This window comes from Etheostoma spectabile, chromosome 10, assembly GCF_008692095.1.
Source record: "Etheostoma spectabile isolate EspeVRDwgs_2016 chromosome 10, UIUC_Espe_1.0, whole genome shotgun sequence".
NCBI lineage: Eukaryota > Metazoa > Chordata > Actinopteri > Perciformes > Percidae > Etheostoma > Etheostoma spectabile.
The window spans coordinates 22,323,444-22,467,622 of record NC_045742.1 but is presented as its reverse complement, the minus strand read 5'-3'; the positions used below and the strand labels follow the sequence as shown (position 1 = coordinate 22,467,622).

The 144,179-nt window shown below is 39.2% G+C and overlaps 9 protein-coding genes and 1 long non-coding RNA gene across 14 annotated transcripts in view; 4 read left to right on the top strand and 6 right to left on the bottom strand.

Moving 5' to 3' along the window:
• The window catches only part of LOC116696644 (homeobox protein MSX-2), a 3,461-nt gene extending 1,902 nt beyond the window's left edge, over positions 1-1,559 (top strand). The window contains exon 2 of the mRNA XM_032527749.1: positions 88-1,559. Within this exon, the coding sequence (XP_032383640.1) occupies positions 88-536 (449 nt within the window). The 3' untranslated portion in view covers positions 537-1,559. The remainder of the gene's footprint in view (positions 1-87) is intronic.
• A 14,189-nt stretch (positions 1,560-15,748) lies between these two features.
• On the bottom strand, positions 15,749-17,840 carry LOC116696661 (uncharacterized). Its single transcript, XR_004333799.1, has 2 exons — positions 17,162-17,840; positions 15,749-17,043 (listed from the first exon to the last, which is right to left on the bottom strand). It is a non-coding gene; the product is annotated as an uncharacterized LOC116696661 (long non-coding RNA).
• Positions 17,841-17,895: 55 nt separating this feature from the next.
• On the bottom strand, positions 17,896-21,000 carry LOC116696641 (D(1) dopamine receptor). The gene is made up of 2 exons (XM_032527746.1): positions 20,475-21,000; positions 17,896-20,164 (listed from the first exon to the last, which is right to left on the bottom strand). Exon 2 carries the CDS (start codon positions 19,794-19,796, stop codon positions 18,678-18,680), a length of 1,119 nt encoding a protein of 372 aa, XP_032383637.1. The 5' UTR covers positions 19,797-20,164; positions 20,475-21,000; the 3' UTR covers positions 17,896-18,677.
• Positions 21,001-32,495: 11,495 nt separating this feature from the next.
• Positions 32,496-34,963, bottom strand: nek12 (NIMA-related kinase 12). Of its 2 annotated transcripts, none has more exons than XM_032527726.1 (2): positions 33,743-34,963; positions 32,496-33,208 (listed from the first exon to the last, which is right to left on the bottom strand). In XM_032527726.1, the coding sequence occupies exons 1-2, from the start codon at positions 34,854-34,856 to the stop codon at positions 33,009-33,011; spliced, it is 1,314 nt and encodes a 437-aa protein (XP_032383617.1). In that variant the 5' UTR covers positions 34,857-34,963; the 3' UTR covers positions 32,496-33,008. The 2 variants fall into 2 exon arrangements, with proteins under 2 accessions (XP_032383617.1, XP_032383618.1); XM_032527727.1 differs by having other exon boundaries at positions 33,752-34,963.
• Positions 34,964-35,723: 760 nt separating this feature from the next.
• Positions 35,724-38,247, top strand: pin4 (protein (peptidylprolyl cis/trans isomerase) NIMA-interacting, 4 (parvulin)). Its single transcript, XM_032527725.1, has 4 exons — positions 35,724-35,916; positions 36,149-36,219; positions 36,772-36,891; positions 37,765-38,247. The coding sequence occupies exons 1-4, from the start codon at positions 35,820-35,822 to the stop codon at positions 37,921-37,923; spliced, it is 447 nt and encodes a 148-aa protein (XP_032383616.1). The 5' UTR covers positions 35,724-35,819; the 3' UTR covers positions 37,924-38,247.
• Positions 38,248-38,859: 612 nt separating this feature from the next.
• faf2 (Fas associated factor family member 2) lies at positions 38,860-48,468 on the top strand. The gene is made up of 11 exons (XM_032527724.1): positions 38,860-38,922; positions 40,700-40,768; positions 40,955-41,089; positions 41,390-41,466; positions 41,552-41,690; positions 41,800-41,885; positions 42,128-42,219; positions 44,495-44,672; positions 45,497-45,668; positions 46,799-46,942; positions 47,737-48,468. The coding sequence occupies exons 1-11, from the start codon at positions 38,860-38,862 to the stop codon at positions 47,917-47,919; spliced, it is 1,338 nt and encodes a 445-aa protein (XP_032383615.1). The 3' UTR covers positions 47,920-48,468.
• An 11,860-nt stretch (positions 48,469-60,328) lies between these two features.
• On the bottom strand, positions 60,329-78,904 carry rnf44 (ring finger protein 44). Of its 3 annotated transcripts, none has more exons than XM_032528064.1 (11): positions 78,592-78,904; positions 75,064-75,256; positions 72,920-73,142; positions 72,524-72,691; positions 71,927-72,100; positions 71,596-71,757; positions 69,451-69,566; positions 68,119-68,206; positions 64,605-64,726; positions 64,403-64,502; positions 60,329-64,276 (listed from the first exon to the last, which is right to left on the bottom strand). In XM_032528064.1, exons 2-11 carry the CDS (start codon positions 75,168-75,170, stop codon positions 64,214-64,216), a joined length of 1,323 nt encoding a protein of 440 aa, XP_032383955.1. In that variant the 5' UTR covers positions 75,171-75,256; positions 78,592-78,904; the 3' UTR covers positions 60,329-64,213. The 3 variants fall into 3 exon arrangements, with proteins under 3 accessions (XP_032383955.1, XP_032383954.1, XP_032383956.1); XM_032528063.1 differs by lacking the exon at positions 78,592-78,904 and adding an exon at positions 76,800-77,233; XM_032528065.1 differs by lacking the exon at positions 78,592-78,904 and adding an exon at positions 76,800-77,232 and having other exon boundaries at positions 72,572-72,691.
• Positions 78,905-82,571: 3,667 nt separating this feature from the next.
• Positions 82,572-99,910, top strand: cdhr2 (cadherin related family member 2). Of its 2 annotated transcripts, none has more exons than XM_032527942.1 (31): positions 82,572-82,844; positions 84,811-84,867; positions 84,954-85,013; positions 85,098-85,237; positions 85,343-85,393; positions 85,482-85,571; positions 85,736-85,825; positions 85,919-86,041; positions 87,238-87,384; positions 87,672-87,747; positions 87,837-87,946; positions 88,867-89,073; positions 89,185-89,334; positions 90,369-90,527; positions 90,618-90,679; positions 90,787-91,030; positions 92,241-92,480; positions 92,584-92,653; positions 92,741-93,325; positions 93,469-93,540; positions 93,661-93,710; positions 93,815-93,966; positions 94,841-94,937; positions 95,041-95,129; positions 95,285-95,356; positions 95,669-95,804; positions 96,688-96,809; positions 96,991-97,104; positions 98,216-98,299; positions 98,978-99,035; positions 99,118-99,910. In XM_032527942.1, the coding sequence occupies exons 1-31, from the start codon at positions 82,835-82,837 to the stop codon at positions 99,271-99,273; spliced, it is 3,873 nt and encodes a 1,290-aa protein (XP_032383833.1). In that variant the 5' UTR covers positions 82,572-82,834; the 3' UTR covers positions 99,274-99,910. The 2 variants fall into 2 exon arrangements, with proteins under 2 accessions (XP_032383833.1, XP_032383835.1); XM_032527944.1 differs by having other exon boundaries at positions 99,121-99,366.
• A 67-nt stretch (positions 99,911-99,977) lies between these two features.
• On the bottom strand, positions 99,978-104,322 carry gprin1 (G protein regulated inducer of neurite outgrowth 1). The gene is made up of 2 exons (XM_032527945.1): positions 103,974-104,322; positions 99,978-103,467 (listed from the first exon to the last, which is right to left on the bottom strand). The coding sequence occupies exon 2, from the start codon at positions 103,435-103,437 to the stop codon at positions 101,275-101,277; it is 2,163 nt and encodes a 720-aa protein (XP_032383836.1). The 5' UTR covers positions 103,438-103,467; positions 103,974-104,322; the 3' UTR covers positions 99,978-101,274.
• Positions 104,323-106,918: 2,596 nt separating this feature from the next.
• On the bottom strand, positions 106,919-119,745 carry sncb (synuclein, beta). Its single transcript, XM_032527946.1, has 6 exons — positions 119,532-119,745; positions 118,385-118,518; positions 114,772-114,801; positions 114,389-114,474; positions 109,736-109,822; positions 106,919-107,712 (listed from the first exon to the last, which is right to left on the bottom strand). Exons 2-6 carry the CDS (start codon positions 118,503-118,505, stop codon positions 107,683-107,685), a joined length of 354 nt encoding a protein of 117 aa, XP_032383837.1. The 5' UTR covers positions 118,506-118,518; positions 119,532-119,745; the 3' UTR covers positions 106,919-107,682.
• Between the last annotated feature and the right edge of the window lie 24,434 nt (positions 119,746-144,179).

Here is a 144,179-nt window from a genome sequence, read left to right as displayed (position 1 = left end):
ATTAAATCAATGAAATAGTATACCATAGTTTCACTGTCCATCTAAGTCCGCCAAATGTCAGCCTCACATCTCCCCCATGTCCTCTAGGGCAGCTCAGTCCAGCAGTGTGCTCCTTGAGGAAGCACAAAACCAACCGCAAGCCTCGCACCCCCTTCACCAGCACGCAGCTCCTGGCCCTGGAGAGAAAGTTTCGTCAGAAGCAGTACCTGTCCATCTCCGAGCGGGCCGAGTTCTCCTCCTCCCTGTCGCTGTCCGAGACCCAGGTCAAGATCTGGTTCCAGAACCGGCGAGCTAAAGCCAAGAGGCTTCAGGAGGCCGAGGTGGAAAAAGTCAAAATAGCCGCCGGCATTGGGCCCAAAGCTGTATTCCACCCGGGCTTCCCGTCCTTAGGTTTTCCCCTTAGTGTTAACCTGCAGGCTGGATCAGCAGCCCTTTACGGACTGGGCTGCTCATACGGCCGCAGCCCCATTTTCCCCGCTGCACATCTGGCCGTGTACGCCTCACAGGTCGGCCACAGCCTGTTTCACCTCTCCTGAGAGGAAACAGCGTTGTACAGACAACGCGACCTGGATGTGTTGAAAAAGAGGACAAGAGTGAATTGTGAAGTCATGCACCTTTTATAAAAGACTTGATTAAGGGCCTGAAGTGGAGCTGAAGCTTTGTGATGTTCACTGGTCTTGAGTTACAAGGAGAATTTATAAATGTCCTTTTACAAGGATACGGCATCAAGATCCGTCTTTGCTGATTCAGCAGGTTTCACTGATAATGAATGGAATATTGATACCAGATTGTATTTATTGTAGCCTTTTTGATTCTATTCCCTGGATCAATCCAGCATTGGCAATCATATTTTTACTTGTCAGCCTTGAATTTGCAGGGATATTGTATGTAATACTGCTCTCAGAATAATAAGAAGGGACAAATGGAGAAGGACATTTTGGCCTGGTGATGTGCAGGCTTGCTTTAACCCTGGTGTTGTCTTCCCGTCAAAATTGAACATCAACATCAACAATTTTGTTGACGCTTTTTTTCAATGTTTGTCACGTTTTATGATGTCAACACTATGTAACACTATATTATTAACTTTAGTTTTACAGTTATTTTTGAAATTCATGGTCAATAAACCTCATTTATAGGAAATGATATCTTATGTTTGAGTTAGAAAAGCAGAAATTAGGAATTATTTCGTCTAAAATTAAAGGAATGTTTTTTGATGGATGATCACCGACTGGAATATCTCAACTTTTACTCAATACTATTACGAAAAACACTTCAATTTTTTTTTTTCCAAATGCTATAAAATTGAATAAGACACCCCAAAATTAATGAAAGTAGAGGTTTGTACTTGCCAAAGAGCGTTGTGTGGAATCAATCATGTTATTTTGGGTAATTAAAAAGAACATTCATATGTGAATTTGACCCGAGGACAACATGAGGGTTAAAGCCAAAGCATCCCCAATGTCACATTTATTCATGACAGCCCTTCATTTACATCATGGTGCATATCTACATATTTAAAAGTATATATTGAATTTGTTTAACATGACATTAAAACTTGTAGTTAACGCTCGGTTGTGTTCTCTTGTTGATCTCCTTATTCACCTGGTGAGCTACCTTGCTCAAAAGCAGCGGTCTAGTGAAACACAACCTTTAATGGTTGAATCCGCTGGCCCTTCTGCTTCTGACTTCCAGCTGCCTCCTCATGTGTACTCCACATCTAGCACAATGCTCTCTGGTTCTCGGGAGCTATGTTTCCTCCACAAATCCCCTCGCTGACGATGCCAGGAATCCTCGGGAGCAGACCTCTGTGGCGATCAGACATGCTTGGTGTCTGATGTATATGCAGTTTTCGAGTACAGGGTGATATTCTGAGGCTTCTCCTCCTCTCACAGCACTGCAAGCTCAACCTTATTTTATTTTTGACTTTTATTGTTATGAATAACCTTTGGAAGGGCAACTACTGTACTCCCAGCGTCAACCGTCATTTCAAATCTTCCGATTTTTTTATTTTTTTTACAGCAGACATTTTTACTTAAGCACAGGTGTTACTAAAAACAATAACTCTGACACAGTCAAGTATCCCAGGAAGCCATGACAACGTGACATTCATTAAATTATTTACACGTTTTCTTCTTCTTTTGAGACATGACAAAAGGTATTCTGTAAAAGAAGATCAATACAGCCCACTTGATTTTTAACTCATGATCATAAAAGGTTTTGTTCCACCCTGGACAAAAGCAACGGCTCAGATCATTGCTGTGTGCAGATTGGTGTTGTCATCTGCCTCTCCTACTCTTTTTAGCCTAGAAATCCAGACCCAAATCTGAAAAATTAAGGATCTGGCATTGAGTAATAAAAGTCGGCCATCTCGAGGGGCGGCACCAAGCATGCATTTGAAAATCTCACTGCATGCAATGGGATAACACTACGACCGATCACAACAATACAGGGTGATGTATCCAGAGCCCCATACGCTTAGCTACCAGCGGAGCTAACCGGTAGATTAGACTGGTGTCAAATGTTCAGCTTGCCTCTGGCCCCGCCTATATCAGATGCACCGATGTGATTGGTGCAGCTCGACTACAGGGGTATAGTTAATGAGCAGCATTACTCGATGCCAAAGTAACTCGCTGAGCAAATTCAAATTGTGCTCTCATGAGAACTCTGGATTTCCAGGGTAACTTTTTTGAGTTTAGAGCCTCTAAACTAAAAAATGGTCGTACAAAAAAAAGAAAAGAATAAAAAAAGAGATTGTTTTTTGCATTATGTAAACTGATATGTTTTTCATACTATAACAGTACATTATTTGGGCCTAATAATGGTGTATCAGTCTCAAACACTTAACACTCTGACTCACTTTGAACAAAAAAATGTAGCCAGACCTTTGTCTTACCTAAACTTACCTAAAATACCTAATTACCTAAACTTTGCAGCCTACACAAAGTTTCATTCGGATGTGGAGGTCAAAGTGCGCTGGGATCCTGTATATACAATACTGTATGGTCTGTCACATGTATGAATATGTTAGTGTCCTCTGTATGTATTGTGTGGGTGGATGTTCAACTGGGTGGCCCACGTTTTCATGTGAAATTATGTCTGCAAAAATGCATGAATCTCACATCGTCTTGATTGCAAACGTGTGTTTTCACGTTGCTCTTGAACATCGCAGAGGTTGAGATGTATTCCTTTGATGTGAGCTGTATTTTTGAACTGTATACTTTAAATGAACTCAATTTTTCTCTGTGAACGTTGTTGCACATTATACCAGGCTGTCCCTCTGCAGTCTGCGGTTAAATTGCCCTTGTCCCTGAATTCTGACTCCAAAGCTCAGTAAAATTAGAAGTGTAGACTCAGTGATAACAGCAAAATGCATGGTTCGACTGCTTACTCTCTCTCTCTCTCTCTCTCTCTCTCTCTCTCTCTCTCTCTCTCTCTCTCTCTCTCTCTCTCTCTCTCTCTCTCAACTTGTGGAAAGTTTGTTACCATTAGCACATATTTCACAGTCCATTTGCTCCCCTCCATTTTGAAATTAAACCTGGCATTAAGCTGATAGGGAGGTCTTAATGGCTTTGATTGCCCAATAACCCCGGTCTCCAGTGTTAGATGTTTACAATGTGAAACCTTAGTGGAAGAAATGATCACAGCCACTAAAGAAAAGTGATGAAGATAAAGAAAGTGAGGTTGGGTTTTATAATGAGTAACAATATTTAAAAAAAAAAAAATCTGACAAATGGTATTAGTTTTTTGAAAATATGCTTTGAGAAGTTATTAAGTATACTTACTGAGCTAACCCTCTGGAGCTACAGTATATAGGATTTAAGGATAGGTTCAAATTGTTTAAGTCTATCTTAACACAATACGTACATGCCTATATGTAAAAACCTTTTTGTTGGTCACTGTCTTCATTTCTCCTCTCCCTTCCTAACTTGATTCCCTTGTTAGAGATGGGGAACCGCAGTCCTCGGTCTGTGCAAAAATGCATTCTAACATTCAGCTGATGATGTTATGAGGCATTCAATTAGACAAATCAAGTGCGTGTGTATTCTCCCAAATGTACAGTCATTTTACTACAGAATTCTCTCTTTGTTTGCCTGGACAGTGTTTTCTTGCTCCTTTAACTTAAAGAAGAGATTGTGTACTAAAATGACCTTGGAATACTTAGGAGGAGGACTGTGTTTTTTCCCTTCCATTTCTTACATTGTAACCAAGCGATCTCAGCAGACAGACTTTTTGAATTCATAGCTTACAGAGATATTTTAAAGAGATATAATAAGTCATACGCCTTGTTTCTAACCTAAGGTTCTTGCAGTTCTGTCCTAAATCCACTAGGTGTAGCAGCTTCCCATCTGTTGCCTCTCACTGTTTTCAACATTTAAGGCCATTCAGTCCTGGCCACCACGTATTAAAAGACTTATTCTCTGCATTTAGAAGATATTTACAAACACTTAAGTTAACAACATATCATCTTAGATAGAGATTGACATGTTACAGGCTCTAAGATAATGGGAATACAAGATGGAACTCATATGCGTTGTTCCATTGTGCCGGCGGTAAATGGCACGAGGACGGGGATTACGGTTTCAGTGTTGAGGGGACAGAAGCATTTGGGTGCTTATATATGCATCATTGCAAAGCAGTGCTGCATCAGTTCTGCTCAGATTGAGAATAAGTGCAGTGAAATATTGTGTACGCCTCTTTGTTCTCTCTTTATTGTGATAAATGCAGATGTTCACAATAATATGCAGCCTTCTAATCACACTGGCATCTGATTAAACATGACCACACACAATTTATGAATCCGTTTAGGGCAAAAAGAAAGCAGTCAGAGCCGTTGTGTTATAAGAAGGGGAAGAGCCAGTTTGGGGTTTTTTTGCTGCCCCTTTCCTCCCCTGTCCCAGCCTGTTAGACAAAACTGAGATTTGGAGGAACATTTCACCATCTACCCGCACGCAGGAACAACACTGAGATAGAGGACGCGCTTCATCGCACAGCAGAAAAACACACCCATTTGAGGATCCCTTTGCACAAGGGAGGCAATAATGTGAGACATGACAAATAAAAAATAAATAAAGCGGTAGCGGGCACACCTCATAGGCCAGAGGAGTGAAGCATTGACACTGGTGTTGTTCAAAGTGCTGGAATTAGAGGACATGCTTTAATCTCGTCTTCAAAGCTGTGGTGCAGGTGTTTCCCCCCAACAACCCCTGCTCTATTCTCCACCTTTGCTATGGATTTTCAGGCTGTGCATTTCTGAACACATTTCTCAATTTCATTTTGACTCCTTATATTTCATGTTGCATATCAGGTAGACTATTAACATAGATAGATAGATAGATAGATAGATAGATAGATAGATAGATAGATAGATAGAGAGCCTTTATTGTCATTGTACAAAGCATACAATACAATTTGGAGAGCTCTTCTTTTCAGTATATAGTTAGGCACCAGTCAAGCTTTATTACTTTGCTGGGAACCATGTGGAGACAAACCTACATACGGTAAAAAGTTGACAGATTACAGGAAGAACTTTACACACACACACACACACACACACACACACACACACACACACATAGAGGCAGATCGTTCTCAGAGTAATCCCACCTCAAGCAGTTTCTGTCTTGTTTAGTTCTTTCAACTGGTCTTCAAGAAATGTTTCCCTCAGCCGGGTCGGCCAAACAACATGACCTATTTAAACATAAAGGCACACCTAAAAAGCTACAGCTTTGAGGTTATGAGACAGAAAGATTTCTCTGGGGTTATGGCTGATTGTTTTTTAAAGATCTGAAGCACCCATGGCAGCAAGGGGTAGAAGTCATCACAGAAATGAGAACAACACACTCCAGAATGGTATTCTTCATTTTTTTTTTGTATTAGTTCTAATGTTTAAGGCTTGAAGTACTTCCCCCTCTCTTACCCCTTTTCTGTCTTTTTCTCTAACTCAATCCTTGTGGATTTCTTTTAAATCCCAGTTATTGTAGGAAAACTATTCTCACCCCTTACAAAGCAGCAGCCTGGTAGTGTGTGTGCTGACTTGATTGTATGTCTGCTTCTGTGGAGCCCTGAAGGCCTGAGATGAACACTTCTGGACTCAACGTTGCTGTTGACCTCTGCGGCTAAAGAACAGCACAAAGTAATTGTTTATAGTCCTGTACTATCATCTCCAGATTTGGTTAGCATATGCATAAGATTAGACATTTTTTGAACGTTCTAAAGGTGACTCTTCCACAGAGGACATCATTAGCATCCTGCAGTGAGATCCATACGTCGCCCCCTGGGAGGTTTATACCCCCTGTCATCCTACAGTGAGATCCATATATTGCCCCATGGGAGGTTTATATCCCTTGTTCGAGCCTTTTCAGAGTGCTGCCATCTGTTGCCTTCACCATTGTCCGTGTATCTTTACAGATCTGTGCGTCCGCTCTGTCTCCTGAGATCCTACGGTATGAGTCATCAATCTCCTCAGTGGCCTCTATTGTACTGAAGGAGATCTAGCCCTCCAGCACTTTCTGGTAACTTCATAACACACTCGTCAACATGAGATATTCACTCAGATACACCCAAAGACTCGCATGGATGCATGCAGTGGGGATTACATTCCACAGATGTTCTAAACACTGAAAGTCTGAGTTATGGTAAATATGGTAAAGAGCGACTGTGTTGTCACTCTCTGCCAAGGATCCGTTTAGCAGTCCGCATGTTCCCATTTTTGTTTGAGAAAATGGAGGAAAATGTTTTGTCTCTCTGAAATTTGAAGTTGTATACTTCACCGTGTTTTATGTGTTGGATATAAGACGTAAAGATCAGCCTGCTGGCTTTAATTATTTATTTATTTAAGTTAACTGATTTTACTTTGGCAAAACATCATGATAGGACTGAGACAGATTTGTGCTCATAATCTCCATTTTCCATTCACATGTACACATTTACAGTATGTAATATGTGCAGATATGCCTTTTATATAGCTGGTCTTGTGAAGCATGTTATTCAGCAAAGCAGGCTTGACCCCCTTGTCTGGTCACATATTGAATTATTGATAAACAGAAGGTGGTCTATGCAGGGGAGCAGAATTCCAGATGGGACAATTAAAGAAGATTAACATATTCCCTTCAGAAAAAAACAGCCATCTCCACTTCCTGTCCAGCACTCTTGTCTCCCCAGTGTTGACGTAAACCCTATAGTTGAACACGTATTCCTTATACACCCCCGACTTGTTGTCGATAAGTCTAAGGACCATGAGGGTATTTGTTTATAAAATCACAGATAATCCAATCAGTTCATATTTGTAATGTGCTGCCACAGTATGAGGTTTAAATACAAGCAAAAGAACCCGAGGTGAAGCTCGTAAGGACCTTCTTCTTTTTTTTCTCAACAACATAAAATATCTTTATAAACATTAAAATATCAGATAAATAAGAACATACATACGTCTCAGCACAATCTACCATTATTATTGTAAAAGATTCCAATAAGAAATTCCAATGTTTAGACTTAGACTTAGACTTAGACTTCTCTTTATTGATCCTTTGGGATGACTCCCGCAGGAAATTGAAAGTTCCAGCAGCAGTTTTTAGTTAATAGTTTAAAAAGGAATATGAAGAAGTTAAAAATAATAATCACAGGGTGAATTGCGTTATCCTGCAAGACAGCGATGAGTAGGACAGCTATAGATCTGTCCACTGATAAGATAACTCTGCTGCTGAATAAACTTTCCTAGAAAGTTCTTCCAGCCATGTACTGGAGCTGTCACACAGAGTAATATGGCGTGAGGGTGGTGTAATGAGCACAGTGAACTGGATTCAAGCCCCCCAAGCATCCACCTCGCTGTGGTGTCCTTGACACACACACACACACACATACATTGAATCCCGGCCAGCCGCAAGGAGGCTGTTCTGTAACTGAACCTGACCTTTGGCCTCAGTGTGGAGGAGCAGCAGGGAGAAGATGTTTCCTATGGGAGTCATATTACATGTACAGCTAGCCCTAACGTGGCTTACAGCAGGTTATACGGGTTACAGCAGCATTTGGTCAGCTGTGGAACTGTGAGGACAGATGGTTGTTCTCTTCTGGTTGTTAATAACTCCGTTTTTAATTCAAATCAAATGAAGTAGCACTCAGTCAGGTGGAGGCCGCATAGAAGTTGTCCTCTCCTGTTCAGTCAAGTTGTCTCTTGAAGTTATCACTGAAGGTGAGAGGAAAGGCCTGATTTTTTTTTTTTAATCTCCCTAATGGTTGGAGTGTGACACGCAATTAATCCGTTATGTGGCAGAAGCAGAGGTGGTAAAATGTTGGGTGTTTTTTTTTGTTCTCTGGCTACAGCCAAATAAAGGATCCAGAATGCTTGTTCCCACAGTCTCCCAGCTGTGTCTCTGGTGTGTTTGTGTGTGTATGTGCCTGTGAGCACGTCTGCGTCTGCTCGCGCTTGTGCGGTCCCATCTGAACCTTCCAGAGGGTAAAAGAGGCTCCTGCTGCGCTGCCGCTCGACAAGTCCATTCCTAAAATAGACCAGGTTGTGTCTGCTGATTGCTTCCCTCATATGGAATTGAATAAACAGGGCAAATTTACAGCCACAGCACCACCCTGCTGCTGCAATAATGAATGTTTGAGGTGTTTCTATTCCTGGATCATCTGAGTGAAGCTGTGTTGTCCCGACTCTCCTCTTTGGCCATGTCTGTTCTTTGTTCACTCTTTTATTACTGGGGTAATGATTCATTCAGTGCACCACACGTCAATTCTGCCCGCATCAAGACTAATACAAAGAGTCACTTTGGCTTCAGCAACAGTCTGTTTGAAAAGGCTTTAAAATATTAAAGCACCTCACACTGATGTACATATTTCTTTGTGTAATCTGGCTCTGTACTCACATCATCTTCAAGCACTTTGAGTTTGTTCTTCAATAAGGCCCTCTTGGTCAGCACACTGAGAAGGACAAATGGTGCATTTTAAAATGTCCCGCATTGCAGACAAGGAAAGCAATCTGGACATATGATGTTTGCTAATGCTTTGGGCGGCTGTGGGTCAGTGGTACAGCGGTCGCCTGCCAATCAGAAGGTTGGTGGTTTGATTCCTGGCCCTGCAGTCCCATGTCAAAGTGTCCTTGGGCAAGACACTGAACCACAAGTTGCTCCAGATGCTGTGCATCAGAGTGTAAATGTATGTGAGTGTTTATTTGATGAGCAGGTCTCGGCCACAGTGTGTGAATGGTTCCTGTACTACGTAACAGCGCTTTGAGTAGTTGAGACTAGAAAAGCACTATAGAAGAACAGTGCATTTACTATAAAGTCCAAACTATGGCAGCATTTTGGCTTCTAAGACACAGTCAAACTGTGTTTAGAGTTTTTTTTTTTTTAAACTGCCAAAAGGTACTGTGTCACGCTATTCAATGAGGTGTTTTTGGCAGCACGATCTATGGTCACCTTTTAAAAGAATGAACATTGCATTTATGTATCAATATGACTGATGTGTATTGTTTCCAAAAGAAAATGAATCTATTTGGATTATATAAATTCCAGCCAAATGGTAAAAATTACTCTGCAATCAAATTAGACTGAGACATGAAGCCATATATTCACAGCCCTAATAATAGTTATTTAAATTCAAATTTTGAAATGATCTCTCCCCTCTATCTATCTCTCATACTTCTCTCATAAGGACACCGTGTTAGAAAAGATCATGAGCAATATAGCGGGGTTGTAGCCTCTGAACACCTTTTCATGGTGCAAACGAGGAGAGAGTGGACTGTATCTGCTTTGAAGCGGTTTTCTTATCGTGCCTCTCTCACAGTCTGCGCCCAGTTTCTTCCTAAACTCTCAAGCCGTTTTTCTTTCCCTCCCTGGTTACATTACATCCCCTCCCTCTCCTCCTTCCTGCTCTTTCTGTCTCTCTGTTGGGGATGTTTGTGCAGCTTGTCACCATATCATCACTCGAGTGGGATCATGTCTGTCCCTGAGTGGTCTTCTGTACTACCCTCCCGCTCGGTTAATCCCCTTTTCAGATGAAAAATATGCCTGGCTTTCTTATTTTCTCCCAGGCTGTAACTCCAGATGTTTACACCAGCCTGCCCTCACTTTTAATCTGTGATTAACTGTATCATTACATCTTTTATTTTGTTACCACCTGTCTAGGCCCACAACTAACGATTATTTTCATTATGTATTAATCTGCCAATTCTTGTCTTGATTAGTCCTCGTAAAATGCCTGAAAATAAAATGTCAGAAGATAGTAAAAATGTCCATCCCAGTTTCTTAAAGTCCGAGGTGATGTCATGTCTGGTTTTGTCGTATCCAAAACCAAAGGTATTCAGATTAATATGATTTAAAAACAGAGAAAAGAGGGACATCTCCATAGTTGTGAGGCCTTTTTCTGCATGAAATTTTTGCATGAAACATTGATTGAACAATCAGCCCATTAACAAAATAGTTGCCAATTATTTATTTCCGTAGATTGATAAATCGATCATTAGACGACTAATCGTTGCAATCTTTAAAAAAAATAGCCTAGTTTTTGTATACATTTAATGAAAGCTGAGAAAGGCCAATTCCCTTTGTGCAATGCATTGTGGGAGTGTAGTGTCTACCAGCAGCAGACTTAAAAAACATGCATATTTAGTATGCATATTGACATCTTTGAATTTACATCATTTTGTTACTTTTCCAGTGTGAACACACAACATTGTCTAAATAAATATGTAGTTTAGAATCAAGCCACAACTCTCTGGAGAAATGTACACGTTTGTTTCAAAGAGGCAGGGACACAGTTGGCTGTCATCATAACTTCAAACTAATAAAACATCTCAAGGGAGATCCTGTCAGTCCCTAAACAGAAAGCTAATCAAGAGTTGGTTAACCAGATTTGTTTCAAACACTGTCAGAGATGACAGTGTGGACCACATGAAATTGTATGAATCACCACCTCATGTGGGTGTTCCACTGAAAACTGAAACCATGCAAAGAAGCACCATGTGTCGAATGCTTTGTTTTTTCATTCAGTAATGTGTTTTTGTTGTTGTTTTTTTTAAGTTGTTGTAAACACAGCCATAGATAGAACCATATCATAGAACAATCCTCTCATGGTCAGCTCTGTTAACCAACACACATGGGCCAGACACTCAGCAGCCATCGCCTATCTTAAGCCCGGGTGGAAGGGACAACTATCTCAGTTTCCCTGCACAGTTGTCAGTGATCACTCTGTTCCGTCTCTGTCAGTTCCTGCTGCTGGAATTGTGCTCTTAAAGAGATAAGACACATCTGCCCCCCTCCCTCCCAGGCTAACTGATTAGCATTAGCATCGTCACAATTCACCCGAAGGACATCCTACCAGCGTGTGCATTAACATTGGCATCATTAAATAGCATGATCTCCGCTCAGAGCCGTCTCCGCCAGACAGCACCTCTCTCCAGCTAAGCTGAGGAGTTCGGCTGGAGTGGACATCGCCCATGTTGAAAATCCCATTCATCCGCCAGCCTCATTTGCACCAGGCTTATTATTTATTGTAAATTTAGAACCTGCTTTCACTGACTTGATTTAGTACTTATTTAACACGCTTCAGTTATGCTTTCTACTCTGCCACACTGACAATCTGGGATAGGCCAGAGATGAGTGTAATATGAGCAATTATGTGGCCAACACATCATATCTGTCTCTATTTCTCTGGAGGATTTGATCAGGCCAAATGTAGCAAAGACCCAGGCCAACTCATCTCCATTTTCGGCCCATGTCCAATAAAGGTCACTCCATGACACAGTATGGAAAATTTATGAGGGATTATATTCTCTAATATTGAGTTCAAATGATTTAAGCATCAACATTGATACTCTGAGTTTTATGAGGGGAACAAAAAAATAAACTATATATATATATATATATATATACACACTACCGTTCAAAAGTTTGGGGTCACCCAAACAATTTTGTGTTTTCCTGAAAAGTCACACTTATTCACCACCATACGTTGTGAAATGAATAGAAAATAGAGTCAAGACATTGACAAGGTTAGAAATAATGATTTGTATTTGAAATAAGATTTTTTTTACATTAAACTTTGCTTTCGTCAAAGAATCCTCCATTTGCAGCAATTACAGCATTGCAGACCTTTGGCATTCTAGCTGTTAATTTGTTGAGGTAACCTGGAGAAATTGCACCCCACACTTCCAGAAGCAGCTCCCACAAGTTGGATTGGTTGGATGGGCTCTTCTTGCGTTCCATACGGTCAAGCTGCTCACACAACAGCTCAATGGGGTTCAGATCTGGTGACTGCGCTGGCCACTCCATTACCGATAGAATACCAGCTGCCTGCTTCTGCTCTAAATAGTTCTTGCACAATTTGGAGGTGTGTTTAGGGTCATTGTCCTGTTGTAGGATGAAATTGGCTCCAATCAAGCGCTGTCCACTGGGTATGGCATGGCGTTGCAAAATGGAGTGATAGCCTTCCTTATTCAGAATCCCTTTTACCCTGTACAAATCTCCCACCTTACCAGCACCAAAGCAACCCCAGACCATCATATTACCTCCACCATGCTTAACAGATGGCGTCAGACATTCTTCCAGCATCTTTTCATTTGTTCTGCGTCTTCACAAACGACAAGAATAGACTGTCGAGTTTCAGATGAAAGTTCTCTTTTTCTGGCCATTTTGAGCGTTTAATTGACCCCACAAATGTGATGCTCCAGAAACTCAATCTGCTCAAAGGAAGGTCAGTTTTGTAGCTTCTGTAACGACCTAAACTGTTTTCAGATGTGTGAACGTGATTGCACAAGGGTTTTCTAATCATCAATTAGCCTTCTGAGCCATTGAGCAAACACATTGTACCATTAGAACACTGGAGTGATTAGTTGCTGGAAATGGGCCTCTATACACCTATGGAGATATTGCACCAAAAACCAGACATTTGCAGCTAGAATAGTCATTTACCACATTAGCAATGTATAGAGTGTATTTCTTCAAAGTTAAGACTAGTTTAAAGTTATCTTCATTGAAAAGTACAGTGCTTTTCCTTCAAAAATAAGGACATTTCAATGTGACCCCAAACTTTTGAACGGTAGTATATATACCACCGGTCAAAGGTTTGGGGTCACTTTTTTCCATACCACTCCATTATAGACAGAATAGTTGTTAGTTCCTATGTTCGTCTCATAAGGAAGCTTGTTGCTTCTCCTCTTATCTCTGTGTGCAACAGCATCGTTTCTAGCTCTCAACGACTCACTTCCTTCCACTTACCGATGGGTGACAAATTAAAGGAAATGCCTGATTAATTAGAAGAAGCCACATAATGGTTGCAGATGCATCTTACAGAATACTCAATGAGGATGATGAAAATGAAGCGAATCATAGGATCCAATCGCAGTCACTAGAACATGGGTTAACCCCTATTGGAACTTTTTGGAGTGACATGTGAGACAGTGCTCCATCCACCACAGTCGCGAAAACACCAATTATAATTTTGGATAGTGATAGTAGCTTTTAATCTGCCATGAATCTGTGGATTGAAAACATTCACTTGTGGAAAAAGTGCTGAAAGTCAGGGAGTCCCCGTCTGTTGTGCCCTCCTTCTCTGTCCTCTGTAATAATTATTTTTCCCTACGCTGTCTGAAGAGGCTTATATCTTTCCCTTCGTTGCCTTGCTCCTTTCCCAATGGTAGGGTCAAAGGGCCTGTCCTCTCCACTGGAGCCAGTTGGAGTGACGAATGGCAACACGGCACTGCCAGCGGCCTGGAGCACAAGCAGTAAACAGAGCGAGGGTGGAGGGAGAGAGCGGAAGGGTGTGATAAGAAAGAGAAATGAAGAGCGGGAGTAAACTGGGAAGAGGAATTGCCGCAAAGGACAAACACTAAAGGTCAAAAGATGTGCAGGGCGAACTTGTGTCTATTTTGGAAGCGCTGGATGAAATGTGTTTACAAAGTGCATTCAGCGCTTTACAAAGATGAACAGTTTCCCCAGAAACGACGAGGGAGTGTGTGTTGCAGTAGTGGCCGGATGTGTGCTGGTTGATCTCTCCCTTCTCTATCAGTTCAAAATGAATGTAGAGCATCTGTCTACCTCGAGGAGAGCAGACACGGACCAACAGAGCAACAGCATGTTTTATCATGCAAAGTGCATTCGTTTCTGGTGTCGTGCGAGGTATTAAAAATGCATAAGGATCTTGCGCAATGATAACACACATTTAATGGGGAGATATATATATTATTATTATTATATAACCGTTTAATTGCCTTTGAATTCCCCAAGAGCTCGACTGAAGATGGAGGGTGACAGAGAAATCATTAACTACATTAAGAAGCCAGGTGTGCCCCTAAGCGATCTGCATGCGAGCGCAGAGGAAACGTCATCATGGATGTGACAGCAGTCTGACTTTGGTGCTACTTGTGGGTTATGTGGTATTTACAGAGCATCCTTTGAGTCTCCTTTCAAAGTAGCCATTGCTTGCTACTTACATAAGACTCTGTCTCTCTCCTTGCCCCTTTCTTTCTCTCTCCTCCCTGGCTCAGTAAATCATTTCCCCAGGGCCAGTCATTAGCGTCATTTGAAGTTGCCACGTCTAGCATCGCTTCACCGACGTGCCAATGTAGAAAGACAGTATCGCTTTGAGAATCTGACGCGCTCTACTGTAACAAAAAGATAGATAAAGCAAACAAATTCTCGGTGTTTGCGGCTGTCATTGCAGGGTCTCTGGATAACCCACTGGAGCAGGTGATACACACATGAACACATCACACACACATCCACACACACACACACACACACACACACACACCCTGTCTTGTCGCCACCTCAGCCATCACTCTGAATGATGTCAGTCAAATTAATTGCTGTTCCCATCCTGTGGCACGCTTGAGGAGGTTTCACAGAGGCAAGGACAGTCCGGGGCCCAGAGAAAGTGGGCTTTAAAGGACAACTTTGTGTTTGTGCAAGACAGAGAGCGTTATCAAAGTAGTTATACTTTTTCAGATTTCCGATGAGCGTGACTTTAATTAGATTCAGATCATCTGTTCAATAAAAGTGGTGCATGAAATGTAATCACTTTAAAAGGTAACAAATTCATCTCTGATTATTGAAGACAGGGCACAGCAGCTTTGGTAGCAAAAAATAAAACGAAAGCTTACTTTCGAATCAACATATATTTTGATTTATTTTATCATTTAAGAATCAGGTGGCAGGTGGCAGAGGGAATGTGTGAACTGAACTGAGTCTCACAAAATAAAATCCATTGCACGTCCTTGTCGCTTCTCTGCTCTCCCTCTCACTCACCATTCAAGCATCTGAATAAATTAGGGTGTGTAAGTTTACAAGTGCCCCCTTGATGTACAAAATTACTAAACCCTGACATTTACAGTCACCTTTTCCTCATTCAAGCTGTGACTAAAATGTATTTCTAGTTGTTAGGTATTGTTCCAAGAGTTCAGTCTATCACTAGAAGTTGAAAAACAGCTTAAGTGCAATGAATGAATGAAGCAACGCCAAACGTTAGGATAATAGGTGGCAAAAAATGGTTGCTCTGCTATATTATTCCAGGCTATTCATGACTTCAGATTCCTTTCACTTTGCTATTGATGGCAAAACATCACCAGACCGAACAGACACATGAACACCACAGTTGTGCAAGAGTGCAATTTTGGATGTGAGACACAGCTGGTCCCGCTAAGTTTTACCCTTCAGACTCTGGTGTGAAATGTGCTTCAGGATGTTTGATTTGTGGAGGTCAAAGTTGTACAGCCAGGCACACAAACACACACACACCACACAGTGGACCTCACGGAAATGGACACATACACTTTTATTAAGCTGTGCATTGAGATATTTCCAAATGGCTAAAGCAGACACTTATACTAGTATGAATGTAACATAACAACAAGTATTCATTCATCAGACTTCTATAGCTACTGCAGAAAAAGATTGTTTTTAGCCAAGTACAAACACCTACAGCTTTTGTTTGTGTCATGAATGCTCACTGTAGCTAATGACTATAAGAGTTAGCACATAACAAAATACAGTTCACCAGATTAGAGGTAATGCGTCCTGTTCTTCATAGTCCACCAATGCTTCACTTTGTAGGACAATTCTTGTGTATTCTTCATTGGTAAAAAAAATAAATAAATAAACCAGCATCTCTAAAGATCACTAATTTACTCGTTATATGTTAGTTGGTTGAACAAGCTGTGGTCTTTGTCACTTTGTCACTTTCGGGATCGCTCCGTTGCCACCGGACATTCCGGCGGGTTTCACTCATTTAGGCCGGATATTCATTGCCTTGCGCTTCCTTTGTGTTGCCATTTGAAACTCCGGTTGATTTTTTTCCTCAGATTTCTGCAGGGTAAACCCAGACAGCTAGCTAGACTATCTGTCCAATCTGAGTTTTCTGTTGCGCGACTAAAACATGTTCCAGCTATAGAACAAGGTTCCACCAAAGCAAGTTCCTTCCTGAGGCGTGCCCATGACGATTGTAATTGGTTTAAAAAAAATGCTAATAGCACGCTTTCCTTTCATCCCGGAATGGTGTGTGGACTCGCCACACCCTCCTCTGCAGCGCCGTGGAGGAAGGTCTGGCAAAGCGACACAATATACTTAGGGTTACGTGTGGGACTAGTTCTTGACCGGGCGCAGTGACTTCCTGGAGTCTGGTTGTCATGGTGAGCTTGTCAGACATGCAAGGAAGTCAGGCAAAACAGATAATTTTTGTCTCTATTTCTTTCTTTCTTACCAATTGTACGAAATCCTGAAGGCAACGAAAGCCCTAAAAATAATCTTTAAAAGATGTAAGATAAGAAATATAGTCAGATAATCAGACCACAGGTTTCACACAAACCTTCAGCTCTCACTTTACAGACTGACTTTCCCATTCAGCTTTGACGTGCTCCACTTACTAGAAGTTGTGTGGACCAAGGCTGTCACTTTGTATTTCAAATTCGAACTACCATCCAAAAATGGGAAGTTAGAAAACATTTAATCTTTAATTATGTGTTTGAAATCCAAATTTGCAGTGTATAAGTGCAACAGGCAGTGTTGTATTTTCTTCAAATGGTCGTCCAATCCATCGCCTGTCCTCTTGCCCCTGGTAAACTCTAACGCAAAAAGGTAGCAAACAAGCAAACTGGAATGTGAGAAAGCATTTTGGATTTGAAAAATCATGGAAATGGGTCAGGCTGTTTCCTGATTCTGTGAAATGCAACTGAATCACAGTAACCTTAGCTTGTTGCTCAAGTGAGGCAGCAGAGGCATCGAATGAACGGAACGTGTATTCTACAACATGGTTTAGGATTAGATTGCGTTTCCGCATAAATTAAAACAAATTATGTGTTAGTTCTAATTGGTTCTAACTTGGGATTTCTGAAAGAGTGACAGCCCTAGTGCACAACACACAGTTTGCGTGTGCTATCAACAATATTAGTGAGATTTTACGTGTGCTCACTTTTGATTTTGTCTTTAAATATAGTGGCTTCAATAATCTGGCTATACTGTGGGCTGGTTTTCAATTGGTCGGATCGTCTGGCTGTTCCATGATGATATCAGTGTTCCCTGATGTCAGCATCATTATCATTACTGATGGGAAAACCTAGAATTATTTATAAATTATCCTTTAATAATTCACTTCAACAAACTAAATAAACCTAATTTATCCAAACATAATTCAGTCAATTGCAATTCTTTATTAGCTTCTACATAAGCACAATAATCAAATCATTTGTTAATGTCTCGCCTTCTCCCTAAATAAGGTCATCAGCTGTTGTTTAAGAGAAAACCAGGACACAAAGTAACATTAGACACTCATCCATAAAACACATTTTAAGCTATGAAGCAAATAATTTACGAGGTGTCTGTTGAGTAAATTTGGTTTCAAGTTATAATGAGGATTTGGATGAACCAGTATCAACAATGAGATTTAACCTGCGGCTTGACAAGTCTGTGCACCTTCACTTCCAAAAGAAATTCAGATGCCATTTTCACAAGAGTCCACTTCTCTGAACTTCCCTTTTAAATCCCAACATTCATGGATTAAGCCGGATGTAAAATCAAATCTGCTTTCATTCTTGCTTTGATATTAAGTCACATGTGGATGTACTTTACCTACGTGCTCATCTATGCAGAAACGTGATTTGGTTTGACGCTGTAATGCTGGACTCCTTGCAGAGCACAGGATGTGAACGTAATGAGTTTGATAATGATTTCCATGTGCTGTCATGTAATTTGTCATAGAGTGCATGCTGGGTGCTGCATTTACACTGAATTTGGAGGAGCATGTTTTGACAGTGTTTGTGTTTGTGTGTGTGTGTGTGTGTGTGTGATGGTATTGAAGAGAGCAGTGTCTGACAGCATTAGAGTGTGTGCTGCCCAGTCATGGGATTATCTATCCCAGGGGCGTGTCGGCACCGCTGCACTCCCAGCTCCCCGGCACAACAGCGGAGAGTCTTTATCTCAATCCCCGAGTCCCCTCTCTTCTTTCAGAAGCGTCTTCCGCTTGAAGACAGCGCAGCGACCACGATGAGCACGGCAAGCTCCTTCTGACAGTCTGCACACGGACGGGCTGCTCGCCTAACGCAAACACGGGTACATGTGGGGTCACCGTATCCTTCAGTCACACTAAGAGTCAGCACAGAGAGCAGTGTCCTCGTCGATCAGACCGGCCTCTACAGGAACGCTAGGACTCTTAGCATTAAGGATGAGTCAGTGCTATGAGAGAGTCATGAGTCATTTCTTGTTTAGACTGACTTCCTCTATGTTGTGGCCTCCTGGATACAGTCTGTGGCAGCCCAGCAGGATGGAGAAGGCCTTGCGGAAATCTGCATTGAAGGCATAGATGATGGGGTTGAGGGAGGAATTAGCCCAGCCGAACCACATAAACACGTCAAACGTGGTGGGGCTGATGCAGGTGAAATCCTCCCCTCCGCTCGACTGCTCACAGAAGGGCACCATGCAGTTGAGGATGAAGAATGGGAGCCAGCAGCACACAAACACCCCCATGATGACCGACAGCGTCTTCAGAACCTTGGTCTCCCTGTTGAACGTCATTTTGAAAGAGCTCTCGGACTCTGCGATGCTGGAGCCTCCGCAAATGCTGTCGTGTCTGTTCTGGGCACTTTCGGCCGCTCGCTCCAATGCAGAGATCCTCCTGATTTGTCTGTGGGCAATGCGGTATATCTGGGTGTAGGTGGCCACCATAATGGCCACAGGGATGTAAAAGCTTATGAGAGAGGTGGAGATGGCGTAGGTCCGGTTCAGGCTTGAGTCACAATTCTCTGGGGTGCTGTAAGATGTGGCATTGAAACCTGAAGAGCCAGAGGACCCAGGGAGAGGGGTGTGAGATTTACTTTGGGCCTTGTGCCAGTTGAGCTGCACCGGGATAAAGGAAATTAGCACAGACAGCGTCCAGGCCACACTGATCATCACATAGGCCACTCGGGGTGTCATCTTCCTCTCATAGCGAAAAGGGCTGGAGATAGCCCAGTAGCGGTCTAGGCTTATCACACAAAGGTTCAAAATAGACGCGGTGGAGCACATAATGTCAAAAGCCACCCAGGTGTCACAGAAAGAGCCGAACGGCCAGAACCCGGCGATCTCTGTCACCGCCTTCCACGGCATCACCAAGATGGCAACCAAGAGGTCTGACACGGCCAGCGAGATCACAAAAAAGTTGGTCACTTTGCAGCGCAGATGGCGAAACTTGGTGACGGCAGCACAAACAAGCGTGTTTCCCAGCAAGGTGCTGAGGATGAGCAGCGAAAGGAAACAGCCAGTTAGGACGCGGCCCGACGGAGCCTCGTCCAAAAACCCATTGTCGATTACAGTTGTGAGGTTCATGAGAGCCATCCCTGAACACGTGAGGGTTGGGGGGAGTTCATTTAGGTCATGCTGAAGAGTCTTGCTTCAGTACATCCACAGAATTTGACTCTAGGAGGCTCCTGTGCTTCAGCCTCGCAAACAATCGGCATCGTTGTATCTTCTGATAAATGACAAGGGATGAGATGTTTGAAGGGAACCCTCTCTGGGCGGAACATTTGCTCCCTGTAAATTAGATCTGACATAATTTGAGCTGAGCAGCTGAAAAGGTAGCGCTAACTTAATTCCTCAGTGTATTGACTGGCATGAGCTCTTCTGTCTGCCCAGTTTGTAGGTCCCAAACTGCTGTAATGTTAGGAATCCTCTCCTCTGCCTGCTTACTTCAGTCATCAGCATCCCTGTGGATTAAAAAAAAAAAAGAATAATACAACATTGGATATGGCGGTATTTATGTAATAGATAAAAATGCAACATTGGTTAAAGTAATTTAATTTAATTCCTTGTTTATGTAAGTTCTGGTTATACGAATCCTACATGTGTATGCCATAGCCAAATATATTGTCTATTGCCATGTTAATGATCGGCTTTCAAACGGAATAAATAGGGATTTCCCCATGCGCGCATTGTCATTATTAAGGCATGACCAATCAAGAGTCAAACGTCCCTACGTGCATACCCAAAAATATCTATCTTAATCATCATGCTCACCTCTTACTCACGGAGACGCGGTCAGCTGTAGCTTGATTTTTAATATTTCAAAATAAACGTCCCATCGCTTCAATGGCAACTTCTCAGCGTAAAGTCAATCCAAAAGGGCACCCAGTCTCCATGTCCGACAAAAACAAACCAGGGCACAGTTCCATTATTTCCTCGATGGGCTCCACATCGCTGACTGCTGATAAATAAACAGCACACAGACACACAGTACTCAAATGTCACTGAGCCATCACGGCTCTGGCTGCGTCCTCCCGCAGCTTCTTCTCGCGTCTGCGGCCAAATCCGCAAAAAAAACCGGTGCGCTCCTGCAGCTCCAGCCTCACACCGGCGCTCTGACGTTGCCCCATTCAAGAGAAAGTGAAATACGTAGGAATGAGACGTTACCGCGACCAATCCCGCTATACTGACAATAATGCACAGCACGAGACAGCAGGCAACACCTGGCGTGTCATGAGTCGCCTCTTGTGCATAGTTTGGAGGTTTTAAACTCACACGTTATCAACAGTGCTTTCTTTTAATTTGACCCAGTTACATCTGCACTGGGGTGTAGTTTAACTCATTCCAGACGCAGCTGTTAAAAGTGAATCAGGACAAGGGCCAAAGCATGCATGGCCAGTGGTTCGCTGAGGCCACCTGATGGAGAAAGAGAACAATTGCGTCATGGAGGGAAATCACGCTGCAAGGACAGTACCCCCCCAACCCCCCACCCCCGCCCCCGTGAAGGATTTTACTTCTATGCAGGATTATAATGAGATTTTATCAAAAAAAGATTTATGCCCAGACTGAAGATTAGATTGAAAAACATTGACCCATGGCAGTATTCATGTGCAGACCAATGTCACCTTCAGCCACAGTCCCCATGTCTGTCTGCTCTGACCGATAAATCGTGCACTGCTTGAAAAGAAAAAAAAAAAACCTTGGCAATGTCTGTCAACATGCCCATAGTAGTTGTAGTCAGTTCAAGCTGGTCTATTGCATGCAGAGCATCATGGGATGCAGGAACAATCGTGACATGCCAGCTGTCACCTTACAGTGATGTAAGTAGTGGTGACAGGAGGGAAAAAGAAACAGCTTTTACCCTTTTCCTTCGCAAGCAGCCACGGTATAAGACGTTTCATAGATGGATTCAAGCCACGGGACTCAAGGAGTGATCATGAAATTAGAAAGAACATACTGTATGTTACCCAAAATTCATTTTCCTTTTTCCATTTCTCTCCATTTCATACCTCACTCCATTCTGTATTCCTTAATCCAAATGATACAATAATAAACAAGTCTGACAGTAAACACCACATTTGTAATATGAACATAGGACAATTAATTAAATTATGACAAAGACGTAACATGTTTTGATCCCAAAGAAATAGAGGACACAATTTGTCGTTTAATAAGGGATTTTCAAGCAAAAAGGCACATGTTGTGCATTCAGCAGTTATGTCTTTGTCATTTATATATTGTATTATATATTTATGTATAATCTTCTGTCGTTGTCACCATGTTTTCTTTTTTACTGTACTTTTTTTATTATCTGACCATTTATAGTCAAAACAATGAATAGATATAGAGTCAATAACAATACAATTTCAGTTTTTTTTTCTTGTAAAGTGTTGTAAAGAAAAGCCGAGCAGTAAACCCGACCGCTCCAACGTTAACAGAAGATTTGGACAGATCGGGAATCTGAGAGAGCAACCAGAGAGGTCAGTGAGTACACACACAACCTTAGAAATAACTCCACATTTTTGAAAATACATTTTCTTCAGATGAGCAAATCAATACCACTTTTCATATTTGTCCATTCAATAAGGCGACAGCCAGTTAGCTAAGCTAAGCTTAAAGGCTGGAACCATGGGAACACGGCTAGCCTGTTAATATTCAATTGTTATATCATATTTGTTCAATAAGTCAGTTAACCAATTAGTGTAAGAACAATCATTTTAATTTTTTAGAGTGTCAGTGTATCACCACTTCTTGGCCATGAGCAGAGATGGCAAAAGTACTCACATCCAGTACTCAAGTATTGGTACAGATACTTGTGTTAAAATACGCTGGTAAAAGTAGAAGTACTGATTTAACTTATTTACTCAATAAAAGTAACAAAGTACAGGCTTGGAAATGTACTTAAAGTATAAAAGTAAAAGACACCGTGCAAATGACACAAGATGTTGCTCGAGTGCTGCTGAGAATCTTCAGTGTTCATGGAAAAAAGGCTCTTCAAATGCCGTTGGCTACATTGTAAATGGATGACTGCCAACAGGCCTAAAACATCACATACATGATTACTGAGACAGAGACTGGGACTCCACGTTAATAAGATATGAATTCAAGTCACAGATCCAGTTTCTCTTTTTTAATCTTCCCCTTAACATTTAAAGGAATCTACATGTATGTGTGTGTGCTCAAATATGGCTCCTGGGAAGAAAATACAGGATAAAATATGAATTACTAAACTGACATTAATGAAGAAGTTCCCCATACTTTTAGAGTTACAACGAACAATCACTAGACGGCAAGATTTTTGAAAAATAAACTATTCATTTTTGTGAGTTTTGGGCAAAGAAATGGAGAAATTGCGTCTAACGTGATATGTGTAAACTGCAAGGTTAAGAGCCTATGCTTATGCATGTAGTATCAACAGAGGGCATATAGCATGTACATTACTCTTAATCAGTCATCACTTGATTACACATTGTATTACCTTGTTATGATGTAAGAAGTGACCCATACAATGTGCCAAACATAATGAGCCACATGTGGAGACAGTGCAGCATATGACTGTAGCAACAGTTGAGTTTTGGGTCTGTGGGGACCAGGTCCCCCTCACTCAAACTTCCTTCTGCCATTCTCTCTCTTTACTACTATAACTACTACTACAACACACACACACACACACACACACTAACACAAAAAAATCTTGGAGTGTCTTTTGCCATATCTCGCAGCCTTTCGCAATGTGTATATGTTGCCAGTTGTTATAAAAAAAAACACTATATTGTGCAGCCCTAATTTGAACCCAAACCGTGATCTTTTCCTAAGTAATTATTTATTTATTTTTTAATTCACAACGGGACTCCAAGAGCGTTTTAAGTGACACCATGGGGACCTACAGCGACCGTTACCGTGTGAACAGATGATAACAGTCTTATGAACCTACTGTGAAGCGGGCCCCTTCTAACCCATATGTAGGAGTCTGATAATCACTGATAATGCCCATTTAGTGCAGCGATAAAATTCCCAATGGTGCAGCTGCTGCTCTTCTAACTCGTAACAGATGCTGTGTATACTATAAAGATTATTACTATGATTAGGATTTCTCAAACATGCCGATTGTCAGTTCCTCTGGATTATTTCTTTTCAAACAATGTAATGTAGTAACACGCTGTCTTTAGATGAAAAGATACAATAACAGATAGAGCAAACCTCAACTGCAGACGCTTTTCAGGTCTGTCAATCACGACGTGCTCACATGGAGACTTCTGCCGACACAGCTTTAAAATCTCCCACGCAGCCGGTCATGTCATGACAAACCCCCTTAGTGTTTTTTTGTCTGATGTGGAATGACAGGTAACCAGCCACCCACAAGACACACACGAGCTAAGAGGAAGACAGCTGAGAGCAAAACGGGCTGTTTTTGGAATCAAAATGTTAGAAAACCTCTGCCCTCTCTTTGCTGCTGCTGAGTGCATATTTGAGCACCCAGCCCTGCACATTTATCAGTCATGGATATCTCTACCGGTTCAACGGAGTCCATGTGTGTTTTGTTTGTGTGGCTGGCATGTAAACACGTCCTGTCATACTGCATTCCAGATGGGTAGAAAAGAGACAGTGATTCACATTAGTTCTTTCAATGCAAAAAGCGTAACATTGGTTCTTTAAACGTAGCAGTGAAGGAATTACTCAGCGAGAGCAAATTATGAAAGAAGTTGATTTATTTGAGGACAGCAGCACATCTCTGGACAGAAACAAGGTTTTTCACATTGTGAAGATTACTTTTGTGCCATCCATTTGGCTGAATACATTGTCAGAAATGTCTGAGGAAATCCACATTTGTGTATAAATAAATAAATAAATAAATAAATAAGCATAAATAATACTGATAAATACATAAATGCCATTTTTTTTTGGTCTGAATTGGAAACTGCTTACAAACTATCTATCAAATACATTAAATTAAAATGACTCTAATCAGTAACAATTGTAGCAGCTCTGCATGAAACAGTTAGCCGTAGTCTTCATATTTTCTTTGAGTAGTTCAGTTGCCGGAAGAAATTAATGTATGGTTGAAAAGGCTTTTTGCCGGCTTTCTGCACAGGTGCCATTTGGCATTTGGGGTTATTCTGGAAGAAAAACGGAGAGAGGGTTCGGGATTATATCTCATCTAGAGACCACTACAGATGCAGGGGTCACACAGTAGACAGTAAGAACTCAGGATCATACTTTAAATCCCACATTGTTTGCTAACCTGTAGATGTCGGTCCAGATACCGCAGGTTTCCCTCAAGGTTTTCGAGAACAGTTTTATTCTCTTTGAGTATCGTCACATTGTGAAGAAGGTGCTTCAGTTCTGCGGCAAAGGCACTGACACAGAAAGACTAAAATGGAAAAATGACAGGGCCCACAAAAGCCATGTATCATTGTGAAATAAGATCTATGTAAAAAGAAGAGCAACCAAGCTTGGTCTAGAACATTAAGATTGCGGTCTTGAAGGGTTCCAATACTTACCGGATGTGTGCTCGTCACCATCTTTGGCCCATGCACCACTGGCTACAAGGACAGAAAATGAATTTATTAATTTATTAAGCAATGGATAAGTGTCAGATTGTGACATTAGCGGTCATTGAAACACATGACATGGAAGTAATGGTAAGCAGCCAGGGTAATAATATTAAAGCATCATACTTACTGGTGTGATATTGACTTTTTTGTCTGTGTAGAGTTTGTTGAGAGCCTCCAGTCCTCTTATAATCTCCCCATTCAATGATGGGTTTACATTGTAAGTAGAGCAGCAATGCAACAGGACAAGAAGGGAAAACACAGACTTCATCATACTTCAGCGTTGTCTTTTTCTGTTCCTTAACAGCTTCTCTTCGTTGTGTTGTGAGTGTGAGAACTGATCGGTATCTGCGAGCGCTTTTTATGCACAGAGGCCAGAGAGGAAGTAACTTATGTCACGGTATACTCCTACCTGGAAATGCCATTGTTCTTTACGTAATGTAATGCGCAAGATGCATTTTAAAAGTTAGCGCAAATTAAGCCAATTTTTTTTATTGAAAAGAAACTTCTAAACTTATGGCAAAAGATTAGGAAACCTAGCTAGTATCCATGACTAGCTTCCATTGCAAGAAAAATCCTTTCACCTCTGTTATGAATGTGTGGCAGCAATCTTGTTCACTGGCTTTCTGTAAGAAGACGATCCTGATCAGGGCTCTAGATCAGTGGCGATTTCTTTAAGACTGCAAGGGAAGCTCATCTTCCCCTAGAATGTCAAAAAATCAATGGTCAAATATGTACTATTGTGTCAACATTTTATTGACAAAAAAATGTGTTAGAACACATTCATCTTGAAGATAAGTTTGTTCAGAATTAGCGGACTCGATTTCCTTCTCATACATTTATAGCTTCACAGTGCATTTCCCAGTTGAAGCCTAGCGTCCATGGACTTCAGTGGGGCTGCTTTGAACAGTTTTTTAAGTGCTTTGAAACTAGACGGTCATTGGATAAATGCTGCGATGATGTCTCAGGGGGTCACTGGAGTAGTGGGCTGGCCTGGACGCTGGGCTTCTGCGTGATGATTGGAGGGTCTGTCGAAAGGCTGCATCTCCTTTTGATTGACAGCGATGTTGTACTGTAAAAAGTCGCAGAAGCTACAAGCTCAGTTCCATTGCGGATGTGTTGTTGAAAGACGAACTGCTGTACCTATTTTCTTGGCAAAATTGCTAGCCACTTTTCATCATACATTTCATACAATTACACACCATATTCCCTGTTTCAATTGAACCTAATTCCCACATTTCCTCCTTCGAGTTTAATATTGTTTTCTTAGATTGTTTATTCACTCATACAGTAGGCTAGGTTAGTGTTGTAGGGGTCAACTAGCCAGCTAGCAAACTGCATACGATGGCAGGCAATGCTAATATTGTCGAGCGGTCTTTGGCAAAGCCATTTGAAAGTCTTCATTATGAGGAGAAACTTAAAATAAAACAGCAGGGCATAGCAACACCTACGATCTTTGAAAGACTGGCAGCTGCCATTGCGCTAGATAGAAGAACTTTGTTACCTTTCAAGTCCTCAGGTCCTTGCTGGTCTAGACATAAAGAAATAAAAAAGATGAGGGCCTTCAATATTCTTTAATGGGATATTAGCCACAGATGGTGCCCTTTTGAAGCTTAACATGTTTAATTGTGAGGTTATGTTTAGCAATATCCTACTGTGTTCATTTGTATGTTACAGGGAATTTCCTGTGGATATATTAAACACATAAAAAGACAGTTTCCGTTGTTGTATTACAGTATATTATAAGACATTTCTGTCATTTTGATGAGGACAGGTCAATATCCAACTTCTCAGACTAAATAATTGAACATCATCATCTTCACAGAACCTCTTGAAGTTTATTGCACGTACTCCGGAAGTGATGCATGCAGTGTATCTATAAATATTCAGTGATACTGTAGGTTGCACTCATTATTTGTCAACTGGATTCTCCCGTAAAGAAAGTTCACAGATTGATCAGTTTACTGTAATTTTTGTGTGGTAAGAGAGTGGGCGCTCTCTCTGCTGAAATAGTCAGTGATCTCATTAGTGACCATGTGAATTGTTCAAGAGGCTACTACTGAATATTCTGTCCTATCCAATGTGGCCTTATAGCAACAGGAAGCGGGAAGTGGAATGCAAATTGTACTTGCTCATCACTACAAATGTAAAAAAGTAGCTTGGTGAAGACAAATACAGCACTTTCTTAGAGTAAAAGGAAGTACTTTCTTGAAAAGTACAATAAACTGAAATAGGCCACCCTTCTGCTCCCCCCCCCCAGTCTCCAAATGCCCTCACGCAGTTTCTGTGGTTAGATTGTTTTGACGATTATGTTTCAGACTACACTGTCACTAATAACTGTGGGTGATGTTATAGTTTCAGTTTGTTGTTGCCCCATGTCCAGTGGATTACCAATGCTAATTACTCATGATGGCAGGGACAGAACAGTGTTGTTAATGTTGCTACAGTTTCACTGGGAAATGCCTTATATTATTTGTGTGAAAACATGTCGGGTGTTTGTAGACATGCCAATGTCTTTTACATATATATATATATACAGTATATATATAGTGGTGAAAATGAGATATAAAGTTATGTGTAATATTTATGCAGTGAACTGTCACAGCACACTAGTATGGATGTTTTATGTCTAGTGTAGTGATCCACTAGAAAATACTCAAGCCATGTCTAACTCTCTCTCTCTCTCTCTCTCTCTCTCTCTCTCTCTCCCTCTCTCCCCCTCTCTCCCCCTCTCTCTCTCTCTATATATTATTTACTGTATATATATATACATACAGAGAGTATATTGAAATTACTGAACATAGTAATTAATACAGTATACAGCTGCAATACACAGTACACACATGAAACAATTACAGCATGTCAAACAACTCAAAGTGCACATGGACACTCAGTATACATGGAAGACATTCAAAGTGATTAATTAAATAATTAATTAATGAGGCTGTTCAATTTACAAAACAGGACTTTCACCCAGGAGACCGGGATGTCACGTGTCACGTTTCCTTAAACTAACTGTCCCATTCTTCTTTTCCTGAACCCAGTTGTCCCGTTCTTCTTTTCCTGAACCCAGTTGTCCCGATCTTCTTTTAACTTAACCCAATTGTCCCATACTTTTTTTCCTGAACCCAATTGTCCCATACTTTTTTTCCTGAACCCAGTTGTCCTGTTCTTCTTTTCCTGAACCCGGTTGTCCCGTTCTTCTTTTCCTGAACCCGGTTGTCCCGTTCTTCTTTTCCTGAACCCAACTGTCCAGTTCTTGTCCTGCGTATCATGGAACCGTACTTTTTTATAAGCCCAACCACAACCTTTTCCTAAACCTAATTGCGTTAAAAGTGACGCGTCCCGACCTAGCGCGTTTAGATATGACGCTAAAAGAGACTTTTAGCATAAATAACAAGGCCGAAGGCACCTGACCAAGCGTCCGTATTTTACGCGATGGGAGCGAGAATGTGTCGCCAAAAGACTTCTGTAAGAGACGAAAACAGGTTGTGTTTAAGTATTTAATCGCTTTAAATTTCAAATAGACACAACATAGCTATTTTAATTGTTTACATTTATTTCCTAAATCAAAATGTGGGTCCAGACCCTCAAGACAAATCCCATGATTTATCCAGAAGAATGGCTAATTCTTTAAATGAGTTTGAATTAATATATTTATTGAGATGTGGATTGACTGAGACATAAAAAGACCAGGCTGCAAGTTAAAGTAGGGAAATGATTACAATGTCCTTGTGTAATTTTGGGAATTACACTATATCATGCAGGCAATTCAGTGTCATTAATTTCCAAACTATCAAAGTGTTGTGAAATTACCAAAATTTAGCCTGTAGTGGTCAAACAAACCTGTATAGGTGAATAACCTTACACTGGATGCCAAATCAGGTTAGATAAGTATTTTTTGTGCTACTGTGATGAATAGAGTGATAACACAAGAACTTATCAAAATAGAGGAAAAGTATATTCTAAATGCATTTCTTCTAATTATTACCTTTGTCTTTTTATTGTAGATCTTTGTGGAGCTGCAACTTCATGACTCATATCGTATCTAATGTGGGGATTCTGTTGCAATACCTAACATGGAAGTTGTTGGGGTGTTTTTGTCTTTAACACGATCAGAGGATGAAGCATCAGATGAGTGTGCAGGTGTCAATTTGAGGAGGATTGAGGGGAACATCAGTGCTCTTCCACGCATAATAGAGAAATCTTTGCATAAAGGGAAAGTATAGTGGCAGAAAAGATCTATCTATCTATTATGCACATTTAAACGCTGTTGGCTTTAATGGTGATACCGAGTTAGTAAGTCCACTCACAGACATGATAAAGCTTGGAGCTCAATCTGTCAGATTTATATGTTATGAGATAATGGGTCCCTGGGCATTTACGCTTCAAAAGCCTCCCTTGGACCTCTTCACTAATCCATCCATGGTGATGGCTGTGGAAAAAAACACAAATGCTCACACAGCGCTGGTTACTGTAACACTGACCAGTGACCTCACCATCACAAACGGATTATGGATGATGTAGGTCGTTGGACTTCCTGCTCATATGGGAAACATTTTCCCCAGTTTGCTCCTGTGTGTGGTAGAGATGCACAAAGGAAAACTTTGAAGTTACCTTTGAAGGGATGTGTGCACTATTAGCTCACGGAACGAAGTGTGTGTGTGTGTGTGTGTGTGTGTGCGTGCGCGTTTGTGCGTATGCGCGTTTGTGTGTATGTCCTGTATCTTGCTGCTAAATGCTATGTAGGTGGGTGAACCTGAGACTGCTGACTATGAGAGCGGAAAAACTTTGGTCAACTCATGAGAGATTGTGTGCTGATAAACTGTGAATCGTACATTTCCGCTGAGACTTACCCTTGAGCTTGCCACTCTCAAAACTTAACTCGTCATGATCACCAAGATAAAGATATGTACCTGAAAGTGTAGTTTTGTAAATGTGTTCATGGTAAAACATGATTCTTGTAAAATCTGCTTCACACCTTACTTGTCTGCTGTGTCACAAAGGGTATGCTAGTAAGCTTACTTGCTGACACTGACAAAGCAATATCCTGAGAGCGTCTGTGTGTGTGTGCAGTGCACGGGCATACCTCCAGAGAGTACTTTTCAGAAACGATTTAGCTTTAAAGCCTAACTTTTTTTGTTCATGATAATGTCACTACAGCTTAATTTTAAGGATAAAAACGTCAAAGGATTACTTTAATAATAAAGGGAAGGAGCTTTTGAGGGTGTATTACATAAGTGAACGAGGTGTGTGTGTGTTGTGTGTGTGTGTGTGTGTGTGTGTGTGTGTGTGTGTGTGTGTGTGTGCGTGTGTGTGTGTGTGTGTGTGTGTGTGTGTAAAGCAATGAATAAAGTGGTCAAAAACAGCACAATATCCAAATCTACAAAATATACAGAAATTGTAGCATCCAAGGCAAACCAATAAGAATTTTTCACATTCATTTTTAAAATTTGGTCAATTTTAGAAACATCTTTTGATCCTGTAGGTAGTTTGTATTTGTATGTTTCTAAATGTTTTCTTACTGTTGGTTTTTATAAGTTAACTGGTTAGGAAGGTCAGCTCTGTCCTGTGGTAGAAGAAAGGGAAATGATGGCCAAGCTATCATTTTTATAAATATATATATATATATATATATATATATATATATACTCACCGGCCACTTTATTAGGTACACCTGTCCAACTGCTCGTTAACACTTAATTTCTAAGCAGCCAATCACATGGCGGCAACTCAGTGCATTTAGGCATGTAGACATGATCAAGAGAATCTCCTGCAGTTCAAACCGAGCATCAGTATGGGGAAGAAAGGTGATTTGAGTGACTTTGAACGTGGCATGATTGTTGGTGCCAGAAGGGCTGGTCTGAGTATTTCAGAAACTGCTAATCTACTGGGATTTTCACGCACAACCATCTCTAGGGTTTACAGAGAATGGTCCGAAAAAGAAAAAACATCCAGTGAGCGGCAGTTCTGTGGGCGGAAATGCCTTGTTGATGCCAGAGGTCAGAGGAGAATGGCCAGACTGGTTCCAGCTGATAGAAGGGCAACAGGGACTCAAATAACCACCCGTTACAACCAAGGTGGGCAGAAGAGCATCTCTGAACGCACAGTACGTCGAACTTTGAGGCAGATGGGCTACAGCAGCAGAAGACCACATCGGGTGCCACTCCTTTCAGCTAAGAACAGGAAACTGAGACTACAATTTCCACAAGCTCATCGAAATTGGACAATAGAAGATTGGAAAAATGTTGCCTGGTCTGATGAGTCTCGATTTCTGCTGCGACAGTCGGATGGTAGGGTCAGAATTTGGCGTCTACAACATGAAAGCATGGATCCATCCTGCCTTGTATCAACGGTTCAGGCTGGTGGTGGTGGTGTCATGGTGTGGGGAATATTTTCTTGGCACTCTTTGGGCCCCTTGGTACCAATTGAGCATCGTTGCAACGCCACAGCCTACCTGAGTATTGTTGCTGACCATGTCCATCCCTTTATGACCATAATGTACCCAACTTCTGATGGCTACTTTCAGCAGGATAATGCGCCATGTCATAAAGCTGGAATCATCACAGACTGGTTTCTTGAACATGACAATGAGTTGGCTGTACTCAATGGCCTCCACAGTCACCAGATCTCAATCCAATAGAGCATCTTTGGGATGTGGTGGAACGGAGATTCGCATCATGGATGTGCAGCCGACAAATCTGCGGCAACTGTGTGATGCCATCATGTCATATGGACCAAACTCCCTGAGGAATGCTTCCAGCACCTTGTTGAATCTATGCCACGAAGAATTGAGGCAGTTCTGAAGGCAAAAGGGGGTCCAACCCGTTACTAGCATGGGGTACCTAATAAAGTGGCCGGTATATATATATATATGTGTGTGTAATGCCTTAACTGTTCACTGCTTCTTTTCTTCTTTTTTTACATATTTATTATTATTTCTTGCATTTTGATTAACTGACGCCTCTTATTGATCTATCTCCTTTGCTAGCGTTATACTGCAAATATCCCCACTGTGTGACTAATAAAGGATTTAGGTGTTTTAGGTGTTATCATACCATCTTTGTGGCAAGCTGCATATTCTACCACATACTTCCTTTCAAGGCATAATTACGTGGCAACTCGTGCTTTATCTCATTTTGAGGCAAGATAAAACCATTTATTTCAAATTTTGTGTGATAACATAAGAAATAGAAAGTTGATACAATATAATACATACAGTATGAAGAATTCGGATCTGTAATGCTGCAGATATGTCAGCCGTCTTGGACCTCCTGCAGGTGCTTTTAGATCTTTTTGAAAGTCATGATGATGGGACATGATATATGTAGTTAAGACCCTGGCTACTGATTTTTACTGTAAGAATAAAATATCAAAGTGATTCAGAATACCGTACACGCTTGTGTTGAATATACAATTTGTTAAAAGAAATTTATATTTATACAAAGGTCCAGTCACTTGATTCATGCAACTTTACCATCGCTCCTTATGACGCTAATCAGAAAGCTCGTTCAGGAATATTAAGGTCACTGAACACACACTGAGCAGGACTACATTCATTCTCTCTAGCCCCACCCCATTTTTTTTTAACATCATCTAGCAGTAAAACATTTTATCTCAGCACTATGATGTCTCTCAAACATCAGAGGAATAAAACACTTCAGAATCAAGGCACTTGATAGATATTTAAGTGTTTCAGCTGCTGTGGTCCCTTTATTCTCATTGTGGCCCATTGGTACGGTTTTTAGGTTCGTTTTTAGCCCTTTTCCTTCAATGCTTTCAGGGTGATTGTCAATCCTCCGGCATCGCAGAGCTGGAACTCCTCCTCCACTGCATCATCATGTGGCTGTGGAGGAGCCATTGTGTGAACTAAGGCCGCTTCTTCCTCAAAATCTTCTTCCTCAAAGTCATCTGGATACTCAACTTGTTCTAAGACATTAGGAGCCTCTGGAAACGCTGTAAGAGAGAAAGAGGGGTTGGACGCGTTTGTTTTGATAATTGCTATAGGCTACAACTTATGAAGAACCTTGATTTCTCGCTATAAAGTTATATAGTTTTGATGCTATTAGGAAATGTTCAATCCCAGACTGTAAGCACACTATTAAACAAGTCAAAAAATGACTTTCTCGGTAAGACTGAGACATCCAGAAATTTGAATTCTGTAAGATCATTTTGAGCATATCGCAGCTAGCTGTTTATCATCAGCACTGACCTGAAACCTTCGAAGAATTAGTTGTATATCGGCTACATCCTTTAAAGATGTGTTCTAAAATGTACAGTGTGTTGGCGTAAGATAGGTAAAACTAGCTCCATCTCAACAAGTTGCAACAGGAAAATTACACTCCATGTTTAAAACAGCATGCTATTTGCATAATGTGTCGTTTATAGCTTTACAAGTATGATTTTAATCAAATGACTTGAGTATTTTTACACTATGTTGTGGGTACTTTTACTTAAGTAAAGGCTCCAAATGCTTTTTTCATCACTGACATGAGTTACCAATTGACTCAGCAGAATCGCTGCTCATTGGCGACCCAGAGTGCTTACTGCACTCCTCAAGAGAGGACAGACTTTCATCTTCATCAAAGTCCTCAGGATAGTGGCAGTCCCCGTGGTTTGGTCCTCCAACACACAAAGCACCACGATGTTCCTCCTCCACATCACTGGAACACATGTTGTGTTCTTTTTCTTCCCATGGGTGGGGCTGACTTAGAACATCCGGTTGTGGTGTGGTGTCTGGGATTTTTTCTTCTGTAATGTCACCGCTTTTCACAGGAACACGGTCGGTCTCTGTGTGTTTGACTGACTTGAGGTGATGTTGCACATATGCACTGTCGAGTAGACAGGCAGCCCTCGGCCGGTGTGCTGGGTTGAGGCAGAGCATTCTCTGGATCAAAGAGGAGATGTTGTCAGAGTAGACGTCCGGCACGGGATCATACTCTCCTTTGGTGATCTTGTAGAACAGACTCAGGAGGTTTGTGGCTGCAAACGGAGGCCTGAGGGCACAGATCTCATACAGCAGACAGCCGAGAGCCCAGATATCAGACTTGGAGCTGTATGGGACATCCTGGCACAGCTCTGGACTGAGGTAGCTCGGTGTCCCAACACATGTGGAGGCCATGTCAGCTGTGTTGGTCATTACTCTGGATATCCCAAAGTCCGCTAACTTCACAATGCCCTGCTTTGTTAGCAGTACATTTGATGTTTTGATGTCCCTGTGTAGTATTTTAGCCATGTGTATGTAATTTAAAGCCATAGCGACCTGTACAAACCACCCCATCACAGTATCCTCGGTGAAAAACTCCTCTGGATTCCTCTGTTTCACTTTGTCATCTAATGTGCCTCCGTCGCAGTAGTTCATCACAATGTAAATGAATCCATCAGAGTTCACAAAGGCATCGCTGCATTTCACTACGTGAGGGTGCTCCAACCGCCTGATGATCATAGCCTCTTGGAGAATTGCGCTTTGGGTTTTTGTTGTCCTTGTGTCCTCTATTTTGATCCTCTTCACCGCGTGCAGGCTCTTGCTCTCCGCGTGCCTCATGAGGAACACGTCCGCTGCTCCCCCCCTGCCCAAACACAACACCTTCTCGTACTTCTCCATGTTTTGTCCGGAGCAGACGACAAAGGGATCTTTTCATCCATCAATAAAAACAGCGTCAAGGTAAGGAGCGCACAAGACAGCTGTCATACAGGCTACGTCACGCAGCGTTTGTGGTCAGTCTCGTTGTCATAGTAACCACTTCGCTCTGTCCGGTTCTGACGGCGCGTGCTGGCTTGGAGGAAAATAAAAGACTTTTCTGTTTGTTTATTATGATAAAAAAAAGGGTTAGTAGCAGGGTTTTTTTTGTTCACCAACCAAATGGCCGTGAATGGTCAAATTGTACCACCCACTCAATGTACCATTGTTGTTTGTTTTGTTTTGGGCTTGTGTGTGAAGCAAATCTTGCAGCCACTTGCATATTTGACCAGCATTTGGCTAGTGGTTACTGTTTTGTTCTTTTACACAAAGAACTGCGTGGATAACTTTTTCGCTTTCTCAACTGTGGCATCCTTATTCTACTTCTACATTTATACTTAAATACTCCTTTCACAAAAAAACCCCGCTACTGACGCCTAGTGGCCTGAGGTTTAATTACCACTAATCATCACAGTCCAGAGTCCAGTGAACTCATTTACAGCGATGGATGGCCATTAACATCATGTCCTGTCATGTCATGCTAAATAAATAACATGTAAGTTAATAGAGAAATACACTTTAATGACAGGGTCTAGAATATGCTATGTGTGGGCAATATTATAGACTTAGATTGAACTTGGAAATGCCCGTAAACGGAAGATTAGCGAAAAAAGTAGGGCACATTTTGTACATTAAAGTACACACCCAAGATTGTAACTGCAACATGACTGTGTATCATTTGAGACTGCACACTCTGGTACTTTCCACTAGGCGGCGGTATAGACGTTGAGTGGCTACAATCTGCCATTAACTAAGCTAAAGAAGAAGAAGCATTTGCGCCGTCGGCGCAGGTTTCTGCGCATGTTAACCACAACATAGCATGAGCGCATGCTATTTCAGCTTTTTCTTTTTCATTATCACTTAAATTTTAGTAAACGTTCATCTAAAATGCCACCAAAGGGAAAAGGTGGTAAGGGTGGTAAAGGTCAGTGGTCCGTCAGTTGCCAATTGTTAACTACGTGTTGTGAACTGTTAGCTTAAAGACACGTTAACTAACGTTAGCCTGTAGCAAACAACTGGAATACACACTTCCATGTGATGATGTGAAGTTCACTCGATTACATTAGCTAACCCTTAACCTTAACCCCATAGTCATGATTTGTCATTGGTTTAACGGTGGTTGTGATGTCATGGTGCTTATCCCCGTCACTGTGTAGGAGCAGCTTCAGGAAGTGCAGACGCTGACAAAAAACAAGAGAAAGCCCCAAAGGGAGGCACTGCTGTCAAGGTAACCTTTATTCCACATGTATCAAAAGCTGCTCTGCACAAGTCAAATGTGACATAACGGGGATTTTTATCGTCTCTCCCTCCTACCTCAAAGCCACTTTTGGGTGAGTTGGCTGGAGGGAAATGAGTGGTTGAGTTTTAACCATTTTTGTCACTACAAATCTGTAACAGTTGACATTATGTGATGAGCATGGCATTCCAACTGGCACTTGTGTGAAAGAAAGTTGAATACTAATGTTGTTTAATTCAGAGCTACAGTTTGTTTTCATAAAACATTTCAAGCATATTGTTTTATATCTAGGCTATCAATGGAAAAATCTGCTTTAGGCTGCATAAACATCAGCTTTGGGTCCCAGAAAAGAGGAAGTGCTAGTGCCGGAAAGCATTAAGGAATTTTGGAGCTTTGTGAAACATTTCATAACCTTTATACATTACCTACTACTGGGATGCTTTATCTGTGTTTGCTAAGCACAGTGTCTGATACAGTGATTTTAAGTAGTTACAGGTTTATTCCTTGAATTCTAAATGCCTTTATCATCTGTGTTTTCACCAGGTTCGACACATCCTCTGTGAAAAACATGGAAAATGCATGGAGGCAATGGAGAAACTGAAGGCTGGAGTCCGTTTCAGTGAAGTAGCGTCACAATACAGTGAAGACAAAGCGAGACAAGGAGTAAGAACATGCACCCATGATCAGTTCTTACTTTTGTGCTGCCCTTTTTTTACTCTCAACTGAATTAAGCTATAAAAAAAAGCCTGTGTTGGCTTTTATTGCTTGATTCACATGATCCCATAATATTGACTGTAAGCCCTAACTGTCTCTATTGTTTTCTGTCTGTTTATGTCAAATCCTTAAGTGTGACCTAATTTATTGTGAAGGTGAGATGATCTTCATGCATAGATATCATATCGGCGCTTATGCATAAAGATCATCTCACCCTCACTATGAATTACGTGTGCCAGACTGCCAGTAGGCTACGTTCATTTAAAATGAAACATTGCAGTTTTTGGAGCATCTATCATATTGTGATTGGTTATGTCACTAGGCTACTAGACAGGTGGCATTGTTTCTTAATTTCCAATGAAACTAATGGCGGTTATGTGCCAGTTAAATTTCTCATCTCCAATCATATCTGTATTTGTGAGAAGTGGCGCTGTCCTGTTGAAAGATACTTTCAGTGAATCAGTGAATTTGCTTGTGTAATTAGGGAAATGCCGCAGAGGGGAGACTTTACAAATTTTATTCAGGAACAATAGTTTCTCGACTGTGTTAGGGCTTTGGGCGTCATCAATGATGTAATTTGTCTAAAATGATACAAGCCTTGCGCCCTTCACAAACTCCGAAACCTCAGCACATCGCATTACATCACTGCTAATTGTCCCTGGTAACTGAAGCCATAAAAATAAGTTTTTCAGTTTCCTGCATTGCTCACATTTGTTACTATCTTCAGTACAGTGGATCCTTTTGCCTTTGTTGCTCACCTTCACTCACTCATATTATTATGTATACTATGTGTTTTCTTCATGAAGTTTCTATTTGGGACAGGGTGATCTGGGGTGGATGACACGAGGATCGATGGTTGGACCTTTCCAGGATGCAGCATTTGCCCTACCTGTCAGTTCCATGGATAAACCAAACTACACAGACCCTCCTGTCAAGACAAAGTTTGGGTACCACATCATTATGGTGGAGGGGAAAAAGTGACATGGGGAGGCTTAACGCTTGGAATTAGGACCTACAAATTCAACAGTGGGCTATATTGTGAAACTGATTATTTCCTGATCTTACCGTTTCAATGCAATGTTTGCTTTTTATTTTACAGAATATATAAGAATACGAGAAAAAAAATGATCCCTTGTGTGTCAGCTTTGTTGCAGTCAAATGTACACTCCCTTACTGAGAGTTCAACTGGAGGGACTATTGATTAACTTTTACATTCACGTAATTCACTGGATTTTCTTCTTGAGTTTGATAAAGATTGTGGGAATCAAACCACGAATAGCCAAATAAATGCATTTTTCACTAGTACAAAATGTGTAAGGTTTGTTTATGTGCAGTATGTATGAGAGAGCGACAGAGAAAGATGTAATAGAATCTTTCTCCTCATAGAAATAGTCTACACTCCTAGAAACTTTGCTTTAAAGTCTTTCAGAAAGTTTTTTCCTTTCAGTGTAATTTTCCTTAATTCCAGAAATATAACTTGAGGCTGTTTCTGTTGTTCTGTATTCTGCAGATAATCAGCTGTTAGTGCTAAATGATATGACATTTATCAACTAGGTAACAATTCTTTAATTATTTAGTTTACTTTTCATTACCAATGAAATCAATTGGCTGATTATTTTCTCATTTAAGTATTTGGTCAATAAATCTCATAAGAAAGTGAACAAAACGCCTTTCATCAAACTGCTTGTTTGCATCCCCGGTTACAGTTAGGGGTTAAAGAAGTTCCGTGCAAATCATACAATCGGTTTGATAGATTATTTTGGACCATGGTTACAATAACCCCAGAGCTCTGAGGTGATCACGCGGGCTACATCCAGAGAGCTAGGCGGCGGTAGCCCGCAGAGGTTGAGAGCGCAGCCAGCATCAGGAAAAGACAGCTGACGTTGTTACGCCTTGCTAGATGATTGGCGAGGTAAGATGGCGGCGCCAGAGGAGCCAGAGTTGTCTCAGGCGCAGACTGAAAAACTCCTTCAGTTTCAGGTAGAAAGCCTAATCCACACTAGCACGTGTCCATTTGAAACATCATGTTAATACACTATCGTTGATACAGAGTCACTGTAAATAGGTGGAATTGTGCGTGTTTAAACGCGTTTTGTACAGTCAACTTACCCTAGCCCCCTAATGCTAACGTTAACGTCAACTTGAGTCAAAGCTAACGTAAGCAAAGCTAGCTAACGTTAGCTAAGATACCTAACTAATTAGCAGACTTTTAGGGCTATGAATGGACTGAACTGGCCTAACGTTTGTTATACTTTACTCAAAGGCGTATAACAAATCCCAATTTGTTAACCAACATCACTTGTTTTTAATATAATTGTTTTGGCATTACGGTAACTTACGGCTAACGGAAGGTGTCCACTGTCGCTCCATACTGGACACTTGCTGAGTTAGCATCATAGATCTCCGAGTTAGCGTTAGCTAAGCAGTTAAGATCGAACTGATGTTTCTCCGCGACCCAACTGTTTTCAGCTATGCTGATTTAAATTGTTGGTTTTACGATGATACGAGTGATGGAACTTTCCTCCCCCTTTAATATGTAGGCTGTTTGAACTATCTTCACTTCTAGCTATAACGTCACAAATATATAAATTGGGAGCTAGCTAACATGTAACGTCATCCTGCTTGGTATAGCTAACGTTGAACTGTTTTTTCTCTGTGCACGTTGACGTTAATTTAGCTGCTCAACTCAATAGTATTGTTACTTTAATTATTCCATTCCAACTCTTTGACAACCGACACAGCTTAGTTTTGTACAATTTAGAGCTGCACAATATACGGAAAATTATGTGATAACGTTAACATTTTTGAATATCGCGATAACGACCCTTGCAATGAATAAAACGTTACCGAGTTCTGCCTTTCTGCTGTACTGCCAAAGTACAACAAATTGTAAAAACAAATTTATAATTATTTATTATTTCTAACATTTTATTGAACAAATTACACATTGAAGTAGGGCTGGGCAACATATCAATATTAATATTATAATATAATATCGTGATATTGGACTAGATATCGTCTTAGATTTTGGAAATTGTAATATTGTAAATGAGTTAATGCTAAGTGTTGTCTATTCTGGTTTTAAAGGCTTTATTACAGTAAAGTGATGTCATTTTCTGTGTTACCAGACTGTTATTGCTCTTCTGTTATTTTTACCTTTACCCACTAAGTCATTATATCTACATTACTGATGATTATTTATTAAAATCTTATTGTGAAGATATTTTGTTAAAGCACTAATTGTCAACCCTATAATATCGCCACAATGTCGACATTGAGGTTAGGACAAGAAAATCGCGATACCTGATTTCTCCATATCGCCCAGTCATACATTGAAGTGAACACAAAAGGCACCAGTCGAAATGTAAATTCTGGAGTGTGGTCTAGACCTGCTCTATCTGTAAAGTGTCTTGAGATAACTTTTGTTATGAATTGATACTATAAATAAAATTGAATTGAAATGTGCTGATAGTTACAAGTGCAGTTTTTGACAGATACTCTTATAACTAACTCAAAAAGATCTCTGATTATCTTTCGCAATGTGTTTATTTCACAAGTTAAGATTTTGTAATGACATTACAAAAAAATTGTGCAGCCCTAGTACAATTCATGCTGACTTTTTTATGAAGAACTTGACTGCCGTGTCAAGTTCTTCGTGACGGCTACTGAAGCAAACCCTGACTCTATACAAACTTGCCTTTGTGCTTTTATGAGTAACCTGAAGCCTTTAGACTGACTTTCTTTTTACGTTTGACAGGACCTAACTGGTTTGGAATCAATCGACCAATGTCGTCGAACATTAGAACAGCATAACTGGAACATAGAGGTAAGACTGACATGTTTTTTAATGTTTCAGAGGGTTTACAACTGGATTTTCATGGCTCTGTTTACATTTTTATTCCTATACAAATTCTGTGAACTGTGCTGTCTTGCTCTGAGTTATGTCATTATTTTCTTTTTGGTTTATTGAATGATTTGACTCAAGTATGTTGGGCTTAAATGTATGTTTCAGGCTGCAGTGCAAGACAGACTCAATGAGCAAGAAGGAGTGCCCAGTGTGTTTAACCCTCCACCATCCAGACCATTGCAGGTCAATACAGCAGACCATAGAGTATATAGTTACATCGTGTCAAGGCCACAACCCAGGGTAGGTCTGCAGGTTCTTTTTAAAGGATGTGTTTTAGGATGAAACAAAACCCCAAACAAAAAAAAAGATACTAGAACAATTTTCTGTAAAACTTTTGCTAATGCTTGATGCAAAGCCATACTGTAGCGCGACTGTTACTTTTATGCCAATCCTTGAAGGTCCAGTCTAAGTGGTTTTGTTTTTAATTGATTTTGTCATTTCAAATTGTACTTCAATGAAACAAAACATAGGGAAGCGCCCACCAATCATAGAATTGTCCACTGTTTAAAAATAATAGACTGTCTTGGTTCTTCTTTACAGGGATTAATAGGATGGAGTTACTACTTGATAATGCTACCTTTCAGATTTACATATTACACACTTCTGGACATATTCAGGTAATTTAAGCACGTTGACTTAAACTCTGAGCTGCTGAATAGCGCAAGGTAACTGATCGCCACAATATTCCTTTTTTTCTTTAAGGTTTGCCCTGCGGTTCATCAGGCCAGATCCTCGTGGTCGTGTGACAGACCCTGTCGGAGATGTTGTGTCCTTTATTCATATTTTTGAGGAGAAGTATGGCCGGTCACACCCTGTATTTTACCAGGGAACATACAGCCAGGTGAGTTCAGACGGATAATTACTAGCACATTTGTTTCTGCTTTAGTTGGTGGATAACGCAAAAATTACAATATGTTGCTTTGCTTTTTGTTCACCCTAAAAACTTGTAGGCACTGAATGATGCCAAACGGGAGCTCCGCTACCTATTAGTGTATCTTCACGGGGAGGATCATCAAGACACTGACCAGTTTTGCCGGTATGAGACTCATGTCCTTACTTAACTACTTCACCTGAGACATAGCGCCTCCTGTTGCTCAGTGTCATGTGGTTGCAGTTCTTCAGTTCCTTGAGTTTGTCTTCACTCAAGCTTATGAAGGAACATAAGCTCTAATGTTATTAGTATATGTATGTGTAACCTCTGTGTTTTTATATCCATGTGCACATGAAAAAGGTGTTCCCTCATTCATTGTTTTGTGTTTCTGATTGATCACTTCCTAGCTCCACGTTATGTACAGAAGAGGTCGTAACTTTCCTCAACACACGAATGCTCTTTTGGGCATGCTCAACCAGCAAACCTGAGGGCTACAGAGGTATGCAAATGTATTGCTATTAAACCCACTATATTTTGTGTAAGCTGTTAATGAATAGGTAATATATGTTAATATGTTGCTCTGATCAGGAAAAAAATATTGGTTTTGTATCACCAACATATGTAAGCACACATGCATCCCCTTCAGGGCTGGGCCATATTGACCAAAAATAATATCTCTGAATTCTTAGGCTAAATGACGATACAAAGCAAATAGCCTATATTAAATAAAAAAATGCCTATCTCTACAAAACATTCTTCAGTTGTTTTCTATAACAATAACTGACTACAATAACAGGTTTTAGTCTCCTGCTCCAAACAGTGAAACCCACACTGTACTGTGACAACTTTACTGTTGACCTCTGCTTCCATAGCCAACAGCTGTCTGGTCTGAGCACACCCACCATCTCTCTCTGGCTCTCACACACAGTAGGCTACACACTGAGCTATTCCTCAAAGGAGCTACTTTACAACACAAGTCATCCTTCTCAACCCAGTTGTTCAAGGTAACTTTAGTGTCCCCGAGTGGCGATTGTTTGTGCAGACAGACATAAGGAAAAGACACACAACAATACAGCAAAACATGAAATGCCCACAGTATCTAAACACAATAGTTAATAGATACATTTAACACAGTTCTGGCAAATTGTTTAAAATGGAAATGGAAGTCGGGATAAAGGAGTTTCTGGGTCTATTGGACCTGCATCTAGGCATGGAGTACCTGCAGCCTGGGGGAAGAAGCTTAAACTATGGCAGATCAATGCTATTGATTGGGCCTTTGCCACTCTGCTAGAGTGGATGAGGGAGAGAGTGGGGAAGTTAAAGCTGCAATCTTGCTACATGTCCTGACGGTACTCTCTAGTCGTTTTTCTTTTTTTTTTTTTATGGACATAGAACCAAAACAGAATATTAAAACAGGAATAAACAATCTCATAAAAGTGGGGTCAATGTTAGAATTTTGGGGTTTTGATAAATATACATACACTGGTGAGCTTTGGCACCAACCGCATCAGTGTTTGGTTCAAAACATAACATGCTGTCAGTTATTGTGTCAAGGTAATTCTATTCTTGCACGGTCTCAACAGGTTGGCCATCAGTGATAGTGGGTGGAAGGGGGGGGGGGGGGGGGGTACTGTTTCCTAAAATCAATAATTCTTTAGTCTTTGAGACATTTATGTTTAAAAAGAAGTGCTTACACGAATCATTCAAATCTTTTACTATTGGTCCATGGTCAATCACACTTTAATTGAGAAGAGACACAATGACAGAGTCATCTGCAAATATAAAAACCTGTCTACCATCATATTGGGAATGAAATTCAATTGTGTATAAAACAAAGAGGAGGGGGGAGAGGATACATCCTTGGGGGGAGCCAGTAGAAGACAAGATTGCTAGATAAAACACCATTATCTTTAACCCTTGGGGATCTTGAGGAGTGTTTTTCCTCCAAGATGCAATGAATGTTATGTTGTGCTTCAACGTTTATGTTTTAGGATTGAGCAGCTGATCCAGTAAACAAGCCTATCTCTGTCTTCCTGCTGTAAGGAAGTCTTGGAGAGTAAGGCAGCTTTATTTGTATAGTGTGGAGCAAACACATGCCTCTCACTCACTTTGTAGAGCTCGGGCACAATGGGGCAACTGTCTGATTGTATTTTCTGGTGCAATGTAACTTTTTTACTGGCTCCAGGGCATCGGGCAATCCTTATTGTTGGAGCCTGTCAGGGAGTTAGCCGGGCAGACGCAGTGAGGGAGTGGTTGCATGGTTACGAGAGAGATGCACAGGCACGGCTTTACAGAAGAAATTTGTCATTCAACTCAACATCAAACTATCTTGTTATATAAATAATAAATTTATTAAAAAGTCAATATATAGCCCAGCCCTAATCCCCTGTATGAAAGAGATATGAGACAAAGTCAAACTGGCGGATTTGAAAGTTGGTAAAGTGCCACTCCTTATGTTTACCTGAGGGGATTGTCCTTTTATCGTGTTTATTGTGTTTATAGTTTTGAGTTCCTCATTGAGGAACTTTTGAGATATGTGCGTGCTTTGAAAATCATCAAAAAAAGCAAGTCCGGGGAATAACTGGGAGATTGTTTCTGGAAACATACGCATGTTGAGTTTCTCAAACGTAATTCCATTCACCTTTGAGTGGCAATTAAAATCTCAGTGGAAAACTCAAAACTTTGCCATGTGTGTGTTAATTAGATTAATAAAATGTATAGTAGCACCACTGTTGAAACGGAGATTCAATGTGTAATATTTGGGTGTGCTTTAGTGTCCCAAGCGTTGCGAGAGAACACCTACCCATTCTTGGCCATGATAATGCTGAAGGACCGCAAGATGACCGTGGTGGGCAGGCTCGAGGGTCTCATTCAGCCAGAGGACCTCGTCAATCAGCTCACCTTCATCATGGATGCCAACCAAACCCATCTAATGTCAGAGCGCCTTGAACGGTAAATAAATGCGTAGATAGATTGCTTGACATAAGCCATCCCATCAACATTTCCATTAGTTTAGACTGGAAGTTCCATGTTGTGATTTTCAACAATCAAAAGGTTACGGCCTGTAGTTGGTGATTAAGCAGTTCATTTTCAGTCTCCAAGAAACAGTCCAAAACATGTAAATATACAATTTATCAATGATAATCTATTCTTATACTGTTTCACATTGATTCTTAGTTCAAAATAAGTATTGCACATATGATTAAAGTTAATCTTTACTAATCATATTACATTGTTTCTATAGGCAGAGGTCCTTGGCCTTTAGCCCAAAATTATTTTTAGATTTATTGCAGGAACAATAAATCTGTATGCAGACTAGTATCCTAGTTCTAAACACATACGCTATGAAGGAACCCAGGCAAACAAGCTTGGCCAAAGCACTATGACAACAATCAATCAAAGGCAGTGGGGTGCCAGTGGCTCAGTCTTTTGGGAGTTGGGTTGGGAACCGGAGGGGTTGCTGGTTCTAGTCCCCATATGAACTTAGGTACGCAGGTGGATGGGTACTGCCAGGGTGCTCTTGAGCAAGGCACCAACCAATCTCTCCCCACACACACCAAACCGCAGAGGGCGCCTGTTCATCTCTCCATTAGTGCATATATAGCACCTGAGCATGTTTGTGTATTTCAGGCCTGTGTGTAATAACAGAGTATAAATTGTAATTGGGGATCAATAGAGTTAAATTCAAATTAAATGAAATAAAATCTTTCTGTTTAACGCCACATTCTGCTAGTAAACCTGAATAATTTATAAGGACACGTCATACTTGATTTCAGGGAGGAGAGGAACCAGACCCAAGTGCTAAGACAGCAGCAGGACGAGGCTTACCTGGCATCCCTTCGCGCCGACCAGGAGAAGGACCGAAAAAAGAGGGAGGAGGAGGAGCAGCTGAGGCAAGAGGAGGAGAAGGTCCGACAGAGTGTTCTTGCTGAGGAGCGGAGACGACAAGTCAGTCTTACTTTCCATTCTATCATGTTGTACATGCCCATCTATACATGGAGATCTTTACTGATGAATTACTATTTTATGTTAAGAGACGGTAATCTCTATGTGTGCATGTGTGTGTGGACACACCTCATTTAATGCGTTTCCTTTATTTTCATGATTATTTACATTGTAAATTATCACTAAAGGAATCAAAACTATGAATGAACACGTGGAATTATGTACTTAACAAAAAAGTGTGAAATAACTGAAAACGTCTTATATTTTAGTTTCTTCAAAGTAGCCACCCTTTGCTTTTTTGATAGCGCTCCAAACCCTTGGTGTTCTCTCAATGAGCTTCATGAGGTAGTCACCTGAAAGGGTTTTCACTTCACAGGTGGGCCTTGTCAGGGTTAATTAGTGGAATTTCTTAATGGAGTTGGGACCATCAGTTGTGTTGTGCAGAAGTCAGGTTGATACACAGCCGACAGCCCTCCTGGACAACTGTGGAAATCTGTGCTTAGGTCTGACGAGTCCAAGTTTGAGATCTTTGGTTCCAACCGCCGTGTCTTTGTGTGACGGAGAGAAGGTGACCGGATGGATTCTACATGCCTGGGTCCCACCGTGAAGCATGGAGGAGGAGGTGTGATGGTGTGCGGGTGCTATGCTGGTGACACTGTTGGGGATATATTCCAAACTGAAGGCATACTCAACCAGCATGGCTACCACAGCATCCTGCAGCGACATGCCATCCCATCTGGTCTGCGTTTAGTTGGACCATCATTTATTTCTCAACAGGACAATGACCCCAAACACCTCCGGACTGTGTAAGGGCTATTTGACCAAGAAGGAGAGTGATGGAGTGCTGCGCCTCCACAGTCACCGGACCTGAACCCAATCGAGATGGTTTGGGTTGAGCTGGACCGCAGAGTGAAGGCAAAAGGGCCAACAAGTGCTGAGCATTCTGGGAACTCCTTCAAGACTGTTAGGAAATCATTTTAGATGACTACCTCTTGAAGATCATCAAGAAAATGCAATGAGTGTGCAAAGCAGTAATCAGAGCAAAGGGTGGCTACTTTTGAAGAAACTAGAATATAAGACATACATACAATACTTTTTTTTGACCATGTTGGCAATTTCTGTTGTGACTCCAGACACTCGAAGAAGAGAAGGAGAGGAAGTCAGAATGTCTTCCCCCAGAGCCACCTGCAGATGATCCAGAAAGTGTCAAAATAGTGTTTAAGCTGCCCAATGATACACGAGTAGAGCGACGATTCCTCTTTGGGCAGTCTCTGACGGTAAGCACCACTGTTTCAAGAACCTGTGTACACACCCGGTTGACCCTGACTGGTTTACCTTACAGTGGTTTTGAGATGTGACATTTACTAATTTGTTCAAATAAATTTAATCCACACGTTTTAAACCACGTGCTGTACAGTAGGCCTGTACGATTCAGGGCAAAATATAAATCATGATTTTTCTTTTTTCTTTTTTAGCTTAGAATTGATGTCACGATTATGTCGTGATTTTTTTTTCTTTTTTTTTCTCTCCATGAAGTTTGATGTTTATTGCACACATGAACCATAACAAAACCAATTGGCAGTACTAAACATAGATTTTTTCCCCCCCACACCTGTAGCACATTGCGCATCACCACAAGCCTGTAGACTTAGAGGCCTCGCATTGCAGCATTTGGGAGTGCTTTTTAACCAGTTTAATACAGTCTGTTTGAAACTCACAGAAGAAAGTAGTAGTGTTTGTGATGCAGTTGGATCATAAAATTAAATAAAAATCAAAGTCATAAAGAAAAGAAATTAAAGTTATTTAAAAATGAAATAACGGACAGGAGTGAATTGAGATGACTATTTCATACAGATTTATCGTGCAGGCCTAATGTACAGCCTCCTCTGCCCCCAATTAGGGATGTGTTAATCGAATACTACTGGGCCACATATGAACAAAATTTTTTTTTCAGACACTGTAATGGATCTCACATGAAGCACAAAAAATATCTCATTATTATAGGCATTTCTTCTCCATAACTACTACCACGTGTGGTTATTTAACAATTTGCTTGACTACTTTTTCCCAGGTAATATACGACTTCCTCTTCTCTTTGAAAGAAAGCCCTGAGAAGTTTCAGATAATTACAAACTTCCCTCGCCGAGTCCTGCCCTGCCTTCCGACTGAAGAGCAGCCCAACCCTCCCACGCTGAAAGAGGCGGGACTCAGCCGCTCCGAGGTCCTTTTTGTTCAGGACCTTACGGACGATTAATAGATGAAATACCTCCTGTACATGGAAACCCCTTTTACCTCCAATGCCCACCCACCCCCGTTTTTTTTTTTTTTCTTTCTTTTTCTTATTTTGTTAAATGGCCATTATGCACAAGGGATCATTGAGATAAAATCCTAACCTGGAAAAATGTACCACTCTGCATCCAGTCCAGTCCTTGTTTGGTTGTGTTAACAGGGTTCCCAATAGCCTGGAAAGTCTTGAATTTTATCAAATAAATATTTCTTGAACTCCTTTCTTGAACTCAACTTTGTATCCGTATGGAGAAAGAAATTTGTTTTCCATTGTCTGTTCTAGCTACCAGTTAATTCTTGTCCTTCCTCTCCAGTAACTGTTGCATTTAATCATCTGCTAAAATGTACTGAAACTGACAGTTTTGTGCAAAACCAGAACCATATCCCGAATTATTTCTGATGAAGGCAGGTTGTATTAATACCTATGGACGCACACGGTATGCAGCATGGAGAAGGTTGGATTTCTATGATGGTGTGAATGCCTTGGCTATTTTGATGTTAAAGACATGATGTTTGATCCATGTGTCCTAATTCAACAATGTTTTTGTTTCCTCCACTGATTGTCAAGCACAGTACTGGTATAAAATGGAGGGTTGGCATTGCCACGATTGTTAATCTATGTGGTGTGGAAAGCAAATGTACTACTTCATGGTGCAAGTTGGTGGATGTGGGCATAAAGGAGTTATGGGATCCCGGTTTTAAATGAGCCATGACTTGTACATAAGTTAGATATTTAAAAACCCCAAATTTACCTTACAGGTTGTTTTTTTTTGACTCCCCTGTGTCATAAAATGACCAAATGCAGGTTGGTAACTATGTGAAGCAGACTGCTATTGAAGTTTAAACATACAATATTTAACAGAGGCCACAGCTTTTCCATGTGGCGTTATCTAGTATAGTATGAGTCTGCCCATATTGTGCCTGTGGTTACTCATAGATGCCTGTTTTGCCTGTAACATTTAAATGGGCTCATGTAAAGATGTAATTTTCCAACTATAAATTAAAAACATTTTAAAAAAATGTTGGGTTTATTGAGAATGTACAACACTTGCTGGTGGTAAAGGAATCATGTAAGCAGCTCTTTACAGTGACATGACTTGAAAAAGTGATAAAATAGACAAAGTATAAGCATGTCAAACAAGTGATTAAAAAGTTATAAAATAAGCATGTTGAACAAATAAATTATAGTGTGGCTAAAAAAAAGTCAGGTTGAAAAAAAGTATAAAGTCATAAAATATGTTGAAAAAAGTATGAAAAGTCAGTATAGTATTAAAAAATATACTATATCCTAAAAAGGTCATAGTATAGCTTGTCAAAATTGTGATAAATATATAGTATAGTAAGTCAAAAAAAGTCATAGTATAGTATGTTGAAAACGTGATTAAACAGTATGTTAGAAAAAGTCAAAATATAATCTGTCGAAAAAATTATAAAAACGTCCTAGTATAGTATGTCAAAAAGTGATAAAAACGTCATAGTACAGTATGTGAAAAAAGTATAAATAGTATTTAGTGTTTCGAGAAAAAAAAAAGTCAAAGTATAGTATGTCAAAAGTAATAAAAATTCATAGTACAGTATGTCAAAAAAGTATAAAAAGTCAAAGTATATCAGAAAAAGTCAAGTCTGTCAAGTCTTAGTATGTCAATAAAGTGATAAAAACGTCGTAGTATAGTATGTTGGAAAGATTCATAGTATATGTCAAAAACAGTCATAGTATAGTAAGTCGAAAACGTCATAGTACAGTATGTGAAAAAAAGTATAAATAGTATTTAGTGATTTCCCAAAAAAAGGAATTGCATGTTAAAAAAGTTATAAAAAAGTCAAAGAATGGTATGTCTACAAAGTCATGAAAATTCATAGTACAGTATTTCAAAAAAGTATAAAAAGTCTTTAGTATGTCAAAAACGTCATAGTATAGTTTGTCGAAAAAAGTGATAAAAAGTCATAGCATAGAATGTTGAAAAGTCATATTTATAGTATGATAAAAAAAAGTGTATTATGTTGAAAAAAATGGGTAGTGAGGTACAGTATGTCAAGAAAGAGTATAAAAGTCATAGTATTGTATGTCAACGAATGATAAAAATTTCATAGAAGTATTAATAATAAATTTATCAGAAAAAGTAATAGTATAGTACGTATGTTGGAAAAAAATATAAAAAGTCATAGTATAGTATGCTGAAAAACAGTATTAAGTCATAATATATTATGTCGAAAAAAGTCATAGTATAGCATGTCAAAAAATTGGTAAAAAAAGTCATAATATAGTATATCGAAAAAAGTCATGGCAGAGTATGTTGAAAAACTGATAAAGTCATAGTGTTGTATGTCAAAAAGATTACTAAAAAGTCATAGTATAGTATGTTGAAAATTCATAGTATAGTATGTCGAGAGAAATTATGGAAAAGTCATATTATAGTAGGTCCCGAAAAGTGATAAAAAAGTCATTGTATAGCATGTCAAAAAAGTCATTGTATAGTATATTGAAAAAAGTACAAAAACTCATATAGTATGTCAAAAAATTGATAAAAAAATAGAGTTAATTTGTTAACTAAGGTCCGGGAGCAGGGCCACGCCTAAACCACACCTCTAATCACCAGACAGAACTACATATACCGTCCTGCGCAGCCAGGCTCGCGTCTCTGATGGCTTGACCCACCCTCCCTTTCCCTCTCTTTCATCCATCTTCCCTCTCTTCCCTTCCTGCTGCACATCTCTCTCTTGTCTCTTCCAGGTACCGTCTGGGGGGGGGGTCTGTAAACTATTCGGGTGAAAACTGCTTCTGAGACAGAACCCCCATCCTGAGTCTCTTCCACCCGGTCATCACACATCCTCCCAGACCAGCCACCAGACGACATCCACATCAATTCATCCATCTGCACATTCACAATGTTCATCTGCACATTCATAATGTTCATTAAATCTTTAACTAACACATGGTTGTGGCGTGGTCCATGCTAGTGAAAGTCATAATATAGTATGTCAAATTATAATATAGTGCGTTGAAAAAAGTCATGGCAGAGTATGTTGAAAAACTGACAAAAAGGTCATAGTGTTGTATGTCAAAAAGATTAATAAAAAGTCATAGTATAGTATGTTGAAAATTTATAGTATAGTATGTAAATTATGGAAAAGTCATATTATAGTAGGTCCCAAAAAGTGATAAAAAGTCATTGTATAGCATGTCAAAAAAGTCCTTGTATAGTATATTGAAAAAAGTACAAAAACTCATAGTATAGTATGTCGAAAAATGTTATAACATGTCAAAAAAAGTGATAAAAAGTCATAGTAAAGTATATTGGAAAAATTCATAGTGTATATCAGAAAAAGTTATAGTATAGCATGTTGAAAAAAAGTGATAAAAAGTCATAGCATGGTTTGTCGAAAAAAGTATAAAAAGTACTAATGTCGTATATCGTTAATAGTCATAGTATAGAATATCAAAACAGTGATAAAACGTCTTGGTATAGTATGTTGAAAAAAGTGATAAAAAGCGATAGTATATTATGTTAACAAAAGTCATGAAATAGCATGTTGAAAAAAGTCATAGTATAGTATATCCCAAAAAATTATGGAAAGTCATATTATAGTGATGAACAAAGTGATCACAAAAAGTGATAAAGGAATTTTATAGCATGTCAAAAGTCAAAAAAAGTATAAAAAGTTATAGTATAGCATGGTGGAAAAATACATAGAATATGTCAAAAACGTCATTGTATAGCATGTCAAAAAAGTAATGGTAGAGAATATCGAAAAAAGAATGAAAAGTCATAGTATAACATGTTGAAAAAAGTCATAATACAAGATGTTGAGAAAAGTGATAAAAAGTCAAAGCATAGTATGTCATCAAAGTGATAAAAACGTCATAATATAGTATGTTGGAAAAATTCATAGTACATGTAAATAAATGTCAGTGTAGTGTGTCAAAAAAAGTGATGAAAAGTCATAGTATAGTTTCTCAAAAAAAAGTTTTAAAAAAGTACAATGATGTATAGTATATATCGTAAACATTCATGGTATAGTCTGTCAAAATAGTGTTAAAACATCATAGTATAGTATGTCAAAAAAAGTCATAGTACTGTATGTCAACAAAAGTCATAGTATAGCATGTTGGAAGAAGTCATAGGATACTATGTCAACAAAGTCATGGTATAGTATGTTAAAAAAAAACTGATGAAAAGTCATAGTATGATATGTCCAAAAAAGTTACAATAAAATATGTTGAAAAAAGTCATAGTATTATGTTGTAAAAGAGATAAAACATCATAGGATAGTATGTCAAAAAAGTCATAGTATACTATGTCAACAAAAGTCAATGTATAGTATGTTGAAAAAAGTGATAAAAAGTCATAGAATGATATGTCTAAAAAGTTATAATAAAGTATGTAAAAAAAGTCATAGTATATTATGTTGTAAAAGAGATAAAACATCATAGTATAGTATGTCGAAAAAGTCATAGGATAGTAAGTCAAAAAAATGTCATAGTATAGTATGTCAACAAAATCATAGTATAGCTTTTTGAAAAAAAGTCATAGTATAAGTATGTTGGAAAAAGTCACGGTATAGTATATCAACAAAAGTCAGAGTATAGTATGTTGAAAAAAGTGATAAAAAGTCTTAGTATGATGTCTAAAAAAGTCATAATGTATTATGTTGAATAAAGTGATATGAAATTCATAGTCTAGTATGTTGAAAAAGTCATAGTATAGTAAGTCGAAGAAAAGTTATAGTATGTTGAAAGAAGTGATAAAAGTCATAGTATGATATGTCTAAAAAGTAATAAAGTATGTTGAAAAAAAGTCATAGTATAGTATGTTGAAAAAAGTCATAGTATTGTATGTCAACAAAAGTCAGTGTAGGATGTCAACAAAAATCATAGTATATTATGTTGAAAAAACTCATAGTACAGTAAGTCGAAAAAAAGTTATAGTATAGTATGTCGAAAAATTATAATGTAGTATGTTGAAAAAATTCGCAGTACAGAATGTTGAAGTGATAAAAAATCATAATATAGTATGTTGAAAAAGTCATAGTATGGTAAGTCGAAAAAAAGTCATAGTATAGTATGTTGAAGATGAGATAAAAAAATCATGGTACAGTAAGTAAAAAAAAAAGTATTCCATAGTATGTCGAAAAACGTCATAGAATTGTAAGTCAAAAAAGTCAAAGTATAGCATGTTGAAAAAAAGAGATAAAAAGTCATTGTATAGTATGTCGGAAAAAGTCATAGCATAATATGTCAACAAAAGTCATAGTACAGCATGTTGAAAAAAGTTTTTAAAAATAATACGTCATAGTATGATATGTCTAAAAAAAAGTCACAATATAGTATGTTGAATAAAGTGATATGGAAGTCATGCTATAGTATGTTGAAGAAAGTCATAGTGTAGTATGTTGAAAAATATAATTGTATAGTATCTCGAAAAAAAACTAAAAAGTCATAATATGGTAAATCGTAAATAGTCATGGTACGGTATGTCAAAATAGTGATAAAACCGTCTTAGTATAGTATGTTGGAAAAAGTGATGAAAAGTCATAGAATAGTATGTCAACAAAAGTCATAGTACAGCATGTTGAAAAAAGTCATAGAATGGAATGTTGAAAAAAAAAAAAGTCATAACATAGTATGGTAAATAAAGGGATATGAAAGTCATAGTATAGTATGTTGAAAAAAAGTGATAAAAAGTCGTAGTATAGTATGTCGAAAAATGTAATTGTACAGTATCTCAAAAAAACTATAAAAAGTCAGATAATAGTATATCGTAAATAGTCATGGTATTGTAAGTCAAAATAGTGATAAAAACGTCTTAGTATAGTATGCTGGAAAAAGTGATAAAAAGTCATAGCATAGTATGTCGACAAAAGTCATAGTATAGCATGTTGAAAAAAGTCAATGTATGGTATGTTAAAAAAAGTCATAGTATAGCATGTTGAAAAAAGTCAATGTATGGTATGTTAAAAAAAGTCATAGTATAGCATGTTGGAAACAGTCATAGTATTGGATGTTGAAAAAAGTCATGGTATATTATGTTGGAAAAAGTCATAGCATAGCATGTCAACAAAAGTCATAGCATAGTATGGTGAAAAAAGTTGTAGCATAGTATGTCAAAAAAAGTGATAAAAAGTCTGATATGTCTAAAAAGTTATAATATAGTATGTTGAAAAAGAGATAAAACATCGTAGTATAGTATGTCAAAAAAGTCATAGTATAGTAAGTCGAAAAAAGTTATAAAAACTCACAGTATGATATGGCTAAAAATTATAATATAGTGTGTTGAAAAAAAGTCATAGTATAGTATGTTGAAAAAGAGATAAAAAGTATAGTAAGTCAAAAAAAGTGATACTGTAGTATGTCATAAAAACGTCACAGTACAGTATGTTGGACAAGGTCATAGTATAATATGTCGACAAAAGTCATAGTATGTCAATAAAGTAAAGAAAATGTCATAGAATAATATGTTGAAAAAAATCATAGTATATGTCCAAAAAAGTCATAGTATAGCATGTTGAAAAATTCATAGTATATATTAGAAAAAGTCATAGCATAGTATATTGAAAAAAAGTGATATAAAGTAATTGTATAGAATGTCCCAAAAAAATCGTATGGTACCTTGAAAAAAGTATAAAAAGTCATAATATAGTATATCGTGAATAGTTGTGGTGTAGAATGTCAAAATAGTGATAAAAAATGTCTTAGTATAGTGTGTTGAAAAAAAGTTATTAAAAGTCATAGTATAGTATGTCAACAAAAGTCATAGTAAAAAATGTTGAAAAAAGTCAAAAAAAGTGATACATCATAGTACGATATGTCTAAAAAAAGTCACAACATAGTATGTTGAATGAAGTGATATGAAAGTCATAGTGTAGTATGTTGAAAAAAAGTGATAGTACAGTATGTCGAAAACCGTAATTGTATAGCATCTTAAAAATACTATAAAAAGTCATAATACAGTATATTGTAAATATGGTAAAGTAGGTCAAAACAGTGATAAAAACGTCTGTGTTGTATGGTAGAAAAAACCCATAGTATGTCTACAAAAGTCATAGTGTAGTATGTTGAAAAAAGTTATAAAAAGTCATAGTATGATATGTCTAAAAAGTTATAATAAAGCATGTTAAAAAAAAGTCATAGTATAGTATGCTGAAAAAGCTAAAACATAGTATAGTATGTCAAAAAAAGTCAGTGTAGTAAGTCGAAAAAAAGTCATAGTATAGCATGTCAACAAAAATCATAGTACAGTTTGTTGAAAAAGGTCATAGTATGTTGGAAAAAGTCATCGTATAGTAGGTCAACAAAAGTCATAGTATAGTATGTTGAAAAAAGTGATAAAAAGTCATAGTATGATAAATCTAAAAAAAGTCATAATGTAGTATGTTGAATAAAGTGATATGAAATTCATAGTCTAGTATGTTGAAAAAAGTTATAGTATAGATTGTTGAAGAAGTGATAAAACATCATAGTATAGTATGTTGAAAAAAGTCATAGTATGTCAAAGTGATAAAAACGTCATAGTATAGTATGTTGAAACAATTCATGGTATGTGTCAGAAAAAGTCATAGTTTAGCAAGTTGAAAAAAGCGATAAAAAGTTATAGTATTGTATGTCAAAAAAAGTAAATTGCATAGTGTCTTGAAAAAAGTATAAAAAGTCATAACATAGTGAATCGTAAATAGTCATGGTATAAAATGTCAAAATAGTGATAAAAACGTCTTGGTATGTTGGAAGAAGTGATAAAAAGTCGTAGTATAGTATGTTGAAACAACGTCATAATATAGTATGTCAACAAAAGTCATAGTGTAGCATGTTAAAAAAAGTCAGTATAGTAGGTCAACAAAAGTAATAGGGAATCAGGAATTAGGGAGTGGGAAGATGGATGCCAGGAAGAGGGGTGCGGTGGACCGGGGGAAACTCGGGACGTGAGGATATCTGAAGACCAGGATCCGAGGAGGAGACACAGGAACGTGGGAGAACCAGGAGCATGAGCCGAGGAGGAGACACGGACGCGTGGAGCGGAGAAGGAGGCTGATGGAAGCGGGGCGCCGTGGGAGGAGGACCGAGGGTTGAAGCCAGCTGACTGGAGGTAAGGAAGACAGGATGGAACTGCGGGGAAGAAAACAGAGAGGTGAGTACATGGAACACAAGGAGCCGAAACTTTAAGAGATTAGATTAGATTAGATTAGAGCTGACGAGGTTCACCGGTGTGACTGGAGCAACAAGCAGAGGACAAGTGGACGAAGAGCCGGGGGAGATGTACTTTGGGAGATGGTTGATGACAGGCAGGTGTGAGCACTGCAGTGGGAGCAGTTGATGACTGATGACGTGCAGGTGTGCGTAGTCAGCTGGCTTCGGCAGGGAAGCGGGAGAAACCAAACAAAACAGGGAACAGGGCAGTCCAACAGAACAGGCAGACAAATAGTTCAAACAAAACAAAAACTCAGCCAGCTGGACTCCAACCATAACAGTAAAGCATGTTTAAAAAAGTCATAGTATAGTATGTCAACAAAAGTCATAGCATAGTATGTTGAGAAAAGTGATAAAAAGTAAAAGTATAGTATGTTGAAAAAGTGATAAAACATCATAGTATAGTATGTTGGAAAATTCATAGTATGTGTAAAAAAGTTTATAGTGTAGTATGTCGAAAAAAATGATAAAAACTTAAGTATAGGATGTCAAAAAAAGTAATTGTATTGTATCTCGAAAAAAGTATAAAAAGTCATAATATTGTATATCGTAAATAGTCATAGTATAGTACGTCGGAAAAGGTCATACAGTCCCTGACAAAAGTCTTGTCGCTTGTGTACAAATTGACCTGAAGTGCCGCTGAAATATATTTCTAATCAAGATTTATTTACAAGAAATGGCTCATTTTAATCCCAACAGCTTTTGTAATAATGTGTCAGTGCAAAAAGAAACTTTCAAAAAGTATTCTAATATTCACAGCTTGGTAAAGCCCATTGAGTCAATTTTTGCAAAGACATAAGTGTTGTCGCCTTGTCATATTAGCTTCACCTGTGATTAATAATGGATCAATTAGGTCTCAGGTGTGTATAAAAACAACCCCAGTACACCAGACCTTCACATAACTGCAACTAGACCTCTGCAAACATGCCTAAGATTCACCCTGAGACTAAAGTTTGGATTATCAAGAGGCTGAAGACCAGATCCACTGCTGATGTGGCAGACACCTTCAATGTGTCTCAGCGTCAAGTACAGAGGATAAAAAAAAACATTTGAAGACACTGGAGACGTTTTTGACAAACCCAGGTCAGGCAGACCTCGCGAGACAACTGCTCGAGAGGACCGTTTGTTACTCCTGATGACTTCATCAATACATTGGATGAATCCTTGCCAAACCGCATGGATGCAGTCTTTCAAGCTCATGGAAGTCATACAAGATATTAAATTTGGATCTCACAGCACCGCTATTTAATTTGCTGACATATTTTAGTATTTGCAGTCAATTTGTTCAATTTCTGTATAGGTGACAAAACTTTTGTCTTGCCAAAATGTGACCTTTCTGTCTTGTTTAAATAATAAATCTTTTTTCAGTGAAACTAATTTATTTCAGTGCATTGAACATCATTTGGGAGGGTTTTAGCTTTTCATATGAGCTATTTCTTACACCAATTGGTTAATTAAAAGTCAGGTTAAAACCTTCTGAGCCCGAGACACTCGCCCACGAGTAAAAACGTACCTCTGATTCATAGTTTAATAACTTTTGAACCATATAAGCGATTTACTCACTTTCGGTTTCGTTTGAATCCTGACGATTTCGTCTTTACGGAGGTCTTTTCCGGGTCTTTCTAGCCTCTACAGGGGATTTTCGATCCAGCCTGGAACTTCAGCCTCTTTGGGCTTTAAATCCATACTGTTGTATCCAAGATTGGTCCACTTTATGTCCATAATTCATCGCGTTTTGGCTCATTTCTGCCGCCGAATCGTTCGTCTAATCTCTGGTCTCCCGCTCTGTGTCTGTACTGTCTATTTTTCAGGAAGTGCATGCCCATATATGGGAGATAAAGGCACCCCTCTTGTATGGAAGGCCAGAGGGGACAAAAATGCCTACATACTCTATTAAAGGCCAAATGTTGCACTATTTAGACACATATTTGCTTGTATAACATTGCTGTGGGTGTAATATCAATAAATATGACATTATTATGTTATTATTGGCATACGTAAATGTCATGAGAGCAAAACGTCTTGACTTTTTTGGAAAAAATGCATGTATTTTGTCAACTGTATAAGTTATAATGATTATTTCTTCACAGTGTGACTCCCAAGACATATGACAAGTGTTTTAGAATGGAAAATGGCTTAGGTTTTACTTAAATGTCAGTGATATCAATACATATCTGGAAGATTCATTTATTTATTTATTTATTTATCTTTAAGGCCCTACAACCATTTTTAACATGCAAGTGACCTCACTGCAACCCAAATATTCTAATAACCCAGTTTGCCCTAAAAAAAATGATGTTCATATCTTGACTGTAGACAACAGGGTTGATGTTTTACAAGCCTTTTTATAAAATAAATCCAGACGGAAATTAAACTGTAAAAATGGCCTCAGGGCCCCCAGGGTTAATAGCAGGTGTTTCTACAAAATAGATAAGCGACAAGACTTTTGTCAGGGACTCTATAGTAAAAGTGATAAAAACGTCATAGTAAAGTATGTTGAAAAAATTGATATAAAAGTCATAGGATATAGTATGTTGAAAAAAGTCATAGTATTACATTTTGAAAAAAGTGATAAAAAGTCATAGTATAGTATGTTGAAAAAATGTATAGAAAAGTCACAGTATTTCATTTTGAAAAAAGTGATAAAAACGTCATAGTATAGTATGTCAAAATAAGCATAAAAAGTCATATTATATCTTAATATAATATAATAATATATATAATATATAAGTCATAGTATAGTATGTCATCCTAGTGATAAAAAGTCACAGTACATGTTGAAAAAAGTGATTAAAACGTCATAGTTGGAAAAATTACTGTGTACAATTAGACGTACTATATTATGACTTCATGACATTTTTAGGACATTTTTATGAAACACTATATTATGACTTTTTAGGATTTTATTTTCATTTTTCGTTCGGAAAGTCAATTTAAGCACAAACTCAATTTTTGATAATCCAGCCTTGTATATGGATACCTTTTTGTTTTGTTTATCTTTGTTTTTTGATCACATTCAGGGAATAAACCGTTTTTCATGTTCTATTGCCACTTTTCTTCATACCAACTGCTATAATGATTATGAATCATATTTCTCTACATCTGTATCAGTGGCTCTGTCCCAGCCGGCACCGGCAGATGCCCCGTGACTAAATGCGCCCTCGTCGTTGTTGCACTAAATGCTTACTCTGGGGGAAATTGTTGGGTCTTTGTAAATTATAGAGTGGTGTAGACCTTCTATTTGTAAAGTGTAGTGAGACAACTTATTGTGATTGATACTATTAATCCAATTGAATAAATATACTATACTATGATTTTTTAATTAGATTTTTTTATGAGATTTGTATGAATTACTATTACTTTTTATGAGATTGTTTTTGACATACTATGACTTTTCATGACATTGCCAAATTATGACCATTGTTTAATGACATACTATACAATGACTTATTTATGACTTTTTATGACATACTATACTTTTATATATTTGATACTATACGATTTTTTATAACATTGTTAATGGCGTACTATACTATGACTCGTTTGTATGACTTTTTATAACAAAATATACTATGACTTTTAGAACATTTTTATTGCATACTATACTAAGACTTTTCATGACATGTAAAAAGTAAAGTCAAAGCATAATAGCCTATGTCATCAATAGTGTTATAAAAAAGTCACACTATAGTATGCTAAAAAGTCAAAGTATAGTGCAGCATAAAAAGTCATGGTATAGTATGTCATCAAAAATGTCATGAAAAGTCATAGTATAGTAATATAAAGAGTCATGGTATATTGTATGTGATCAATGTCATAACAACGTCAGTGTAGCATGACTGTCTTACGATTGTTTTCATGACATACTGTAAGTACTACTAGTGAATACAATACCTATACTATGACTTTAATGACTTTTTCCTGGCATGTTTGGGGGTCGTGGTTGTGTGAATGTCTTGTGATAGTTACATACAGGTGGAAGTTTGCATCAGCAGTTTACTTCTCTTTACAGAGCATAGACCCCCCCCCCCCCCCCCCCCCCCCCCCCCCCCCCCCCTAGGACCAAGTCTCCCTTCGCTGTTCAGCTAACATACAAAAATAAGGTCACAGGTTATGTTATCTATGATTCGAAGTATCAACAAACTTTATATATTTAACTTTTAATAACTTGAGTCAAATAAGTAAAATGTGATATTGGTATACGTCATACATTTATTAGTGAACAACCCTTTCAAATCAGCCACAACAGTTAAAAAAAAATATGATTGCACTACTTGGTAAAGCATAACTAGCAACTTTCATTTAAAAAAAGTACAAATCTTAAAAATTTCAAACAGTATACAGATGTATATATATATATATAATACAGTAAATAGTTATGTTAAATGCTACAAACAATATGATTCCAATGGAATGAAAAATTATAACATTAATAAGAACCATTTCCTATATATAATATATATTAGTTGTTTTCTCCCCCCACCCCCAAATACAAACATGGAAAAAATGAGGTAACTGTAAATGTGCAAGTACCAAAGCAAAAATATCTGCCTAACACAGAACACATGCCCCAGGCTCTGTTGGCGGGTGGGTAGTCTGGTGTTCAGGCAAGGACCCCTAGAGGCCAGGGAGAGTAAGAACAGATCCCACCACAGCAAAATTCATTGGTAAACAATAAATGGCATCTACGGAGCAATCAATTACAAATCCTAAATAAATTGTAGCTGCTTATCGGAACACATTTTTGCACCACACAAGCTGTGAGATTAATCAATAACTCTTAACAGAAAGACTACAAGACTCTATTCTCAGTCATTAAGTTACCTCATTACCTAGGCCTTAATGGGAGCTTCTTTATATTTAATAGGGTAGCTGGACATTGTTAAATATTAACTCCAAAATAAGAGTGCTAACATTAACATGAAGGTATCTATATGTGAACAATATATTTTAAGATATTGATACACTGAGAGCAAGAGCCTGATATGCAGGTACAATACTACACTGAAATAAGTATGACAACACTTTAGACTTTTTTTTTTTTTTAATCCCTTAAACTATATTGATTTTCACGGACATTGTTTAGGGGTATTAGTATAACATGCTTTAAGAATACATGGGATCCATGACAAACTATTGCATTCACGCAAGTGAGTTTTCATACCTAAAAGCAGAACATCTAGCACCTTTTCACTATGGCTTTTGATAAACTACAGTAGTTCAGAGCATGTCATTTTCAGTCGTTAGGGCAAGAACAGTAACACAATGTATGTAAGAATTTCTGGATTCAAGACCAGTTGTTTTTTTTTCCTCTCTATAAAATGAAGTTAGCGCAATAAAATCTTGTAGTCATTCAGTTCTATTACAAATGTGTGCAGTACAATGCATGGCAGTTATCAGCTGAGCGTTACGATCCAGACCCCCAGAACCCAAAGCCAACGAGAGCTAAAAATCAGTTGGGATCTGGTTGACAAGCATGCATATTGTGCACCATTACATAGGTCCCCACCAGATTTTGAGATATCCTCCACTACAACACACTTGTTTTACCAATTGTTTTTTTTTCTTTTTTCTTTTAAATCATGCAAAACACCTCTGAAGTAGATCTGGGAGTGAATTAGGTAGGACAGTGTGCCTCATGGCACATTTAGAAATGGGATCACAACCGCTATGTCCAACATATGGTTTGAGTAATATAACAAAAGTCAAACAGGTTGGAATAATACACTTGTAATGAGTTGCAGTGTACATTGCCTTGTTTCAGTGAATATTAATAACATATTTACTGATCTTTTTTTCTTGCATGCCTGTCTTTAAATGAAGTATTATCTACTATCTCAGACAAAACAGAATATTATAATTGATTACATTAAATCATTTGCGGTCTGAGGAAAACAATCACACTAAATTCAGATATACCCTTTTGATGGCATCCTTTCCATTTGGAATTGACTGTTCTCCTTTATTTTTATATACCAAGAGGCCCTGAGTGATTTTTTTTAAAACTTACAATATATGCCAGCGAATAGATATGTACACATAGGTTAATTCTCAAAGCTGTGGGTTTAACTCATTAAATGGCTTCTTTTTTTTCTTTTGAAGGTGGCACACATCAAAGACTCACATTCACTTAAGAAACAGAAGTAAAGAAAAAGGCAAGAACCCTTTACACATAAGAGCAAAGGTTACAGGTTGCCTGTTAGTGCTTACTGGGCAGTTAAGAGACAAGAGTGAATCCAAAAGGAAAAAATCCATTTGTTGCTCTTTTCCTTCCCATCCCAAATGTATCCTTTTTTTAGTGTGAATACAAGCAGGGAACTAGAAGTCAAACAGTGTTTTTACACTCCTCAACACTCCGTCATGACCACTGGGGGACACATTAAGCTCAACGTGGAGTGTCACCAGTGACTTCTACAAAGGTTTTCAACATTCGTCTGTCTTCAAACGTTTATCTAAAAGCATTCACACTGAAGCTATACGTACAGTTGCTCTTTTACAACACCATTACCATGACCTGACCAAGTTAGCAGATTAAAACATACATTACACAAACATGTTAGTGCGCCAACTGTTTCCTTCAACGTATTTTTTCAAGAAGATGAAACCAATAAATAAACTTTTTTTTCTTCTTTTTTTTTTTTTTAAACGCCATACTTTTAAAACAAGTGGAAATGACGAAGGTATTTTCAGGATTAGTAATAGGTTTGTGCTTGTCAAGGTCATAAGAAGGCAGATCTGAAATCTTTAACAGTGGGCTATATGTGTATATTGAATTTGGCTCACAAACAATGAAATAAAAAGCCCAGTCTTCCTAAAAGTGGAAGAAAGTTCATTTAAAACTCGCCACTCGCTGCACATATTGCTTTCTGCACAGGCCTCCAGAGCTTTATGGCATTAGCACAGCCTTCAGACGAGGACCCCCATCCTTAAACGCAGTCAGGTTGGAACCACATGCTAGTCTTCCCTCATGGCGCTGTCTGAATAAGCAAGCCGTTCTTTTAGTATGCCTCTTTGTCTATTCTTTTTCTTAACATTCGACAATTTTGGTGGCAATGCTTGATTAAAATATTGCTCGTCTGAATCAACAGTTCATGCAAATTCTAGCATGCTGCCCTGTATCCAGTGGTTACACAATGCATTGGCTCTGTGAACAGGACAAACATACACACACACACACACACACACACACGCAATATGTACACACGCTTACACACTTGCCGGAGGAACAACGCTGACGTGGAGGGTGGATGTAGCACTTGTGCAGTTATGCCAGATGACCTCAAAAAAAAACAACGCAGTCCATTAATCCCCGACTGCTTTTGTACAGATCTGTGTTCCAGAGTGGATAATCTGGGGTAGTGGAAACTCCACAGTTGCATGTCCCATCACTTGCAGTCCATAACCTCAGGCTCAACAGAATCTGCATTTAACCATAGCAAATCACACTTTCACAATATAATTGGCAAATCTAAAACAAATACGGGGTAAAACTGTTGAAATGATCAATACATTATTGCAGAACATACATTATTAACAAGTCACTTTGCCCAACACCTAGACAAGCATGCATCTATGATGGTCAGGCATAGCCTCCAAAACACAGATGCACGTGTTGAAGTATTCCTATTATATTCTGCTAATTGCACAAGGCGTCAAGCCTATCATCCTCCAGGCTCCTGACTCAATTCTTCCAATGCAGGACTCCCACTATTCATGAACACCACAACCAAATCCACTAAGTAAAAATGAAACCCTGTAAACAAAAGCAGCAAATAATGCATTGTTGGGGAAATCTTTGGAATCTGCGTTGAGGGGGCAGAGAAAGAACTGGCTGGCGATCCCAGAACTCTGGCTATAGGCTGCGATAGGCAGTGGGTTTCATGAGACTTGGACAATGAAGCACAGCAGAGGAACAGCAGGCTCCAGTAAACAATCCTGGATTACTTATCATTTAGGAAGGGGCAGGAGTGGTGGGTTGGTAAGCTATATCTACTGGAGGATGCAGGTTAGGTGGCAGACGTCCCCAGTTTTGGGACAGACTCTGGTGTGTGCAGCTTTCCAGTTCAGCACTCAGAGACAGTCCTCACTCCACCTCCCGGTGTACGTCCGAGGCATCGGCTCGGCAGATGGGACAAGTGCGATTGGTCTGGAAGTCAAGCGGAAACACAAAGCATAAAGATCTTAAGCACTTCACATTTAACATTTCAAAACATTCACCAAAACTATGAGGACACTATGAAATTATGTTCTGTTAAAACTGGCATCAACTTACTTTTAACCATTTATCCACACACTTTGCGTGGAATTCGTGGTTACAAGGTAATACCCGAAGTAGCTGCCTACACTCAAAGTCACTAAAGCAAACAACACACCTAAGGAGAAGAAAATAGTGAATTACCGGGATATACGTACATACATCTATATTGACTAAATATAAGTGGCTTGTTTATTAAAAGGGTGAAAAAAAGGCTTACAGCGTTTGTTCAGATAGATGATTCTCTGAGTTGAATCTGTAGGACGGAAGTTGCTCAATATCAGCTTTAGTGAGTCCACGTGGTTTTGCTTCACCCAACCTCTCCGCTAGATTCAGTAAAGCCTACAGACAGACAGAGAGACAGACAGACAGACAGACAGAGAGAGAGAGAGAGATCACATGGAAAGTAAAATACCATACAGCCACCAACCATTTTAAATCACACCTATAACTTTGGAGATATAATAAAGTGAAAAGCCATCTACCTGTCTCTGAGACCCCTTCCCAACAAGGCTATTTAAAGAAGCTTTACCTGTGCTTACCACTCAATTACTAGATATGATCAATATGTATCTATTAACAGGTTATGTACCATGGCCATTTAAAGTAGCTGTGATAAAACCTCTCCGGAAAAAACCCTCCCTCAACCCGGAGGTATTGGCAAACTATATCTGCCCTTTCTCTCCAAGATCCTTGACAATGTAGTCACTAATGAGTTATGTGATTTTCTACATAGGAATAGTTTATTTGAGGACTTTCAGTCAGGATTTAGAAAGCATGATAGCACTGAGATGGCACTGGTGAAAATTACTAATGACCTAACTGCTGCAGACAAAGGACTTGTCTCTGTACTTGTTTTACTAGATCTTAGTGCTACTTTCGACACCACTGACCATACCATCCTGTTACAGAGACTGGAACATTTAGTTGGCATTAAAGGAATTGCACTAAGTTGGCTTAAGTCATATTTATCCGATCAATCTCAATTTGTTAATGTTAACAATGAATCCTCCAAGTACGCTAAAGTTATCCATGGCGTTCCACAAGGCTCAGTGCTTGGACCAATTCTATTGTCCTTATGTATGCTTCCTTTAGGCAATATTATTAGGAAACACTCAATTAACTTTCATTGTTATGCGGATGACACCCAATTAAATCTATCAATCAAGCCAGACAAATCAGTCAGTTAGCTAAACTTCAAGCATGCATAATAAACTCCTGGATGACCTACAATTTTCTGATGTTAAACTCAGAACTCCAACACCTCCAAACTTAATTATCTAGAGATATGGCTACTCTGGTTGGTATTGCACTGGCCTCCAGCCCTACTGTCAGAAATCTAGGACTTATTTTTGATCAGGATATATCCTTTAACGCCTATCTAAAACAAACCTCAAGAACAGCCTTTTTTATCTTCTTAACAATGCCAAAATTAGGAACATCCTGTCTCAAAACGATGCTGAAAAACTAGTCCATGCATTTGTTACTTCCAGGCTGGACTACTTTAATTCTTTATTATCAGGATGCTTAAATAAGTCCAGTAAGACTCTCCAGCTGATCCAGAATACTGCAGCGCGTATTCTGACAAGAACTAAGAAAAGAGATAATTTTCTCCTGTATTAGCTTCTTTGCATTGGCTTCCTGTGAAATCCAGGATTGAATTTAAAATTCTTCTCCTGACCTACAAAGCTCAAAATGGTCAAGCACCATCTTATCTTGAAGAGTTCTTAGTGCCTTATTGTCCCACTAGAGCACTGCCCTCGCATAATTCACTTGTGATTCTTAGAGTCTGTATTTAAGAGTAAACTTAAAACTCTCCTCTTTGATAAAGCTTATAGTTAGGGAGTGATGAGTTGCAGCGCCCGTCTAACCCGGCCCACCTGCTTCTCGTCAGTCATCAGATTTATCTACCATGTAAATCACTAATAAAACTAGAGAGATGCAGGGCAGGGCAGTACAGCCCGATAAGGCAGGGGAGAGTTCTAGCCCGTCCAGGTTCCTCTCTTTACCCTGTCTCTCTTAGTTATGCTGTATTAGTTATAGACTGCCGGGGGACTTCCTTTGACACACTGAGCTCCTCTCTCCTTTATCTTTCCATTTGTGTGCATCCATGTCCCAGAAATGCCTGTTACTAACCTAGCTCTGGGGAGTCATTCCCCGGGGTCCTTATGTTCTTTTCCCCGCAGCAAAACTCAATATCTCAATATATTGACTTAATATCTCAAAATATTTTTAGTATCTTAGTATCTCAATATAGTATCTCAATATTCTCTCAAAACTTAATATCTATATTGATACCGAGCCAATATTTTGAGAAAAGTCAATATATTGAGAGACTAAGCCAAAATATTGAGATTCTAAGTCAATATTTTAAATTCTCATTACTTTGAGATTTTTAGGTTATATTCTAAAACATTCGTCAATATATGGTACTTTTTGACTAGAGGCAGCAGTGAATTGAACTTTAAATACTATATTTAAAATAATTTTCTAGACATGGATTTTGCCACAAAATGTTGATGTTTTTTTGTTTGTTTCCCATACATTTCACTTTCCACCCGGCAGAGGCTGATTTACAAAAGAGATCCTTTAAAAAGGTGTAGGTACTTTACAGTTGATTATTAGCTGATATTCAATCCAGCGAGTTGCGTAGCTACGGTTTTAAAATAACTGATGAAATTAACGCTTCATCCACACAAAGCACACTGCTATCGCCACGAGTGACATCTATCTTTGGTTTGTTTTCTGTGAACGATGTGGCATGGAGGTAGGGCTGAGCAATATAGAGAAAAATCAAATATCACGATACTCTTGACCAAATACCTCAATGCCAATACTGCATTGAAAGGTTAACTATTGGTGCTTTAACAAAATATTATTTACACAATGATATTTTTGATTATTAATCAGAAATGATTTAATGACTTAGTGGAGAAAAGGTAAATAAAAGAACAGTTTATAAAATTACATCAATTTACTATAAAACAGTCTGTAAAACTAGGAAAAGACAACACTTTATACTATATTACAATATCCAAAATCGAAGACGATATCTAGTCTTACATCACAATATCAATATAACATTGATATATTGCACAGCCCTATGTGGCGGTAACGCCACATAGGGCTGGGCCATGGTAGAGTTAGCAAGCTAATGATAGCCAAATAGCACCGGCTGGCTTGCCGTGCTTTTATGCTGCATTGCTTTGAAAGAATGAGCTGAACACCGGGCTGGTCTGAATGTTAGCGGTCAGCTGACCCGCTGCCCCGTATTGAGGGGAAAAAAATGTATTTGTTTCAAATCAGTACTATAGAACATAATAACACATAACATATAGAGTGGCACATAACTATATGGCATTTTATTCAGTTTGAGTTCTAACTTGTCCGGTGGGGAAAGTAAATTTCTCTTCAACTTGTCCTACAAAAAATGCACTTGTTCCGGACAAGCATAGAAACCTTAATGTCGAGCCCAGGTTAATCTTTCCCTCGCTTTTATAATTTATGGCCGCGTACAAGTTTATTGTAAATTAATCTCTACACTTTTACACACATGAATTCTGCAATGTCAGAATTTATAGCAGTAATTTAAGTACTTCTACTAAATACTTGAATATTTCAAATTATGGTAAACCATCAGTATCTTTGAATGAAATTATCATTTTACAGTAAATTACAAAGGATTGAACACAAAACTGAAAAAATAAAAACAACAAAAAATACATCACTCTAACCTCATAGTTCTCCATCTCCACATCATCCACATCTAGGTCTAGACTAATGGCTGGGCCCACTGCTGTTGGAGGCACAGGAAGCATTGACCTGAGCAAAGAGAAACATTCACTTGTTGAGCATTTACACAATCACTGCAATTGTAAAGCTAAGTTCCCACTACAAGTTGTTTGAAGTAGTCAGTTTGCTGTACACTACTCAACATGCCTTCACAATAACTGACTGGGTTACTAGATCTTTTACCAGTAGGAATCCCCAAGTCTAGTCTCCCAAGAAATAACCCGTACGAGAAATGGCACGGAACATGATGTAATACCATACACCATGTAACAACTTTAGTACAAAGTAGAAATAAGTCAATAAACAAATTGAAACTTGTAAAATTGCATAAACAGATAATTAAACAGATTAAAAGCAAAAAAGACTGAATAAAAGTGTGTCTTAAAAGGAACATGCCATAGTTTGTTAAAATAGGGCTTATCACGGTCTCCAATAGCTGTAGAGAGGTTGGCCAACGCGTTTTTAATCTCAGTGCCCGCATTGTTTTAGTCCGGGGCCACACCGGCACCGCCGCAGGTAGTTAGCTTAGCGTAGTGAATGCAATCCTATGTTGCCGGTTAGCATGTTGTGAGTCAACAAAAAAACAACAACCTAATTACTTCTTGTGGCCTGCGTATTTACAACAAGTACAAAAAGCAACGCAGATTAAGACTAGACGACTTCCTAGGCGGATACTGACTTGGGACTATATTGGGTGGAAGCACAGCTGAAGCACTGTGCCAAGTCAATATCAACCTAGGAAATCATCTGGTCTTAATCTGCATAGTATTTGTACTTGTGAATATGCAGGCTATTCCATAGCCGAGGAGCCGCTACAGAAAAGGTCCTATTAACCAGCCTTTTTACAGTAAAGTTCCAAGCAAGTTAGGGGCTCCGGTAGAGTCTCCGACAGGTCAAGCAAGATGTTTAGCCCACTAGATATCTTTACACACAGTCAAATGTGGCATCGAGCCAATGCCAATTTTCCTCTGGATTTTTGAGTGGGAGCTAAAAAAGACTGCAGGTGAGCAGAACATGAGAGCTTAAGTTCTGAAGTGGGAACTTTGTTTAAGCAGCACCTGCTATGCAAACACCAGCACTGAGAATGTAGTAGTAGTAGTCTAGTATTAACTAGTGTAAATCATCGTTTCTACTGCACAACCAGGGTGCAGCATATTATTGACCCTGACTCAGCTGCAGTGATAGTAAACGTAACAAATCTATTTTTCATTCTAGTAAATCACCACATACATGCTACACTTCATAAACAGGGAGATTTTAATGCAGGTACTTACAGGAAGTAAGGAAGGAAGCCTGGGTAGTAAGATGGAGGGGGAGGAGGAGGGGGGAGAGGTTGCTGCAAACGGTATCTTTGTCCACTCACTCGCCGGGGCAGCATGTGGGGATATGGCTGAGGAGAAACACAGAGATTTAAGGTATTACGTAAAACTGAACAAGAACATTTTTACAGTAATGTGACCATTCTCAGGTCCTCCAGGATTCTGCGATGTCACAGTCGCAACAATTCAAGCAAATTCAACCAATCACTGCAACTTTTCCGCAAATAACCGGAGTTCCCCGCAACTTCAACAATCACAGCAGTCCCACGTGCCAGACATTGCATCAGTATGTAACAACGTCAAATTAATTTCCTTGTTTCTGATATAAAGACGTGTGTGACTCAAACATCTCACATTTACCAAGAAAACGTACAGCAAAAGGCCGTGAAAAACATTTCAGACTGCCCTGCCAACCTGTGCACATTTTAACATCAATGTACTGTACGCCCAAATGTTTTTTCACTCTTTAAGACACTAAAATGTGCTGCTGTTTTAATCCTGTCGGCTCTCTGCAGCGGGGGGGGGGGGCTGCTCAGTTCCCCCCACGACTGACGCGCTCACACACAAACACACACGGTGGATGATGCAGGGAAAACCGGAGATGATACGTAAACAATGACCTAAATTGAGGACAATCTACGCTCGTTATTCTAAGTGCAATGATAAGTCCAATAAGCACTTTATCAAACCGAATGAATGTGTGTCCAAGGCCAGGACCAACAAGCCACTAACACATATGTTCAAATTTGATTCATTCAATAAATTAAAATTTTATTGTCTTAAAATCACCAGCCATTTTTATCTTATATCAACATTTTATACCAGCATCATTAGCTTTTTTGGGAAGGTCACTAGGAAAACTCAGCCCATAGTAGTTTTATTCTGCCTGAAACATGTTTCCTTTTTATTTTTTAAAGAAGCATTCAAAAAAAAAGTCACTTTCACTTTGCTTTTCTCTTTTTCCCCTTTTACACTGCCATTTGGACCTGAATCCATCAACAACACTGCTAAATACCCACATGCATTGGTTTTCAGCTGGTTTAGGAGTTTAGGGACCAGAAAGCTCCATCTATTTCTCCATCTATTTTTTTTAATACATTACCTTTCCTTCAGTACTTTCCGTACTTCAGTGTTTGACAATAATTCCTAGTGATCCAATTAATTGCATCAATGTGACTTGAACTTGGGTAAGTTGCATAAAGTCATAGGCCGTATGATATATGGACATATTCTCCCTGTGACCCATAGGTTTCGGAAATGCAAAAAATGAAGCTCAAAGTGGGCAGCTCCTGCTCTCACCAAGTTGGCAATGCCTGACGTCACCTAACTCTGGGGTAATCCAAAAAAGGGGCAAAGAGCATTAATTATGCATAACTATAAGCCTTAATCTAACTGAAATGCGTGAGTTGTAAAATTATTCACTCCCTATACAGTTGTCGTGAAATGGGAAATTGACCAAAACTGTTTTTCTGTACAAGGCGGTAAACTTGTTTATTTTTGCTGTAGAGTTGGGCATTTTAACATAGGGTCTATGGGGACTGACTCCCTTTCGGAGCCGACCTCAAGTTGCAATTGAAGGAAATGCAGTTTTTGGAACTTCCGCGATGGCTTTATTGGCACCGGAGGCTGCCACTAGCCTAAAATGGACGGATAGATTTGTTAAAACACCTGTCCGTTATAAAACAATGAGCTTCATAGCCGTTTTAGCCAGCAATAGGGATAGTATTTGCTTCAGGTGTGATGGTGCTGACTGTAACGCAAAATCCACTGTCCAAACAATCCTATTTTCGGACAGCCCTCAATCAGACACAAACATTTTATGACTAACATTACAGCTGAAGGCAGGCAAGAAAAATATGTAAAACTTTTTTTTTTTTTAAACCTTTTAATACCCTCTAAGGCATTCTTTAAGGAAGCAAAGTTCAATGCTTTTGAAGACTTTTCAAGACCTGCAGATGCCCTGTGTGCTGGACAGCCACCAGCTGTGAATGTGTGACTATGTAACAGGTGTAAAGCAGATCATGCTAAAAATAAGTCATAAGTGCACGGCCCATTTCCCAGGAAAATAAAAGACTGAAAATGTCTAGGAGGCTGTCTTACCACTCCAAAGGGAAGCTCCTGGTGCAAAGGCTCTTGAGGAAGATACTGTAGGGGCAGAGAAGGAGGCAGCGCTGGTGGGTGATGAGAGGGAGGGTATGAGAAAGTACTTAATGGGTGCTGGTCCCCTCTTAGGTCAACTTCATTGTCTACCCTCTGAAGAGACTGAGAGGAAAGAGAGAAGAGAGGGAAAGAGAGAGAGAGAGAGAGAGAGATGTACATAAAAACAGTTTGACTAAACATACAATATTTATGCAAATCAACAAATTAGTGGTTAAATTCTACATTTACTGTGTGTTCATCAATGAACATGACTATGTCATGGACTACTCACCATGCGTGGGTGCTGAGGCTGTAAAGGGACAAACTGGCTCAAAGGAGTGAGGTGTGGCGGCTGGTGGGGGGGTACAGATGGGGTTGGGTGCAATACAAAATGTTCGCTGGAGATCAGGGGTGGAAAGGCTTGATAAGACACTGGCATATGCTGCATGGTACATGCCTGTATGAGCTGAGGAGAGAAAAAGACACAAGAGCAGACATTAATTTAAGTATGTCAGTCTTATTTTTTTGTTAAATTTGTGTCAACAATAAAACTTAACACTTTGAAGCAGCCTCCGCCTAACCAAAGAAAATTTGCAGTAAGGCATTTAAAATGAAAGTGCGTAGTGAATAGAAGCGATGCATTACAGAAAGTCACAGCACTGACAACACACCAATTATCATTTTAAAGTCTGTTTGTTTCCACACAAACCAAATGTACAACAGTATCAAATGTCATGTTGCTTAACGGTTTGTCAGAACTAAACCAAAATATTCTGCACAGTAACAGCAGCAGCTTATTTGTTAGTCATGAACAGTGACAGATTGCATGGCTGGTATGGTGTGCTACATGGATGCCACTGACATTTGGGCTCTTCCTTTTCAAACTCACAGGAGGAGGAAGGCAGCAGAGCAGAGAGAGCTGTCCGCTGAACATTACCGAGCATGCTGGGAGCTGCTGAGTGTTGCACCCTGGAAGGGGCTGCCCGGTGTGGATGGGAAATCCATGGGTCGTCACCGTCGTAACAGTGTATGATATTGGAACGGATCCCTGGTGCATCTTTTAAGAAAAGAAATGGGGGGAGACATGGGGTGACTCCACAATCTGCCTGAAACAGAAGCCTGTCTGCAAAAATAACTCATTAACACATACTCACTATGTAACACCCTGCATGTTTCATAATAAATCTGCACATTACTATGGAATACTTTGGTCAGACTAGACAGCAAATCATGTTTAATAAATGTTGTAACTTCTTTATCCATCAGCTTGTTCTTGTTCGGTTACCTGGTCATGTAGATCCACCATGATGGGGCTCTGCTGGGGCAGGTGAGCAGCAGGGTGAAGCATGCGTGGTGGTGTGCTGGTGTGGCTGTATTGTCTGGAGTCATCTAAAGGAACCTGTTGGTGATGTTGGGAGAAAAGCAGATGATGGAAGTTCTCATCCTGGATCAGAGAAGTGTGCAGTACAGGTCTGTCTCGTCTCCCCCACTGGCGTCTTACTGGTAGGCTGTAACGTCACACAGAAAAAAATGTGCCACATGTAGTTCAATATATTGTAGGTCCAAATAAAAGAAGTTGCATATTTCTTATATTATCGGCATCGATGTTAGGTAATTGGTGCATAAGTCAGTACTTACAACCATACACTTGATACACACAATGGAGCAATATTTCCCCCCTTTTACACTTTAAATATCTTGGGGGGTGGGTGAAACAAGCATGTCATGCTAATGAGGTTTTGTTTAGTGTGTGTTGGTGGGCTTATGGAGCTTGAGAATCATGAGTCAGTGTGTAGTTTTGTTGAATAGAGGCTTGGAAACAAGTTGCATGGAACAATATAAATAATGCATAGTATGCCCACACATCCAAATACTGTTTAACCCTTGTATGGTATTCAGGTCAAATTGACCCATTTCAAATTTTTACAAAAAGAAAAATGGTACAAGTATACTTTTTTTCTACCTGAAAATCAATGGCCTTACCTTATTTTCTGAGATAAACATGTATTCCTGACTCAATTTAGAAAATTATTCGGGATATGACCATAAGAATGATCCCATAGGGGATTTTTAACATGAATTATGACCTTATGACAAAAAACAATTCACACTTCCATCTTTGTGTTCTAGTAGAGACTGTTATGTATTTTATCTCAATTGTTTGAAATTAATAAAGACAATATTTGTCAATAGATTATGAAGTAAATTTTTTATTTCAGAATTGTTTTTAAAACCCCAAATAAGTCACGGGTCATTTTGACCCGAGGGACACGAGAGGGTCCCGAGAGTGAAGACAATACAAGGGTTAAGGTAATAAGTTGCACTTAGGGGAGGTACAGTGTGCAGACCTTTCTTATGCTGTCAAAATATTATAACAATATATGCCACATTTGCATGCAATCATATTTTTGTTGTAATGATAACATCTGATGACACTGTCTTCAGATCTAACAAGTGTGTTTTCATTTTAAAATTATGTTGAGGAAAAAAAAAGGTGCATTTGACTATTTTTCCGCCTGTTGGTACCTGACTCACACGAAGCTGACATTTTGTTGATGGTGAAAAACACTTTAGTAGTGCTGTCAAACAATTAAATTATTTAATCGTGATTAAGCGCAATAATGTCATAGTTAACTTGCAATCAATCGCATATTTTTATCCATTCTAAGTGTCCCTTGATTTCTTTTTGTCCCATTATTCTTTTCTCATTTTAAAGCTTTTATCAACATGGAAAAGTGGATTGGCTTGCTTTGTGCATTTTTTTTTTTTTTTTAATTTAAACCAACTTGGCATATAGGCTACTGTAGTGTTCAACTTCACACATAACATTCTCGCTTGGAGCAAATAATCTCTCACACAATGTAACACCGACCATCAATAAAACGGTGAAAAAAATACTTTGAAAAGGAGGCGGAGAATTTGCATCAGCTGTGTGCTTGGCCATCAAGTGGTATTTCAGACGTGCTGCGATGATCGCTCAGTTCACAACGACAAAACCCACAGATCACTTTGATCTTGTCGATGGAACCATTTGGCAACTTTTAAAATGTAAACTTACGATTCAGAATCTTATTGGAATCCATATTGGCGTCTCACATTTGCCATCCACTCAAACTGTAACGTCACTACTCTATGGCCGGCTCGCAAGTCTAAACAAGTCTGCGCGGCGTGCTTGTTGTTTTGTTTCCGGTCTAGCTAGATCTGGTGTAGTGTTGTTTTTCTAACATTGCTTGTTGTTGCAACAGCATGTGCAAAAAACTACAAAGTTTGCTAGGCCAAAAAGAACGATAATCTCGCAATTAAAAAAAATGACGCCGTTAAAAGGGGTTTTGTGTTAACACTGTTAATAACGCGTTTACTTTTTAGTAAATAAGTACAATGTACTTTATAAGAAAATTGTCTTAAGGAAAGACCAGGCAGAATTGTTACCTTCTCCTGAGAAACACTGGGGCGTTGCAGGGCTCTCCAAGGAACCTCCTCGGGTTTAAGGGGGCTGTTGGTGGCAGCCTATTTACTGCTATTTCCCATGGTCGCATTGGTGACGTCGTGCTGACGAGTCACACTCTGGGAAAAGAAACTGTACAGTGGAGGCACTTCTATGTTGCCTCTGATTGTCCTAACCCTGTAAAAACACACCAGTAGACAAAATCACAACCCTATTATGCTACAGAGCTTGTATGTATATCTGCGCGCACACACACACACACACACACACACACACACACACACACACACACACACACACACACACACACACACACACACACACACACAGTGGCTTGAGAAAGTTTACACACCCATGCAATAGTTGATTAAAAGAGGAATACAACTTTTAGAAATTGATCTTAATGCCTTAATTAAAACAATTTAGGAAAATCTAACCATACAAAAACCACATTTCTTTGTGAATGAATAATGTATTGTAAATAAATACATTTTCTTCCTTAAAATACAGGGGGTATAAGTATACACACCCCTATGTTAAATTCCCATAGAGGCAGGCACATTTTTGTTTTTTAAGGCCAGTTATTTCATGGATCCAGGACACTATGCATCCCCATATCACACACCCTTCACCATACATAGAGAGTGGCATGGGGAACTTTCCTTAACATCAACTCTCAATGCAAATCAAACCAGCTATTAGGCCCACTGAAATAACACCATGACAAGACCATGCCTGGATCATATTTAATTCAACAATTGCATTTTATCTTTTGTGAGATGCCATTTGCCTTTCATAATGAGTCATCATGACCGTTGGTTGTTTTAAATACCAAACTTATTTTACTATATTTCATATCCACTTGCTCCAATATCTCAGTAGCACTTTCAATTACGGCTTTTTAAGATACACGTGAAACAGTTTATGCTTAAAACACAATTGTTGCAAATTATAATACAAATAACAGTTAAATGTCCGCTACAGGTATCTAATTAGCGAGACTGATCAAGATATATACCATTTGTAACCAAATTCTTGTAATTTCTAATAAAGAAAGTCACAAGCGTAGGCTACGTCAGTTTAGATTATACACATCCCATACTTACATTTTCAATTGTAGGGTAGGCCTATTGCAAATCGTGTACATGTGTATTTAATAAAACAGAGTAAACGCATTAGCTAGTGTTAAAGTGGCAGTGGAATTAATGCAGTATTTTCGGGGACAGAATAAATAGGGGTCGCTGTATCCTGCCTGAACAAAAACACGGAAAGCCATGTGCTCTAAAGACAAAGCAACAACAAAAGATGTGGAAGGCAACCAGTACAGCGTGCTGCTATACATACACTTTAGAAGGCAACAGTGCCGTTACACCGTTTCTTACAAGTATAACGCAAAGCCCCACACACGTCACAGCGAAAATTACAAACATTATTGTCCTGGCAACTGTAGGTCAAGGCATATTCGACGTCCCCAGTTGAAGGAGAGTAGCTAACTTTAGCCAAGCTAGGCTATCGCTTTGTCCAGAATCACCAGCTGCGTTTAACTGCTGTTGGCGAGATTTAGCCAGCATGCTACTAGCTAGCTACGTGTTTAGGACATTTGCTCATTTATCAATGTATATTCTATCCATGTAGCTAACATGTTACACCATCAACCAGCATTGGATGGACAGGTTTAGCTAGCTATGTGAGTTGGCCAACAACACAGACCACATCTTACTTTCTTAGCTAGTTTGCTTGCTCGGTGAGAAGGGGAGATGGCAGGTGTTTCAGCCTCCGAAATGTCGTGTCCCATCAAGTTATCCTTGCACGTAACCGCCTCTAGCCGAATAACGTTACCACCACCTGACAGCAACTAACGTTACAGCCTGTTGTTTTCTCCGACAGATTTCTGACAATGTCGGACGGAGCTGCTAGCTTGCTAACGCTTGTCAGCTAACACAAGCTTCTAACTGCTGTATAGGGAATCCGTTTTCCCCAGAAACCGCAAAATGGTCTGTCCGTTAACGGCAGCGTTTACTTGACCAGGAAAATACTGTTAATACGTGTGAAAATGTAACGTTAGCTACGACAGGAAACATTCCTTGGCGCGTGTATGTTTCTTGAATTGCATTGTTATGACGAAGCCACGCCTCCTGTTCTGAGTAACCAATCAGCGCGCATCAAACACAGACAACAGACAGCTTTGCCTTAACTGCTTGTTTTGATACATTAAGGCCCTTAATGTATCAAAACAAGCAGTTCCTGTTGACTGTAGCTGAGCCTTGTGAAAATATTATTTAACTAAATATCCATAACCCTAACAGCACAATGACAGACCAAATAAATGCTCTGACCTTCTTTCCTCCCCTTTCCTTACTGTATTTTGCCATGTACAGCACAGCCAGCTCTACAGTGCTTTTTGAAATAATAGTGGTGGAAAGTAGCAAGGTACATTTACCAAAGCATTGCACTTTAACTCTGAGGTACTTCTACTTTATTGTCTTTTGATATATGATGCATTTTTATAGATACTACTACCCAACCGTATTTAATAATTTGGTAGCTTCACCCCAACATATTAATTACATGCATTAGTAATAATGATCCAGTAATATTTTTTTTTTGCATAATGAGTAGCCTAAGTTCATTTTGTTGATAATACATTTTCTTAAGTAAAGTTCTGAATGCAGGACTTGTGATGCAGAATTTTTAAAGTGTACGTAAGTAAATAATCTATTTTTTTTTTACCACTGACATTCACTATAATTACATGATAATTAGAAATGTTTCCACAGATTAAACTCCAAAATGAGGAACCTGGTCTATTTACTCAGTTGAGCATCGCTGACCATAAAAGTTGAAGAATTGCCCAACTAGGCTATAGCATCTCTCTTGTGGCAAGCTGTCTCATTTTATAACATCAAATCAATTTCTACCAAAAGTAAAATTGCATTTTAATTAAATAGCTTTGTACGAGACATTGCCTTTGGGTCTAAAACTAATGGCCCACAGTCTGTTTTAACTCTCATTGGAGGCCACAGTGTCCTACCACACTACATAGCCGGTTATGTAATATTGCACTTGCATGATCAAGTGAGAAACCCCTCTTATCAGCTTTGGTACGTAATTTCGCCGTTTTTGTAGGTCAGCAAATGGAGCTGCAAAAAATTTGATGTGATGCTGCACTTGAGGATTATCAAGCTTTATGGGCCTTAGGAATTATATCAAGCCCAATCTCCTGGTCTGTTTGGAATGCTGCAAAGCATTGAAGCGTTTCTAGTCCTTAGAACGCATCCAGAAGGATGCACCTAACGAAGAGAGAGAGACTAAGGAGGGCAGCAGTGGTATGCAACATAGACTAAATGTAAACATTACAACATCGCACTCGGTAGCAGCAAAACAAGGAGGGGCTGGAGGTTGAGCAGGATGACAGCCCTAATAACCCGTTTAACAATCTGCCGTAAACACGCACCGTAAATCTCCAAAATTCAACCGAGACAAAGCGATAACAAGAGCAGCAGTGTAGTTACCTGATTGTTAATATGCAAACATCTGATCATTGATATTTCTCTTGTAATGTTCACATCTCGTTAGGTTAAGTGCGGCATCCTACGGTCAGCTGTTCCCGTGTGGAACATTCCGTGGGTTTCACCACTGCTGTAAAAAAGGTGCTAACACTGGACTCTCGTTTTATCACCGCATTTTGTCTGTATGTTGTGCGGGTTTCTGGTTTTATAACCGCCGATATTTTTTTCCGTAATCGCCACTTTTTGGTTTTGGAACAGGGAATCCAGCCCCACGGTTGCTTTGAATGTCTGCAGTTCCCTGTTACACCCCCATTTCTGCGCATTCCCAGAGCAGAGAGCACACGCCATGCTGTCATTTTTACCGTAATGAACAGAATACAGTGTGTCAGTCTGACTTGAAAGTTCAGGGTCGCCTATGAAAAGCGTTCATTTGTATTCTGGGAGTGAAATTGTGTGTGTGTGTGTTTGTGTGTGTGTGTGTGTGTGTGTGTGTGTGTGTGTGTGAGAGAGAGAGAGAGAGAGAGAGAGAGAATGCCTAATTATAAGGTTTGTAGGGTAACACGTAAATTTGATGCTTTGGCAACATTGTTATTGAAGTAAAAGTTGTAATAACGAAATATAAATACTGTTACTAGTAAAAGTTATAGTAGTATACTTCATCGGGACGTTTAATTTATAATTTATCATATTCTGTTTACCTTATGAGCTATAGGCCTTTTTTAAATCTTAGTATGCGGTATAGCTGTTAGAAAAATGTAGTGGGATCAAAAGCCCAATATTTTCCCCAGAGTTGTAGTGGAACTTTAAAGTAGCAGAAAATAAAGAAAATAAAGTACTTCAAAATTGCACCTACAGTCTTGAGTATATACACAGTTGTTTTCACCACTGCTTCTCAGTTATGTCTGTGTAGAAGCCATTGCTAGTTGACTTCAGACACCATACAGGATAAATATGATTTTAAATCCATTGTTTTTTTTATACACAGGACATCCTCCTTCATTTTTTCACACCTGCTAAAACCATAGAGCCATTAGTATAGATTGTCATTGTGTATTCTCTTCTTTTGACTGTGTGGTAAGAAATGTCTTTATTAGGAATCCATAAACACACTGATTCAAACCCATGTTAGATCTTGATGCAGTGCACCAGAGCAAATTTTTGTGAGCAGTTATTCAACCATGTAAAACAGAAAGATGTACACTGAGACACAACTATTCTCCCCCCCCCCCCCCCCCCCCCCAAAAAAAAAAAAAACCCAGTGAGACAAATGTCCTCAAACATAAGAAAGTGGATAATAGAAAAAAATGATGCTTCAGTAGCCTGATATATTTTCTCTACTGGCAGAACAAGGATAATGACTGTGAACTGGAAGGAAAAAAGAAAGACACTAAAGTGTAGAAAATACAGGGACTCCAACCCATTCTATCACTAAAGGAAAAAAAGGGGTGGAAGAAGGAAGGGTATGCCAGATTGTATAATGATATCTGACACAGTAACTATACATTTTGTGTGAGACCTTCCAGCATGCTTATGTATTGGCACAAGTAAACTGGTATTATTATCATGTCATTGTTATCAAAAAAAATTCTTAATTAACAAACTAGTGTGCTTCAGGATTTATTTTATCATCTAAGACAACACCCTGAATAACCCTTGGAGCATTGAGTCATTGATTCAATTTAGATTTTTACCAGATGTGACAGCAACAGTGTTTTCACTGTGTGTGTGTGTGTGTGTGTGTGTGTGTGTGTGTGTGTGTGTGTGTGTGTGTGTGTGTGTGTGTGGTGTGTGTCACATGTGTGTGATCATGGCAAAATGGATATAATATATACAGTGTATATATATATATATATATATATATATATATATCCCGTCTTTGACTTGTCACATATATATATACAGTATATATCTCACTGCGATAGTGTTACAACCAAGCGAGATTCAATGAAGGCCAAATTCAAAGACGGGTGACCCCTTTGCAAGCTGGTCTCTATTCAAGTGGTTTCTGTTTACTGGAACTGCTTTGGTGACGTTCCCATTTATTTCTATATCTTTATTGCCTGGTCAGGAGTGGCAGGGTTGTGTTGAATACTGCAAATCATAAACCAAAGTCTAATTGGATTAGATTGTGGGAACATATTTCTGGGATGTCTGTCATCAATACCCAGATTGACGTTCCTTATGAGCATGTAATGATAATGTCCCGTGCTTTTTTTTAGCACATGCCTTTTTGCCTCTTTAGAAAATGTCACATATTCTGGTCAACTAACTAAACGTTTTCATCGTTTACACGCTGATCCGACTCACTTTGATACTTTTTCTGACATTTGAAACACAATGGGTCATTTAAACAAATTAGCATCATAATCCTGTTTTTAGATATGCTGGCAGTATTGGTACAGGCACTGCAGGCACTCATGTTACCCTAAAAATGAATTGTCATAACTTTGATTTTCTATTCACATCTTTTACCTCTAACAGTCAGGTCAACATTTCATTTTGTCCAATACTTTGGTTTATGACCAAATACCAAATATTTAACCCTCCTATAGCCTTCGGGTCAAATTTGACCCCTTTAAAAAAAATATCTATATCTGAAATATATATATTTATGTTTTTAAACCAAATTACCACAAAAGAATGAATAGGATTCTATTCAATGCTCTTTGAAATACAAGTGATCACTTTCATTCCTATTAGTCAAAATAATTCATAATTTCTGTTTTTTTAACTCAAATATTAGGTATAATTCTACATACATGTAGAGAAAGGGGGTCGGACTTGATAAGTTGTTTATCAACTTCTTCCTACTCCTTTTGAACATGGAAAATTTTTGTTCCTTTTTGAATGACTTTCAAATTTGGAAGATTGTGCTAATAAGTACATGACCTTATTTATTTGTCATTCTAATTATATGTATGCAGGAATGCATGTATATAAATCTTTTATTTTAATGTTGTTGTTGTTTTGTTTTTTTATGTTCAAAAACTATAAATGTTCAAATAAACTATAAAACTAAACATAAATGAGGGTTATTGACCATGAATTCCAAAAAGTACTGTAAGGTGGTGTTAGTGAAAACTAAAAAAAAGTCTGAAAATGTCAAATTTTTGTCCGTTTCAAACCCGGGAGGACAACACAAGGGTTAAGACATTCCCAGCAGCCTCAGCTGTAGGCTACTTTGTGTTACTTGCTAATCAGCAAATGCTAGTACGCTTACAAGGTAAACTTAGTGGTGAACACTATACCTGCTAAGCATCAGCATGTAAACATTGCCTTTCTCACCATGTTAGCAGGCTGACATTAGCAGTTAACTCTGCTTCTAAGCCTGGCTGAAGTACAAGCGTGACTGTAGACTCTCAGTTGTTACAACACATGTATCCCCATTAAAAAGGCAACTCTCTCTCTCTTTGGAGCAGTTAGTATGACAGCTCAATATTTAGCAATTAGTAGCAAGTACCTTTAGGCTGTGCTTTTCCTCTGTTTTATGACACAAATAATTACTTTTGTGGCATTAAAAGGGAATCTTTCTGAAACCAAAGAATCCCGTCTGACTAAATAACAACCGTTTTGTTAGGAACGTACGCAACGTTTATTGCATACATGCTTTCCCTCCATTCCAAAGACTTCAATGAATCCGGTGGGCAAAAGAGAAGCTGATCCTTTGTGTGATGACGTTTAAGTAGGACAGGCCAAAAGGGTGGGATTACTGGGAAGAGCTCATTAGTGAGGAACATGAATCTGTTTTCTGCAAAAAAACACTGATCCACTGATTGGTTCTCATGAGCCACGTTTTAGAAAGGCCCCTGATCACACTGGGTTTTCTCAATGGAAGCAAAGAGACTGCTGTTGTTGCCATGACAACAGAAGCACCCACTTAAACAAAAGAGCTGGGGTATGGGCACTGGTGACCCAGTGTGGCAGGATGCCATGTATTGTTGGTGACAGGGCTGGTAAGCCAATGATGAGGGGAGGACTACCCCGGCTCACACAGCCATAATGTAGCCATGTGTGAGAGCAAGCAACACGTGGATATTTAGATTCATTACTCTTCAGTGAAATGCTTTTGGGTGTCTGTTTTTTTTCCTAACAAACACACACAGGGAGATTTAGTGCTGTGTTATTGGCTGTGCATTTCTTTTTCGCGTTAATCATTTATGTTTACAACTACAAGACGATAATCACTAGGAGAAACCAGAGCCAAAGGTCTCATAAAGACATCATTAAAGGAGAAGCTCCTCTGCGAATGTCATCCGGTAAGTCGGACTGCTGCGTTTTACATTGAATTTACATTTTTAAAGTGTTAAAAAGATGTTTTTAGTTGCCACGTAGGTTAATGGTGGTCAAATGTGTTCTGCTCACAATGAATAGATAATTAAAGAGGACAACCGGGCTGTTCTCTTTAATCTGACATAGTAAAATATCTTGTCCTGTAATCACAGGGTACATTTATAACCTATACTTGTCATTTTGATAGACACATATTCAAATTAAACAATTTTCAGCAGCATGGGTATGTTAAAGTGATTCATTCTCAAAAGTCCCAGCGTTAAAAATCCGTTTACTCCCTTTTTTAAATGATTGAACGTTGCTCATAACATTCAAAAATTCAAATTCTTTTCTGTCTTTACACGAAGTAGAAAGAGTGGCAAAATGCAAACAATCTCAAGGTACCCTCAATAATCCATAGAAAGCCTCATTAACATAAACTCGTTAAATCCTTAAAGTGGATAATTCATTAATGTGAACTCTGACCGAGGGGCATACTGTAATATGTTCTTGTTGTAAAAGTACTTGTTGTTGGACTCTTGAAGATTATTTTCAAGAGGATGATGACAAGTTCAGTTACCTAATGTTGCTCGTGTTTCATTAAAATAGTTCACATTCTACTGTACAAGTTCTTGTCTGCATTGGAAAACATGATGTACATGACATGGGATTTAATATAATTTCACATAAATCAGTTATTGTCTAATTACCTCTAATTTTATAAATATTAAAGAGCCCATCACACAGGGCAGAAAGAGGACGCTGCTCTGCTCTCTCTGTAACGAAACTCTCCTTCATGTTGTGACACTCCGCTCAGGTGTGGCCACATGCAACATGCTATAAAATTGTAAACCCATAGAAATTAGGGCAAGAGTAGTTTTCTTCCCTTTTGAATATATCTGGTTATTTCATGTCAATTAAATTAAATGATGTTGGTGTTTTATCAAGAGGAATACAATATTAATTAATATTAATAACAAACGTCAATAGCTATATCTTTCTCCACTAAGTGTCCATATAAAACATGAGTAAATGAAATGTCTCCACTGAGAATCCCAGTGTTGAAGTGCAACCTTTTTCTCAATGTTAATAATTTAGAGAAAAGCAGCATAGACCAAAAAAACATTTGAAAAGTTAGAAACCTGAGTTGATTTTTAGCCATGCTGGCAGCACGGCTCTCTGGATCAATGCTGGTCTGTCGGTCTATAGGCTGATCCACCACTTTGGGCCAAAAGAAAACAACTTCTGTCTTATGGGATTCAACTACTGAATACATTCATCAACAATTCAATAGTTGTTAACCTTAAAAGTTTAATGATGGTTTTCCAGAATACCACATTGGCCTTGACTTTTCCTCTTTCGCCAACATGGAGTTAAAGTTTCTGGTTTTATGTGGACTGTCTTGATGGATAGTTGCAAAATGTGTTACCAACAATCACACATCTCTTTTTCTTTCATTGAGTGCTTCAGGTCAAATTTCTAATTTGTTGCTCAGTTCAATTCAATTTTATGTAAACTATCAGATCATAACAAGAGTTATCACAAGACACAGATAGGGTAGGTCTAGGACACATTATAATTTACAAAGACCCAACAATTCCAGTAATTCCCAAATGTTATGACCAAATACTAAAACTAATGACATTCCCATCACCCTCAACTTTACTTTGTGTTCATTGCTACTAAGCAAATGTTAGAAGCCCTAAGCATGCACTCTAAACTAAGATGGTGAACAAGGTAAACATTATGCTGGCCTTATTTAGCTCAAAGCACCACTGTGCCAAAGCATAACTTTTAAAAACCACTGCAGTAGACTCTTATAGTCCTGTGGCTTGATAATTGACAATTAATTGTTTGTCTATAGTTGTCCATTTATTTTCTGTTGATTTACTTATTATTTATAGACTAAGTACTAGCTGTACTTAATGGATTGCTCTTTCTTTTTATTTGCAGGCATGGAGGGGGTCACGGGAAGTATATTACTGTTGTGTCTTATCAGCTTCACCAATGGTGAGTATTCACTTCAATAATTTGTAGTTTTGTCATCCTGACTTTACCTCACTGCCTAACATTCTACTTATACTGTGTTTCTACAGCAAATACCAGTCCTACAATCAACAGTATTGTTAGGGAACTGTGTGAAGACACCCCCATAGGTATGTAGTGCACTTTTGTACTGTATTATAACTTAACAAATATTGCACACATTTATGTATGTTTCTCGGATGTTATTTTCTTAGGGGCCTACGGCTTTACTATAGAAGCAACAGATGCAGAAAATGACCCATTGACTTATTCACTCCGTGAGCCCAATGCACAATACTTCACTGTTGAAAGCAGCACCGGAAGAGTATCAGTCAGCAGGAAACTAGATAGAGAGGTATGGTGTGCTGAAAGTAGAGACTATTTAGTATTTAACAGTATCATTTTGATTATGTTTATGCTTAATCAATTTAATATTTTCTTTTTAATGTTTTTATTCTAGGCTAGTAATGTATTGCCTCTTGGAGTTGGTGTCTCGGATGGTCCCAATTTTGTAAGTGACAGTTAAGTTAGTTCTTATCATCCATTTCATATCAGTTTGTTCACGATGTTCAAAACGTACACCATGCAATGTCTTACAGGTAGAACGCGTATTAACTGTCGTGTTAAAAGATGCCAATGATAACCGACCCATATTCCAGGATTCTTCATATGATATTGAAATCCCAGAAGTAAGTCAAACATGTAATTATTTTAACATTTTGTTCATCACTGTCTCTACTCCAGCATCAATTTTTCAATCCATCATGATGTCCAAAATTTCTCAAACAGCACTGAGAAACATTTTTGTGTTTAATTAGTCTGTCTTTGTTTTTATTCCCGTTCAATTCCTCAGAATACCCCTGTAAATACGCTTCTGTTTAAGGCGGTGGCCACTGATGCGGATACTTCAAGTGCTAGCATTGTTCGATACAACATTGATGAAGTAAGCTTCCTTTGTAAACCATGTAGTTAATTAATATCATATTCTGATGTTCGACAAATGTCATTAAAGCATAACATACACTGTGTTGTGTAGGTTACTCCAAATGATGGATTCAGCCTTTTTAGCATTGTGCCCACAACTGGTGAAGTCAGATTAAATGGAAGTCTGAATTTTACTGCATTGAGCACTTTCTATCGGCTGAAGATCAACGCAACTGTAAGTATTATGCATATACTTATATATATATATATATATAAACTGTATATGTAAATGACAGGCAGGAGTTTACTACCCAGGAGTTATTGTAAACAGAGATTATGATTGGATCTTTAGTTTGGCTTTTTTAGAAATGCATTTATTTGCTTTAAGCCGTTTTCATAGTCACAACCATGAGGTTGCCAGGCTACCAGCGGAGATTCCAGGAAGTCACTACATATTGATTTTTTTAGAGCTTGGATTTGCATTATGTAAACAAACTAGATATACCGGTTCAAGTTGTGAGCTTTAGAGGTTTCTGTTTGGCAGATTTTGTTAGCCTACCTTTAGACAGAGCCAGGCTAGCTGTTTCCCTCTGCTTTCAGTCATTATGATAAGCTAAGCTAAGCTAAGCTAAGCTAACTGTCTCTTGATTCAATCTTCTCATTTATCTCTTTGCAAATAGTGTAATAAGCATATTTCCCAAAATGTTTTAATTTACGTTAATATGGAACAGTTCACTTAATAAAGCATTTATGTATAGAATGTCATTATCAATATTTTATTTGTCCATTATTTATTTTATGTGTATACTGTGAATATTGCATATTCAAACTTTTAATCTGTTTACTTTTGCATCTACTGTTAACTACTTTTTTTTTTTACTGTTTACAAATTTGGTATTATAACTTACACATACTTTGTTCACTGATGAACCTTGTTTTGGCACTATTCTGTTTACTGCTGTAAAAAGTCCCCCATTGTGGCAGTATTGTCTTATTTTATTTCATCATAATAGATTGCAGACTGAGAAGCACTGTAACATTTACAGTTGGATCTTGGTGTGTTGGATCTGCTGTTGAATTCAGTTTTTTTGTACCCACTACATTTATAGCTTAACCATAACATAAAAACATTAAGTGGCTTAAGAAAAAGGGTTCTGTTCCTTTTGTAAATGTAAGGCCAAACAGATGCCTGACGTGATTCATTTGATTAATTATGCAACTGATACAGTTACAAAATGGTATTTTAGCAAACCAAAAATATTCATTCTGTGTCATACTCAGTGGTTATACCACTAAATGTGTAGTTAGATTTCCCTGATAATTTTAAAAGGATTTTCAAATAGCACTTTATTATTATATAACTTCAAAATCTCTCAATAACAAGAGACATAACATTTTTTTATTTCATCATCCTTGTGTGTCCCGTGACAGGATGGCGGAGGCCAGTGCTATTTTGATGAAACCAACTACTTCTCAAGCATTGCTTTTTCCTTCGTTACGGTTGTGGATGTCCCGGATCTCGACCCAGTATTTGTTGGTACTCCCTACGTAGGAAACGTTGAAGAGAATTCTTTTGAGGTAAGTGCTGATACATTTTATATGAGTGCTGCATCAACAACAACAAATCTTAACAAAAGGTTTTTTGTTACGGAAAGTTTTACTCACAAAATCTCATCCAGTTCATTCCACCATTCAATTATTACACACTTGTTGCACAGTTACGATGTCTGCTTTTAACTCTGATGTTCACATGTCCTTGTGTGAGTCCAGGCTGCATATTTTAAGTCATTATACAGACAATGGGTGTACATGTAAATGAGCAGACTTTCAACTGCTTCTGTGTTTTGTTTTGTTTTTTTTGCCAGGGAGAGTCTGTGTTCAAAGTAACCGCCATAGACCGGGACACAGGAATCAACGATGCTATGATCTACAGCATTGAAAGTGAGCCAAAACGACTAAGTAACAGTTTGTAGTTTGCACTAACTGAATAAGTAAGAGATGAGTTAGTTTCTTTCCACATTTCTTGACAGATTCCACGGTAGATCACCTGTTTGAAATCTCAGCAACTGAGGGAGACATAACTGTGTTGTCACATATTGACAGAGAACTTATTGGTGACACAGTTAGCCTGACTGTAAAGGTACATCAATTTCATCCTCCAAATACAATTTTGCTCTGTCTTGTAAAACATTTACTGTACATATACATTTCCATTGTGATTTTTGGTCCATTCTAGGTTCATTTTTGTTATAACACAACCATGATTCCAAGGAATATTTTTAACGTTTTGCAGAGAGTGAGATACGAAGATTGATACCACTCTAATGTGGAATTAGCTTAGCTTCTCATAAATACTTGGAGCATGATATAAAAGCTAGCCTGGCTCAGTTTCAAGGTAAAAAAAAAATAAAAAATCCACAGATCTTCTCGTTTAACTCTCGGCGAGAAACCACAAAAGTATTTTCTAAAATTGAGATTTTGTCAATCCTCTCATTGTTCTTTGATTCTCATTCAGTTCCATGCATAACTAAGAACAAAGCTAATACACTACAATGCAACAGTTGTGTTTTGCATCAAAATTAGGCTGGAAACTTTTTTTGTACCCTCACAAGAACACAACGTCATCGCTTGTCTTCTTCTCCAATGACAAAAAGGCGTTGAGAACGAGGGGATGATAGCAGGTTGAATGGTGAAGGACCAAGGTTAGGCACAGCGTGATGAGGCTTCATACTGTAGCTTCATCCTCCCTCCTGTGGCTCCTGTGATGAGAGAGAAGCAGGCGATGAAGCAGAAAAGGAGTTTGTGAGGGTTGTGAGAACAGGATTGGATACAGGAAATAAAACTAGGCATTTAATGCTATAATAACTTCCTTCATGTTAGAAACAGCCTTCTCTCAATCACAGCCCATGAGCAACAAACCAAACAAAAAGGATATCTGCTGCAGTCTGTGAAAAATATCAGAAATTCAATTGGTTGTGTCTTGTGAACCTTGTTTAATTGAAAACCTTAATTTTGAAAAATGTTGAGATGGTGAAATTATTATATTTGGTTCAATTTTAGGCTACTGAGTCCAAAGAAAACATCCACGGGGTCTTCGCCCACACCACAACAACTGTACAGATCAACATCATCGACATCAATGACAACTGGCCGGAGTTTTACAAGTGTGGACTCTCCTGTGTGAAGGAGAGTCACTTCACAGGAGAAGTCGTGGAGCACTCACTCAGCTCTGTTTCTTTCAACATGACAGTCAAAGATCTAGATAAGGTGAGAAGAAATCCCCAAAGAAGAGAACACTCTTTGACTAAAAGATACAGTTTGCTGTATAATGAGCAAACTGATGACCAAGTATCAATCATCTTTCTTGGCTTTTCACAGACTTCCAAAACTAAACTAACCCTGGAAGGAGAGGACAAGGATGTGTTTTCTGTGGAACCTCAATTTACCATCTCTGACAGCATCGTTCAGTTTCTGGTCAAGCAGCCCCAACAACTGGATTTTGAAAAAAAGCAACAAATGATTCTACAAGTAAGAAAAATTAAAACCAGCCCATGAGTCTGTGATAATAAGTGTGTGTATCAGTGACATCTTTCTTCTTTTGGTCATTTGTGATTCTCAACCCTTGTGTTGTCTTCCCGTCAACCATTTTTTTTCAACAATATTATCGCGTTTCATGACATTTTTGTCACTTTTTCAATGTTGTGGGTGCTTTTTTTGATGTTTTTTCCAAAGTTATTTCATATTTCTAATGTTGATATTTTCAGCTTATTTCGAAGGCCCATTTTTTTGTGATGAAAAACTGAAAATGGGTCAAATTTGACTCGAGGACAACATGAGGGTTAAAGTGCCCATATTATGAAAAAAATCACTTTTTCTGGGATTTAGGGTGTAATCTTGTGTCTCTGGTGCTTCCACGCACATTCACGCACTGAAAAAAACAACTATCCATGCTGTTTGGAGTCAGATACAGGTTACTGAATGTCCTCTGCCTTCAGTCTCCGGGTGAGCTGTTAAAAATCTGCACGACTTTCTACATAACTAGCCAAGATGGCCAAGACAAGGTGGCTAAACGTAGCATAAGCTAGCACTAGCATGCTAGCTCGTTCTCAATGACAAAACACTGCTACAACACACACTACTTCACCATAATCTCCAAAAGAACTACTTCCTGTCCCTGTTCTGCAGGTATTCCACATGTGCCCCTCGTTTAGAAGAAGTCTCCCAGCTAATCCTGCCTTGCACTGACCAAAGTTGGAGAGAAAGTTATTTAGCTGATGGGATCTTACCTAGCTACTGCGCATGTGCGACTCCGAACAAAGATAGTAAAGAAGTGAGATGTCTCACTCTGTAGCTAAACAGAGACCCAAACACACAGGGTGAAAACAGGAGCTACAGCAATGTACAGTACAACAAAAATATGGTGTTTTTTGAAAGTGAATCCATGTAAACCTATTCTGGTACAATCTCAAAATACAATTATGAACCTAAAAATGAGCATAATATGGGCAATTTAAAGCACTCTACCAGTCTGACGTGTTTCCTATGCTTGTGTTATGGTGCAGGTTATTGCCACAGATGAAGAAACCAACGACCACTCCACTGCTACAGTTACTATTAACATCAAGGATGCCAATGACAACAGTCCCAAGTTCCAACAGGACACGTATAAGTTAGCGGTGGCTGAGCACTCTCCAGTTGGAGAAGTATTGGGCACCATTACTGTAAGTCCTTTACTATCTGGATAGTAGCTCAGACAGTTTGACCTTGAAAACATACAAAAATGCAAACATTTCTTCCCCTCCCCCCCTCAGGCAGAGGATCCTGATACAATGGATCAAGGCAACATCACCTACAAACTTCTTCCAGAAAGCATGTATGCCTAACCAACCTTACTGCTTATTTGAATGCAGCCACTGTGCACCTCATTTCTCTCATGCTAAATGAGACAATACCACTGAACAGCCTGAATCTGTGTTTCAGACTACTGTATTTTGATGTGGAGCCACATACGGGTACAATTTTTGTGAAAAACTCAACTCTGTTGGATCGTGAGGTCAGGTCTCTGTATTCTGCTACGCTGCAGGCCAGAGACACAGACGACAAGCCTGGCACAACAGTACTGGAGATCACTGTGACTGACATCAATGACCACGCCCCAGTCATCAACAGAGACTATTACCAGGAGTTTGTTAAAGAGGGCGGAGAGCTTGAACTTAAGATAGAGGTAACTGGGAGAACAATAAGAGAACAGTACATATTTCCATCTTCGTAGGTTTTGCTGCTATTTTTTTTACAAGATTTCTGATTTCTTTAATTCTTGTATCAATTTAATTCAACTTTATTTAGAGTATCCAAATCATAACAATAGTTGTCTCAAGACACTTTACAGATAGAGTAGGTCTAGACCACATTCTATAAGATTAAACATTTAATGCAACAGTGGCGAGGAAAAAACTACCTTTCAGGGAGAAACCTCAGACAGACCAAGGCTCTTGGTAGGTGGTGTCTGACGATGCCGGTTGGGGGTGTGATGAACAGTAGCAATGATAGTCACAATAAAGATAATGGAACTATGACTAGAAATATACACGAATCAATATAAACCACATATTTTGTTAATTGCAAATTTAAAAAAAACAACAACACTTGGTTGTGTCTTTACTTTTGGAGGTTGAAATACTGAAAGTAGCAAAAAGCAATTTGAAAGCCAAAACTGTTGACCAATTTCCGTACTTTCACGGATTTCACAGTATTTATACTTAAGAAACCTTTAAAAAAAAAGCACTTTACACTTTACACTATACCATTGGGGACAGTTTACAGAGAACACATAAAAAATCTCTTTCAGCAGAACCAGAGATATAGACGTTTTTTAATTCCAAGCCTTCTTCCTTGTCAAAACCTGGGGCCTACATTACCCACAATGCAACTTGACCGCCAGTAGTTTGGTCAAAGATTAGTTTTGTCATGTTAGCAGCAGCTGATAGTCTTGAGCCTGTAGCCTCAAACAGAGATGAGGTGTGTGCCACAAAAGATCTCTTATTTCCAACTCCACACTAGTTTGGTGTGGAAGAGCTTAGCACAGAGTCTCAACGCTGTCTTACACCTTTAGGAAAAACTAAACCAGCGAGCCAGGCCTTATCACCCCACATCAGTCCTTGACCTCTCTAACGCCACTGTGGCTAATTGAGAGCAAATCCCTGCAGATTCCGAAATCTACAAAAGCCTTTCCAGAAGAGAGGAAGCTGTTACAGCAGCATAATAATGAACCATAGTTTTGGACTAAGATGTTCAACAGTCACACATGGGTGTCAACATTATCTTAATTGAGTGTTTACATTTTGTTGGCAATGCAGTGAACTGAAAGAAAGTAGAAGAAGAAAGAAAGAGATGTAGTTTCTTAACCCTTTCTTCTAATGTTTTTATTTGGTCAGGCAACTGATGCAGACGACTCTGAAACGGAAAACAGTAAAATAGTGTTTGGAATTGATCCGAGCAGGTACAGCGATAACTTCACCATCGACCCTAACACTGGTGTGTTAAGAAACAAGGATGAGCTTGATCGTGAGGCCCTGGACCCGAAGCTGAAAGGGAGGATCGAGCTCAATGTAACCGCTACTGACAAGGGTTCTCCCCCGTTGTCCACAATGGTTACAGTTATCATCATTGTAGAGGTAGGTCTTCAGCAGTTTGTAGCAAAGTACAGTAGCTGTGTTGCGACTGAAGCTGCCACTCTTGTGAGGATGACGGTCAATGTTTTCTCTTGATGCCTCCCAGGATGTCAATGACAACACACCACAATTTGAAGCCTCCAAATACAAATTTGCTGTCAAAGAAGGAGAGTTAGGTCAGTATTTAACTTGTAAAGGCACTTTTAAATGTTCATACCTACTGTGTGTGGCTGAAGTTTAATTACATTATTCAATCCAATCAGGTGCCTTCGTGGGTTCTGTTCAGGCTGAGGATTTGGACCAAACGGCAGAATTTAACCGCATTTCTTTCAGAATCATTGAAGGAAGCTTTGGCAGCTTCATCATTCGCACCTATGCAGAGGAGCGGGGTTACAGGGGGAACATCACCGTGGACCCTGACATTGAGCTGGACTACGAGAGCGCTCGCAAGCAATTCCACCTGCGGGTAGAGGCGACAGATCTGGAGCAGAAGATGGCTGTCGTAATGGTGGAGGTGGACGTGTTGGACGTGAATGATGAGAGGCCTGAGTTCAAGCCAACAGCGCCTGTGACAGTAAAGGAGAACACCACCATCAGCGGGCCCGTTGGGCACTTTACAGCGCAGGACAAGGATGGAAACCACTCACTAGAATACGAGCTGGAGTCCGTTAAATGCAGATGCAATGGCTCTCTGACACCCTGCAGCTGGTTCATCCTGGATCCAACGGGGGACGTCAGAGTCAACCCGGAGCAAACAACAGATTATGAAAAATGTGACCAGGTGCTGATAGAAGCTCAGGTGGTGGACCAGTACACAGAGAAAGGGGAGAACAACAGTGTCACAACAGGTCAGCACTGGGTTGTTGTAAAGTCAACAAAAGCATAAAAGCATCAAATAAAAGCAGTAAATGCACGAAGACATAGGTCAAATGCAAACTTACAAACCCAAATATCATGTCACTTTAATTAATTTGTCTATTCATTATTTCAGGACAAATGGTAATCAACATTGCAGACATCAACGACAACGCTCCCGAATTCATTTTCTCAGATTCTGTATTTGGTGAGTGTGGATCTAAACATGTGTTTTTTTTTGCCATGTGACCCCTTAAATTAAATTCCATGCTGTCCTACTCAACTAAAAACCCACACAAGTTTAAAGTGTATTCTTTTTTGGATTTAGTTGTGGTGTCAGAAAGTGCAAGTAAGGGAACATCGGTAGCAGGAGTCACTGTGAGTATGAATGAAAAGCAAATAACTGACATGATTTCAGCTTGTAAATAAGACATGTTACATGATGTTGAGACATTCTTGCTTGTATCTCTTGCTGCTCTCAGGCCACAGACCGTGACTCTGGAACAAATAGGCAGATTGATTTTAAAGTGACAGCAGTCCAATTTAAAGACAACAACAATCAAGTAATTGACATGAAGATGCTGTTCGATGTCGTCACCACACAGCAAAATGACTTTTATGTTGGAATTATTCAGTGAGTACAAAATTATACTTCAGCATCATACGGCCATATCTCATCATGCTCTCTCTACATGTGTGTGGGTTTTCTCACATGCTTTGGCGTTTTACTGATGAGCTCATTTTATATTTTTGAACAGAACCAGGACCAGAGCCTTTTTATTTATTTTTTTAATATTTCTTGTTGGAAAGTAAATTCAAACAGCTCAGAAATTATAAAGAGATGCAAAATGACTAGAAAGAAACACAAAACAACCGCAAGAAGTCTAAAAATAGCTAGAAAAAGACTTAAAACAACTACAAAGAAACTCAAAGCAGCTAAAAAGACACGCAAAACAAATACAAAGAGACTCAAAACAACTGCAAAAGTCTCAAAATAGCTAGATAGACACTTAAAACAACTACAAAGAAACTCAAAGCAGCTTCATTGACACGCAAAACAAATACAAAGAGACTCAAAACAAATGCAAAGAGGTTCAAAATAACTGCAGGGACTTAAAACAACTACAAAGAGACGCAACATGACCACAAACTGAAGCTAAAAACAATATAGAAGGATGTATAAAATGACCACAAAGAGACAACAACTACAAAGACATGCAAATTGATTGCAAAGAGACACAAAATGGCAACAGAGAAACAAAACAACCAAAAAGAGACAAATACATGCTAAACAACTACAGAAAGACACACACAAGGCAACCACAGATAAAACATACAAAGAAACACAAATTGACTAAAAATGACAAAATGACGAAAACAAATAGATGGAAAAAGGACGTTAAAAGAGACAAAACAACCACAACAGCACAAAATGTCTGCGCCAAGGGGCCTGTTGTCTCATGATCTGTCCATGGCTGCAGATTAATGACTTCCCAAACTTTCCACAGAACTTCCGAGACGCTTGACACATCACTGAAAGGGAAGTATCTGGTGACAGTAATTGCAAAGGACACCGGCGACCTCTCCACCAGCACCGTGCTGGAGGTGAGTGACTCAAATCTTCCAGCTGGATTTTCATTCATTAAAACACCAGACAGAGAGTAAGACATCCGCCAGTGTTAACACCTCTGTTCTTTTAATTTTGTAGATTTTCGCAGTTGATGACTCATATAAAGTGGAACTTGAATTTACAAGATCCCAAGCTTTTGTTGAAGAAAACCTCAATGAAATCATCAGGTACATTTCTCCATGCTGTACTGTCTTTTATAAAAAAAATATTTGAATCGGATCAGTTGATCAACAACTTTTTAACGTTTTATTTAGTTAACACTTATATCTATCATATTTCTGGTTATTTACTTGTTATTTTCTGGGAATCTTGACATTTCCAGGGCACTTATGACTGCCACCAAGGCTGCTGTTGAAATTGCTGCAATCAGGTCGGACACTTCCGAAGCATTCAGGCAAGTTCCATTTTCTCATCATCTGTAAATTTGAATCCCCATACATTTAAAATAAATGATGCATTCTGTGAATACATGTAAAGATCATAAATCATTGCCTGGTGTCAACAGGAACTCCAAAATATATTTATATACTTACATATACAAATACTGTTGTCCACTAGGTGGTGCCAGTGTTTCTGTAAACAACCACACTGATAATTGTAGATGATCATTGCAGCAACAAAATTTGATTTTTAATTTAAAACAGCTGAAATTGCTAAGTTAGGTTCAGGTTTTTAGGTCTGTAAGTAAGCTGTATTCTTTTTTCAGGGCTTCAGAAAAAACCATCATAGTAGCATATTTTGTCTTCTCCAACGGGACCGCTCTTACCTCTAATGAAGTGGAAAAGATGATTTCTGATCCTCAACACTCTCTTGTACTCATAGAGCTTGGCCTTGCAGATATTGTGAGTATGAGCAGCTTTAGAGTTGAAGTTTTATTTTTGGAAATAGTCTATTTTCTGTCATGCTACACTTTCTTTAACAAAAGCAGCATGATATGACCCTTGTACATTGTTGGAGTAAGTTTTCATTTGTTTTTCTTCCACCGATGTTGATGCATATCTTTACACTGTTCTGAAAGATACTTTCTGTTATATGAGACAGTGAGTCCCTGAAAAAGAAATCATAGCAAGAAACACATCAGCACTACTGTGTGTGTTCTATTTGCCTGCCTCGCCTCTGATTGACAACACAGAGAAGACAAAATACCAAATGTCAAAATCCCTGATCCAGATGAATTAGAAAAATAAATTCCAACTGAAGAATTTGCTGTAGGACACTAATGAGGACATTGCTTTTTTTGTTGTCACTGTGTCAAATGTCAATGTGTACATTATTAAGCAAAACATTACACATACAAAATATTTAGCCTCATTGGAAGCGTATAAGAACAATTTCTTAAAATGTATTGCTGTGTAGTCATGCATTAATTGTGTGTGAGAAGAACACTAACATAAAGGTTAGTTGTATTATGACTAACCTTTTAACCATTAGTGCAGTATACTGTAATCATTGTATTGTATTTTGCGTCCGATATTTGTTACTGAATCGAATGTTAATCTGGAACAAAGGTGCAGCCAGGTTGATGGGTTTTAGGTTGAACCCCAAAATAATTATTACAATTGGACGAATCATTACTGTAATGAACTTTATTTTCAGAATTTAATGACAGAAGATGTCACTGAACTGTCAGTTTGTTTCATTACAGTGTTTTTTATTTGACTTATAATGTAATTTGTAAATGAATGTGTCCGAAAACACATGATATACATCTTACTTGTGCTTCAGGGGAAAGCTCCATTGATCGAACCCGAAACTGACCCAGTGAGGTACATCCTGCTGGGGATGGTGGCAGGCCTCGTCATTGTGCTGGCTGTCCTCACCACTTCACTGATGTGCACTCGCAGAAAGTAAGAAAAAAAAAGGGTTTGGAAGGAAGTTAGGGACATGATAAGACAGGATAATTAACTAATCACCACCATTCTGTTTGTCCCAGAAAAGGTTTGTTAAGTAGCCTACCATTGATCTAAAAACACCCATGCAAGGTAAACTACTGCATCTGTTTACTAATCAACTCACTTCACCCTACAGCTACAGGAGGAAGCTGAAGGCAGCTAAAGCCATGAACTCTGCATCCATGGTGACTTCTGACAACCAGAAAAGTGGCCCTGTGGTGCCTGGAACCAACAAGTACACCATGGAGGGGTGAGGAAACAAGCTTTAACAAGATATATGACATGGAGAAATGACATGAAAACAAAACATGTGTATGTCATTACTTGCTACCATAACACATGTGTTTGTCATCCTATGTATGTCATTACTCTCTAACATAACACATGTGTTTGGCATCCTATGTATGTCATTACTAACATAACACACGTGTTTGTCATCCTGTGTATGTCATTACTTGCAAACATAACACACGTGTTTGGCATCCTATGTATGTCATTACTCTCTAACATAACACATGTGTTTGGCATCCTATGTATGTCAATATTTGCTAACATAACACATGTGTTTGTCATCCTATGTATGTCATTACTTGCTAACTTAACACACGTGTTTGGCATCCTATGTATGTCATTACTTGCTAACATAACACACGTGTTTGTCATCCTATGTATGTCATTACTTGCTAACACAACACATGTGTTTGTCATCCTATGTATGTTGTTATTCGCTAACATAACACACGTGTTTGGCATCCTATGTATGTCATTACTTGCTAACATAACACACGTGTTTGTCATCCTATGTATGTCATTACTTGCTAACATAACACACGTGTTTGTCATCCTATGTATGTCATTACTTGCTAACATAACACACGTGTTTGTCATCCTATGTATGTCATTACTTGCTAACATAACACACGTGTTTGGCATCCTATGTATGTCATTACTCGCTAGCATAACACATGTGTTTGTCAACCTATGTATGTCATTACTCGCTAAAACAACACATGTTAGTCATCCTATGTATGTCATTACTCGCTAACACAACACATGTGTTTGTCATCCTATGTATGTCATTACTCGCTAACACAACACACGTGTTTGTCATCCTATGTATGTCGTTATTCGCTAACATAACACACGTGTTTGGCATCCTATGTATGTCATTACTTGCTAACATAACACACGTGTTTGTCATCCTATGTATGTCATTACTTGCTAACATAACACACGTGTTTGGCATCCTATGTTTGTCATTACTCGCTAACACAACACATGTGTTTGTCATCCTATGTATGTCATTACTCGCTACCATAACACATGTTAGTCATCCTATGTATGTCATTATTCGCTAACAGGGCTAATCCTGTTCTCAACCTCAACATCGACACAACCTTGGTGTTGGACATGGACGAGGACAGCTCAGATGTGGACAAAGTCAGGTAGGGAAAACCTCTCCGTGCACCATGGTGGATAGCAGTGATTTGCTCAGTCACAAGGTGGTGGCTCACAGTGACACATGACCTCGCTGTCCACTCTGCAGCAGTGCTGGTTGATAAACTGGGAATGTTTCCAGGTGGACATTTTGGCACAGTGGGCTCTGGAGCATATGTTGTGATGGAGAAGTGGCTTTATTCTTTCCAACTTTGGCATGTGACCCTTTATTTAAATGAAAAACCTAAACAGTGATTCAAGAAACAAAAGCTGTATTTCTGAGACTCTGCAGATAAACAGGGGAACTCTTTTAACCAATACATAATTTCACCATGAAACTTCCCCAGTTGATTACTTACATTAAGACAATTGATTTTAAGTTTTTGGAAATTGTAAGTTTAAATATGCAAATAGGAGGCATCATTTTGCCATGTTTTAGGTATGAAATGTTACATAAATCAGGCTATAAATGACACACACACATTTTTTGTATTAGATAGGTGAAAATCTACAGGCACATAGGTATTTTGGATGTTTTTTTCCCACTAGTCTGAAAGACATGTTAAAACGAATAAATGAATAGCCCAAAACCTCAACACTGAAATTGATGTTTTGCCTGGAGTGTCTCTCTTATTTGTGCTTACGGAGATTGCTTTGATCACTCTTTTGTTCTTTTATGACAACAGCCTCGACTCGTTGGACGACAACCATCATATGACCATGTCTGAAAAGGATAGATCAATGGTGAGTATACATTTTAAAGTCCATTTCTTGTGTACTTATATAGAATACTGTCTAATTTCAAAACGTGTCTGCTCCTCCTTAGCAGATGATCGAGGAGGAAGAGGCGGAGTATGACAGCCGGCTACCGGAGTACATTGAGCCTTTGGGTGCAGCACTGGCCCAGCGAGGACAGAAGAAAGGCTCTGACAATGCGCCTGTGGGCTTCAATAACCCTGCATTCAATACTACAGACCTGTGATAGAAATAATGAAGGGAAAAACACTTACCAGAGGTCTCGCAGGACATTATGTTGCTTCTCTGTAATCAGGCTGACCTAAATTTCCAGTCAAACACACATTGATGTTGGATGAAGTCCTCGTGCTTTCAAATAGCCTTCTGTTCTGATCACTAATAATGTATTTGGCATTATGCACGAGCCTCATGGAACCTAAAGAGATATTTGCTTTGTCTAAACATTCAATTTAAAACCAAAATGGTAAATGTTAACAATATGATGACATCACATACTGTGTCGATCTCATAGAATTTGGTTTGGTAATTGAATCAACTGTTTTGTTTTTCTGACAGTTATGGGAATAGTTTGACATTTTGGGAAATATGCTTATTTAACTCTCTTGCAGAGATTCAGATGAGAAGATCGACGCTACTGTCATATAAAGCTGCAGCCAGGAGACGGTTACCTTAGCTTAGCATTAAGATTGGAAACAGGAAAAACTGCTTTGCTCTGTTCAAAATTTAAAAGCACCCCAAAAGCTCTTTATATGAGGAAGTAATTACTACAGTAATTGCCTGCTGGCTGTGGATTCACATTTAGGGCAAACCCATGAGAGTGCAATAAAAAAATAAATCTCTCGCAAATAAGCAGATTTCTCCCAATGGCAAACTTATCGAACCTTATCTGGACAAAAGGGAAATTGGACAGAAGCAAAGGAAGAACAAGTGTTTGTTGCACATGTTGATCACTTTATTGTTGTTAATATATTAAGCGACGGTTTAAAAACTGTTTGGTTGGCTTTGAAATAAACTGTATTATACATTATGTCAACATACAATGGTAATTTTTGTTGCAGCTGATGCTATTAGAAATAAAAATTGAAAAAGAAGAAAATATTGCATGATATCAATGCATGAATGAACTACTTATTTAATTTTATTTAATTTAACTCTAATTTAAGCCAATCTCAAAATCTAATCTAATTTGTCTTGGATTGTTTTGAGTTTGAGATACTTATTTAAAAAACAAAAAACTCATGCAGAGTGACTTCCTACAAGCAGTAGATTAAAAAATATTATTTTATCACTGTTTACTTACATATAAATGAATGTATCACAAATGCAATGTGAATAAAATCAATTTCTCCAAATGCGGATTTAAACCTGTTTTTATGAATTAATTTAACGTATGAACACCACTGGCACTGTAACAACCTTTGAATTAAAAGATATTTAAAATAGGTTTCATCACATACAACTGAATCACGAATCAAGGCATTAAAATACATTAAGTAGTAATGACTAAAAATATCCTCATATTGTGTCACATGGTGTTGATTGTTCTCGCCATCTGTACATTTTTATACTTTCACGACACAAACAGGTCAAAGCATAGTGCCAAATCTAAAAGCATAACACAATACAAAAGCCAGCACTAATGGTAGGGAGTCTCACACATACACACAAACATACACACACACATGCATACGTGCACGCACACGCACGTGCACGCACACACATACAGCACACACACATACATTTGCACATGCCAGGGATCAATTTTTACTTAACATACATTTGAAACAAACTCACACAATAAATCACAATCAAAAGCTGTCACTGTCATCTCCCACAGTTAAAGCTGTGTTAAGCGTCTAAGCAATTATGTCTGAGGCGCACCTCAGACATTATGAATTAATAAAACCCCCAAAACTAAAATGGCTCAGTGGACAATCTTGATAAAAAACATTAAAGGAGAAGCGCTAACATGGAACATGGAACTCCAAGAGAGAAAAAGAGAAAAAAAAGATACCCCATCTTCTATGGCTGATTCTTAATGATCCATGATAAAAGTTGGATAATAAATGCTTTTGTGCTTTTTTTTTGGTCTTGTGTGAGGTGATTTGCATCTCACAATTTTGAAGTCCCGTTGAAGTAAATCACTGTATCACACATAAATCACGTGACCAGGTTTTTTTTTTTTTTTCTTCTTCCGACCAGCTGTTTTCTCGACAGGATTCTGGTGTCACTCCGCGGTGTGAGCTCTGGAGCAGCAATGAGGCTGCTGCATGTTCTCCATCAGCTGACGGAAGGGGTTTCTTCTGCGTCGGCTCACCTCCCCACCCCGCTCTCCCTTTTCCCCCGCCCGGCCTTTACCTGAATCAAAACCCCCCTTGATGCACTCTGAAGTGAGGGGCATGGCTGAGGGGTTGAGCGGAGGAGGGGGAGGCATGGAGGGCTTCTGCTTCTTCACCTGTTTCTCCAGGTGTTTCTGTATGGCCGAGCCCAACACTGCCACTTCCACCACCGCCCCGTACACCTCCCACGTCATCCCCTTTTCATCCCAGTTCACTTCCTGCACCGGCTCCTCACTTATCTCTGCACAATCTAGTGCCTCCTTTGTGTCCTCTTCAGTTGCCTTCACCTTTTTCTCTTCGGTTACTTTCTCCTCCTCTTTGTCCTCCACCACCTGCGCCTTCGTAGCCTCTTCCTCCTCCACTATCTTCTCCTCTATGCTTGCATTCTTCCTGATCTCCGGAAAAGCCACGATGGTGGGTGTTCTCGGGGTCATGGGTGCTGTAGCGACAGAGCGAAACTCCACCTGCTGACCCACCTGCAGCTCAGCGTCTTTAGTCCCCGTGCCGACACCTCCACACGTCCCCAAAGAGCTGGGGAAGTAGAAGGCTTGGTCCCCCTCAGGAGGGGTCATGGGGCTGGTAGCCGCAGACTGACACTGCACCACCTCCAGGCTCACCTGAGTGCGGATGTTGTGGCAGCCAAAGGGAGCTGGAGATTCCGGGACGGGAGGCTTTGTCACGTCTCTCAACTCTCCACATGCACCTTTGTTTTCTTCCACCACGGAATTTTCAGCATTCACATTTGTCTTTGGTTCGTCAGAAACAGAGGAGTCTTCTGTTTTGTTTTGTGAAGGGTTGGAGTTTGAGGCGTCCTGTACATCAGGAGCAACAGTTCCTACGGAGATAATTTCCATTCCATCCTCCCTCTTTATATCACCATTGTTCCCTCTTAATTCCTCATATTCATCTATTTTGACCATCTCTGGCTCAATGGTAAAACATGATTCAGACTTGTCTCCCTCTTCCTCCTCATTGTTGCCATAATGGGTCACCAGAATTGTGATGTCTTGATCCATGCTTCCCATCCTCTGCTGTTTACACTGCTGATTACTATCCCCCAGAGGTACAGGTGAAACTATCAACCCGGCAGTGCAGCTGACGGAGCCCTCTGGAGATGCATTCGAGCTGAAGCCCTCATTTGGCTCCTTTGACATGACACTTTTCAAAGCTCCTGTTATCTCTGGCTCAGCCTCTTGTAGACTTTTTGTCACAGGAGAACACTCTTGTTTGTCATTTTCCCTTTGCGCGTCATTCTTTTTCCCAATCTCCTCCTTCTGCTTCCGTACCGTCTCTCTATCGCTAAGCTCAGGGAAAGCTGTGGACGAGGGCGTCTTCGGGGTCATGGGGGATGTGGCCACAGAGCAGAACTCCACCTGATGACCCACCTGCAGCTCAGCGTCTTTAGTGACAGCACCCACAGCTCCGGACTTCCCAAAAGAGCTTGGGAAGAAGAAGGAATGGCCGCCCTCAGGAGGTGTCATGGGGCTGGTGGCTGCTGAGCGACACTGGACCACCTCCAGGCTGACCTGTGTGGGCATGTGGTGCTGGCCAGAAGGAGCAGGGGATAGTGGGTCTGAGAGGCCTGGAGTTGCTGGCACAGGCACAAATACATCTTCAATGGCTGTCTTTTTTTCTCTGTCATGACCCATGTTTTTATCCTTAGACGTCTCCTCCCGAATTTCTCCAACTCCAACTCCATCACTCAGGAACTTATTAGAGACTGCCGTGTCCTTATGTGTAGCTGTTGTTGTCTTATCATCTTCAGTGTGTTGTGTTAGAAGGATGGTGTCCGTCTGTGTCGACTCTTTAACACAACCCTCTCCTGAAAGCGCTTGATCTTTGGAATTTTCATTCTCGTCTCTCTCTTCAGCGTAGCTGGCGTTCATGTGACGTTTTGGTTGATGAGTTGTTGACTCTTGACTCGTGTTTATCTGCGGTCCCTCGGGCTCAGCGCTGCCATCGGAGCCGCCTGGACGCTCGCCATCATCTGTCTTCTCACAGGACTTGTGGTCCTCTCTGAGACCTCTCATCTTGTCCTTCAGACTTCCCATTTTGTCTCTGCATTAAAGTGGTGGAAGCACCTGCAGGGTACAACAAAGCGCTGACTGTTTTGTGCAAATTGTACAAACGTAGTCAGTAACTATAACAACAAGCCCCAGCATGAGGATAAAATCAGGGGGTTGTTTTTTTGTGATAAAAAAAAAAACCGATTCTGTCATGCAATATCGATATCAAGTATGCAAACACTGCTATGAATCCAAGTTACATCATTTCTGCTATTTGATAGAAAAACGAACATGCTTGTTTTGTATCATAGGACACTGAAATCAGGGATGTTTAATATTATCAAACAAATGATTAAACTACATGTCAAATTTTTTGAACATTTTACTGTTGAATTATATATCAAATTCCACCTTTGTACCCTAAAAGTGTATCCACATAGTTCATTTTCAAGTTCTATTTTAATCCATAATCACAAAGGAAACAGTCATGCACAGGGATATAGATCACTTCAAATTTTAACTATTGTATGAAAACAGAGAGGATAAAACAAATTGCAGGGAATCACAAGTAACGTACATACCTCAGCAGCCCAAGTCAGACTGGAGTCTCTTCACAACTCTCTCTCTCACATTTGGGACAAACATCGCAAAATCTCCCTGTTGACAGTGCCCCACATCTGTCCGTACAGCTCCCCCGTTGATTGATAGGGATTGCAGTGGCTGCAGGTTTGTCCCTGGAAGAATCTATGTTAGGCAATCCTCGCTCTCTTAGCTGTGGCTGTGTCTATAGAAAAGCTTCACATTCTCCAGTTTCCCTGGAAACCATGGTCGGGTTCTGGCAGTGAGTGGTAATTTAATGACAAAATCTCTATTCAGCTTTATAATCATCGGTAAATCATAGTAATTAACTCCAGGTTCTCATAGCAACAACAATGGCAAACTGTGTGCAGACAGACACACCTTTAAATTAGTGAACTGGCTTGGGTGGACATTGTTTTGTTTTTTGTTTTTTTTAGAGGAGGCAAGATTTGGAGATAAAAGGTTTCATGTTACTACAGATGATCAGTGTGAGGGCTTCTGGAGGGAGGGTGAAGTCTACAGAAGAGGGATTTCTGTTCTTTATAATGGATCGTTACTTTTAGGTAAAACGAGAAAAAAAAAGGCACTTCCTTTTAACCAAATTGTGTTATGTCAAAGCAGACCATCGCATGCTTATGATTGGACCAGAAAGGCGATTCAAACTCTGGTCTTATGCAGAAGATTTGCGAAATATCAGTAAATGTGAGTGTTCTGCTGCAACGGTGAAATCACATGAAAGACAGCGGGGGATATCAGCTTAAGGAGCCTGGAGGAAGAAGAGCTGCGCCTCCCACACAAGCACACACTTGTAAAAACCCCCACATCTTTCATTCCCGTTCCTCCCTCCAAATCCCTCCAGTTTGCAACATATATTTCTCTGGAGCCTCGGCCGCCTCGAGTATTCGTGTGGGACAGAGGATGTTTAAATTTCTCTCATTTTTAAGAATCTTCCCTTTCATGATTCCTACTGTAACGGTGGGCTGCCGCTCGTCCAGGACACTATGTACTGACAGTAGTAGTCTCACCGTTAATTCAAAGGCCTCCACCAATCCCCGGCCGCCACAGAGTGCTGTTGCCTAGCAACCACTTAGTGGGAAGCAGGGAGGTATGCTGTTGAGGGCCAAGGTAGACAGCCTTGATCATATTCTCATCAGGACCCATCAGCTTGCCAAATGCCATCTTCTCAGCAATGTGTTGGTTAATAATGACCGTGATGAGTCGTTAGGGAGCACAAGCAGGATGCAGCACACACAGCTACTAACAGTGTTATCTCGAGCAGGATGTCAAATTATTGAAAAACCCGACATACAAGTTGGCACCAATTTTTATTTCCCAAAATAGTCACATATGATGAAATCTATATTAAAAGCAAGTAACACAAATGGGAAAAGGTGAGAGGAGAATAAGAAATAAAAAGACAATTTAAAAAGACTTCCCTTGGAATGTTAGCTGTGTATATATAGATGTGTGTGTATATATATATATATATATATATATATATATATATATATATATATATATATATATATATGTATTTTTTTTTTTAGGTTTTCTGATGCCAAGATTCTACCATCCCAACATGATTACTTGTCTAATATGGATGATGAGACAAGTTGGCTCCAGTGCTTTAGCTAGAAATGTTCATTTTGTTAGGGATCATTTGGTCTCCAGTTTCTGTCCGAACTCCTTGATCGTGTCCGTGGCCTTGTCCGCAGCTTTCCCTATGGCAGCCTGAGTCTGTCTGCCAGCTTCTAGAGCAGCTTCAGAGTCAGAGTGAAGCAGAGGAGAAATATTTAGGATGTCACCTTAACTATTAAACTGAAAAAAAATGTGCAGGGTTAAACTTTAATCAATTCACATGCAAACGTAAGTGTAAGCATATACAGATTTCCTTTATTGTAACAATTTGAGAACTCAGCATGTAAAACCAAATTCAACCACGCTACAGTGCTGGGTGAAATTGTCGTCCTTTGTTACACACAGTGTTACGTAAGTCAAATAAGAGGTCCTTTTAGGAGCTTATCTTATATCAACCAATAAACACATCATTTGAGAGCAAAGTATTTTCGTCCCCTGCCCACTTGCTTGCCCAGAGTAATATATACGTCTCCACTCTGTAATATTATAATGCTCCAAAGACAGAGGAGTGTGCACTTTACCTGTGTTGGCTGTTTCTTTGGAGGAGTCTGCCACCTGCTGCACAGCTTCTTGAGCTGCCTGCACTAGAAAACACAGAGAGGGACAAACAGTGACTGACCTCAGGAGGAAAAAAGTATTGGTTGGAAAAATGCTTTTTTTTTACAACTACGCAAAAGATCATTTTAAACAGTAGATTATTGAAATGTTGTCATTAAGTGGCTCTTTTTCAACCAAACCAAGACAAACTTGTGAAAAATTGTGAAAAGAAAAAGCCTTTTCTGTCTACCAGAGCTTACACTGGCCCTGTGGTAGTAGTGTAGCAGCAGTGGTTTTGTACCTGCAGTGTCTGTGACTCCCTTCGCGGCCGAGTGGCTTGTGCCTTTCAGGCTCTCAAAGGATTTCTTGAACGAGGCCATGGCTCCCGTCTTTGTCCCCACAGCGTCCACACATCCGTCTGAGCTGACGGCAGTGGGAGAGGCTGTTTAATACTCTCTGTTTGAGCCCAACACCCCGAACCCGCACGTTCCAGCTGGATTAACCCAGACAAAACACACCCACAGTGGCCTGATCAGACTGGCATCCCAACTATGGCAGCGTCCTGTCTATTGCCAGAGCCCACTCAGCAGATTTTACACATCCTGTAATCAACCCCCAGACAAGAGACAGCTAAAAAGGAAAATATGTGAGGACAATGCATAATAGATCCTTATGTAGCTCAACAGGCAGAAAAAAAACTGAATTGGTTACAAAATAAATTATAAGTTTAAACTTCATCAAACAACACTAACAAAGGGTTTCTTTTTTACTTTTTTTATTTACAGAGGAATGTATGTCTGGCTTAACACATAAACCTTTATACTGACGAGTCCTGCGATGTAAAGCACATATTGATATGACAACCATTATGATTTCAAGACATAATATATTGACTTTAACTTGTTAAAATCTTCAGTACACACAAACACACGCACACACTCACAAACATGTACACTCTGTCAATTTCTAACAGATTTACTGGAATGATTTCACAAGCAACTATAAAGATACAATGTAAAAAACTCTTAATTGAAAAAGGTTCAAAGAAATTTCCAAAGAAATGCTGAAAAAAGGAAAGAACCCACAAACAGGCATTGTCAACACTCAGGAGGGTATTATTGTTTTCATATCTGCTTGCAACCGGACATATTTATTTTTTCCCACTCCCAATGTCTCATTGGAAGATAGATGAACATCTATTGCACGTTTTTAAATACAGATACACACAAGTACAAAGTCACAAGCCCTGGTTCTGGTCTCATTTCATTGGGAGGGATTCAAGGAAATGAGACAGAGAGGACAATTCCTACATCTCAATAAATACCTACACCCAACACATTACATTAATAACATGACATTTACAATATATAATAATAAAAGATTTGTCTTGAAGGAAGAACATTTTTCAGTGGGAATGCTTGTCTTTTTGTTGTTTTTTTGCAACAGGGTATAACTGTAATGGTTTCAGCATTTGTCCTTTTTATTGTTAGAAATATTATTGTGCTGCTGGTTGGTTGGTGGCTCGGACTGGTGCTTTTACGCTTCTGGCTCGTAGTCCTGGCTCTCCTGGGAAAAAGAAGAACCGCTTTTAAGACACAGGCGGGTCAAATCTGCAGCAAAGAAAAGCTCCAGGTTGAATTCAACAGAAAGTACAATTTAGACTTAATTGCATTTAAATCAATTTCTATCGGTTTGGGAAGAATAAATGTGACAGAGGGCTTATTGTAACACATGATCTCGCTCTGCTGAAGGTAATGATGTCACTCCATCACCGCTGTGAGCTCCTCTGCTGCTTCAGTGCCCCTCTGCAGCCTGCAGAGGGCAGCACAACCCTACACCAGCTTCAAGGGCGTGTCGTGATCACATTCCCAGCATCCTTGTAACCCTGCACAGGCCTCCTCCACGCACATGATCATAAGAATAATAATAATAACAAAAAAAACACCTAGGCTTAGGTCATCTGATGTGTTCACAAAACCAAGAGTGATACTGGATGAGATGGATCTTTATCTCCTAAATCCTCACTAAGAGGGCTTGGTTCACTCTGCAGCACTCAGACTCCATGTTCACAGCAATGCAGGAGGACCCTGACATTACCCACAATGCATGGAGGCATAGAGCGTCATCACCACACCCATTCCGACAGAGCTTGCACATCTCTGGTGTAGCAAAGGGTGGGGGAGGGGAAAGCGATGCGGAAGAGAGAGAGATGGAGGAGGACATGGATGACACAAGCGATACTGCCTCTGAGATATTTCACTTTTAATTTGCATCTCAGGGAATTTTCTCAGTTATATTCCTTTAACTGATGAATGCAATAATCCACTGAGGGAGACTACAAGTGGAAATGAAAAGAAATTCTGACTAAATGCACTAAATTAATTAAACATTATTAGAGATCATGCAAAAGCTCTCATTAAATCTTCTAACTGAAGCAGAATATTTTAAAATTCTCTAACAAGGTAGCAATGTTCTGGCTAAAAATATAACTAACGCAGTATTTAAATGATATATACTAGTAAAATTATCTTTTTAACATTATGTACATTGTGGGATAGTATTATTCAATCTTGGCTAATTAAAAACTGGTTACAAAGCAATGGGTTTGGCAGAGTTTGTCTTGCCCCTGACGGCCAAATTCCAAAAATAACTATCTATGTCAGACTCGAATCCTTCTTCCTCACACACAAACACACACGCACACACACACGCACACACACACGCACGCACGCACCCATGTAAGCGCACGCATACACACACACACACACACAAAATGCACTCATACTGACTCATAAACTGCAGTTGAAGCAATTACATCTTAATGAATTCTATTGATTAACTTTATTCTGCTGAAGGTTCAGGAGCCAAATCCTTGTCTGCTCTACACACACGCGCACACACACACGCGCGCGAACAATCTTTGTGGGAACCCGTCATTGCCATTATGCATTCCCTAGTCCCTTACACTAACCTTAACCAGCACAACTAAATGCTTAACCCTTACCCTCACCATAACCCTAACCTAATTCTAACCCTAATCCTAAAACCAAGTCTTAACCTTCAAAATGCCCTCTAAAGTTGTGAGGTCCAGCCTTTTGGCCCCACAAAGCTGTCAGGACCCCACAAGTTTATTGAACTCCTGGCTTTTGGACCCCACAAATATAGTTAAACAAGAATAAACACACACACACACACACACACACACACACACACACACACACGCACATGCTGGGTGTAGGTAGCTGGTGCTATATTTACTGTACTCGCTATGTGACAATTGGCTTGTTAAGCACTCTGTTTTCATTCCCAGAGAAAAGAAGGATTACCTCAACGTATGCTGTAGTGTTGGAGTGGGATAGAAGTGGAGGGTAAGTGTGGAGTACTATTGAAAGGCAATACAGCTAAAATGTGTAGCTATGCAATGCTGGTGAACACAGATGAACCTCCATCTATGTTTTTTACAGAGTCCCAAACCCTACAAAAAGCTACTTACTAAATGATCATATAGTTCGATTTAAACACCGAGACGTGAGCAACATTATTGTAGAGCACAGACATGTGTGCACTCTGTGTCGGGTAGGCTGATTACCTGCTGGGACTCATCGTATGTCTCTCCTTCTGGCTGCAGCATTGCATCTCCGTGGCCCTCCATGGCCTCCTGCCCGTACTCCTCAGGCTGCAGAGACAGAGACGGGAAGATAGAGACGATGAAGAAAGTAAAAAAAGTCATTTGTATTCGTATTCCTATTCGTATTCCTAGTACATCATCGTTACATTCGAGTCACAGAGCTCAGCATCCGGTTTACTGAAAAATAAATAATCTATAAAAAAAAACATACACTTACAGCTTATTTGAACCCTAGAACCCCTAAAGACTCTCAGAGACTGTTGCACCACAAAAAAAAAGTTTTTAACCCGTTTTTTTAGTTGCAGGGGTAGTTCCACATCCAGGCAGCCTGTCATATAATATGTCCTTGCTCTTTTTGCACAACACTGGAAAAAAATGAATTGTATGAAAATATTAAATAATAGAAGGCAACGTCAATATCCACAGTCTGGCTAACAATATATCAATTAAGCGTGGACATCTGTCAGGTGTTTGGAGAAGATAACAGATTCCCAGCTGGGGAGCTGATTTAAAAACATTTTTAATTGTGCAAGGGACAGACTATTCTTTCATCTAGATGGTTAGAAGAAGATTATGGAAATATCTTCAGTGTTAATAAAAAAATCTTGTGGGTTTTTAGTCATGCTAGCAGCATGTCAGTCCATCCACCGACAAAAACAACTGATAAAAGAAAGGCCAAAACTAGGGCCAGAGCATGGACTGATTAAAAGGACAGAGCATGTGGGACGTCACCCATGGGTTTGTGCAGAGCTGCTCTGAGTCATCGAGTTTGCCGTTATGGCCGCTGCCATCTTGGTTGCATTAAAAACTGATGTGACCATTTTCAGACGAGATGGCAGCGCTGGGGAGGAGCGATGGAGGTGACTGACTGAAGCTGTGGACGCTGTACACACCCACCTGCAACATGGCTGCAGCTGCTGCTAACAAAGTTAGCTTAGCTACATAAAATGAGGTAAGCCTAACATCTAAGTGTAAAAGTAATCTTAGTAGCACATTGCATACATGTCCGCAGTTATATTACATATGAGAGAAGTGACACTACAAAGTATATGTATCAGATGTTACCGTGTATACTGTCGCTAATTAACGTTATCTTACTATTAGAAACTGTACAGTGCAGGTTAGACTTTAGTAACCGTAATAGCGATAAGAACAATAATGTTTTAAAATAGAAATATTATTGTTTTAGACTTGAATCTTAAAAAATGACTAACAAATGTAATTTTCCACAACGGAGAAATTGTTAAAAAACAGCTGGGCACTGTGGTTTTCAGCAAACATTACTCAAGCAGGAGGACATTTTGCATTTATCTGGGACTATTTTCAGCTGTGGACTAATGCACATTTGGTGCTCTAGAGAAGCGTTTCTCAAATGGGGGTACGTGTACCCCTAGGGGTACTTTGGAGTACTGCAGGGTGTGTGTGAATTGTTTGCAAAACTGCGAATTTAAAAATGTGTCATGCAAAATTCCTAAAATAATTATACTAAAATAATGAAGGAATGAATTAAGTGATGGATTCTAAACATTTGAAATCTAGTATTTAAATGTTTGTTTAAATAAGGTTGTTGTTTAGTGAGTCCAGCACTGCCGGCGCTGTATTTTTCTACCAAAAAAGTTTTACACTGGTCAGGGAGTACTTGGCTTAACCCTCATGTTGTCCTCGGGTCAAATTTGACCCAGTTTCAGTTTTTTCATCTAAAAAAAATGGGCCTTTGAAATAAGCCAAAAATGTCAACATTAGAAATATCAAATAACTTTGAAAAAAACATTTTAAAAAAGCCCCCACAACATTGAAAAAGTGACAAAAATGTCAGAAAAAAGCGATAATAGTGTTGACGGGAAGACAACACAAGGTTTAAGCAATTCAAGGAGCGTACAATATTGAAAAAAGTTTGAGAAACACTGCTCTAGAGAGGATGTATTTACAGCAGTCGAACAATGTAGGTTGATTTAAAATTAACTTCATTGGCCTGTGTTAATTATGATGAAGGAACATGAGACCAAATGCAACTTATTGACATGTTTTTAGGCGTTTTTGGACTTGGACAGAGAAGTGTAGGTTATATTGACATCAATAGAAATAGAGAATACCACCAGCCCTATCTTTAAATATTTAAAGTGAAACTGATGTGTATTGATTGACTGATAACTTGATACTGCATCTCCTTCTGAGAGCTTTGTGAAGCAGACAGCGCTCCATCGTTGCTGCACCTGCTACTACGAGCCCATAAAACAAAGCTAGTGGGTCACCACACATTTATTTTTAAACCCTGCACTAATCAAGTTAATTAGGTTAGTGAAGAACAAGCCGTAATCCTATGGACTGTATCAAGCTGGTGTTATTGCTGTAAGCCCGCCAACACGATTAGCAGGGCCTTAAACGCCGCACAATGGGAAACCACCATAAAGACACACCTTATCAGATGGATCATTGCCTGGGAAAAGTGAACATGGAAAAGGCTCTTTGAGTGAGTCTAACAGAAGGGAAAAGGTCGCCTTTGAATTCAGTTGAGAATCAAGCGCAACAGAAGCCGTTTAGGTCTCTCTTTAAGATTAATTTAAGTATTGTAGTAGTTGCAATATTGTATCATATAAATGGATATGAAAGTGAAATTTAAATGTGCAGAATACTGGCACATTTGTTCACAGAGTGGATGTACCGTCCAGCACATGCTGATGATGCTAAGCTACAACTGAACAAAACGGAGCGTTGCGCATCTGATAAGAATGTCAACAGTTTAAATATCTGTTTTCAGAGTGTTGAAAGGACTAGTTAAATCACTCTGATACTGCCTCCGAGAAGCCTATTAGAGCAAGCTGACAGATTTACTAGATTAGCAAGTCACTGGAGAGGTTCCAACCCTGAGGGGTGATGGCTTCGGACATCCCTGTTTCACTGACAGTCTGACAGCGAAAGACAAAACATGAACATGCTGACAGGGCACGAACAGGTCATTTATGACAAAAACAATGAAGTAAATGTGTATCACTCAAATGTCCGAGCAGGACTATATGTACAGCAGATGTTTCCATGTTCTGTGTTTGTGGAATGTACATCTGTTCCACCTCTCTCCTCAGATAACAGTGTGTATAAACTTATCTGAGAGGAGACAGAAAGTGGTGACATTAGCAGAGGTCTTCAGGGGTCAGGTTGTGCAGAGGAAAGCTGATATTCCCACAGAGAGTGAAACAAGCTGGGAACTGAAGCTATGTCAAAGAGTGAAGGCAGCTCTGTGTACAGAGCAGACCGGGTGAAACAACAATTCATCCCAAGGAACCCCCAAGTGCAAAGCTGTCAATCAGAAGGTTAGCCTTTACATTTTTACATTGTAAATGTTGAGGAAAGCAGAATGCTGCTGTGGAAAGTTTAATTCTTGCAAGTGTCGAGAAACATGTTTATAAAGACTCCAAAATATCATCATGTTTTACTTTGGTATGAGATATTCAAATACAGCAAATGGCTGTGCTCACAGCAGAGGCATAAAACAGATGGGGACCAGTAAAGTAAGTGACATGCAAATTCATCAGCCCGTGTTTATCCCTGCTGTCTAAATCTGGCTCCGCTACAACCACAATCCTGTACAGACATTAATGAACACAACTTTTAGCGAGATGCCAACTGTAAGTGAGGCTTGGATCTGGAACGGAGATTTCTTATCCTCTGTCACGTTTTCTCATGCACACGTGAACAAACATAAGTAGACTGACTCAAGAGCTACAGTAAACTGTTTGTTTGCCATGCATATACAAGGCAGTTCGTAGTCATTCTATTATATGCATGCATTTAAAGGGGCACTCCATTGATTTTACATATTTCATTTATTTGTCAGAAAGACTCAGCCAGTGAAAACACTCGTATATCATCTTTGGTGGCTCTGAAGGAAATTTTGCAAAGTCTGAAAAATTAACCTAAAGAAGCTTTTGCATTCTGGGAAACGTATGATTCAGTGATTAAGGGATTAAGCCATTCTCTGTTAAACCTGTAACGTGCCAGTGCCACAACTTTGTGAAAGTGAAATATTAAATTGGTGGAATGTCTCTTTAAAAAACTTTTTTTTTTTTATTTGAAGCATAAACAGTGTCATTCAATGCATTTTGTGTAAGTGCCAGGGGTTTTGGTAAAGCTGTAAACATTATTTTGTACTGCATTAATATCAATATCATCACTACTCCCCTCTGATAATATTCAAACTAATCATGAAACAATTACTCAACCAATTGAAAAGTTAATTAACAAAACAATTTAGAACTATTTGAGAGTGATGAGAGAGTTTTTAATCAAGAATTAACAGGATCCCTCTCCTTAAATGTGAGGATTTGCTGTTGTTCTGTTTAATATTATATGAAATGTCATACCTTAAGGTTTCAGACAATGTCAAGACATCGTTTTGAGTTTTGGAAATGTATAATATATATACTTGTATGAAACGTCATATAAAGAGTTTAAATGTGCATTGCAGGTTTTTGGGCTATGATGTCATTTCACAGTAAAGGGCCAACTGGCTGTAACACTTTGTCTGATGACAGGAACACACTGAAGAAACTACAGCAGTGTGTGAGGCGTCTCTGTGTGCTAGCAGGGAGCTGATGGTGACTGTAATGGCGTACATACATTCATGTCAGCAGGAAACTCGTCCTTTTTCCCGAGGCCAGTGGCAGCGACAATGTTCCCATAGGCTCCAGTGGTCTTTTCAGCCACTGTCGGTAAAGGCACACACACACACACACACACACACACACACACACACACACACACACACACACACACACACACACACACACACACACAATGTTACAATATCTCAACTGATTCAGCAGACATATTAAATGCATGCACATGATGTCCGGCCTCTTTTGTTTCCTAATTGATTATTGTACTGTCCATAGTGACCACTCAATTACTCCCCCTACAACACACACACCGTCCACCATCACTGAGTGTGTCGGCGTGAGCGTGATTGCTACAGTAATGATGTTAACGTTTAACTAACTCACCTGTGCCCACGCTGTCTTTGGCCTTGTTACCTGAATGAACAAAAACAAAAAAATAATTGTTAGAAGAGTTCCTTCAATTACCATTAGATATTATGCATTTCAAGATTAATTTTTTTAAGTGTGTAGATATGGGAACTTTACACTTGCCTGAAACCAACCACTAAAGCACTACTGCTATTTACTCCAGGTTTTTATCCTGCCTTTAACTTTGTTAAAATTAGATACCATTTTTTGCTTCCCGATTATGGTTCTTGATCACAAGTGTACAGGAGTACCAATCCAATACTAGTGTGTCATATATTTTATTATGTTTCAACAGCTGTAACCCATCACCGTGTGGGGGGGTGTTATGATTTCTACCTTTGTTGTACGGCCTGGCTCAGGTTAAACTTTTTGTGAAACATGAACAAACACAAACAATGAGCGCAACAGAACTTTCTTTTACAATTCAGTTTGACAGGAAGTCATAACGGAAAAAGAACATAAATAAACTACTTTAAAGCAGATTTTCTTCATAAGCTTTTCTGATACTGGTATCAGTATTGGAACATAACTAGTCACTTGCTCTTTACCACCTCGACAGGTCAAACATCATCTACCTGACAGCTTGATTCATGACACACTGATGCTGCAGACATGACGGAAAGTGGTATTAATTCAGAGACACAGCACCGGTTCATTACTGCTCACATGACACACTGTCACTCACAACAATTCACATGAGTGACGCCATATCAGTTTTTTTTCTTTTTTATTCAGTTTTTTTACAGCTCCACGGGCAATAAAGAGAAATCATGGCGGCAACACTTGGGTTGCTTGGTTCTTTATTGTGAGGAGTTATTGAACTTTGTGAACCAAAGCTACCAATCAATTCTCTCAACTTTGGCAGACTTCATCCACCTACACTGTACTTCATCAAGCTGTAAGGGCAATCAACAGTGTGCCCACTGGTCCTGATCACTCAGGCCTTGTCAACCTCTCTACTGTGCAGCATCACATGCCTTATTGGTCCGTGAGGGCCTTTAAAAGCCAACTGAGGAGAGAGGAAATGATGATGAAGTATAGAACAATCCTTAAGCCTTAAAGCAAAACATACATCTAAGATGGGCATCCATTTAAGAATCTGCTCTGGTAAAGTGCAGCTACCGCACACTGTCTACAGTGATATAGATGAATGATAGTCGTGGGTAAGAATTTATATATGAATAATATATGAATAATTACAAATCATATGTGCTAATTTGAAGCTTATTATTCTGCAGGGAAAAACCTTAGCGTCAAATGAGAAAATGTTTTCTGTAAAAGTTTCCTTTAATGAACACAAACTTTATGATTTGGAGGAAACTACTAGAACTGTTGGGTCCTTGTAAATTCTGGAGTGTGGTCTAGACCTACTCTATCTGTAAAGTGTCTCGAGATAACTCTTGTTATGAATTGATACTATAAATTAAATTGAATTGAATTGAAATTGAATTATCATTTTGGGGATATGTGTTTTAAGCCAGTGAAGTGTTGAAGTGAAAATGTCAAAGATGAGTCACCTTGGTGATTAGAAAGTACCAGTCTAAATCTTGTCTTTTGAGGCCAAAGAATTTAGTACATAACGACAAAAAGACTTGATGCACCGACATACAAATCAAAGTTAATTTCACATGTGAACTTTCCCTTAAATTTTTAAAATTATTACCACCTAAAATGTGACTATGCATCAAACTAATGCTATAATTGAAACAGATTTCTAAGATTGTTAATATTTTACGATGCTGTTTCAGGCTGTAGTTATGGTTTAGCAAATGTTGGTTACAGAGATAACCATAGAAAGGATGCGCCATATACTGAGACTACCATAGTAGACTACATCGACGCTCTATGAACGACGCTGTTAGTAGTGACACTGGCATCAAGTACAGCAGGGTTTTTTTCATTTCCACCTTCCGTTCTTGCCTTACTCAGGCTGACTGCTCAGCTCAGCTGGGTGGGCGGTCTGCAGCATCTGTCAAAAGGTGTGCCACAGGCCAATCGGATCGGTCCTACCCCTCCTCCAAGAGGGGCCTTCAAGCAAATCATACGCAGCTTTCTAGGGCACGACTATTCTCAACAAGCAGCACACAGAAGCACAGAGATGAGTTCTATCCCTTTCTTTGTACCGCAGGCAAATGGCGTGAAGGGACACAGCGTGGAGAAGACTGAAACGAGACATGCTTGGTTCTGGGACACAGCGCTACATATGTAGGGTAATCGGATTCCATGCTAATGCAGACACATCTGACAACTTATCCTGGAATACCCAACATCTCTTGAATGCACCCTAAACTGTCAAAGAATCAATGGTGCGAGCTGGGTGACTGTAGAACTACCAGCAGGTGTGTCACAGGAAAGTTGGGGCCCTCTGACAGCCGCTCAACAACAGTTGGGTCTGGAAAATATAGCTGGTGTCATTTTGTTTAACATTTGAATTCATTGGGCTTGGTGTTATCATTTAGGTGTCAAATCATTATGAAATAATTAAAGAGTAGCCCTGAATTATGGTCCAGCAAGACAGATAATTAAATAACGCATAGCACTTATTTTGCAAGTGAAGTTTAAAGCTGGAATATGACTGTGAAAGTTGGCTTTTTTAATGTTAATGTAATTTTGATCACAAGATTATCAAAGAGATGGAGACCAGCTTCAATGCACCTCCATGTCACATGTGTTTGTTTAAATAATGATCTAAAGCAAGTGAAACCGATTGGGGCAATAATCTAGGGCACATTTTCAAGTTAAAATCATACAACAGAGGCACTGGTCTGTGCAGATATCTGCAACGGTGTCCATTACAAATTAAGCTGCACTGTAAAGCACAAAAGCAGAAGCCTTTAGTGGGTTTGTCTCCAGGAGGTGACCGCAGGGATGAGACTGTTTGGCAATCTGCTGCCGTCCAATGCACTGACATGTGGCAAGAGCTGCTCCCACCATCCTGCTTGCCCCACCCCCACCCCTGTTCCCATCCCTTGCCTGGAGGTCAGTCAAGTCAGGCGAGAGGGCACGAGGACATTCGGATCCTCGTATCGCATCCTGCACCTCAAAATAACTCCTCATGCCACTGCATCCTTTTCAAAACTGCTAGTAAAATACTGGATGGCGTACAAAGGCTAAAAATGCTGATTATTTAAATACTGCATCAGCCTATATAAGTAAAACTAAGATATTGACAAACGGTCAGGCTTATTTATTCATTAAATTAGTGCTGCCATAATAAACTACTATGGATTTCAAGGAGTGCATTCAGTTGTACTCATCATGCTGTGCAGTGTAACACATCAGTCATTTTAACTTAGACCAGTAAAAGTGTAGTTTAGAGAAATACTATGAGGAAACCATGTCATAGTACCTGCTGCTTTCTTTCGTGTGGGAAGCATGCTGTATGTATTATTCAAATAAAAGAACGTTATTGTATAATCTAAGCATTGGTCTCAGGACATATGAGGATGCTGCAGGAGCTAAATGATCAAATATGCTCTCTGCTGATTTGTTGTTGCTCCTGCACATAGGAGAAACATTAGCAGCCTCAAAGGGCCTGTGGAGGTTTTACATGTAAATTCACCTGCGGACAGGTTTGCGGGTGTCTTACCTACAAACATAACTCCTTCTCTAGTCTTTTCAGCCGCAACCGCAACTCCTTCCTTGGTCTTCTCCGCGGCCACAGCCATCCCCTCTTTCGCTTTAGACAAACCCTTCATAAACACATCCATCTTGGCCGAATAACTGTGGAGAGATGGAACATACCTGCTGTCAGTCACCATCACTGCTGTCACTGGGTCCAAATGTGAATTCCACCTTATGGCTATGCATGTGTGCACAGCTGATATTAAAAAGCAGCTTTTGGTATATTATTTCCATCTATTTCTACAAACCTCTATGGATATATAAGTGTATTATCGGACCATATGTTATAGTAAAATAATGCAACACCGCCTCCTGTGGTGGATCCTGACAGCTGCAGTCCAGCCATCAGGCTGTAGTAAAACCCCTTTTTCACATCCTCGTCAAAGCATGAAATATTCAAAGGCAAAAAAAAAACAAAAAAATAGATTTCTATGTCATGGTTAACTGTGGAGAGGCTCATTAATTATAGCTCGCCTGTAATGCTGCTCTCAGTGGCAGCGATGGCACGGCTGCGCCTGGGCCTTTTTTTAAGGGACTGTACATCACATTCTATTAGAAGGTAGCATGTTCTGCACGAGCTCCACATCGTTGCATGCTGGGGGAAGGGAACCACGATCTCCACTGTCACATCTACACGCATCACGCTTTTAACGTGGAATCGTGAGGATGTAATCTGAGCTTGTCCGATCACACGTAGCCAGGGAGGACATTTAAATTAAACAGAGACGAGGCTGCAGACTAACAGCTCCAATTTTATTCTTATATTACACATTCTTCCTTCAGTCCCATCCTGGGTGTTGCAGGTCAAGCCTTTAATTGCCACATGCATATTTCACGATGTCGACCATCTATCACGTTTGCATCCGTGCCTGACTGACTGTATTTGCCATTGCATTATTTTCCAGGCAAGATTTGCTTTTAATCTGATACAAAAAAAGCAGGAAAATGAATACATAAGCTATGTATCTGGAGTAATGTTGGTCAGGAGCTTTGAGTTGTTTTAGGCACGGTGGCAACCAATGCCTTCCGATAACGACGCTCAAATGGTGACCTATATATGCTTAAAACAAGAACACTAATACATAAATGCAAAGAAGAAAACGAGTCCTTACCTATTTACAAATAGCCGTCGACTTGTCCCCTTATGATTCCGTCGCACAGTCGACTCACACTTTCTCTAAATGAGAGATATTTTCAAATGATGACTATAGGTGGGCCTACGGCGGGATGATTTCCTCCAACAGGGACGGCCCCTTCACGGTGCAGCTGAGACTATCACGTCCCCCCCCCCCCCCCCCCCCCCCTCTCTCTCTCTCTCTCTCTCCCCACCATCACTGATTCCCTTACTGGTACAGCATGAAATATGACCTTAACAGACACCTCATCTGTACCATGGCTGTAAAGTACCAATGTGAATACTACAACACAACAATCTCATTAACTGCAATACTGTGGACTCTGGGTGCAATTATGAGCTCTCATTTGTCAACATATAATAACTGAAATGACGCCAGGACAAACTTTTTATTACTTGACTACTTGACCTACTTGACTAATGGTTTCTCATGGACTCCATTTTGGATTTTACTGTAACCCCACACTGCACAAAAAACTGGTACCATTTGTAATGCCTTTCATTATGAAATATAGCCACCATCCCATATAGTCAAGTAGTTTATGGCATATTTATTTTAGCTGCCCCAGTTAGCCATATAGTCTTAAAGAAAAAAACTATAGACTTTTATGAGGTGGAAGATGTTTTAACACCAATATTCCCCCTGTGTAGTGTGCCAACATTCGTAAAACAAGAGTGTGATCTGAGGGTGATACCATGTTGTGAAAGAGATGGGGGTGGATTGATCTAACATTAAGGCTGTGCTGCATATTTACTTTTTTCTTTTTTGACCCGCTAGGGCAGTTATTGGGTGCGTTGAAAAGAGAAACCCGTATTGGCAGTCAATCTAATTATTTCATGACCTTAAATAATTCAGCAGACGGGTTATTTCATGTTAGCATATATGCACGCTGATTATTAGTCCCAATAAAGTCACAAGGTGATTTCTGCTTTGCATATTCATTGAAATTTAAAGCTAGCGGTCACAAGCCTGTGAGTTAACGTGTCTTAATTTACGAGGACAGTAAACGTCCCTCAGCCAATCAGTGCAGAAGATGACCTCAGATATATATATATATATATATATATATATATATATATATATATATATATATCATATCGAACATTCCATCGGGTCACGATCCGTTCTAACGGACTAAAACAGAACAAGAGAAGACTCATAAACACTAAATTGCGCTAATCATGCTGTCGCTGGATACTACACGTTTCCCCTGAGTTTCATTGATGTGTTTGATTTACCACCCCCGCGAACCACCCCCTCGCTTTTCACCCCCTGTCTGACGTACATGCAGTGACGCCATCCTCTTTAGGAGTAGGTGAGTGATTATGAAATCATCCTTCTTCCACCAACTCCCCCCTTCTAGTTTGAGGAAATCCCGGTCTACATCTCCTTGAAACAGGCCTGTGGTCTCATCTGGTCTCAGTGAGCATGAATGGGCAGGATGTGGACATCTGGCCAATGTGTGCCATGTCCTGCGAGGAGGTAACCTAATGAAGTATTAACACCAACCTGTCCTACAAAGGGACAATAGCGCCTTATGTGCTGTACCAGCCCAAACTACAACATTCACCTCCCATGTAATAGTGTTGCTAGGAGAGGAAATACACTTTGAAGATGTGTATTTTTTATGGCTTTGTTGGACAACATAGAGTAAACAATCGGGACTTGATTTTCAATCCTCCCATCAATTCCATATTTGTGTGATTTGTGAGTAGTCAGTAAAACAGCTTCCTCCTCCACTGAGACAGGTGCTGTCCAGGGTCCTGAACAGATGTATGTCTCTGTCCATAGTGCTGAACCTCTTCAGCCAAAAATCACACAGCCTTGTGGGACAGGATGCACGATATAAGGGGTTAAAAAAAAGTCTGGCATCAACACACCGTCAGAAAACTGAACATATACAGTTGTTATCCCAGTTGTGTTTCAAAGCTGCTTTTAGCCAAGAGGTGCAGGAGATAAATTTAGTATCTTGGTTTCCTCAATGACGGTTGGTATTTGTAAGCCGCACCTGCCCTCTTGTGGTCTTTTGTGATAACAGCATGCTAATTATTTTTCAGTTACAGCACCTTTTACTGAAATTACACATGCATACTAAACGCAGGGATGGTTTATGAGAGCACACCATTATGTTCTTATAATAACAACATAATAGTAAGTCTTATAATAGTAATTGGTTGTTATAGCAAACATGTAGTGCCTACACACTGTATTAGGATCTCTTGTTTAAACTATACAAAGCAGCATTGCCAAATTCATCTAATTAATTAAACAACAACAACAACATTAACCCTTGTGTTGTCCTCGGGTCAAATTTGACCCGTTTTTTTTTAATTTTTAATATCAGGAACTTTGCTTTCTTTCAACAATATTGCCTAAAAATAACATGGATAACTGTTATTCAGGTAAAGATTTAAGATTACATTCAGTGAATTGAATTTTGATTTTATTGAATTGTATGGCATTTAAAAAAAAAAAGTGACCAAAGCCTCGGAAAAAGTGACAAAAAAAAGAGACCATGAGTGCTGAGAAAAAATGAGAAATTAATTGTTTTTGTGAAATGTCGTAAAAATTGGGTTTGTTGGCTATGAATTAAAAAAAAAAAGTGTAGAAAAAAGCAGCAGAAACATTGAATAAAAAGCATAAAAAGATGATGGTCGACGGGAAGACAACACAAGGGTTAATAAGTAAACCCAATTCAGGTAGAGTTCCTGGACAAACTAAGATGTTGATCGGATGTTTTCACATGCATTTCGATGTCAAGCACATTCAGTTTACTTTCAATGAAAAGATTAATTCAATTAATTAAATATACCTGTACATAAAATGTTCTTGCCTGTACTTGAGGAACTCTTTAATTGTTTTTGAAACATCTCAGAAGTATGGCACCCGTATCCCCACTCTCACGTGAATGTTTTTTTGTTTTTGTTTTTATTGGGAAAAGTTAACTTTTTTCTATGGTTTAGAGGATGGAAAATACTTTTTAGTAATGAATCACAGTTAATATATCTATACATATATAGTATATTTAACATAATAATATACATGATGTCATCAACGGAGTCAAGTAATATTATAAAAGACTTGATTATATATAATCAAGTAATATTTCAATTTTCTATTTCAATTCTTATTTCAATACTGTATTGCCATGTCAACATATAGCTGCAGTGCAGCTCTTAAAACCAGAAACACACACACACACACACACACACACACACACACAGACACACACACATATAAGTAAATAAAAATATGTAAAATAAGAGCAGAAAAAAACAGTTGTTACATGAATACATTCAAACATACATAACACAGTAGATTCTAATTTTACCAACGGATCTTCCTCAAATTCTGTGATAATATTAAAATGAAACAGTAAAAGTGACAATTGTGACAACATACGGTACCTTCTCACAGTAAAAATACAAATGAAAATAAATGAATATTTCAGCTAACAACAAAACTAGGAAAGCCTACTTCAGGTGGTGCTTGTTCACAATCACAGGACACAGCCAGCAGGAGGTCAGCACGTCCACGTTTACTTAATCTAAAGCCAATACAGTTGTTAGATATGTTGTCAGACTCCGTTTGTCAAATCCCTAAAGGGGTCTGAGAAGTTGACAAATCTAGTGACACAAGCTGAGATGTAAAAGAGAGGGTTTTAGTCAGTTAGCATTCACTCTCCCGCACTTTAAAAATGACTTATTGAAATAATATACCAGGCTCAATACAATAAGGTATTCAGCCAGCAGCTGTTATTTAACACTGAGTCAGATTCCGATTTAGTTCATCATGTCGCCCACACCCCGATCACAACGGCCACATTCAGACCAGTATTAAGATTTCACTTGTGCGGTCGAGGTGATTAATGACTGTGGGAGTGAGTGTTGAAATGGATAACAAAATCTAAGACCCATGACTCAGCTAAGACACATGCATGAAAATACCCACAACAAGTTACTTCATTCTGGAGTGTTAACCCAAATACAATGCATGCTAGGAATATTGGACAAAAGGAAGTGTCGAATTAAAGTTATGCAAAGCTTGCTTATAAGCTAACAGACGCTTCTAATGTAGTCATGAGTTACCCTCCGGTGATGTTAATCATCCGTTATTTACACAATCAATTCTTCACTAACCTACTTGGATGCGTTTGTCATTTTCGAGTTTCTATTTGTTGTTAACACCAGCATAACATTTTCCTGAACTAATTCCAATCATTGCTTTCAATTTTGTAAATGGAATAATGCCTGAGCTTTGAAATGGCTTTCAAAATGAGATATGTTAGCCATAAAGGATCAATTGATTTCATGATATTGATTATGGGACTTTACACTGTTCATCTACGTTTTTACTACTGCCCATCTTGTTTATAGATTATTCACAAGACCTAATTATAGGCAATTAAACTTGATCTTAGTTCTAATGGTTAAAGTTTCTGCAGCTTTAAAAACATTCAGATTCATGGAACTCAATCTAATTCCAGAAAACATATAATAGTTGGACTTGGTCCTGATTGGCTCCCCTCGGTGAAAAAAATCTTTCAAGCTAACAGCTTTCTTAATGAAAAGCCCCTTGTATGGCCTCCTCTCAGCGGGATCACCTTGTGTGAATAGGAGGAGCTTGCTGTTTGCTAAATAAGAGTGTGGTGTTAAGACTTTGAGGACTTGGTTTTCCAATCCATTTAACAAATACCCTGTTAATACACTACATTGACTTGCAGAGCACTTTAAAGAAAACAACTTGACCAAAGTTAAAGTCCCAGCTAAAATCAAAATCAGGGCAACTGAAGAATATCTGCTTCCTAACGTCCGCGTTTTTGCAGAAGATATGATCAGTGGTTCCCAGCAGAAGATTGGGGTTCCACAGGTTGGTGTTAAAGCGTGAATGAGGGGTAGTAGACTGTGTAAACTCCACAGTCCCAGCAGCAGGCCAAAAGTAAAGGTGCTTCACCAAGCGTTTTAACCTGGGAAATAAATTGTGAAATAAAATGTTCCCTGTGTGCAGTTCCCAAATCGCTAGCACAGTGAGATTTCTCAGCCTGAGTCGGCAGTGGTCCTTTCAGCCCCCAGTGAACCCGCCTTTAACCATCATGGCGTCTTTATGACCCGAGCTCCTGCATGGTGCTTTTCCTTTTACAGATCCATCAAGTGGAGTCAGTCACCGCAAGCGTTATATAATTCCAATCAATCTGAGTTATAAAATCTTGACACGGGTCAGGCAGCTGAAATTTACAACTGTTTGGACTGCAAGTCATTTCCCCATGGCATGTGCATACACACGGCATCTGCCTTATGGAGCCGAGTGAAAATAAAACCCTGCCAGAGAGGGACTTCAAATCTGAGTTTTACTCCCTCTTTAAAGCAATCATGAGTGATATGGTACATTTACCGTATCAGGATGCATCAATATTCTTTAGTCTGCCATAAACTGTAAAAAATAAAAAGGAGGGGGAGTGCTTGCTGCAAGTCTCTGAGTAGAAAACAATCTTGACATTTTTAACCCTCATGTTGTCCTCGGGTCAAATTGACCCGTTATCCTATATCAATGTTCTTTTTAATTACCCAAAATAACACAACGCTCTTTGGCAAGTACACATCTCTACTTTCATTCATTGTGGGGTGTCTTATTCAATTTTATAGCATTTGAAAAAAAAAATTGAAGTGTTTTTTAAATAGTATTGCGTAAAAGATGCCATATTGCAATCTGTGACTATCCATCAATATACATTCCTTTAATTGACCATAAATTCCCCAAATAACTATAAAACTAAAGTTAATAAGTTAGTTACATAGTGTTACACTTCAAAATGAGTGACAAACATCGAAAAACGTGTTGAAAAAAGGGACAAAAACTAAAGAAAAACTTAAAAACATTGATTAAAAAGCGTCAACAAAAGTGTTGACTTTCAATTTTGACGGGGAGACAACACAAGGGTTGAGAATGAATGAACCAGCAAAGTGATGTAGCCCCTTGGCACCTCTGGGTGGCAGCAGAGACTGTTTATCCTCTCAAGGCGAGTGATTACTATTCACAGCACTAACCAGGGTACATATCAACCCAAGACATACATGAATCGATTCAGTTTAATGTATACCCACACTTGCACAGAATGAAATATTCACATGTGTATGAGTCTCCCCCGGAGGTTGAGTGAGACTATTAATAGATGTAACGAGATGCTGCTGTCATCACCTTAGGCAGGCTGAGCTCTCTCTGTCTCTATGCATGCCTGAGACCAGCAAGTTTAGCACCGACATAAAAAAAAAAAAGGCTCAAGATGAACTTTCATCTCACGTTTAGGATCCTGATGAAAAAGCAAACTGTGTATATATGTTTTTATTAGCTAGAGTAGTCTACTGTCAGTGTGGATGTCGTAATGTGCCGGAGGGTTTGCATGCAGGGTTTGTTTGTTTCTGATACATGTCTGTATTGTCATAAAGAATGTAGCTGTGACCTTTCCATATCTCTTAAGAATACACCCACGCTTTTCATAATGTGTGTTAATTTATGCAACACTTGTTAACATATTTGTTTAAGTGTTCCCTTATCCACTGTATGCATTATAAACACTGTGGGCTTGTCTATAGTCTGCTGATCGAACTATCCTTTGGGTATAATAACGGATGTACTGAAATTAAACGCATTATGTTAATTATACATACAAAGTGCTTAAAGCTATTCTCCATCTTCTTTATGCATGCAGGCTTAATTCAATGAATCTGTGTGAGAGCACTTTCGCCAACGGTTGAACTCGATATACAGCACCTGAATGTACGCCAAGCTATACAGATTAACAATGTGACATACTGGAAGCAATATTACAATTATGTCATAGCAATTTGTTAAACTCGCTCAAGGCTGAGCGCATTAACAGAAGGATAACTTATGGGTTTTGTGTTCCGGCATGTGTGCGTTTGTCTACGAATATGTTTTTCATAGGAAAATGTTGCACAAAATGTTGTTATTTGTCAAATTTTGGCAGTTATATAAACCCATCCCAGCTGGCTGGTTGCCTGCACAATTGCCTGCTATTAATGCTGATGCATAATTGCATTACATAATGTGTTGTGCTGTCTTTTAGAGGAGTCAAACAGCTGTGGCTATTGGCTGTCTTTGCTGTGGAAAAGAGTCAAACACTCTCCTCTAGTACCCCACCAGACAACTGCTTAATCATAAACGGGAGCTGTCACAGGTCATTGTCAATTTTAAGCCATATCAATGGGGCTTTTGTAACTGCCACAGCCCTTCGATGTATTTTGTCAATGAAATTGTACAATTTTAGGTCCAGGGAGATTTGATTCATTTATATTCTTCTATCAGACTGCCACTGATTTAAACACAGATGTCGTACAATGTCATCAGTGACAGACAAAGAAATCAATCTCTGTTATAGAAATAGAGAGAGAGAGAGAGAGAGAGAGAGAGAGAGAGAGAGAGAGAGAGAGAGAGAGAGAGAGAGAGGAGACGAAGGAGAGTCAAGCATTTGCTGCAACTGGCTCTGCCTGCTGGTTCCCCAGCAGATGGTAGTGCAGCATCACAGAGGAGCATCTCTCAGAACAGGAGGAAAATGGTGCAGGAGACGAGCTGTCGGAAAATGAACGCTGCAGATTCTGAGGTACGAACCTTAATGGGATAATAGGGTAATATCTTACCCACACCATCATTGTGCAAGCCAGCACATTTAAAAATATAAAAAAATAAAGACAGAATCACGGATGACAGCAGTATATCTTTTAACATCTCCCATATGGTGTACCCAGGGGGACGATTAAAAGTGGAGCACATTGATAGCCGGGGTGCAATGAACGTATGTGCGTACGGCTGCAGTTTTGAATCCAGTCACTTACGTAAATGAATCCAGGATTGAGTGCAATCATATTATTCAAACTGCAGATTAAATACTTTATACGGCAGGAGCAAATACATCCAGCTGGGTTAACAGAAAGCAAACAAGCGGCAGAGGAAACATCAAATGTGTTTGCATGTGATATGTCAAAAGTGTTCTCAAGGGCTTTGTTTGAATCACAAATAGCATATTTTACAGAACGATTTGTGATTTGTTAGTTGTGTGAGATCATAGGTATTTTCTTGTCACGTGTAAAGCACTCTCTACCCGTTACAAAGCTGAAACCTTCGCTTTTTCAGATTTGGCCTTTTCAAATTTGCCACGCTGTAAGTGCATGTTGAAGCGATATTCATCCAAGTTTCCAAGTGCCTCTGGCCCTAAACACAAAGTCAAGTATTGTTTCTGTATTGCGTGCCTACCTTGGCTGTCTTTAGGCTCTATATTGTATGGGCACTGATAGATTCACACTCTCAAAGTACTTGAAGGAAGTGTGGTGAAGGAAGTTTGTCACACTGTAGCAAAAGCACCGAACGGGTTCAGAACAGCAAGTGACCATATATATATTATATATATATGTATATATATATATATATCAATGCAGCATTTTCTGTGCTCACCAAAATAGAAGTAGAAGGCAGGATGTCATGCACATGTGATGCAGACGCGACTTTAAGGTGAAACATACCTTACCATATACAGTATGACAAAATATATCAGTGTTGGAAACATCAGCCAGAAGTTCTAAGGCATAACTGTCTCCTTTGAAGTCGTGCAAAATAGCTCTCATCAGATGAGAGCTCTGCCGACTGAGACATCCAGCATATAAAAAATTGCTGTGATTGGAAACCTGGTAAGCTAATGAGTTTGCACTTCTATCTTCTCAATTTGTACCGGCTTTTGTGCCAAGGCCTTTGAGGCTTTTCTGTGCCAAGTCTTGTAATAGTGTTCTCATTGTTTGCCTGAGAATCTTACACTTTTTTTATGAAACTTAGGGGGAATCCATCTCTAACTTTTTTCACATGGGAAAGACAAGGAGGCCGGGAAAATCACTATGAATTATGGATACTGCTGCAGTGAAATTAAGATGACAAAGGAATGGCATAAAAAAAGAAAAGAATCCCGTCTTAAATGGCGCACAACTGCATCTGAGCTGCAATGCGGCGTAACAAGTCCTAAGTAGTTCTTGTTAAAGACTTATTAAACCATATTGCTCATTCCTCCTTTCTTATTGTCAGCCAGAGAGACTGAACTCCTGCAATTTTATAGGCAATAACCATCTGCAACTATTAACTATTGACTCCTCAAATAATGTGTATATTAGAATCTAATTTCCCTGTCAGAGTTGTTGCTGTAGAAGTGAAATAATTAAAGGCTGGTTGTGTGTGTGTGTGTGCGTGTGTGTGTGTGTGTGTGTGTGTCCCACTCTCTCTCTGTCTCCCTCGTTCTCTTTGGGTTTCTCTCTGTCTAAGCAGACCGTGTATAACTATCTGATAAATGAGCTACAAATTAGTTTTTTTTTTTTTTACACTTGGGAGTTGTTCAAATTATGAGAGGGCAGTGACCACAGTGCTTATTTGAGCTTAAGATGCAGGCTGTTGAGATTTGCTGTGAGCAAATCATCTAGAGGCTGGTTGAGTCTTCAGGCATGTCCAATCCTATCCATTCAACCATTAATGCCTGAGAGTAGACCAGAGGAAACACTACAGCCCTCAGATCAACTCGGAAGCAAAGAAACCAGGGTCCCTTTTCTCCTCGAACTCACTGCTTTCTTTGCCCAGCCTCGGTGAAAATTCAATAACTCTTACACATGACAAGACAGCGAAGAACACTCTCCATATCCTCCTCCTCACTATTTTAAACTACTGTACACTCAGCAGTTTAGTTTTTTAATCATAGTTACTTCCCGTGCAATAACCAGCCGTCTGGAGAGTTCCGGATAAACAAACAGCAATGAACAGACATTTTATTATTACACAAAACACATTAACCATTTTACTATGAATGTAAGCAGATGTTTTCTCACTGATATTCTATAGGTCAAACTACTGAAGAAGATCAATTTAATGAGATATTGAAAAGAAAATTGGAACAAATGGCTCCAATATGAGCGTAAGAATTCCTCTTTACAGTTTGTACAGTACACACACAGACTCTAACTGTCTGTGTAATTCACACACACAGTCACACAAACACACAGTAATTTCCACGAGGCTCAAGGTTGTCGTGCTTATTAAATATATCAACTTAACCACTGATGTCATTGATCAAAAAGCCAATTCCAGTTCTATTATTGCGTTAGAGGGTAAAACAATTGCCAAATGACTTTGTAAGGTGCACTCACTTGGTAAACAGATCTGAGATCCATTAAAGCCATGGAGATTATCAAGCCTCAGTCCAACAATTTGCGGAGATTGCTCTAAACAACTTGCTGGTGACATTCCTCGTCCAGTTGAAAGTCAATAGAAACTGGGCAAGGAGCCCGCCAGCGACACAAGCGCCCCCTGCACTTTAATTACACTGCACCTGAATGGCTGGCTTTTTCCTTGTCCCCTCGCTTCACTTGTATAACCATGTGTTCCTATCAATACCTCGGACCCACCTTTATAGTCCAGATGTGGCATAGGCTTAATAGCCCTTCCTATACTGCCGGACACGCTTAATCTGGGTATCTTTGCTCCATAATAGATATGGCATAGCATGAACTCCATCTCATCAGTATTAATGTCAGGATGCTACTTCATGCTGTGCCTTGTGGTTTACCGTAGCTGCCTCTCTCTGACCTCTGAGTGAGGAACGTGGGTGTTTTCCATGTGCTTAATCATAATGCACAGTGCCTAGTGCATTGATAGGTTAATGTACCCAAGAGGATCAATGCAGTCTTGAGGACATCTAGTACAACAGACATTTAAAGGTTCAGGGAAAGGGTTTAACAATGAGTGCAGTCTGTCCATGTTAAGATCTCAGTGCAGCTTAATTAATTGGGGTTGTGTAAGGTCTGGTGGATGGTGAGGAGTTACTGCAGATAATTGGCTAAACTAAAGCAACTGTTCTAAAGAATGCTAATTTAACCGAGAGCTCATTACGAGCACATACACAATATTTTCTTGATTTTTCGAAGACAGGTTTCTAAAGATCAGCGTCAGTTCAATACTTTCTGAAAAACAGGCACAATAATGATTGTTTACAACCTATGGGGTCCTAAATCAGATTAAACTCAAAGCTGTCTCGATGTGTTTCCCATCACAGTTATATAATATACTGATATTCAGGATACTTGACGATATCTAAGCCTGATCCATGAATAACACTGACTGGCAAGGGATCAACAGTCAAAGCATTTTTGTGCTGGTAATCTCCATAAAACTTTATGCAAATCTGCCTGAAAAAAGGGAGAGGCTTTTTTCCTCTCATAGAAAAGTAAGAAACTATTTTCATCCCTCTGTGTCAAGATAATGTTTTCAATCTAGTATTTGCAGTGAGGGTGTATAGTGTGCAAACACGAACACATGTTTCTTAAGCTCTTATATGTAGATATATAGATGTATATAGATATATAGATGAATATCTATATCTATCTATCTATATATGTATATATATATATATCTATATATATATGGTGGCTTGAGAAAGTTTACACACCCCTGCTAAAGTTGATAAAAAAGAGGAATGAAAAAACATCTTTTGGAAACGGATCTTAATTCAAAACATTTAGGAAAATCCAACCTTTTAAGCACACCAATTTTCTTTGTGAATGAATAATGTATTGTAAATAAATAAATGTTTTTCCTTAAAATACAGGGGGCATAAGTATAACACACCCCTATGTTAAATGGCCAAAGAGGCAGGCGGAATTTTATTTTTCAAAGGCCAGTTATTTCATGGATCCAGGATACTATGCATCCTGATAAAGTTCCCTTGGCCTTTAGAATTAAAATAACTCCATATTATCACACACCCTTCACCATACATAGAGAGTGGCATGGTATAGTTTCCATAAGGTCATCTCTCAATCATATATATTAGTATATATAAAATATTACCAAAATTACTGTATCTTTCTCCTCTGAAGAGGAAAAAGCCTCAGCATGGATACAGAGAAAAACATTTGCTCCCAATGAATAAATAATGAAAGGGAACGAGGTGCTTGCATTCATTTGCAAAGCAAAAAAATGCAGAAATGTTCAGTCAAAGTTTTAAGCCAAGGTTTTGGGGGGAATCATTTACCTCACGGCTGGGTGTTACAATATGCAGCCAAATTTAGCAACACTTTGGTGAGGAAACTTTAAAAATGCAGTGTACTTGACAGTAAACGAAATGGAAGACATTCTACAACCTTCATTTTTTTTTTTTTTTTTTTTTTTTAAAGGTACAGAATCCAAAAGCAAACCAAGACGAATAGCTGAGTATGCTGTAAACTGAAAGATTTTTGGTCTAAAAGTCATTTCTTTTGTATATTTGAGAAACATGTGATTTGTATTCTTCCTCATCCTGCATCTTACCCATTTTCTGAATCTGCCCATGTTAAAATACATACCTCATTGACATTAGATACACATCTTAACTGTAAAAACAACATGCTTATAAACGACAGCCTTGCTGAAATTCAGTGGCAGTGTAGCTCCCGCACTGCTGCAGAGCTGATGAAGACAGTACTCTCTCAATTTACAGAGGACCACTGAGCATCTGCAGGCCAATTGTCTTGGTTATTCCCCAGTTTCTGGCAAACCATAGCAGAGCTTTTCAGTCCAAGAACCAGAAAGCTGCTGTCTTTTGTTGGTGCAGACCTGGAAGCAAACACAGTCGTGTGCCAGTGACTGGCTGGTCATTTATCTTTAGAGGACAACCCATATTGTAAAAGCGACTATGAAGTAGCTAAATAAGATCTCTTGTTAAACAGCTCTGCAGAATAATAATTAATACGTAGCCTTTGGCTTGTGTCTCAGAAAGGGGCCCCCACCTATGGTGCCTGCGCAGAAATGCCCCAAGCAGACCTAAGTCCATTTACCTCAAACACTGCATTATCTCCATCTGGCCTAAACAACACGCTTTGCTCCTGTGCGCCAGTCACTGAGGAAAATCTGATAATGTAGGTAAACATTTTACCATCATTTTCTTGGCAAGGATTTGAGCCAGCAGAATAAATAAGAGCAATGATCTGTCCCACATGGAAAATTATTTGTGACTATGAGGTATTACATCACTTAACAGTAAGACTTAGGGAAAAAAAAAAAAAAAAACTTAATTAGCACCTCCAGAGAGCAGAAACATATCCAAGATTTCAAGGGTAACACTCAGCCAAAACCTCAGCCAATATATTATCTCTCACATTAGCCGGTACCACGCTGAAAGTTCAATTTAGACACATACAATATGGCAGACGCTGATGAAGAAATGTAAGTCCTGGTCGCAAGCCCAAATATTTTCCATGTTTAATAAACCAAGCTGCCATCAAGCTACTCATACTCTACTTTTACCTGAGTGAGGCTTGTATCATACTCCACCATAATGAGTGGATGGCCGCATTTCATATCAGACGTTCAAGGAAGACATCTTTGTATTTCTTTTATGTGCAAGGGGATGAAATGCTCTAGTACGTGCTGACCTTTTCAAAAGGGGGGGGGGGGGGGGGGGGACTTCTGTGGCTTCAATGTGTTTCAGACATGTGAAATATGATTGAGCCAAACAGTTCTCGGTTGGAGCCAAAGGTCTTAATTGGCATGTGATTGCCTGTCATGAGTCATCACAGGGATGCTGGATGTTTTTCAATGTTGGTGGCTGTGTGCAAACACATGGATCCAACAGATGGCAACATTGTTCCTCTGTCGCCAGAAAAGGTTACTTGGCGATCTGCCAGTGAGGTACGGGTGCTTTGACAAAACCCTCCAAAATAAAAACAGCCATCAAATACAAGTGTGGGCGATGACGATGTGACTAATTGTTGCCATGGTGATCTGGTCTTTGAGATAACGTCTGACGGTAAGGGAAAAGGAGGGAGTGTATGGAGAGCAGAGGAGAAAATGAGAAAGTGAAGAGGGGGAGATGAAGACGGTGGAAGAAAAGGAGCAGTAATGAAGGCCAGGAGAAAGGAGAGACATGACCCTTAATATAAGGTCAATTCAATGTCCCCCCTGTCACTTCAGCAACGTAAATACCTTTCGACTCATTTATTCAAGAACTGGCCTTCATCCTCTGAGTATCATTTCTCACTCTACAATTACTAGTGTTCAAAATGGATTTTAACCAATCCCCGCTCCTAATTACCAAGGTTATTGCTAGTAAGAGTTTGTGTCTCTGTTCCACTCGGGAGCATGTGTCATAAATTGCTCAGATGAAAGAGGTTCTTTTACCCGAGTTTAATCATGCTCCGATCCTCATGGCACCTTTTCTAAAAGTCAAAATGACATGCCTGTGTGTTTCTATCTGAGAAAAAAAAAACTGGAGCTGCAGTTTGCAGGGTGTACTTCAATCACCTCCCGGATCCTTTCATCATCAGGCTTTGTCTATGACCGAGGTAGCATGGCTGGCCTGGTGTTGTTTGCTCAGGCCGTGTCAGCCCACAACAAGTGCCGAGTCAGTGTCTGCCGTGTTAATGTTGTGCCAGGGAGAGACGCTTGGCCACAGACTGTTGCATCAGCCCTTCCTTTTGTTCAACAGGACAATGAACACTAGTAAATGTAAGACAGAGAAAGTGAGGGAAGAAATAGAGAGCATCAAAAGGAAGAGGCTCTTCATTTCAACAGCATAACATCATCCCGTTTCTTAAAAAAATCGGACTAATCCAGTTTTCCCCATGGTCAAGGTCAGCTCTTTAATAAGGCAGATATAAATCACCACTGGGTTCATAATTCCCCTCAGTGCTATCTGAGACCCTGCAGTACCGTTGTGCTACGTATTATCACATAGGAGCTGCCAGTGGTGTGGCAAACTATGAGCTGTGGCTTGTCACCGCGCTGTGTCATATGTGACAACCTGTTACCTGGCAATAGTTTCCACTGGGGCTGAGCGATAAGAGCGGCACTGAAGATAAGATGTCTCCTATCCTGGATGTGCTAGGAGCCCATGCCATTTACAAGGCAGGATGGAACAGATCATTTTTAAAGAAGTGTTAGTACTGCCAGGACTCTGTTTCACCGAGTCCCCGAGCACAGGCTTGACTTGTTATTCACAGCATGAAACTGCCTTTTGTAGTGTGCTCGATGCCACAAAATGTCGTTAAAAGGCAGAATTGTTTTGGTGAGGACTGGTGAATAGCAGTCACCACTGTACATGACTTATGACTTACTCCTCAGACCGCAGTGTGCCTGTAGATCCGCTGCTACTCTCAGTTCTTTTAAATCAAGGCTGAAGAGCTTTCTTTTTGATGCTGCCTTTCTTTAAATTAATGCTCATTTCTTTAAATTTCTTATGCTGCACTGTAACTTTTATTCTTGTGTTTTATGTTTCTATTTGTTTTTAACTGTCTATTCATGTGTTTTATTGGTTTTTAATGCTTATGATTTTTAACTGTTTGTACTTGTGTTTTATCTGTTTAACTGATTTTGTGTAAAGCACTTTGAATTGCCCTGTTGCTGAAATGTGCTCTACAAATAAAGCTGCCTTGCCTTGCCTTGCCTTGATGACCACGCAGGAACGTGGATTTGTCTTCACTCCCACACGGGCGGTTGCTAAATGACAGTTAAGTGACGAGTCCTGACGATTGTGACATGATACACGTCGTCCTTCGCCGAGCAGAATTCATCAGTAACGCTCGTCATGATGCTCCTGCTGCTCAACGCTGTGCCTGTCACTGGGATGTTACAACAACACAAAAAGAAAACGACCCCAGTCCCTTTTCTCCTACATTTTTTTTTTTAAACTGGATCACCTCATGTCCTCTTCATGTTCCAAAAGCCTATATTTTGTACATTTTGTAATGCAGGAAAATTGGTGTAAATGTTTTTCTCCAGCCACATCGTGCTGTGAGAGAATGTTTTTTTTTTTTCCATCTAATGCACCGCTGGGTGTCCTCTCTGCTCTCTCGCTATGTTTACAGGACAATTTGTTTCTGCAACAACCTCTCAGCAGGATTGTGTTAAATTAGTGAGGTCGGTGTGGGCATATGTGCATCATGCTAGATTTTGGTGTATGTGTGTTTATATCCTTTCTTGTGTGCTTCACATAAGCTTAAACTAGGCAGTTGCGAGGAACTCCACATATTAGCAATCAGCTAAGGCTTCATTAAAATGTAAATTCTACCCAAGGCTCTTTTGAGGCTTTACAGTGCTTCCAAAATAACTGAGCGAAGGCCTTCTGGGGACTTAACGTATGATCTAATCTGTGGGTCTTATTTGAAACCTCCTTCTCTCTGTGCAAGCAGAATTGGAGCGCCCCGTCTGATTTTGGGGGAACAGAACACACAGAACCGATGCCTGGCCGGCTTTCAGACTGTCTCGCTTTCCTTGTTTGTTTGCTTTTCAAGAGCAGCACAAAGCTAATTAGACAGCTGGTGTTGAGCCAATTTGTGTCCCTCAGTCTGTTGTTTACCCACTTTTTGCATAACGCAGCCAAGATGGTTGACATTGTATGATGCTGCTACATGGTCACAAGTGGCCATTTGGTTTATTTTCCTTAGTGGAGCCCAAGTGGCAGGACGCGGGGCTACTTGGTTTTTGAGGAGGCACATGTGCGTCCATTGTCTGTCTTTGTGTCCAAAGCACTTATCTTTTTGCAAGATCGATACACAATTAACCCCCATTCAGAGATAACACTGCCATTACAAGGTCAAGTAGCCACAGGAAGCCACCTGGGGTCGCCCACCCCTTCGATTCAAATTTGCCAGTTTTCTGCACTCAAACTGGAGCTGAATTAATATCTTGGAAGCAATCTTTAGTATTTATTCAGAGAGGAGTAGTGCATTACTACTAGAACATTATAATGAAACAATACAACTTCAAAAGCAGCTGCTGCACATTTCTGTAAGTTCTTTTGGTATCAAACATTTTATGATTGATCATTTTCCTGAATAATTTCATTCATATGATTCTGAAACTATTCTAGACTAATGATTATAAAAACAGTAACAGTAACATTAAATTAAAATACAACACGCTTTGCCAAAATATAATAAGCAAGAAAAAATGTAAAACCTTCTAAGGGAAAGGTAACTACATAATTGAGCTAATACTTAACTTGTGCAAATGTGCCCTCCCAATCTACATTTCTAAAAGAAAATTTTACTTCCTCACTACATCTCTATTCATATGCAAATCAAAGGAAATTCATTGTTTCTCGCGATCCAAGAACATTGGCTACTGTAATCTGCATATCTCTACTTTCAACAGATCAACTATTGAATGGGTTACAGAATACAAGTATCTTGGCATCTAGCTCAACAACAAATTAACATTGAATTAAATACCACATCAGAAACTTTGTCTGTAAATTATGATTAATTACGATTGGCTTGATATTCCGAAATAAAACCAGCTTTTCTCTGATCTATAGGAAGAGGATTGTTGACTCAACTATCCAGCCAATTTTGGATTATGGAGATGTAGTTTGGAGACACACCGCTGGCTCCGCACTAAGGCCCTTAGATTCTGTTTCAAACTTAGCCCTGAGGTGCATTATGGGTGATAGCTACAATACTCCCCACTGTATCCTTTGTGATAAGGTCAGTTGGTCTTCTCTCTTTGACTTGGAGACCTTATGATCACTGGTATCTGGAGACATTATCTTTAAAACCCAATGACCGGCCGGTTCTTGGAGAGACTGATTATAGTAATAACGCAGCCTCACTTCTAAATCGGTTGGAGGCTTTAAGACTACTGAATCTCCTTCCGCTATCGACCTGAAACAGTTTGAATTCATATTGTTTCTTGTTTTGTCGGATTGTATTCCTGTTTTAATTATTAAGTATCATCAATTATTATGTTATTGTTTGTTTGATGTCTTTGTAAATGATCGGCATCAGTTTCAATATTTAAAGTCTTAAATCAAGTTTGAAATGAAAACTATGATAATTATGATAAAACCACACAATAGCTCAAATACTTCAAATTTTACAAAGGCAATAGAATTAGGACAATTCCATTCAACCCTTGTATGGTATTCGGGTCAATGACCCATTTCAAATTTTTACAAGAAGAAAAATGTTACAAATATACATTTTTTCTACCTGAAAATCAATGGTCTTACTTAAATTCTGTGATAAATATAACCATATAAATATATATTCCATTATGTATTCCTGACCCAATTCAGAAAATGATTCTGGATATGATCACTTATGTTTTTTCCAAGATAATAACGATCACATAGTGGATTTTTAACGTGAATGATCACCTTATGACTAAAAAACGATTCACACTTCCATTTTTAATTGAGATTGATTTGCATTCCCTGAACACATAGTATGTTATCTCAATTGGAATATAAAGACAATATTTGTTAATAGATTATGAAGTAAAATTTAATTTCTGAATTGTTTTTAAAACCCCATACAAGTCACGGGTCAATTTGACCCGAGGGATACGAGAAGGTCCCGGAAGTGAAGACACTACAAGGGTTAAGTGCTGCATACAGGCCAAGGCATCACGCTATCACTCTAATGAGTTGATACTTATTTTTGAAATATTATTATTTTTTACTTTTAATAAAGAAACATTTGAAGTTGCAGCATGTACCAAAAGATACTTTTTCCATGGTGATATTGCTACTTTTAACTGAGTAATCATTGTAATACATCCTCCATCTTCTGTACTGTTTGCATACAGCAAACTCACTGTGTGTCTGTGTGTGTGCCAAAGCCTCTGGATTAAACACGATGAACATTGCTAAAATGCAGTCAATAAGAAATGGAAGGAATAAACATATGCTTGACATGTTAGCTTTAACAAATTAAAAGTAGTTTTAAAGCTGGTAGTAATAACCTAAAAGGATTATTACTTGATTATTGAGTGTGTCTTGTACTGTGTGTTTCTCAGATTTACAATAGCTCACACCTGATCATTTAAGTAGCATTAACGGTAAGATGTAGATGTTTTAGGTGACAAAATATTTGTACAGACTTTCCTTCTCTACTTGAAATGCCAAAATTGTGCTTGTCTTTCACGAATGACACAATGCTTTTATTTGACATGTTTGAGTGATGTGACCCTTAAGCTCCTGCGTCTCCAGCCTCTCATTAATACAAATCAGATCAATGCACATTGACACGCAACGGCCATCAATCCGTCTTGTACATCCGCTAATACTGTTCAGAGCTGCAGCCTGTAGGTGTTTCAGATGCTGCACAGATCTCCAGTCTATCACAGGGCTAACACATGTAGACAAACACATTCACAGTCACGTTCACACTCACAACAGGAAATTGTCCAATGTGTCCAATTCACAAGACCTGCATGTTGTGTTGGAATGCGAGAGGAAGAAGGAGCAACAGGAGGAAAACCCACGCATATACGAGCAGAACATGCAAACCCCACACAGAGGGGCCCCAGCTGGTCGGGTCAGAACAAACTGCTGAGCAATCCTCTTGCAAGCAGCAAAATCAGTTGTTCACTGTATTTCTTCTTTATGCAACGTATCAGACTTAGTTGGGGTATGAATGTTAAATGTACTTTATGATGTTAGAAATGCACAAATCTACATGCTACAAAAGCCATAGTGCGTAGTTTCTGTCACCCCCATGAGGAATTCAAAATATTGGCAACAAATCTGACGGCTCAGCCACATGATACGGCCTTCCGTGATTGCGCACCACCCACACCTCTCCGCCACACAATTGCTTGTAGTCAAGGAGGACGCGGAAGGTTAAAAAACATGATGGACTCATTCAGAAGAGGCAATTATCTTATTATTATTACCTCAACACCATTTTGGAACATAGCCATACTGAGAAATACAGAGAGAGTTTTGGGAAGCTGATAGTCTTAATTAGCTTTGTATTAACAAATTTGGCAATAGCTTGAATGTAACCGGTGTTAATTAATATTAAAAAGTTATGCACTAAAGCTTTGTATGTATGGCAATAAACAACAAAATACTGCAATCCAACATATTACAATAGCATTATTGTTCTTGGTTGTCCTTTCCCAGCTGGTTCTTAGAAAAAAAGAGTCATAATGGAATTTACCAATCAGGTAATATCATTCAAACTACAATATACAGTACAGGCCAAAGGTTTGGACACACTTTCTCTTTCAATGAGTTTCCTTTATTTTCCTGGCTATTTACATTTTAGATTCTCACATAAGTCATCAAAACTATGAATGAACACATGTGGAATTATGTACTTAACAAAAAAGTGTGAAATAACTGAATATATGTCTTATATTCTCTTTTCTTCAAAGTAGTCACCCTTTGCTCTGATTACTGCTTTGCCCACTCTTGGCATTCTCTTGATGAGCTTCAAGAGGTGGTCATCTGAAATGGTTTCCCAACAGTCTTGAAGGAGTTCCCAGAATGCTCAGCACTTGTTGGCCCTTTTGCCTTCACTCTGCGGTCCAGCTCACCCCAAACCATCTCGATTGGGTTCAGGTCTGATTCGCGCAGTCTCCTCTTAACAGTTGTTCTAGAGATGTGTCTGCTGCCAGAACTCTGTGTGGTATTCATCTGGTCTCTAATCTGAGCTGCTGTTAACTTGCGATTTCTGAGGCTGGTGACTAAGATGAACTTATCCTCAGCAGCAGAGGTGAGTCTTGGTCTTCCTTTCCTGGGGCGGTCCTCACGTGAGCCAGTTTTGTTGTAGCGCTTGATGGTATTTGTGACTGCGTTGGGGACACATTCAAAGTTTACGCAATGTTCCGGACTAACTGACCTTCATTTCTTAAAGTAATGATGGCCACTCGTTTCTCTTTACTTAGCTGATTGGTTCTTGCCATAATATGAATTCTAACAGTTGTCCAATAGGGCTGTTGGCTGTTTATCAACCTGACTTCTGCACAACACAACTGATGGTCCCAACTTCATTAATAAGGAAAGAAATTCCACTAATTAACCCTGACAAGGCCCACCTGTGAAAATAAAAACCCTTTCAGGTGACTACCTCATGAAGCTCATTGAGAGAACACCAAGGGTTTGCAGCACTATCAAAAAAGTAAAGGGTGGTTACTTTGAAGAAACCAGAATATAAGACATGTTTTCAGTTATTTCACACTTTTTTGTTAAGTACATAATTCCACATGTGTTCATTCATAGTTTTGATGCCTTTAGTGATACGCTACAATGTAAATAGTCATGAAAATAAAGGAAACGCCTTGAATGAGAAGGTGTGTCCAAACTTTTGGCCTGTACACATATACACATATATGTACACACACATATATATATATATATATATATATACTGTCAGAGTAACCAGTGCAACAACTCCAAAACAACATTTCTATCTTTGGGCAGCAGACGCATGCTTCATCAAACTTTAATCACTCCCAAAGGGTGTCCTCCTCTAATCGAACTCACTAAGGCCTCGGCCCAGTTTGTAACTGAGGAGATGGGTAAAGAAGAAATGTGATGGTTCTACTCTTTCAAAACAAAATGTTACTGTACAGTATATACATGCGTTCACATCAAGCAAATGATGACATAGTATATTGTATTATACATTATACATGTAGCATAATGTACATTCAGTTCATCATTTCTTTATTTATTCAGAAAGTGACCTTTGGTGAAAAGAAGCAGCAGGTACTTGAATAAGAAGCAGATTCATTTTATTAAATATGAGTAATATCTTGACTGCATTCAATCATGTTCACTTTAGGTGAAGATCGCTGAAGAATGCTTTAGAAAAGAGGTATGACAAGAAGTGAAATGAAAGATAAGTGAGTGGATTCAACAAGTTGAATCATATTACCATAATAACATAGTTTCCCTCTGTTTATCATTATTAAGAGTACATCCATTTATAAGAATGCTCTGTGTTAGATCTGGTGTTTGAGTGGCAGAGGGTCAAGTTAAAGTTATATTTAAGGCTAGGGTTGAGCGATGTGACAATGTAATATATTTGTCTGCCGTGAGAGATTTAGTCAAAGTCTTGCCAAATACTTTGGTGCCTAGCCCCTTTAACATCTCTGGGTGTCCTCTATTGGGTCATAGTGTGCATTGGATTTTAATTTATTTTATATCTATACTATTCAACAGAGAGGAAAGCTGGGAGGGAGACAAAACAACACATGCAGAAACAGACACACACAAACGCATACATGAACAGACACACACAGACAGACACAAGACAAGGGACCAGTCACATGCCCAGATTGAAGTCAAGGCTGTAGCACAAGGCTACCTCAGTGAGTCAGCGATGATGCACCAGGGTCTTTCCTGGCGCTTCATGGATGCGTGGGCAACGTGGAATTTATATGAAATCCAGAAAATGTATCAGGGCATGATCTATATCCACATCATGACATGAAATGATATATACTGTGATGACTTCATTTCACCCCTATTTTTGGCATGGATATAGTCATTGTCTTGAAGAAATGCAATCCTGTCAAGCTGTCTTCAAAAGGGACCATAACAACATATTTTCAAACTTAATATTTAAGCTTTACAGACAGAGTATTACTAAGTATCATAATCATCTACACACCCACTGAGACTGTCCTGTCAGACACAACGCAGCTAGGTGGTTCAAAATTGGGAATTTGTGACAACCAAAGCTAAATAGGTGTGCAGGTTTCTTTCCTGTGAAAAGCTCAGTTGCATCAAGGCAGAACAAGAAGACACTTTCTCTCAAAGGGATTCATGCTGCAAAACCACAAGAGGCTTTTGAAAGCAACTACAGTAAGTTCATGTAAAGCATTCCTTTTGCGATGTGCAGCTTTTTATTTGGTGTAGAACACCACTGTACCACTGTCATTGAATTTTCCATTCCAACCTACAGGACAAACTCTCTTTCTTGGTATTAAGACTGAATCAGGTTTAACTGTGACTAATGGAGCACAGTTGCACTGCATTATGTAACAGGCTGCATGAATACACACATAGCATGAGAATGCATATTGTATGAAGTGTATTTAGGATGACACTGTAGGTAGTCTCCTGTCTGTAGCTCCTGACGGCTGTCCTGCTGGACCAAGTGAACCAGTTATGTTAGTTATTTATTATTTGCTTCACTGCCCCGAACACAAATTCACATTACGTTCACATTACTACACTCGAACAATCCTTGTCAGTGTTTTCTAGTTGCCTATTATTTCCATAAATCCAATTGTGTTCGAAAGGACGGTATCTTTGTCAGCAAAAAAAACGTCTTTTTGTTTTGTTATGTATGAGATTTAAGATCAAAGAAAAATCAAAACTGAAATAAATTGTTAAATAATAATAACTACTGCTCTGGACCAAAGCCTGCTTAGATAAAAGTTGGCATATCGAGCTGCGGAAAAGCATCAGACAAGGGAGTAATTGGTTTCTTAGGGACACGTGGCAGGGTATCAACTGAAAGGTTACCAGAGGCCAGCAGACGTGCAGCTTCTCACCCTAGTGACCATTTTTTAAGAAACCCTCATCATCTCCCAATCATCATGTTTATCATTATATCAATACACGGACCGTTCTCACCCAGAAAACGACCATATAGATATATACAAAAAGAATGGTCACATAAAATAATAATACAATTTTTACCGCCGCCACGAGTTATCTTCACATGTAACGACCATTGCGCTGCCTCGTTGGCTCTCGAGATTAATGGTACAGCCAGGATAGGTCATGGCCTAGAAAGAAATGTAATCATGGGTCGTTATGAGCCGCTTGCATAACGGTCATATATGTCGTTTTGGGAGTCTTGATAATCAACCTCTCTATTGTTTACGTATGAGGATGCGTTGCACTGCACGTGCAGGTAGCTTGGCAGAAATGAATGCTTGTAGATGCTTTTCATGTGGAAACTTCTTTTTGATTCTGTTTGGCTTTTACATTTAAATACAATTTAGCATTAAAGAAAGATCAAAAGAAAAGAGAAGAAAAGTTCATGCAAAATGGGGTCAGAGGCCGGCCACGAAAAGAAAAAGCAATAAGTAATAAAGGATGCACTACTTGTTTGTGCTTCTGGGGTTTATGTGCATATCTCCCTCTCATGCTCACGGTCAGACTGAATGAGGAGAAGGCTATGTTTGGATGGCAAGCTATTTGTTTAGATGTGACTCTTTATTTCATTTGTCAGGGGGAAGTCAGATCGCGACCTTGTGCTTCTGTCAGTCATCTCTTCAACCCAGAGGGGAACAGCCTGTCTTTGTCACATGGGCCTTCTATCAACTGCTGTCCTTTTGTTTCAGACTCTATTCATAGATCATGAAAAGAGAGATGTATTTTCTCTCTCTCTTTTAATCCTATTTTGTCCTTGCACGACTTGATTAAGTTGTCATGTGTGAGGCTGTATCCTCTTGTAGCCTATTCATCCTTGCAGTGTAATCATTATCAGAATGGATGTATCATACTCAAGCACACACACACACACACACACACACACCACACCACACCCTAGGGGAGGCTACAGGTGGGGAGCACATGCATCTTCATCATCATCATCTTCATTAAGAAACCAAATCAATCAGTGATCACGTTCGTAGGGAGCATCTTCTTATCAAAGTGGAGCAAAAATGGGCATAGTGTGATTCATGTCAAGCATGCTAAAATGTTCTGTCTATATTTGCACACACGCTCATGTATCTGTGTGTCTGCCTGGTTGCACTATATGCCTGCATGAGCCATGTACAGTATCTGCTCCCAGAGTACTTAGCCAGAGGAGCTGTCTACTGTTTGAATAAGGGCAGTCAGTCACCGGCACTAAA

What these genes read in the sequence shown, in the direction of transcription:
- LOC116696641 (XM_032527746.1), bottom strand. Translation starts at nt 19,796, where the DNA reads ATGGCTCTCATGAACCTCACAACTGTAATCGACAATGGGTTTTTGGAC.
- nek12 (XM_032527726.1), bottom strand. Translation starts at nt 34,856, where the DNA reads ATGGAGAAGTACGAGAAGGTGTTGTGTTTGGGCAGGGGGGGAGCAGCG. An exon ending in TGAGTCAATTGGTAACTCAT is followed by an intron (nt 33,209 to 33,742) that starts GTCAGTGATGAA and finishes TCTCTCTTACAG; the next exon opens with CGTTTCCAGAGGCTCCTAAT.
- pin4 (XM_032527725.1), top strand. Translation starts at nt 35,820, where the DNA reads ATGCTATTTCAGCTTTTTCTTTTTCATTATCACTTAAATTTTAGTAAA. An exon ending in AGGGAGGCACTGCTGTCAAG is followed by an intron (nt 36,220 to 36,771) that starts GTAACCTTTATT and finishes TGTTTTCACCAG; the next exon opens with GTTCGACACATCCTCTGTGA. An exon ending in AAGACAAAGCGAGACAAGGA is followed by an intron (nt 36,892 to 37,764) that starts GTAAGAACATGC and finishes TATTTGGGACAG; the next exon opens with GGTGATCTGGGGTGGATGAC.
- faf2 (XM_032527724.1), top strand. Translation starts at nt 38,860, where the DNA reads ATGGCGGCGCCAGAGGAGCCAGAGTTGTCTCAGGCGCAGACTGAAAAA. An exon ending in AAAAACTCCTTCAGTTTCAG is followed by an intron (nt 38,923 to 40,699) that starts GTAGAAAGCCTA and finishes TACGTTTGACAG; the next exon opens with GACCTAACTGGTTTGGAATC. An exon ending in CAAACCTGAGGGCTACAGAG is followed by an intron (nt 42,220 to 44,494) that starts GTATGCAAATGT and finishes GGTGTGCTTTAG; the next exon opens with TGTCCCAAGCGTTGCGAGAG.
- rnf44 (XM_032528064.1), bottom strand. Translation starts at nt 75,170, where the DNA reads ATGCGACCATGGGAAATAGCAGTAAATAGGCTGCCACCAACAGCCCCC. An exon ending in CATCTATCTGAACAAACGCT is followed by an intron (nt 64,503 to 64,604) that starts GTAAGCCTTTTT and finishes TCTTCTCCTTAG; the next exon opens with GTGTGTTGTTTGCTTTAGTG. An exon ending in GTGTGGATAAATGGTTAAAA is followed by an intron (nt 64,277 to 64,402) that starts GTAAGTTGATGC and finishes CTTGACTTCCAG; the next exon opens with ACCAATCGCACTTGTCCCAT.
- cdhr2 (XM_032527942.1), top strand. An exon ending in CATCGGTAGCAGGAGTCACT is followed by an intron (nt 93,711 to 93,814) that starts GTGAGTATGAAT and finishes TGCTGCTCTCAG; the next exon opens with GCCACAGACCGTGACTCTGG. An exon ending in GACACTTCCGAAGCATTCAG is followed by an intron (nt 95,357 to 95,668) that starts GCAAGTTCCATT and finishes TTCTTTTTTCAG; the next exon opens with GGCTTCAGAAAAAACCATCA.
- gprin1 (XM_032527945.1), bottom strand. Translation starts at nt 103,437, where the DNA reads ATGGGAAGTCTGAAGGACAAGATGAGAGGTCTCAGAGAGGACCACAAG.
- sncb (XM_032527946.1), bottom strand. Translation starts at nt 118,505, where the DNA reads ATGGATGTGTTTATGAAGGGTTTGTCTAAAGCGAAAGAGGGGATGGCT. An exon ending in AGAAGGAGTTATGTTTGTAG is followed by an intron (nt 114,802 to 118,384) that starts GTAAGACACCCG and finishes TTGTTCATTCAG; the next exon opens with GTAACAAGGCCAAAGACAGC. An exon ending in CATACGATGAGTCCCAGCAG is followed by an intron (nt 107,713 to 109,735) that starts GTAATCAGCCTA and finishes TCTTTTTCCCAG; the next exon opens with GAGAGCCAGGACTACGAGCC.